This window comes from Scomber scombrus, chromosome 15 (assembly GCF_963691925.1).
Source record: "Scomber scombrus chromosome 15, fScoSco1.1, whole genome shotgun sequence".
NCBI lineage: Eukaryota > Metazoa > Chordata > Actinopteri > Scombriformes > Scombridae > Scomber > Scomber scombrus.
In genome coordinates, this window is record NC_084984.1 from 23,380,091 (window position 1) to 23,524,269 (window position 144,179).

At 38.8% G+C, this 144,179-nt stretch overlaps 5 protein-coding genes across 6 annotated transcripts in view; 2 read left to right on the top strand and 3 right to left on the bottom strand.

The window, feature by feature from the left end:
• Positions 1-19,202: 19,202 nt before the first annotated feature.
• mzt2b (mitotic spindle organizing protein 2B) lies at positions 19,203-24,573 on the bottom strand. The gene is made up of 4 exons (XM_062434902.1): positions 24,482-24,573; positions 24,117-24,294; positions 23,414-23,574; positions 19,203-19,816 (listed from the first exon to the last, which is right to left on the bottom strand). Exons 2-4 carry the CDS (start codon positions 24,290-24,292, stop codon positions 19,671-19,673), a joined length of 483 nt encoding a protein of 160 aa, XP_062290886.1. The 5' UTR covers positions 24,293-24,294; positions 24,482-24,573; the 3' UTR covers positions 19,203-19,670.
• A 2,624-nt stretch (positions 24,574-27,197) lies between these two features.
• On the top strand, positions 27,198-36,009 carry trim23 (tripartite motif containing 23). Of its 2 annotated transcripts, XM_062434097.1 has the most exons (11): positions 27,198-27,324; positions 29,812-29,974; positions 31,745-31,866; positions 31,957-32,235; positions 32,325-32,507; positions 32,617-32,832; positions 34,413-34,547; positions 34,640-34,769; positions 34,876-34,986; positions 35,552-35,676; positions 35,815-36,009. In XM_062434097.1, the coding sequence occupies exons 1-11, from the start codon at positions 27,232-27,234 to the stop codon at positions 35,992-35,994; spliced, it is 1,737 nt and encodes a 578-aa protein (XP_062290081.1). In that variant the 5' UTR covers positions 27,198-27,231; the 3' UTR covers positions 35,995-36,009. The 2 variants fall into 2 exon arrangements, with proteins under 2 accessions (XP_062290081.1, XP_062290082.1); XM_062434098.1 differs by lacking the exons at positions 27,198-27,324; positions 29,812-29,974; positions 31,745-31,866 and having other exon boundaries at positions 31,973-32,080; positions 32,152-32,235.
• Positions 36,010-37,840: 1,831 nt separating this feature from the next.
• Positions 37,841-43,135, bottom strand: ppwd1 (peptidylprolyl isomerase domain and WD repeat containing 1). The gene is made up of 11 exons (XM_062434096.1): positions 43,000-43,135; positions 42,785-42,887; positions 41,846-41,949; positions 41,621-41,741; positions 41,058-41,505; positions 40,785-40,975; positions 40,114-40,303; positions 39,847-40,028; positions 39,667-39,748; positions 39,358-39,540; positions 37,841-38,007 (listed from the first exon to the last, which is right to left on the bottom strand). The coding sequence occupies exons 1-11, from the start codon at positions 43,133-43,135 to the stop codon at positions 37,864-37,866; spliced, it is 1,884 nt and encodes a 627-aa protein (XP_062290080.1). The 3' UTR covers positions 37,841-37,863.
• A 655-nt stretch (positions 43,136-43,790) lies between these two features.
• Positions 43,791-80,417, top strand: cwc27 (CWC27 spliceosome associated cyclophilin). Its single transcript, XM_062434099.1, has 14 exons — positions 43,791-43,983; positions 44,796-44,892; positions 45,284-45,396; positions 45,517-45,660; positions 45,783-45,878; positions 45,970-46,070; positions 46,553-46,622; positions 47,931-48,010; positions 48,137-48,170; positions 48,509-48,684; positions 62,726-62,829; positions 73,190-73,299; positions 73,439-73,548; positions 79,873-80,417. Exons 1-14 carry the CDS (start codon positions 43,942-43,944, stop codon positions 80,033-80,035), a joined length of 1,440 nt encoding a protein of 479 aa, XP_062290083.1. The 5' UTR covers positions 43,791-43,941; the 3' UTR covers positions 80,036-80,417.
• Positions 80,418-97,373: 16,956 nt separating this feature from the next.
• Positions 97,374-144,179, bottom strand: part of adamts6 (ADAM metallopeptidase with thrombospondin type 1 motif, 6) — a 69,380-nt gene continuing 22,574 nt past the window's right edge. The window contains exons 10-24 of the mRNA XM_062434481.1: positions 141,415-141,556; positions 134,821-134,928; positions 130,323-130,468; positions 128,432-128,495; positions 122,977-123,079; positions 120,787-120,920; positions 115,347-115,470; positions 114,584-114,664; positions 111,797-111,960; positions 109,285-109,423; positions 107,218-107,347; positions 103,633-103,837; positions 103,368-103,544; positions 99,630-99,786; positions 97,374-97,483 (exon numbers count right to left, since the gene is read on the bottom strand). Of these exons, the coding sequence (XP_062290465.1) occupies positions 97,374-97,483; positions 99,630-99,786; positions 103,368-103,544; positions 103,633-103,837; positions 107,218-107,347; positions 109,285-109,423; positions 111,797-111,960; positions 114,584-114,664; positions 115,347-115,470; positions 120,787-120,920; positions 122,977-123,079; positions 128,432-128,495; positions 130,323-130,468; positions 134,821-134,928; positions 141,415-141,556 (1,984 nt within the window). The remainder of the gene's footprint in view (positions 97,484-99,629; positions 99,787-103,367; positions 103,545-103,632; positions 103,838-107,217; positions 107,348-109,284; positions 109,424-111,796; positions 111,961-114,583; positions 114,665-115,346; positions 115,471-120,786; positions 120,921-122,976; positions 123,080-128,431; positions 128,496-130,322; positions 130,469-134,820; positions 134,929-141,414; positions 141,557-144,179) is intronic.

Below are 144,179 nucleotides of genomic sequence, written 5' to 3' on the forward strand. Positions count from 1 at the left end.
TTTATATGTTATGCATTACCTTTAACTCTACCATGATAATATTAAAATGTTCTTTACATATCAATTAATCAATTAATATTCCATTTAAATAAACACTTTTTTTTTTTTTTACCTTTGTTTACTTTAAATACATTTTGCAGCTACTACATATGTACTTTTGCAACTTTTACTAGTTGCTTTTTGCAACTTTTATCTACTCCAATACATTTCAAAGGGAAAACTTTTTTACTGCATTATGTTTATTTCACAGAGTTGCTAGTTTGTTTTCAATTCAATATTTTATACATAAACTATATAATCTGTTTATAAGTTTTGCATTGCTGCAGGTTAGCTGTAAGTTTTTTTTAAATGAACTCTATTACATATAACATTAAAATGATGTTTACATATCAATGAATCAATATTAATATTCCACTTAAATAAACATTTCAAACATTTTGCAGCGACTACATATATACTTAATCAATCAAACCATATTTTAGAGTTAATATCTTACACTGCACTACAACTTTTTACTCTCCTGTTTTATCTGTTTTACTGTAGTTTGGCTTAATTTCCAGTTAAACCCCTTTTAATTGTATTTAAATGTCTTTTTGTATGGCAATGTGTTGCTTTTATATCCTCTCTTGATGCTTTTTATGCCTTATGTAAAGCACTTTGAATTGCCTTACTGTTGAAATGTGCTGTACCGATAAACTTGTCTTGCCTTATTGTACTTAGACACAACAAGCTATTTGTACTTTTCTGTCATTTATATACTATTATAATGTGTGACTATGTCAGATGTGTATGTTAAACATTGTCAAAGTTGTAAAACAAGATGTGGGTGTTCAGGCACGGGATGGGTCTTAACATAAAGACGGTTTAGTTGCATTTTGGGAAGTGTAGGATCCAGTGTTTTTAGAGCTTGACCCTTATGGAAGTCTAAATGTCAGGATATCCCCCAGCTTTATTAAGGGTGCATAACTAAATTGCTGGAGCACCCCCCCCCCCCACACACACACACACACACTTTTTAAGTAATTTATCAAACAATAATGACAAATATTTTCTAATTCCAGTTTCTCAGATGAAAGGATTATCTTTGAGTTTTAGACTGTTGATCAGATAAAAAGAAAGGACCTCAATTTGAAGATGTCACGTCGAGTCCTTGGTGGTTATTTTTTACTCATTTCTGACTTCTTCTTTTTTCTTCTTCTTCATCATTCAACAAACGGCTTGACATTTGTTTTCTCTTTTACAAAAGGCAGACCTGGACCTAGGTGTCACAAAGTTACATAAAAGCAACAATCACATCCAACAGAAAGAAAAGAGGGTTTGAGAAAATGTGAGCAAAAGAAAAACTTGACTGTTTAAACTTTAGGCAATTATAATTCCTCATGAAACCTTTTTAATATGACGCTTGAATGCTGTGAAAATGCAGTTTTACCAAGTTCAGAGATATATCTTTCTGTATTTTTTTGTTTTATGATTTCTTATTCCATTGATATAAAACACAGAGATGAATGTTAAGACACCAGCGGCTGCAACTATAACGATTATTTTCAATATCGATTCATGTTGATTATATTACTTCTGACTTATTTATTTAACAGGGACGGAAAACCAATTAAGCACCAATGAAAATACCTGTCAGTTGCAGCCTTAATAGTAGACTTTATATACAAAACACATGAAAAACTGTGTATAAAATATGATCCAATGTTGCTGACTCAATCACACAACTATATTAAAATGCTACTTCTGTATTAATAATCCAATAATATACATAATAATTTACTTTTAATGCTGTGAGTATAATTTGCTAATAATATATCTCTATGTATGATTTTAAATGGAGGATTTCTACTCGTAATAAGAGGATTTTTAGCACTTTCTAAGGATCTGAACACCTTTTCCACTAATTTGCACCTATATGTACACACACTGTGATGAATATTTAATGTTATAGTAAATAAATAGAAATCTGAAAATGGTGTTTTCATTCTAGTGGCTTCCTCTACTTCCTCTACGAGCTCCTCTCTATTGCCCCGTCCAGACCAGCCCTCGGTGCTGGGCTGAGTCGTCCGAGGCCTCCCAGGACCTGCAAGGTTAATATTTGAAGGAAGGATGGCCCATAAATATGAGCAAAGGGACTTTTAATTAAATAAGCACTTCTTAAATATTCTCCTGGGCCTGCTGCTTTTGTTTAAAGATGATTGATTGACTACTATCTCTCCAGGCAGGACCATTAGTTTCGCCACTCCCCTCCTGCACACTCCATCCCTCCCCACCCTTCTCTCTATTTTTCCAGCTCTGCCAACATCTCTCCTCCCTTTCTCTCTCAATTACCCTCCTTCTCTTACCTCTCTTTTTTTCCTCCTCCCTCCCTCCCTCCCTCCCTCCCTCTCTTCTTTTCGAGTTCTCCGCATGCGTCTGCTGTCAGCTCTCCTTCCTTTTCTCTTTTCATCAGTCCACGTCCCTGAGACTCTCTCAGGAGGCCCATATTTCTCCAAACTCATGACAAGGTAATGAGGCCATGCTAAATCCTACCACGCCCTGGAGCTACATCAGAAGGTGGAGGGGGCAGGTCGGCCCCTGCCTGGCCTGGCTGCCTCCACGTCTGTTTTCAGCCACACTGCGAGGAGGCATCTGTCATCCTAGTCCAGTATCACGCCAAAGTGTGTAAAGCACGCTGATTCACTAGAGGATACCGTGTCAGTGTCACGTTTCACCTCAGGTATGAAAAGTATGGTGGAATTACAACTTCCGGGTCTGAAAGGAGCCCAAAAATATATTTTCTTACTCAGTTCAGCTCAGTAAAGTTCAGCTTATTGTCATTCAAACATGTTAAAAACATGAAGGAACGAAATGTGTTACTGAGGTCCAGCAGCGTACAAAATAAATAGCACAAAATCATGGGGAAAGGGCCAGCTGTGAAATGGTTTTTAAATTTTTGTGAGTGTCAAAACCTCCACAAAATGATCAGAATTTGATCCATTCGGTCCGATAACATTTTGGAAAGTCTAAAAGCCACACGATTGATTTATTTTAACCCCAATCATGTTAGTGGAGGATCAAACAGGAAGTTAGCCGACTTAGCCATTAGATAGGGTGATCATGTTTTTAAACCTCCAAACCTCCAAAGGCATTTTCATCAGAATGATCATATCATGGATTATACAATATCGTGATATGTGTCTAAATATAATCTTAGATATTGGGTATCGTAATATCATGATATGGTACATGTTGTCTTTTCCTGGTTTTAAAGGCAGTAAAGTGAATTTTCAGAACTTTCTACTATTTGCTCTCACTAACTTGTTCATTATATCCAAATTTACTGATGAGTATTTATGAGAAACCTCATGTGAGGGCACCAATAGTCATTCCTACAATATCACACAATATCGATATATAAGTGTTTGGTCAAAAATATCGTGATACTTGATTTAGTCCCTATTGCCCAGCTCTAATTGGTTCACTTAGTAGTCAGATGGCCGTCACCAGTGTTTGCCTCGCTAAAGCAGGTCGCATTGCTGCTACTTCCCACTTGTAGCCACCTTTTATGTTTGGCTGTCTTAATATGAATTTTATTGGCATTTACACTGCTCACAACCGAAAATGTGCTCTTACAATGAATGCAGAATGCGGCATTTTCATCAGCAGGTATTTCAGGAAAGGGAGAAGTAAGCTTCCAGAAAAAGACTGACGGCATGATAGTTAACCGTTAGCATACTGGTTGAGAAAGACCGGCAACAGCTTTGACAGTGTAAAAGTAAAATTTGTGTTGAATTATGTTTTAATGATAAAGGTCTATGTAAGAAATGAAAATTAAAACGTATAACATTATAATTATTATATTAAATGCGGTGAAAACAGCAAAACCCACTCAAAAAAAACTGGGACATTTGGTCACTGCAGCCATAGAGCATGCAAACTATACATTCATTAATATATATTTTTTAATGCTTCTGTAATTTCTTTACAATGTTAAGTGGCTTTTTTTTTTTTGCTTCATGCACCTCTGAGTATTTCATAGGAATGGGACCTTTTCCCCTGACGCTGTATACATTCATAACATGTACAACTTTGAGCCTTTTAAGTGATGCAGTTCTGGTGACATTATATCAGGTGACACATTTCTATATTTGGAAGTGGCAGGTTGGGTGAATAAATAGATCCTAACCTGCAAAAAAGTAGACTTAGCCGTCCTCGATGCAGGAGATCGCTGCTGGTTTTTGTACCTAGTAGAATAGAATAGAAAGCTTTATTATCTTTTTTTTTTTTTTAACAGATCAATTTGAGCTTTAAAGACAAATAAAAAACATGACAACCAGATAAAAACAAGACACACACGCAGATAAAAAAGATGACAGTATAAAAAGATGAGATGCAGCTATAATAACATAATGTGGAGGGTATTGCAGAACAGAACAGAAACATAACCGACCTGAACTACACCGCTGACTGAAAATATTTGGTTTTGGAAAGCACAGATAACTTATATTATTCAGCAAATAGAGGCGCCATATTAGAAAAATTGGTGTCTTCGTACACAAATTTATAGATTAAATTTCATTACTATTTCACAAAGTGCAGTCGCCCCCTGCTGGCACTGCACCTTCATACACACGTGTGTACATTTTCCTGCCTAGCTGAAGCAAAATGTGACACTGACATACGTTATCCTCTAGTGGCTCGGTGGGTGTATTACAAGCTTTAGTGTAATTTAAATAAAACTTTTGGATCTGCAGAACAAAGCAAACAAAGACATTGAAAAAAAAACACTCTCTTCCTCTTTAACCATCTCACTCCTTCCTTTCTATTTATCTCATTTTCTGCTCTCCCTCTCTCTCTCTCTCTCTCTCTCTCTCTGTCTCTCTCTCTCTCTCTCTCTCTCTCTCTCTGTCTCTCTCTCCATCTCTCTCTCTCTCTCTCTCTCTGCCTTCCCTCCTTCCTCTGGAGCTGTGCTGTAGCAGCAGTCTGCCATGCTCTGCTGATTTCTAGCTGGAAGATGGGGATCGGCGGGGGAGCTCAGTCTGGCTGTGGGCAGCTGAGCCATGGACAACACACACACACACACACACACACACACACACACACACACACACACACGTGTGTACAAAGGAACAGGTAGAAACTCCTATGTGAGGCACAGGTATGAGAGGAATTGTGGGTGTTTGTGTGGCATCTTGTCATGCTGCAATCATTACAACTTTTAGCGTGCAGGTTCACCTTGTGTTTGCTGTGTGTGCGTGAAAAAAATCTTTATCTGTATCTATAGGTGACACTACACGCCTGTGGGAGGAAACACAGCACATCAAAGCAGTTCAATGCTGTATAATTCTTTCTTCCACATGGCAGTCAATCAAGATGTCATAATGTCCTTATATTCATCACCTCCAGCTTATGTGCATCTTTCATTAAACAGCATTTCTTATTTATATTTTTTATGAAAAGCGAATGCAACCATTAGCACTGCAAACAAACATTAATCATGCCAAATTAGAAACTGTACATTGTGCAGAAATTAATTAGGATTAAATAGCCTGCGGTACATTTTCATAGATTTCTGACAATAGTTGCATTTACAAAGAAAGTGTGACGAACAGTAAAACTGAAGAAAATAACATTAATTAACTATATAATACCTCCAAGCTCCTCAATGCAAAGAAAAAGAAAGAAAATATGAATAATTATGAATTGAAAACATGTCAAGTAGGAGGAGGGAAAAATGCTGCAGCGGCTCAGAAACCATACAACCGTGCTTTCATTAGCGCGTATTGATCATGTGAACTGAACAACATGTTTACTAAACACTTTAATGATACTGCTGAAAACTGAAATGCAAACAGAGAGATTGACACGGAGTGGTCCGTGTGTGGGATGGAGTGACACTCCACAGAGAGGAGAGGAAGAGAAGCTGGGAGAGAGAGAGAGAGAGAGAGAGAGAGGAGGAGGAGGCAGAGAGAGAGAGAGAGAGAGAGAGAGAGAGAGAGAGAGAGAGAGAGAGAGAGAGAGAGGTGATGGTGTGATAATGGAGGCGGTGGAGAGAAAACACTCGGAGGGTTGCACGGCAGGATATAGAGACGATGGTTGCACTCCAAGTATTGGACAGAGAAGCAGGTAAAAAGTAGGCTGCAGGTGAATGGAAGAGGGGGGATTGTGTGTGTGTGTGTGTGTGTGTGTGTGAGAGAGAGAGAGAGAGAGAGAGAGGGGTGGAGGTGGTGGGGGCTGGGGGGGTGCAGGCATATTAAAAATGCAGCAGTGGGGAGCAGGCCGGGGATTCACAGTAATTAGATGACAAAACGGCATCGGGCTGGAGATGAGAGAGAGGGGTCACACACAATGCCACTGCCGCCGGGTAATTTGTAAGTGTCAATCACTAGCCTGCCAGGGGAAAAGCGAGAGGGAGAGAGGGAAAGAGGGAGTGGGAGGGTGAGGAGGGGAGGTGGGGATAGTGTATAGAGAGAAGGTGGAGGGAGGGAGGGGGGTGTGCAGAGATAGAGGGAGTGAGACAGAATACGAGGGTGCTAGCGGGCTGCTGCAGGAGACATGAGGGGAAGGAGGGCTTTAACAAAATGGAAAGTCAGAGGAGACAGGAAGAGAAAGTGAAAATTTAAAGATAGAGAAAACAGCGTGAGAGCGGTGGAGACGAAGAGAATAAAGTGACATTTTTTTGATGATTTGGTTAAAAAAAAATGTTTTAAAGGAAGGAGGGAGCAGGTCATAAGATGTGGTAGATTAAAGACCGTTTTCAGTAGCAAATGCACATTTTTTTTGCAACAATGTCAACATGAGCTTCACATTATACTACCCTTGTGCACACATAAGCACAATTAAATCAAGTATATACACTTTAAAGGGCCAGATCACCCAAATTACATAAAAATAATCATAATAAAGAACTCTCATTTAATGTTACTGTGGTACTGTGGTGGTTCTGGCCATTCATGGTGTCTTCTTCTTCTAAAAAAAACATTTTAAAAGAAGCAGCATCTCTTCTCCATAAACAGTGTCCTAGTTACTTTGAATAATCCACAGAAGTCGCTGTCAGCACTTTTTATTGAACGCTCTTTCTTTGACATAAAGTGGCTCCTATTGAAAACTGTTCACAGTGAAGTCTGCACATTCTGCTGAATATGTTAATGACACATTTTTTAATGCTTTAAACTAGCAAACATAAAGAGTCAGTTCACCTCTGTTGTAGTGGGGTAAAGGCAGAAAATCTTTGAAAAGCATAATAACCCAAAACCTGGATACATAAAACAAAAACTATCATTAGTTACATGCCACTAAAAGTAAGTGAGTTTTTTTTGTGGATGAACATTAAAGGGGACATATCCAGTGTTGGGATAAAACTGTAATGTATTACACATTACTCGTTTCTATTTTTAATTAAGTAATGCGTTACGTTACTTAATTACTCTCCATGGAAAGTAGTTACACTACTAGTTACATTACTTTTGCATTACTCCTTAACAATGCCGCCGACGTTGTTTTAAAAATATTATATCAACTAATAAAATATTATGAGTCCTGACCATCATAACACTGTGTTGTAGATATATAATAACTGCCTCAAAATAATATATAAAACACCTGTTTCCAGCTCCTCAGTTCAGCCTCTGTCTGAAACAATCCGTTTTTAGCTCCTGTCTCTTTAAGAAGGCCCTCCTCCTGATGAGCCCACCCTGTTTTGATTGGTCAGCTTCTGGAAACAATGTCAACAAACTATGAAATAAACTATAGTAGTAGGATTTTAATACTTTTCTCATACTTTACGTCCAAAATGTGTGAGTGGACATCGCAAACAACATCGCAAACTTTCGCAACAAAGACGGCTGTTTATGTGTGACAAGCATGTGAGACAAGCTGTGGGAAGACTGAAGCCCTGGATTATGACTTGCAGGGAGAATTTCTACATACATTAACTTAAAGTTTTAGGACTTTGACCATGTTTGGCATATTCAATATCGTCTTCTGTCTTTAAAGTTGTAGGCACAGCACTTAGTTTTAGTCTTAACTATATACTGGAAATTTTAACCAAAGGCAGCACAGTCGCCTCCTGATTGCAACACATTTTACATCATCAACCCAGAGTTCATTGCCCAGGTAGTGTAATGGCAGCCTCTGTATGTCAACATATGTCTTAAACATTGAGGATTTTTAAATAATGAAAATATTTTATATGTTTCTAATGAACTATTTTTAGAAGGAGAGGGAAATTATAGTGTATTAAGGCCTACAAGTCTTAACAGTCAGTGTTCTTTTTAATGTTTTAATTTAAAGAAGTAGTAGGTAGAGAACTAAGAGAGATTAGATGATGACTTGCCTCCCAGTCCCCCCGGTTTTAAAACTACAACCCTGCACAGTTACATAGTTCATCCTGCAGACCGCTGAGACACCGCAACGGCCCAACCTTCATTAATAAACTGTCAAGACTCAAATTAATGGCAAACTTTTAAAATTCAGGCGCAACGACTGCGACACGTTTGGAAGTCTAAAGGCACAAAAGGAGCTGAATGAAAATGGCATTAACCTTAACAGGATCAGCAATGTATGTAAATATTCATCATGTTATAGGGTAATTGTGTGGCTTTTGCCATGTGGTTTGATAGACAGGTGAATCTATGTGTGTGTATGTGTGTGTCTGAGAGAGAGCCCTTTTCTTCTTTTCAAAGTGGGTACAATGGGGGGGGGTAGTTGTTGGCATATTTCCAGCGCGCCAATGTGTGTGTGTGTGTGTGTGTGTGTGTGTTGTGTGTGTGTGTGTGTGTGTGTGTGTGTGTGTGTGTGTGTGTGTGTGTGTGTGTGTCTGTGAGGAGCCAACACAATGGGCAAGCAGCACAGCAGACTGATGGGGTGAAACAGACAACACATGCACACTATACAGTATAACCCTGATCTTGTGCACACATACACACACACATACAGACACATGCATGCACAAACCACAGCAAAAAATGTACATAATCTGTCTTTACACATGCAAAATACTCACGCTGGTATTGTGTCAACGAGTCAGGGCAGTGACATGACATGACATAACACCACTGACATATAATGGATTCCTCGGGGGGGGGGGGTTGGAGGGTACTGTCTTGCAACGACCACCGCTTTCTTTCTTTCTTTATCTGCACACACCTGGAGGAGGCTGCGTACGTGCCTGCAGACGTGCATCCACACACCACACTGCGAGCTCACAAGGTTAAAATGCAGAAAATTGTGAAAAACAAAGTATAAATATTACAGAGATAACTAAATCAACAAACAATTTTTTAACAAAAAACTTTTAAAAAAGGAATATTATATACATAGCTTCTAATTGTTGTTTGTTCTTCTGCTCCTATTGATCTGCATCCTACGAGTAAACAAAAGCAAATGCAGGAAAACAGAAAAAATTAGACAATGATTCAAACTCAACAGGTTTAAAAACTGTACACTGGAGGTGTGTTAATTAAATATGCATAATTAAAGGCAATTAAAATCTTCACAGTTGAAATACACAGAATATAAAATTAATGAAATACAACTGAGACAAAGATAGACTAGTAACCTCTGTATCTGCCTTAATTAAAAAGGAATTTGGAACGATGTAATACGCACATGCACACAAAACACCTCTGGAAGTGTCTTAATTGGGAAATGATTAAACTCCACTTTTCTTCCCTGTTTATTCTTTAGTCGACAATTAGCAGCTCATAATCTACAGCGCAGTGATTGTTACCTCTCTCTTTCTTTAACAGCGCTCACACTTATTCTTCTAGGAGTAACAATATACTTCAAATGGACTTTATCTAGTCTGACACGAACCCCCCCCCCCCCCCCCCCCCCCCCAAAAAAAAAAAAACATCCACACAGGCAGGATTTTAGAAATATTGAGAATACAGTGACAGACAAGAAAACCAAAAATGTCTCTTTTTCTCAGCACATTTTCCATATTTCCTGTATTCTGATCACCTTTCTTATCCCAATTATCTTTTCTGTTCAGTTATACTTGTTATAAAACACTTTATTTTAAATCAACCACAAGCAACTTTTCCATTGTAAAGTGTGAACTAACTCTAACTCACAGGTTCTTATAAACCCCCCAAAATCATAAAATTATAATGATAATGTAAGAAAAAATACCAAGACAAGTACGAGCCTGATCAGGTCATATACTGATCAGATTATTTTCATTATCGGTTACAATTAGAGCTGCAGGTTTTAGTCGATTAATTGATAAGCTGATTGACAGAAAGTTCATTGCCAACTTCATCTTGATAATTGATAGTTTTGGGTCACTTTTAAAAGAAGAAATACCCAAATTCTCAAGAACAAGTACGAGCCTGATCAGGTCTGCACTTAAAGATTATTTTCACTATCATCAAGGTAACAACTAAAGCTGCAACGATTAGTGGATTAATCAATAAGCTGATTGACAGAAAGTTAATTGCCAACTACCTTTAAAACTGATTGTTTTGGGTCATTTTTAAAAGAAGAAATGCCAAAATTCTTTGTTTCCTTCTTCTCAAAAGTGAATATTTTCTGATTTGTTTCTGGTTTATTTAGTTTATTTAGTTAGTATGACTGTAAACTGACTTTGGGTTATGGACTGTTGGTTGGGATAGAACCAGATATTTTAGGTTGCATCACGGCCTTCGGGAGACAGTGATTGTCAATTTTCACCAAGAACAAGTACAACCCTGATCAGGTCTGCACTTAAAGATTATTTTCATTATCATCAATTAAGGTAACAATTAAAGATGCAGTGATTATACAATTAATCAATTAGCCAATCGCCAGAAAGTTCATTGCTGACTACCTTGATAATTGATAGTTTTGGATCATTTTTTAAAGAAGAAATGTCAAAATGATTTGGTTCCAGTTGCTTAAATGATCGAAAGTGAATATTTTCTGGTTTATTTCGTCCTCTATGACAGTACAATTAGTATCTTTGGGGTATGGGCTGCAGGTTGGGATGGATCAGGTTATTAAGGTTGCATCACAGCCTTTAGGAAACTTCATTTTGAAAGAGGAAAAACACAGCAGATTAACAATCATTAGTTGCAGCTAAAAAGTCTCAAAAATAAAAAGTTCCCAGAGTTTTGGAAACATATTCACATGTCTGATTTGGTTGAGCAAACAATCCAAAAACCTAAAAATATTGAATTTACATGAACATAAAACAGAGAGAAAGAGAAATTAAAAAGAAAAGACATCGACAATGAAGAAAAAAAGAGTCATATTAGAGAAGTTCTTGATAAAGGTTGTTAAAGATTGTTTTTAATGCTGTCAATAAACTATTTGATTAATCAACTAATCACTTCATGTCACCAAAAGTTCACGATAGGAAAACAAATGCAATTATGAGCTGCAGAAATTCTCATTACTGAACCATTTAATGCTGGAGAGGCAAACAAAAAAAGTATCCGCATCACTTCTAATCAGGTACGAATGAATGAAAATCTAGTATAGCTGATATAAGTCACCCTGTTAAAACTACAACGTCACACCTCAACACACAAGAGCGAGAGTGTTGGCAAAGCTCGGAGTCACCTTTCTGCACTAGTACTGAACTACAGTGAAGAGCTGTGATTCCAGTAAACAATTAATATAAGACACAACTCTCAGGCAGCTGTGCGGAGTGTGTCTCCTTTTGTGTATGAGTGTTTATGTGCTTGTGTGTGCGTGGGTGTGTGTGCGCGTGTGTGTGTGTAACCTGACAGCCTGCTACACAATAGGGGTCCAAGTGAGTGTGAACTCTATTCGTTCCCACAGCTGCCATTAACAGACGGAATGAACAGCCTCTTGCTAATAAAGTGAATAAATAAATAACGCTTAAGAGGCCATGTTTACCTCCTCGGTCTCTGTCGATTAGTGCTGCTTCACACAAAAAAAAAAGAAGAAGAAGAAGAAGAAAAAAGCAGGAAGACCTTTTGGGTTCTGAACCTCGACCGAAGTTTATATAAGGGTCAATGACGTTTTGTTGTGTCCATGAGGTTTGGTCAAATTTAAAGGGGTTAAAATGTGAAAATAAACGTATGAATAACTTGCAAACGTTATTTTTTTTGTGGACCCAGCATCAAATTTCTGCTTTTAATCCATTTTGAGAGAATATATTATAGGATTATGGCAAAAATGTCTAAGTGGTGTAACCATAAAAACTTTGTACCAAATAATTCAACTTGCTTAAAAACAATACATTCTCAATAAAACACCATATCAACTAGTTTGGCATGATCTTACATTATAACTTTTTATATTAATAAAGGTAATGGAATACAATTGTTCTAAATATTACATTTCATCTGGGGAGATCATGGAGATCAGGAACCATTTACTTTTTTTTTTTAAATGAAGTCATTATTAGTATAAGTCCACTTAAATACACTGTAGGTGATAAAATATGTAATATTTATCATTCTTTTGTGGTTACACCATTTGACATTTTCAGGAGCATTCAGTCTTACTTTTAGTTAAAAAAACATGGCGCAAATGTCATTTCAAATGACATAAAGCCAACAAAAAATACAAAATGTACATTTTAACAAACCTGATGCTGCTTTTAAAACTATTTTTAAAGATATTTTTTAATTTCTCATCTTGCCAATCCTTATTTCTCACTGACCCATCTGCTGGATTAAAAGTCTTGTCGGTGCAGTCAGTGTTATACATTATCTTGGTTAGTGAAGTCACTCTGACACTCATGCTGTTTGGTGGATCACTAGTCAGATTATCTGATATGAAATACAATTACTGCACAGGAGTAACTAAGTGTAGGGTCAAAGCAGCAGCAGGGAAAGCATGGGAAGGCTTAATTAAAGGGTCAGTCCACCCAAATTGTGAAAAAAAAGTAATTAAGTACTTAGTTGCACCACTGCTGCAATTAAGTACTTAATTACTAAACAGCAATAGTGTGCCGTTCAAGTTGAATTCTGCAGTGTTGTTAAGCTAATATCTTGTTAAGTGTCTGTCATTCAAAGCAGTTGATGGTCTCATTTTCTAATTAAAGGCTGTTTAGATCACGTGCTGTCGTTTTACCGTCTTCAGTACGTGCTGACGTGCTTCTCGAGCCGTTTGCAGATAATAAGTTAATCGACAGGAAATCGTGCTGCGACTATTCTTATGATCAATTCATCACCGAGGTCACTTTCTAAGCAAAAACATCAGACATTCCCAACAGATCCAGAGTCTTAGTTACGAGCATTTGCCTTGAAATTTGCTGCACGCTTCACCACGTTTAAGGGACTCAACAAATCCAGGCTAATTCAGCAACAAACCTGCACTTATGTCTAGTTTTATGTTTTTAATCTCATTGTACCATGTACCATGTTTTACTTTGCTCATCTTCTTTTTATCCTGTGCTGTATTGTATTCATTATACAGCTGTACTTGGTTTTTTCTTCTTTTTACTATTTTTTTTAATAGTTTAATCTCTTACTTTCACAAAAGCCCTTCTAAGGACAGTTGGTTTAGCTTGTCTATGTATATTGTATCTGTCCCTATTAAATAAACCCAAATAATAATAATAAGAGTTCCTTTGTCCTATATGATAGTATTATTAACAGTAGTACTTAACGATGTAGTATTAATGGTGTTAAAAGTGTGTTTTATTGCTTTGTGTTGCATGTTTTATGTGTTTAATGTGTTATATCATCCTTTTACCAACTTTCAAACTATCTCTAACAACATTTTAGGATTTTTATTGTGTATTTACATCCAATTTGATCTATATCTTATTGCTTAATGATGCTCTGTGAGCTGTATTGGTCATTTGGCTTCATGTACTGAAAGATTATTTTCATTATATTACTGCATCAGTGTTTTAATGTTTCTTGCTGCACGAGGAAGCTGATTTTGTTGCTTTTGTTGATCATTTCGGTGAATTATTGCAGTTGAAAATTAGCCAGCTGGATGTGCTTCAAAGACGATGAAACAGTAACCTTAATGTTTTGGGGTTCGGACTGTTGGTCAGACAAAAACTGGCCTCTTTACACTTTTCTATGGTGTTTTATAGGTCGAGCAATTAATCGATTAATTGAGAAATTAATAGACAGAATAAGCAATCATGAAATATATGTGCATTCAAGTGTTTTTGATGTCTCATATTATGTGGAGCTTCTGGACTCTTCTCTGACCACTTGAGCTGAAACTAATAATTACTTTCATTATCAATTAGTCGTTTAAAGTCAATGAAATGATAAGAAATTATGAAAAAAAAGTGTCTTTAGCACTTTCTCAGAGCCTATGGTGACGTCTTCAGGTGACGTTTTTGTTCTAAATGACAAAGAAAAACTGCAACTCATGACATTTGTTTGGTATTTTTTGCTTGAAAAAGATGCCAAAAATTACGATTATCAAAATAGTTGTTGATTCATTTTCTTTTGATCAACTTGAGGATCATTCACCACATTACAAAAATTACTTCACTTTTCTTTAGTGGTTTTTAGCCTTGTTAAAGAGTTTTTTATTCAGTTATCCAAGTTTTAAGATATCCTTCACTGAGATTCCTCTGCCTTCACACCAAAAAATGGAGGTTCATTTGTTTTTTAACATGCAGGTCCGCAGCCATGAAGACACTGAAGTCATGTCATCTGTGTTTCTTCAGCAGCCCCTAAAAGTTTCTCCATCTTAAAACATGCATATTTTTTGGACAGACTCCAGCAGTTTTTAGACTCTAAGTATTTAAATCTGACAACTTTTTGCCTAGAAAAACAAAAAAAGACTAAATAAAGGGTGTAGAATTTCAATATATTGAGAGTTTCCCCCTTTGAAACAGCTTAAGACCTGCATGTTGCATCATAAAGTCTCATCTTTTTGTATTATATTCGACTTAATTTGCAGTTATGCCATTTCCTAATAACTTCCTAGGATGTTTCCTGGCAAGAAGTAAAAAGAATCTGGTATTTACTGCAGGGAAAATAGAGACAAAGCTATTTGCTGTTCAAGTTAGAGATGGTTTAAGCGCTTCTTTGAAGGAACACATTACTGAATAAATAACACATGAAAAATTCAAGTAATTACAACATTTCAGAGACTTTCTTTTGGGTTGATTTTGACTCATGGCCTCAGTATTTCTAAAAAATCCTGAATGTGGCCTCGCTATCCACATTAAAACTTGTATTTTAATAATGAAACAGCGATGTCTCTTTCCTGAAAAGACATTGGGAATATTTAGTAGTCCTGATTTTTAACTGTTTACAGCAGGATTTGTGGATTATTGTAAAAGAAAAACAAGACAAGTTGCGGCTGAAGTTTTCAAAGAGAAGAAGAGTAACTCAATTCACCTCCGTTATTATATATATTGAATCGGCAGCAGAAATCAGCAGAGGCAGATATTTCAAAACCTGAGAAGATAAAACCAAAAATATATATATATCTTGCATGGCTAGATACTGCTATCAGTGTTTGTGAAGATCTGTCTTTTTTTGTCACCCTCCCCCTCTTTTCTTTTAACAATGTTAGCTCTATTTCTGCTTTTTTGGACGAAACAACAACAACAACAAAACAAGAAATAAAGTGATGTTTTATGGCGTTGGAGATGCTGATCCAGCTCCGAGGGAAAAGAAAAAATGATGGAAAAGGAGGGAAAATATTGAGCTGCTGGTGTCAAAGTGTGAAAGCAGCAGCAGAGAAGAGTATAGTATAGTATATAAAGAGTGAATGGAGATAGAGACAGAGGATGGAGGATGGAGGGAGGTGGTGGCGGCGGTGGGGAAGGGGTTGCAACAAGATGGAGAGAGACTGCCTGCACATACTGTCAAGGCAGTTAATATAAGGTGTGGAGATAAGGCCCCACAGACAAACATTGACCAAATCAGGCATTTCAGCAGCGCAGCCCGAACTGTCAGTCAGCCTGAGAGACAGACCAACAATCAGCACTCTACCTCTGATAAGGGCTCTACTGGGCGCGTGCAGGAAATAGCCAATCTGCAGCCAGCCTGGCAAGGAGGGTGATGGGAGTGGGGAGAAGGGAAAGGGAGAATGAGGGGAGGGCGGTGTGATGATGGAGAGTGAAGGGGTTATAGAGGAGAGGAGGGGAGTGAATGTAGAGAGACAACAAGTGAGAGGAAGGGAGGAGGGGAGGAGGGGAGGAGGGGAGAGGGGGGGGGGAAGTGGCCTATAAATTCAGGGAGAAATGTGGACCAAGAGTTCACAGGGAAAGGATAATACCCGAGAGAAAGAGAAAGAGAAAGAGAGAGAGAAAGAGAAAGAGAAAGAAAACAGGATAATATTCCTCCACACCCCACCCGAGAGCTCTCACAGAGAGAGAGATTCAGGAGGGAATATAAGTGATGGGAGTTAAAAAAAAAAAAAATGGTAAGAGAGAGGTGTGATATCGGCTCTTAAAATAGTGTCTCTCCCCAGTTTTTTGTCACCTGGGAACAGCTTGCACAGAGCGAGTGTGAGAACTTGGTTTAGACCAACACCCTTACATTAATGATTTGCCAAAAGCTTTGACTAGCTCATTCTTCAATGTGCAGTTTGCCTTTGCCTCGTGCACAATAGCATCATTTCATCGTCTCTATTGATTAATGGCGCACATAGTGTGTACATGCGCATGCACACACACACACACACAAAAAAAGTGTGTGTGTGTGTGTGTGTGTGGTACGCCTGAGTGAAGGATAACGCTCCCTATTTAATGGAAGAGTCTGCACCGGCTTTGAAATTCCCTCATAACAATATAAACACATCCAAAAAATGCTGGAGCTGGATGCCTATGGAAGTCCAAGGTAGGAAAGGAAAGAAAAAAAAAAAAAGAAAAAAAAAGGCCACGCCGGGGCTGGTAAGCTTGGATCCACACTGACCCCTGTAGGTCACGTGAGGAGCTGCAGTCTGGCAGTAAAAAAAAAAAGTTAGGTAGGAAATAAATTCCCAGCCGTTTACCTTTGTCAAACACATTTAGGTTCCTCCAAGCAAAACAGCGGAGAGGCACAGACAGCTGGCGAGTATTTATTTTTGGAAGTGGGAGAGTCAGAGGGGTGTCTGGGCTTCCTTGATCATGAACCAAACTGCCATTACCATGACCACTGATAACAGTAGGAATCGTAAACAAGCTAATCACCGAGGGCCTATTTGTATTCTCATTTGTGTTTGCATGTGCTGGTGTGCAAGGGGAGGGAAGAGGAGGAGGAGAAAGAGGTGGAGGGAGAGGGTGCAAAGAGCAGAAAGAGAGGCGAGGGTGGCGATGTGTGTGTGTGTGTGTGTGTGTGTTGGGGGGGGGGGGGGGGGGTAGCGTGTGCGAAAGGGTTAAGTTCCCTCCCCGGTTGCATGCTGCTTTCCCTTGCTCTGTCAAGCCCCATTAAACCTGCTACACCACAGCAATATGGTGCCATCAATTACAGGCACGCTGCCATCAATGCAGAGCACAGAGGAGAGGAGAGGAGAGGCAGGAACACATAAACAGGACAAACGGCCACATAAAAAGACCTGCAGCTACATAAAGCCCTGCAGCCCAGCCTCATGGACACACACACACACACACACACACATACACACACTCCTGTCTGCATCACCTCTGCAAGTGTGCCATCATTCTGTCTTGTGAATGAGAGGATGCTTTGTTTTTAAAAGCAAATACACACACAAGAAAACAAAAAGCATGCATTTCAAATTCACTTTCATTCATGATATTAAGCTGAATTGCTGAATTTGTTGGGTTTTTTTTGGGGGGGGGGGCACTCATGTGTTGACAACCTTTAATTGCAGTGTGCTTCTACTGCCCCCTTGTGATAGAAGTATGATCATTCAGAAGTAAAAAGGTATGAGTATATCCGATTCCAAAAACTTTTTCCCACACTGTATGCTTGACCACATTCCTTCTCAAAGCCACATGACGGACTTTTAATATATATATATATATATATTATATATATATATATATATATATATATATATATATATATATATATATATATATATATATATATATATATTTTAAAGAATCAATAAGACCATGACAAGTTAGAATAAGATCGTTACCTGCGAGCATTCTTGATATTGACACTCGCAAATTTGTAATTCATCCCCATCACACACACACACACTCACACTCAGAGAGAGAGTAAAACGTGCGTTCTTCAAGGTTTTGGCTCTGTATTATCAGCCATTCAAACAGAGGCAGACAGAGGCAGCTGCACTCATTCAGCGCCACACAAAAAAGAAAAGGCAAAGATCTGCACAGGTAGAAGACAATCTCTGCCTTTTGCTGTTGTATGTCTTGAAAGATTACAATGTGTGTGTGTGTATATGCTTGTGTGTGTGTGTGTGTGTGTGTAGCATTGAGTCAAATAGCATGACTGGAATTCTTTGTGCATGTCAGGAAATAACAGAATCAAACGTGGTTATATTTAAAAGGAATAATATATATATTCGTTGATATTAATATCACGCAGACTGATCCTCACTCAAAACTGGCTATTCGTTAAAGTCATTACACACTTCAGTGTTTCAGCTATTAGTTAAAGCGTAAATGATTAGTCGATTAATCAATTAGTCAATCGAAACACATAATTATTGGCAACAATTTTAATCATGTATTAATCGTTTCTGATTCCAGCCTTTTAAACATGAGTATTTTCTGTGTCTTAAATCTTTAGAAACTGAATATTTTGGTGTTTATGACTGTTGGTCGGATAAAGCAAGACATTTAAAGACGTTATCTATGGCTCAGGAAAAAGTCATGGGCAGTTTTTCATAGATTTGTAACATTTTATAGACCTAATTAATTGGTTAAAGGTGCAATAAATGACACTGAGCCTCACTGGATGTCACAGTTCACTAAAATATGTTTCTGAAAGCATTTAAGGTGAGAAATAGGCGATGTAGTAACAGTGTCTTCATCCATATTTGATCAGCAGTGCCTAGTTTGATAGTTTGATCTAATTTTCGGCTTTCTTTTTCATTTTTTATCCAACTTCATTGACTAAATAATATGTTTGTTTTGGTATATTGGTGCTATAGTGCAACATCTAGTGGCCAAAAGTCGTGTTTTGCAACTTTAATTGAAAAATTCTTATCGGTAAAAAAAATAGTAATGAAGATAATCTTAAATTGAGGTCTTACTCTCAATTTTTTAACACATTTTTACATAAAACAGTATTATTATGAGTTCAGTGCAGTGAGGGGAACAACGTTTAAACACTCAGTTCAGAGCTGAGTTACTGGAATCAGTATCTGCAGAGAAAAAGTTGGATTCATACAATATGCAATAAAAAAAGAGACAAATATTGGTAAATATATTGATTTATTAAATATTAATCATTATATAAAAAGTTGAAGGTTTGACACAGGCATTTTATTTTTCGGTAGAAAAAAACAGCACTAAGAACAGTCAGAATGAGACACTTTCTTACATCATGTTGCAGCTTTTAAAGGAAGTTTACCCACATTACAAACAATATTTTCTCACCTTACACTTGCAGGTTTTTCTCTTTTCTTTCTATTTGAGTTTAAGATATGTTTTCTCTCACAGGCCTCAATGTGAAGAGTTTTCATTAGACTGACTTCAAATTGATGAATCAAAGTCTATGAAAACTGTTGAAAACTGGAAAGTCATGTTGAATTCTTCTTTCTTTTTTTCTGCTGTAATATATGAACTGACCCTTTAAAAAACAGGTAAGGCAATGAAGCAAACACATTTAATTACATGTAAAGAAACCTAAATATTTACAAATGGTGCCACGCTGAGCTGCGTCTTATGTGGAGTTAATCTGTGAGGAGGAACTGCTGCTGCCCGAGCTCTTAGTCTTCTGCCCCCTGGTGGCGCTTGATTGCCGCTGCACTCTCTGGCTGGAGGCCTCTCTGCTCTTCTCAGCGTGGCTCGCTCCAGCTTTACTTCGCACTGCCGACACAAACAAGAAAAAAGGAGAAAAAAAACACGTTAAAAAGATGAAGACGAATGTTAACCTATTATAATCGTTGCTTCACATGTTCCAAGCAACATGGTAAAAATGGAAAAAGGGTGATGCACGAGACGAGGAGAAGACAAAAATGAAGAGAAAAAATGCATTTCACACATAATAAAAAGGAGACAGCTCCTATTTCTTACCTTCCTTTAATGACAGATAATGGCGCTGCACATTAACACTGCACACATGACTATCACAAGAACCAGAAAGGGGCTCAGAAAAGTGATTTTTAGCAGCTATGAATGAACGGTGATGATTCTTTGACTCTGAAGCGATTTAAAGTGTGACTGTTACACAAAAGAAAAGAAAAAGTTTGATTTCAAAACTAATAAAACTCGCCTTTAATCGGTTCAGTACTCTCATTTATTTGCAGTAGTTTACGGTGACTAAAGTGAGATAATAAGTAATATGTAAGTGATGTCATTCTTCCTGTAGCAATGATTAGTTGATTGATTAGTCGACTGAGAGATAATCAAATAATCGTTTGAGTCATTTTTTAAGTGAAGCTTCAAATATTCTCTGGTTTCAGCTTCTTAATTGTTAAGATTTGCAGGTTTTTTTGACATATTTAACATTTTAATTTAATATCTTGAGATTTTCAGTTGGACAAAACAAGCAAATTAAAATTACAAACATGAACTGCTGCAGTAAACTCTGAAACAACCAATCTTTAATGGAGTATGAGCAGGAATATTTGGGAACTTTACTGTTCTACACAATTTCATTTTTGACACAAAAATCAATGTTCAATTCAATTAGTTGCCAGATTTACCTGTACTCATGTTTTCAGTTTTATATGACAAAGTGTTTTGAGCCGACATTATTGCAGAGCGACAGTGAGTCACATGTATCGAATCATTTCTGTTGTTACTTTAACTTTTTGAAATTTAAAGACTGCTCCTTCACACTTTTCTCTGCTTTATCTGCCAAATATTTCACTTGGTTTACCTACCAGTTATGTTTTATACTGCAGCAGACTGAAAACATGTCTATTCATCCTTTATACTCTATGTTAGTGTGCAGCGTACTGCAATAAGATCCTGAAAACAACACCTAAACAGTACATATTATATTATCAATGTCAAGGTCCTACTTTCCTAGCAGGTTATTAAATCTAACGTGTTTAAAAGTCCTGCTTTTATTGAAAACTGAGCTGTATAAGTTACATTTTGTGCATTCATACCTAAGAATTGTATGTTTTCTATTTTGTTTGCAAAGAATATTTTGCACAATAAACTGTTTCTGGAATTTTTGGAATCGATTCAGAATCATAGAAAATAATAAATGAATTTAAAAAAAAAAATCAATTGTGCAGTGAATACTAATAATCAAGGGCAAGCCTCCATCTTTCTATGCTTCTACACACATGCATGCACACACACAAACACACATGCATGCACACTCACAAACACACACACATGCATGCACACACACACACACACACACACACACACAAACACACACACACAGCTACCATTCTGCATAATCATGGCATAAGGAAAGCGTCGGTATAGTTTTGGCACAATCAGTACAAACACACACACACACACACACACACACACGCAAAACGTTTCTTATAAGAAAAAGGAAGCAAGCGGACAGATGGAGGTGTAGGACAAAGTGCACCGCGGGGGGGAAACCTTGAGAGTGAGGAGAGCTAGCGTCTTGGGGGCCGTAGACAACAATCTTAGTGTTGACCCTTGTAGCTCTGGGGCCAGACGCTGCGGGGGGAGCTGCAGGAAGCTTAGGGCTCTTTCCAGAGACCAAAGAGTCCTCTTCTTCAGGAAACAACAGGCACAGAAAAAAAAGCAGATTTCAAGGAAGCGGGGAGGGAGGTAGAAAAGAAATTAGAAAAAAGCACCACGGCATGCACAGACTGTATATGTGTGTTATATATATATATATATATATATATATATATATATATATATATATATATATATATCCTTGGTCTTCAGTTCACCTCCATTTAAGTAGAAAAACCTCTCTATGTGTAGGAGTGAAGAGGGAATTTAGATAGTGAGGAGGGATTAGGAGGTGCAGAGTGCAGTGCAGGAACCTCTACTACAGTATGTACAGTGCTTAAGTGGAGGAATGTGAATATTTCACGTTTGGAGAAAAAAGAAGAAGAGGGAGGTGAGAAGAGCACAGAAAGAATAATGAGAGCAAACTCAGTCAAAGAAACGTTTCAGACAGTCGTGGCCTTTTTCCACTCTTTGGTAACAAAAAAAAAAGCTGAAAGTTTGTGATGTGTAGACCTTGAGCTCTTTACAATTTTCCTTCAGTAGAAAAGAGACACACACACACACACAAGCACACATCTACTGGTGGTGTGGTATTTCAGCAACACTTCACCATAACTGCCTTTAATTAGCATTTATATTAACAGTTAATGGTTTATAACACACACTGTAATGTGGTTAAAAGCAAGTCTATTATGATAAACTAGTGATGGTCTAAGTATCTAACTGTGGTAAATAACCTGATGCTGGTATATAAACAGATAGAGAATATAGAGCTGAAACAATTTGTCGATAAATCACCAAAGAAATAACATATTATTAATTGCATTGTCTTTTTCTTTAAATCATAAGATGTCAAATTCCTCTGTTACAGTGAATTTTAGAAAACTGTGACAGACATTTTCACACTTTTCATATGTTCTATACAGAAAACAATTCACTGATTAATTAAGAATATGATCGGCAGATTAACAGGTCTAAATGAACTCTAAATGAATGATGATGTAGTAAATAAAGCTTGTAATAGTAAATTATGTCTTTATAGGGTCCTTATATCTTCTTATAACTACAGTACAGTGTGCTATTAAGTCTTTATTAAACTTAATAGAGTGTGTCTGCTTATAAAAGCTAAACAAGGACGACTTCTCAGATGGTTCTGTGTAACAAACCATCTGTTGCCACCATCATGGAGACATTGGGAGGTCACATTTTTCTGTTTTAAGTCATATATAAGGTGTGATTATCGGCTCAGATTCATTGACACCAGGTTGTGAATCACATTCTTGTTGTAAAATTGATTTAGAGTTAGTTTATCTTCTTTTAGAATCCATTGCATCTTTCATTAAACTTAATCATTTCATCTCATGTGCTATAAAGTTAAAATTAAATATGATGTAATTAAAGACTATTATTTGCTGACTTGGAGAACTTTGTGTACAGTTTGTAGTAACTTTTGCAGTTATGATAATTAGGTTTCTTCCGTAGAAAAAAAAGCTCTGTGTGTGTGTGTGTGTGAGGAAGTTATATCGTCATGTGTTGTACTGTAGACATTGATCATAACATAAATAATGTCATCTAGAGGGAAGAATAAAGAGAGTGCCGGTTTATAGTGATAATTATTAGATTTTTCTGCCACACATGCCACATATTTGGTACCAAATTGAAGAGGAAGTTGTTTTCTTTAAAATGAACACAACTTGTGATTGTCAATTTCTTTCTCTTTTCAAGATATAGCTGTTTGTTTGACTTGTCATTAATCATGTTGCCACTCTGTTTCCAGACACTAACCTCTGGGCTCTGTCGGTGCTGTGGTGCTACTGGTTGGGTGGGAGGCAGTTGAAGACTCCCCGATGCTGCTTTCAACGACCCTCTGACCAGCACACATCGCCTTCAGAGTCTGGAAGACGGCCTGAGGAGCCACGTTCATCTTCAACAGGTCCACTATGATCCTGGGAGGCAAATAAGACGAGAATGTTTGAAATCAGGGTTTCTGCTGGTTATCATTACATTTACTTGGATTTTTAAGTTTTTTTATATTTAATGGTGCAATAAAACATAATAAAAGACATGAAAACATAGGAAAAGACAGCCAGACAGTGTAGAACATTAAACAATGTAGTTACAGTTAAGGCGTGTGCTACCAATAGCAGTAATAGTAATAACAGTATAATAACAATCTTGACTTGAATCCTGTTTGTGCCTGTCTGGTGGATTTTACCAGTCTAGGTAGGTGCTATTATACTTTCTGGCACAATATAACATAATGACCAACTTCATTATTTCCTGGATTTTGTATTACCATAGTCCCTAAATGTATGATAAAATACAGGAAATGGGATTCAAACCCCCAGACCCCTTGTTTTGTGTGTCCCCCACTTCTCAAAGCAAAGTTACACCCTTGCATGTATGTTTGCACATTAAAGAAGGGGGGGGAAATAAAAGTTATAATCATCATCATCATCATCATCATCATCATCATGATAACACTCACTTGAAGACTTCCTGGTCCACAGTGATGCCTGCAGCCTGAGTCAGCTCAAACAGCTCACTCTCTTCAGCACTGAGCACCTTTTTCTTCTTGATGGCATATTTCTGCACATTACCAGAGACCACCAGGGCGGGGGAGTCCGGGGCGGTGGGCAGCGTCTGTTGGGGCTGCTGAGACATCACTGATGGGGAAGGATGGATGGAAAAAAGACGAATAAAGAGGAAGAAATGAATCAAACAAGCTCCAACAGTGAGCTACCCATCTTGAATGAAAACACAGGGTGGTTTATTTCGCTTCGTCTCCAAATATTAACCACAAACTGTAATACACACCAAACTACTGCTGAAAGAAAGTGTTCAAATACTTACCGACTGTTAAATTAGAGGTAGAAAGCGTGCAGAGCAGCTACAGATGATCACAACAGTCTCTATAGCTTTGTGCAGGTGAGGCGCGCTAAAGAATTACGTCATCGCCGTCAGACAAACCGCGCTGCCTTATGGGATATGTAGTCACCATAAAGCTAGCTTTTTGCCAAGTAGGTCTGCATGAAGTGGAAGTGGAAGAAAAACTGAGATCCTAAATTTTTAATGAAATGTAAATTATAAAAATATATCTGCGTGATTAAATGTATTTAAGTATTTATTGACACTTTATATTTAAAGGTTTTTAAAGGATGAACATTTAAAATGCATTTTTAAGGTTATCTTTTTGTTGCATTTTGTTTACTATCATGACATTCCTTCCTTCTTTCTGTAAAGACAGATAGATAGATAGATAGATAGATAGATAGATAGATAGATAGATAGATAGATAGATAGATAGATAGATAGATAGATAGATAGATAGATAGATAGATAGATAGAGCATACATGAAAATAAACATATGTTTATAAAAAATATAAATATGTATATTACAGATAAACAAATATATGGATGTGTAAATAGTAAAGTGCAGCAGTAGTAGCATATATTTCGTAAGTTGTGTGTGTGTGTGTGTGTGTGTGTGTGTGTGTGTGTGTGTGTGTGTGTGTGTGTGTGTGTGTGTGTGTGTGTGAGTGAGTGAGTGTGTGTGTGTTGGGAGGAGTTGTGTGTTACTTGTGTGTTTCAACAGACATTTAATCGCACTAGTTTGAATCATATAGCCCTGGGTTTAGGCTAACCCTGGATTAATATGTAGTGTGAAAAGCTCTTCACTCATGTCAAACTAATTTAATCTTTAAATCTAATAATCGCCAGTGAGGTCAAGACTTCAAGTCCAGAATCCAAACATAAGGATAAAGTGTGTCTGAAAGCAGCTGGCAGCATGATAAGGACGTTCATTGCAAAACGCTTCATCCATGAATTCATGCATCACATCGTGGCTCAAGTGAAAACAGAATTCCACCACAAGTCCGAAGCTGAAAGCAGCCAGACGATGCAGTCTCTCATTGCTGGCATCGACTCTTTGCTTCTGGCAGAGGATGGAGACAAAAAGAAAGAAAAAGGCAGGAATGAGCTTTGTGAATTTCCCAGAATTCTTTCTGGCACTAACCTTGTTGTGGTCACCAAAGAACTCCGCCACATAATCTACTGCTACATATATATATATATATGGGGCCGTAATGCCAGGGATCATCCTAAAAGCCATCAGGAGGAAAGCAGTCTGCTGCTTCTTGGCTCTGATCGACTGGTGGCAGAATACCCAGGCCGCCAGCCAATCTGACTGAACCAACACTGGCTTGACAAGAGACTGTGGCACAGAGTCCATTAGCAAAGGACAACACAGGGAAGAACATATGGCTACATAATTTGTTTTTAGCAGCTTCATCAAAAGAGCCATCGCAGGTGGACGGTTTCCCCACAGGGATGAACTGCACTTCGATACCGCCGGAGGTCATCATCCAGTATCTCTTCCAGAGGATATGAGCCAACGCCAAGAGAGAAGTTTTCACAATAACTGCAGAAAAGTCCGTGCTCAAAGGGTGCAGAGATTTTTGCTGGCCTTGATAAATTTAGAGAAACCAGCCAATGAAGAATATATTGCCTCCAGTTTCTGGGGAAAAGTGTCTTTTTTCCTTCAGGATGATCACAGTAAAAAGTTTCAGTCCTGCCTCAATTTGAGCTCTCAGGGTCGCCTCAGTGGTCAAGTGTTTCCTCGCAGCTAGAAGGTGAAGGTTACACCATGGAGTCCTGCTCCTGGGCCTCTCTGAGTTTGTGTGTTGTCACTGGTGGCGGGTTTACCCTAGTTCTCTGGTTTCCTTCCACTTTTCCTCAAACACATTCAACAACTGGACATTGTTGAATGATTTATTTATGAGAAAAAAACTCACAAATTTATGAGAGAAAAAAAGATACGGCTACTTTGTGTAAATAAAAGTATTTTTAAGCCTAAAAAACAGTGTCCCAGATTACAAAATCTACCAATTCTTTGACACAAGGAATATTAATATATGTTCCATCATCCTTTTCAGTACAATATCCCAAAACTGTCTTCTGATTTAACAAGGAAACATCTCAGGGATTTCATAATGATATTAAGAGTTGATATAATGTATTCGAATCATATGTAAATATGGTAAACAAGTCAGAATTGCAAAAAGTGTCCCACATTATCCTAATCCACCCTATACACACACGTTAATATATTAATATATCAATTATGTATATACACATACACATATATAAATATACATATAAACATATATTACATATCTATATACATGCATATACAGAAATATGAGATACAACTGAAATTATTACTTATAAGATAAGATGTTTTGTTTTGTTTGATTGTTTATGTACAAAGTTGGATAGGTAGAATTTTCTTTTATCTTTTCTTTTTTGTGACACTGCGCATGCGCTGTAGAGAAGGAAGTAATTGAAATCGCGATGTTCTTGCTAATGTGAGAAGCGACGCCTTTAAATTATGTAATAAAACGAGTATCGCATTTAGAAACTTATAATTATACCACGATAATTAAATTCAGCTTATTAAGTTAACAAAAAAGACGAAAAAGCGGTGTTGTTATTGTTTTGCTACTACGACGTTTAAAAAAAGCGAAATAGGAAGTGTGTGAGGGGGGATTTCTCTCTCTCTCTTGCGCCTGCGCAGTGACCTCGGCTCCGCTGTCGTCTGAGAATGGCCGCAGCAGGAATAAACAAGCAGGGAGCCGTAGCGACGATGGAGCCCTGCATCCGACACGGGAGAGGGGCCAGCGGAAACACGGTTAAGGTTGTTATAATATCTCTGAAAAAAACAAACAAACATCTAGCTTCTCCTCCTGGCGATGTGGCTTGTTTTTTAGTTTTTCACACACGCAAAAATGGACAGCTTTGGCTTCGCCTTCGTGGCTCTTGGTTTTCTGGGGGTGAAAGCTGCTGCGTTGGCGTCAGCTGGCAAACACAGGCATAAAAATCCGATGATAGTTATGTTGTAAAAAAAATAAGTAGATTATTATGCATGCTTATTTGTTTATCCTCTGTGCGAAATGTATGCATTAAAAACACGCACTGCTGGTGTTTTGCCTGCAGCAGCGCCTGATGGTTCACTGTCGCTAGTTCAGGCTGCAAGATGCCATTTAGCTTCACTGTCTGCAGCCTCATCGCTTTATATACATGATCATTTACTAAAGTCGCTGCGCACTTTGCATGCACTCCTCCAAAATACTGATAAACAGATATATTATTAGCCTAAAGGATCACAATGAGCAGCAGAAACTAAGCAGTGTTTACCATCTGAAATACTGACAGTCAAGGTCAGAATCACAATCTGTTTTTATCAGCATGCAGCATACAAAACAATGTGTCAAATAAAAGTAAAGTGGCAATTAATAATGACATTGCCAATGTAGTATTTAAATTAAATTAAACATTTAAAATCTATACACAGAATTGAATTATAATATTGACTGTGCAAAGCAAATATGGACAAAGAAATTAAATGTATGCAATGTGTGAAAGTGACAATAAACATGTGCAAGAAATAATTAAAATTATGCAACAGTGGAGGTTGAATGCAAGTCCAGTTTAATTATATATATAAAAAGTGACCAGTGCAGGGATTAAATTGGGGATGTGAGATGTAAAAGTCCAGTGTGATAACAGAACAGGTAAGAAGCTGGATCTCCATCTCTTTCCTGAGGGGAGAAGTTGTTGACAGAGTCTTGAGTCCAGGTTGGGAGGGGGTCGGAGATGATCTTGCTTGCACACTTCTGCCCCTGAAGGAGTGCAGCTGATTGATTTGGAGGAGGGGGTTTTACAGCTGATGATCTTCTCAGCTGAGCGGATGATGTGAAGCCTGTAAATGTCCCTTTTTTTTATGCTGCATTGTACCAAACAACGATGGATGATGTGAGGATGGACTCTGGATCAACACTGCCTGCCTCAGGGAGAATCTCTTCTGTTGGGCCTTCTTGATTGTACACTAAGGCTGGGTATCGGTACTAGAAACGTCTCCCGTCCAACGATACCTGCATTCAATCCTTTTTGCACCCAGAGCTCGAAAATATGACTATTTTTGTGGACTTACTCACAGCCAATCAACACAAGCGTTCTTCAATTGAATGCCATGTGTATCGAATGAAGTAGTCAGTTGGTGTCGGTATCACTTTAAGTGTATTTTAATTTATTTAAATGATACCCAGCCCTGTTACACAGCTTCGATGTCCCATTGAAGTTGCTTGGAGATAATGATACCAAGAAAGTTAAATGACTTCATAGTTGTGACTCAGGGAGAGGGAGAGGGGGGTGCGTGTGCTCTCCTGAAGTCTATTATGAACTCTGTTGTCTTGTTGGTGTTTAGCTCCAGGCTGTTACAGCGCCAGCAGGATGTTAGCCGTGCTACTTCCTGTCCCCCCTCTGCCCTAGATCAGACCACTGACCGTTGTGTCATCTGTGAGCTTGAGGAGCTTTTGCAGAGGAGCCTGTGGAGGTGCAGTCACTCGTGTACAGACAGTAGAGGAGGAGGAGGAGGAGGAGGAGGAGGGGGGAAGGCATGCAGCCCTGTGGTGTTTTAGGAGGGGGCTTTCCCAGTATCACCCTGCTCCCTGTCCGTCAGGAAGTTAGCGATCCACAGACAAAGAGGCTCAGGCACAGTCAGCTGGGAGAGCTTGATGTGGAGGAGCTCTGACACAATCGTGTTAAATGTAGAGCTGAAGTCAACCAACAGGATCCTGACGCAAGCTCGCCGGCTGCCCAGATGCTTGATGCCTGTGTCATCCACAGACCTGTTAGCCCAGTATGCACACTGCATGGGGTCCAGCTGGAGGTCAGCGATTTTATTTCAGGTGGGACAGGATGAGCCTCTCAAAAAAACCTTTCACTGCCACAGGGGTCAGAGTGACGAGCCTGCAGTCGCCGCACTCTGTAATCCTCTGCTTTTTGAGGACAGGGACTGTGGTGGAGGATTTTGAAACAGGCAGAGCTGCAGTGACTGGTTGAAAAAATGTGAAAGCTAAGGTGTTTGACCCGTTATAATAGCCGAGATATTAGTGAATTCCCTCACAGCAAACTGTACAAGTAAAGCTGATTATCTCACGCTGAGAGATATATACGATGACTCTCTGAGACTCTGCAGACCAGAAATTGTGAAATTGATGCAAGCTATTAAATAATCCTTCACTCTGACTCCACATTTCTCTCTCTACACACACACACACACACAGACAGAGAGAGAGAGGTTGTCCAGCAGCTCATCATGTTGTTGTACTTTCATTCACAGGTACTGGAGTGCGGCGTGTGCGAGGACGTCTTCTCTCTCCAAGGAGATAAAGTCCCGCGTCTTCTGCTCTGCGGTCACACGGTGTGCCATGACTGTCTTACCCGGTTGCCCCTACATGGACGAGCGGTCCGCTGCCCGTTCGACAGACAGGTCACTGAGCTGGGTGAGCGAGGAGGTTTCTGTCACTACAGTATAAGGCTGGGTTATATATCAATATTAATAATGATAAGTTACGTTTATATAGCGCCTTTCACAAACCCAAGGATGCTTTACAGAAAAAAAACACAATATAAGAACAAAATCAACAAAACAGGTCAAAAGAGAAGAGAAATGTTCATTGAAAAGAAACATTTTAAAGTCAGACTTAAATGTGGAAAAGAAAAAAGGCAGTCGAGGAGGGATTGAGGAAGAGAATTGCAGAGTTTGGGGGCCATGGCGGTGAAAGACCGGCCCCTCCTAAGGTGGATAGTTTGGCGTGTTGCAGGAGGTTGCGGTCGGAGGAACTGAGAGACAGAGAGGGAGAGATTAGGGAGTCAGGAGTTCACTGAGCTATACGGGAGCCAGGTTATGGAGAGATTTGAAGGTGAGGAGTAGAATCTTGAATTTTATCAGAGGCAAAACTGGTTGCCAGTCCAAATTATATATTATATCAATATTGTGATATGAGACTAGATATTGTAATATCGTGACATGGCATACAGTAAGTGTCTTTTCCTGGTTTTAAAGGTTTTAAAGGCGGCATTACAGTAAAATGGTGTAATTTTCTGAACTTACCAGATTGTTCTAGCTGTTCTATTATTAGTTTCCCCTCCACTTTGTAATCATATCTAAATGACTGATTGTAGTGGCCATTTGTCCAGAAAAAAACAAATTAAACTTTACACCAAAAACATAATGAAAAGGCCACTGATGCACCATGGAGGATGTGGTCAAACGCAGGCAAAAGAAGTTGAATGTCTATTCTAGTGTTGTGTTTTTGTTGGGATTTATTGCAAAAATAATAAAACAAACAAAAGAACAAAGAAAAACCATGGCTGCCATAGACCCGCCCAGGTGCATGCTGGTCCTCAAAGTGCCTAACTACTCAAATAACCTCAAGTGTCCGCAGTGTTAACCAATTAACAAAAAATAAAGCAAAATACTAACTTATGCAAACCTAAATATGCTAAACAAATAACTAACAAAAAATATGATCCAAAATCTAATCTGAATAAAGCAAAGACTAAAGTTAATATTTGTATGTTTTTGAATTTTTGGCATTTTCAGACGTCTTTTTTTATGAATTGGGTTATTTTTAACCCAATTCAGTCTAGTCCGATTTTGACAAGTTTTATAAAGTATAAATCAAACAAGCTATGTGGGTGACAGTGATGCAGCAGATATACAGGCATATGTCACCATGACGACGTTTATTTTTAGGCTCAAGGACTCCAGAGAACTACAGTCTGACATGTGTCTATCTATGATGAAGAGTTTACGTAGTGCATCTTTCACTCACTTGTCATCACCTCAGATCTCTCAGGTCAACTTAGCGAGGCACAAAAACTCTTAGAAAGAACATCCAGGGAACATTGTGTCTCTCTTTCTTTGGATTTATGGCAAAAGCAGGAAAGCAGAAATTGCAGCTCCTCATGAAAACATGAACAACCAAACCAAAGTTGATTTAAAGACACCTGCAGTAGATGATCCTGGCTTATTTAAATGTTAAAGCCACTTGAAGCAAAAGTGCTTTTCTGCTTCAGGAGCTGAAAGATTTATCATCATTAACTGAAGCATGAAACTGGATCAATTCTGCTCTGAATGAGAGAATTTCACTGTCGATCCTTACGAGGCAGAAGCTTAATGTGTTATTAATTTAACACTGGTTTAATGAGACCATGTTGGAAAGATATTGATTGTTCTTAAAGTCTTTTTTATTTCAACTCTTGTTTAGGAGACTCTGGAGTTTGGGGCCTAAAGAAGAACTTTGCTTTGCTTGAACTTTTGGAGCGACTCCAGAATGGAGCGTCCAACCAGTCAGGAATGTCGGAGGATGCCCTGAAAGGAATGGGAGAAGTAAGGCGACTGTCCTTATAAAAAAAAAAAGGATTTTATTATTCTCCCTCTCCCTGCACTCTTTACTCATACTTCCTTCTTTTCAACTAGTGTATAATTCGCTGCGATGAGGACGAGAGCCACACGGCCTCCGTGTACTGCACTGTGTGTGCCACCCACCTGTGTGCCGAGTGCTCCCAGCTCACCCACTCCACCCGCACGCTGGCCAAACACCGTCGGGTGCCGTTGGCCGACAAGCCTCACGAGAAGACGCTGTGCCCGCAGCACCAGGTCCACGCCATCGAGTTCGTCTGCCTGGAGGAGCCCTGTCAGTCCGGCCCTCTCATGTGTTGTGTGTGTAAGGAGTACGGCAAGCACCAGGGACATAAGGTAGCTCAAAAAAATAAGTTAGAAGTCACTCATATCTACGTAGAGAATAAAACAGATATGCTCATGTTTTCCCCAACTTCCTCTCTCAGCACGCAGTTCTTGAGACCGAAGCTAATCAGATCCGTGCATCCATTCTGGACATGGCTCACTGCATCCGCACCTTCACAGACGAAGTGTCAGAGTACTCGAGGAAGCTGGTGGGAATTGTGCAGCAAATCGAAGGAGGAGAGCAGATCGTGGAGGACGGAGTAGGCATGGCACACACTGAACATGTACGATTTAACATATTATAACACTTCTTCTCATCTAAAACACGAGCGATTGTGCTTTTTCCTTTTGGTTTTAACATCTTCTCTCTTCGTGCCCTCTCTCTTGGTCAAGGTTCCCGGCACGGCGGAGAGCGCTCGCTCCTGTGTCCGAGCTTACTTCGCTGACCTCCACGAGACGCTATGTCGGCAGGAGGAGATGGCGCTGAGCGTGGTGGACGCTCACGTCAGGGAGAGGCTGATCTGGCTGAGGCAGCAGCAGGAGGACATGACCATCCTGCTGTCTCAGGTCTCCACCGCATGTCTGCACTGTGAGAAGACGCTTCAACAGGTAAGCAGATGTGACAAACACTAGCTGTGTCCAAGATAGATACCACAGACTCATTTAAAGTATTATATATAAGTAAGGATTTGAGTATTTAATGTGTTCACCCTAGAAATATGACCCAAAAATGTGTTTTCTCCTCAGATTTTCTATTTTTAGAGCTGTGCACCCTGCTCTCTCTCTTTCTCTCTTTGTGATATACTCCCAAACAGAAGCATACACACCTGCACCAACTTGTTCTCTGCACACAAACCGGCCCCTCTGAGCTTTTACCCTGCAGTCACAATATGCCATCCACACTTGAGAGGCACGGTCGCACTATTTCTTCTTAAAAACATGAACACATAAAGATTGATTGTGCATCTACGTCGTTATTTTAAAGCGTTGACAGGCTGTAAAAATGAGGGACGTCATGGTGCATTCAGGTGCACCTTGTAAACTCAGAAATCTACATCGCTTTGTGCTGCAAAGCATATTAAACTTTGTGATGCTTTCAAGTGTACCTCTTAAACTTGTAAACTAAAAGGTTGTTTAACCCTTTCACACATAGCAGGCACTACAGTGGATAGCTATTCAAAAGCTGTTTTCTTATGTATGCATGGATGGAGTTTGATGGCGTATTTGCACTTCAGCCACCACAGTGGACATTAGTACATCATCTCATATACTACCACTCCATCTGCAGTAACTTCTGTGGTTTTAAATCAATTTATGTTATTATAATGTAATGTAATTTGATGAAAATTAGATTTTTTTCATGCCTAAAGAGAAATAACAACAGTTGGGAATAAAATCCTGACTGAGGTTATCATAATTCATGCATGAAAGGGTTAAAAAAAATGTATTGTTCCCGTTAAAAGGGAGTTTTTTCTTGCCACTGTTGTGTTTGGTCTCTCTAATTTAAATTTAAAGGGTACGGTCTAAACCTGCTCTATGTGAAAAGTGCCTTAAGATTACTTTTTTGTGATTTGGTGCCATATAAATAAAGATTGGAGCCAATCCTGGTCCAATAGTCAACTTAAACAAGTGTGTTCAAATACTGAGAATAGACTTTACAGTGAAGTAGAAGACATCTTTTACCCAGCAGTTAAACTTTAGAGATAAAATATTTGCATTTAAATAGATTCTGTATTTTTAACGAGGTAAATGTTGTTGGTGTAGTTAAGAATTTCTGACTAGGTCTTTTTTTAATGGAAAAACCATTCATAGCAGAGTAAAGTCTTAAACATGTCTAGTGGGGATATTTATTGGTTTATTTGCACATTCTTGAAATAAAAGTCAGAGAAAAATAGTAAAATAAAAATAAAACACGTGCTGGTGAGGTAGAAACCCACTGCGACTCACCTATAAGAGATAATACACAGTAACAATGCAAAGTGAAATAAATGAGAACATCAAAAAATTAAAAGTTAAATACAAAACAAAAGAAAAAATTCATAAATAAATTCACATAACATTCCAAAATCTGGATTATGAGTTTTTTGTCATCATACTATAACTGGGCTCCACTGTATCTTATTGAAAACTGTCCTGTAGATGTTATGGTATGTTATAACTGTGGTTTAACTGTGTTTTTTCTGTTGCAGGATGACTGCAGAGTCGTGTTGGCAAAGCAGGAGATCAACTGTTTGCTGGAGACGCTTCAGAAGCAGCAGCACCAGTTCACAGAGCTGGCGGATCACATTCAGCTGGATGCCGGCATCCCCGTCACCTTCACTAAGGTACACGCCGACCCTCTTATAATCACACCCCAGAGATTTACATTCATTTGTTCCATGACGTAAAACAATCCTGTTGAAAATGTGTCTCTCAGGATAATCGCGTGCACATCGGTCCAAAGATGGAGATCCGAGTCGTGACTCTCGGGCTCGACGGAGCTGGAAAAACAACCATCCTCTTTAAGCTGAAGCAAGATGAGTTCATGCAGCCGATCCCAACTATCGGTACGTTAACTTATCGCTGACGGAATGAGATTTTCACCCACAAGAAAACAAATATATTCAGTATGAATCTGACTTTCAAACTATTATTTTTCTTCTATTTTTCAAGGTTTCAACGTGGAGACGGTTGAATATAAGAACTTGAAATTCACTATCTGGGACGTGGGCGGAAAACATAAGCTCAGACCTCTCTGGAAACACTATTATCTGAACACTCAAGGTGAAAGTCTGAGATTTGCATGTATTGTTTTATATTGTCTAGACTTTATATTTGAAACACTGTGCAGCATTTTAGCATAGAAAAAGATTCCTGCTGACTTGTGATGTTTTGTTGGGCTTGAAAAGTCTGTTTTATAAAAGAGCAGAAGACAAAACACATTGTTATCTTGATCTTGCTGGTGAGATAAGTTGCATGTAGTCTAGTATGAGTGTGTCTTCCCCCTGCATGAGAAAGAATTACTGAGCTTACAAAGCACAAAAATCTAACAGCATCTGTATTCAGCTGGAAAAATGTGCTTTTAATAACTGCAGCAATATGAAAGTGCATTGTCAGATATTAACCTCCAAAACTTTACTGACTTTGACACATTAACACATTTCAGTGAGTGATACCTTCATTATAGACCCGCTGTAACTTAGTGAGAACAGCTTGTGTTGCTTTGAGCTTTCAAATTTCAGTCTGGACCAAAGTGGTGGTTTTTAATACCTGACATTATCATCCATTATAAGCCACACTGCTATTATGACTAAATCTGACCCTCTGCTCTCTGCCTGTGCTCGTGCAGCGGTGGTGTTTGTGATTGACAGCTGCCACAGGGACCGACTGATGGAGGCGCACAGCGAGCTGGCAAAACTACTGACGGAGAAGGAGCTGAGAGACGCCTTGTTGCTCATCTTTGCAAACAAACAGGTACTGAAGTAATATCGTATAACTGCCATGATTCATACTCGAATAATATTTTTTGTCATTTTTTTTAAGCAGATAGGTTTCTTGTAAAACATAAACAGACGAGCATTAATCTGTAAGTGTTTTCCCTTCCCTGTGCAGGACGTTCCCGGTGTCGTGTCCGTGGAGGAGATGACGGAGCTGCTGAGTCTACACAAGCTGTGCTGCGGGAGGAGTTGGCACATTCAGGGCTGCGATGCCCGCAGCGGCATGGGCCTCCACGAGGGGCTGGACTGGCTCTCCAGACAGCTGGTGGCAGCCGGCGTCCTGGACGTAGCCTAAAACGTCTCCACCACCTTCCTCCTTCTCTTCCTCCTCCTGTTGCTGCTACACCGTCGCTATTCTGGTTCACACTGACTCTCTCTCCTCCCTTCTCTCTCTAGTGGCTGACCCCTCTCCTCTGTTCATCTGCTCTTGACACGACTTCCAAACGTCAACGTTCAGCCGACCTTCCTCTTCCTCCTCCTCCTCATCTTTCCTTCTTTTTGTGCACCATAGTTGGCGAAGCGAAGAAACAAAGGTGTAAATACTTTCTCTCTCTCTCTCTAGCTGCACTCGAGTGGGAAACTAAAATATAAAACACCCTTCCTGCTTTTTTTGTGTCTTTTAAGGCAGCAAAACAGTCTAACACACGGCTTACTTTAGCGTCTCTTTGTTTTTAACTCTCACAGGAGACTAGCGCTTTATCTGACACCTTTTGTAGCTAGTTGATTTAGCTCCAATTAAGTTAAAAAACAAATCTCTTTGTGCTCTTTCTTTCTATCTCTCACGTTACTCATCATAACCACCGCCTCCTCCACCATGTGTGTCCGTAATCTTAACTGAATGCGAGGTAGTCTGTATTGTAATAATAATAATAGCATCATTTAACGCACCCTCTGTTGATTCAGTAGGCTCACATATAACTTATAATTTCCTCTTTTTTGTTGTTTTTTTAATTTAAAGCTCAGTATATTTACAGGTGAAGTGAGATGATAAGGTTATAAAAAGGAAGGCTAGAGGCTCAGTTTCAGATCAATTTGCCTTGACATCTAATATAATATAAAAGCAATAGACCAAGCCAACTCCTCCCGCAGCACAGCTTGTGTAGACTCAGTCTTTAAAAAAAACAAAAAAAATGATGTGTGTGTTTTTATTTTTTATGTTTAACAACTTATTTAATGCCACAGCTGGTCTTGAAATGGCGCACTGGTGTAAAAGTTTTTTTTTAATGTAGTATGTTTTTTTTCTGTTACAGAACAAACAAACAAAAAAAAGAAGTGTTTACTGAATTTATTTATGAGCGGGAACGTGGACGTTACCTTTGATACGAGGCTGTCGTGACTAACTTTTTTTTTTTTTTAAATGGAAATGCACCGATTCTGCCTCCGTTTTTTTGTTTAGTGTTTTTTTTTTGGGTGGAGTGTTTCGCACGCAGAAATTTCGTCAAACGCCCTCGTCTGCTGCTGCTGCCTCACTACCAGGTTTCATTTGGAAAGCAAATGAACTGATCTGCTGTTTCTTAGTAGTATTATTATTATTAACCTCACTGCAACAAAAAAAGGAAGAAGGAAAAAAAACCTTGTAAAAAAAAATCACAAAGTCCTGTTTATCTTGTCTGGAGTGCTCATGAGTTGGTGCAAACCTTTCTGTTATATCCACAAGCCTTCAGTTAAAAAATAACCGTAATGTGAAAACCTTAGTGAAACATTAAAAACCTAAACACCGACACTCGTCTTGTTATATCAAGGAACCATCGTTTTTGAGTTTGATTTAATCTTTATTCATTGCTATGTAATGTTTACAACTTGTATCTATGTATAAAAACTATAAAATACAAATTAAAAAAACTAAAAGAAAAGAAAATGCACGTGTGAAAAAAAAAAAAAGCCTTTCTGTGTAGTTTGAGAACATTTCCATCTGTTTTTTGAAAACGTAGAAGCACAAAACGCTCCTCGAAACCTTTGTTACCAGTGGACTTGATAATGGCTTTTTGTAAATTATTCATAATGTGATGCTGTAAAATAAACTAATTGACCTTATTTGTCTCATTTTTCCTTCAACAAATCATTCTTAAAAAATCAATTACACTGACATCTTTCTTTAATAGTTTCTGGTAAAAAAAAAAATCAATCAAGGCTGTACAAGGACATGATAAAAGACATAAAAAGATCACTTTATGGTGATGTTGATGATGCTGATGTCTTCGTACGGTTTGTCGGTCTTGGGGTTGACTTTGACGTTGGAGATCCTCTGGACCACCTCCATGCCTTTAGCACACCTTCCAAATACAGTGTGCTTGTTGTCGAGCCAAGGCTGGAGGGAAGAAACAGCACAGGAATGATTAAACCCACAAGTAAAGAGAAGTTTAAAGCATAAGTAATGTATTTTTTTGTTGGCATTGAGACATAACAGGCCCATTAAATACAGACCTGCTGAGATGTGTGATGTGAAACAAGCTGTTTTTCCTGTTTCACCAGATTTGCAACATTCAAGCTACGACTTGCATCATACACAGCTTCCCTTTGTTATTTTGTTACATTTAAAAACAGAAACTATACGCATGAACCATGAGTGAGCATTTAAGAGGACTGGGGGAATTGCAAATGAGTTTACAAATTATGACAATCATCTGTGAAACAAGTTGGTGGTGACACTACTGGAGAAGTGAGTGTCAGCCGCTGGTGCTTGAGAGGGAGGATTGAGTTAAAAATTAAGAAGGAAGTGCTCTCAGATCTCTAACAGGCTACACTAGTGATAGGTTTTAAAACTTATTTTGCATTTTAAAGGATGTAATTGGTTTCCATGTGTATATTTCATAATCAATTTAGTCCAAAAATCTGCAACCCAATTAGTATACTGCTGTTAAAAATGACAAAATGTTAGTTTGTTAGTTTTTAAAAAAACCTTAATGTTTAAGACTTCAGTTGTAATCAACTTCAATTTGGACTTTTCACTGTGTTTCATGGTTTATTTAAAAGCTTTTGGGGGCATAATTATGTGACTAATATATTATATAAAGTGTTAATAAATCAGAACAGGTGGGTGGTCTATTCAATTTCTGTGCATTTAAAACTGCATGAACTATTTTTCTGGCCACATGGGGGCAGAAACGAGCTGTAAACTCAACACTGACGTCATCTTTTCAGTTCATATATTGCAGTGTCAGCAAACAACAGCTTATGTATCACATTATGATTCATTTAGAGTCTTGTTTCTGTCCACCTGATGAATTTAAGTCTAATATTCACTCTTTTTAGCTCTATTTCTTGTTCTCTACCAACTCCTGAGGGAAATATCTAACTCTAGCTGCTAAATGCTCTACTATGTTCACCAGATAGATACTTTATTTGTCTGCGTACTGTTTGGCTTTGGAGAGGTAGCATACAGTCAGTTAATCACGTTAACGTTTTAGGTGAAAACAGCAGCCTGTTGTGGCTGTAAATGACACTATGAGATCAGTGAGTGCACCAAACTCCTAAATAAAAATACTGATTACTGCAGCTTTAACTTTGTGCTGCTGTTGTAGCCTTTACATGATTAGCTTCAGACTGCAGCAATGTTACAGATGTCAGCAGGTTTTCTTATTTAAACATGAGAGCAGCTTGTAAAATTACCAGCAAATTAATAAAGTGTCTGAAATGAAAACCTGATTAAACAACTTACAGTGGGAACAACAGTCATAAAGAACTGCGAGCCGTTGGTGCCGGGGCCGCCGTTCGCCATACTGAGCGTGTACGGACGATCGTGTCTCAGCGTGGCGTGAAACTCGTCCTCAAACTCTCCTCCCCAGATGCTCTCGCCTCCCATGCCCGTACCGGTAGGGTCTCCGGTCTGAATCATAAAACCCTGAACACAAAGGACACAAAGGTTAAAACAGATATCCAATTACTTACTGTCTGAATGTACTAAAAAAAAATCATATCATCAGTATATTATACTCATTTTAAATTCATAAAAAATAAAAAATAATACCTTAATGACTCTGTGGAATATGTGGCTGTTGTAGTATCCGTTCCTGCTGTGAACGCAGAAGTTCTCCACCGTTTTTGGGCATCTAAAAACAAAAAGAGAGAAAAAGAGTTAGGTCAATAAGTTGGAAAGTTTAAACTGTGCTTCTGATCAAAGCCGAGGTGTACGTGTTTGGAAACTTACTCTACAGGGAAGAGCTTGATGTGGATGTCTCCCATAGTGGTGTGGATGATGGCGCTGTCAGACACTCTCTTGGGGCCCTCAGCCTGCGTGGCGGCCATCACCTCCTCCTTCGAAGGCTTCTCGTTAAAGATATCTCTGTCCGAGTCTGCGTTCTTCGTATCCTCCGGTTCCCGCTTGGAGAACTACGGTGAGAAAAAAAAAGGATTAATACAGAAAATAGAAGAAAAGTAGAAACGTCATCTCGGACCGAACGTCAGCTCGTCTCACCATGTAGAAGCGGTTCTTCTTGAAGGCGGTGCAGAATATGGTGGGGTCCGCCTCCTGGTTCTGTAAGGCGGGGTTGTCAGACGCTTTCATCTCTACGGTGGGGGCCACCTGCATGGCCTTCGCGATCCCCTGGAAGAGACCCAGCTGCACCACACGGATGTTCTCCAGCTTCCCGAGGATCCGCACACATCTGGGAAAGAAGAGACAGAAAAAATGTAACTCTGGGACTTTCAGTGCTACGCTGAAGAATACAACAGCTCAAATGTAATGTGTCCAACAATTTCAACATTTACACCCACTTCACACAGCGACTACCAACTATGCAGAGCAGGGTTTGGCCTTCTCTTTTTTGTTTGTTATACAAATATTTCTGTCATCTTTTGTGTGAAATACTGAGTGCAAGACTCTGAATTCCAGGAGAGACTGTCTGAAAATATGTTATGAGTTTTTATCCACATATTTTAAACAGCTATTGCATCTTGCTCTTTTCTACAACAGCCAGCTTTTCATCCTACCTTCAACTGTGTCCGTTTGAAATGACTATAAACTATTTTTCTTTCATTTTTTAATATAACCTGCCCCTGAATTGCTGACTCATCCCCTAATAGCAGTATCAGCCCTGTATCTGGTAAAAACCCTGAAGCACACAGCCTTTCTACACATTCACATACCTGTTGGTCTCCACATTGATGACTTTGATTCCCAGCATGGTCCCATACAGGACAAAATGTCCGGTCTCGTCAAAGATGATGTTAGTCAAACGGATGCCGTCCACCTTCTCCAGTTCTCTCTCCACGGCCATCCGCCTCCCAAACTCCATGTCGGGCAGCTGCTGCCTCATCTGCTGCAGCTCTGTGAACATCTGGAACATGAAGCCGGTGTGATGAGCAGGTGAATTAACTACATCAGTAAAGATCCAGACCGCAGTATGTGTGAGAACTTACTGTTAATGATTCATCAAACACCCTCATCAGTTTTCCTGTTAAGAAGCGGAAGATCCTGACTTTCCTGTCGGTGGCGATGGTCGCCATTTTCTTCCCGTCAGATGAAAACGTCAGACTGGTGGGATAAGTTTTGTGTTTCGCAAATTCATACAAGTCTGTGTCTGTTTTATATTCCCATTGCACCTGTCTGGGGAACTTGAATTCACTCGGGAGGCCGGTCCAGTATTCAAGCATTCCCGCTTTGTCGGCCGAGACGATGACTCTGAATTTGGGATTAAGGCGGATTTGGGACAGCGGCGAGGAGTGCATCTTGTCGAAGACGTGGAAGGGCTCGTTGCTCCCTCGCCCGTCATAAACGAAGATCTTGCCTGTAGATTTTTCTGAGCAGGCCACAGTGGAGATGGCATCGCCGGGGTTGTAGATCCACTCGCTCTGACCTGGATGAAAGCTACGCAGAGAAGAAAGAAAACACAAAATCATGTTAGAGTATGAAAGATTTGTCGCTGCAAATCTGTTCCAACGTTTCTATTAATTTTAACTACAACTCTATAATTTAGACTCACCCCAACTTCAGCATGTTGATCATGTCAAAGTTGACAACATCAAATACTTTCATGGCCTGATCGTCCCCAACAGAACAGAGAAGGGCTCCTTCAGCGCTCACTGCAATGCTTTCTATCACACCTGCAGAAAATACAAAAACAATGTCAATACTAAGTCAGTGTACCATGTAATATAAATAATTCTATATATTAATAAGTGATCTAAGAGATCAATTTGATACATACTCAGGTGACATCGAAAGTGTTTGACAAACTCTATTCCCTGATCCTCCTTCTTCTTCCAAAACTTGACATGTCCATCCTGACTGGCCGTGATAATGAAGTCCGTCCTGAAAAGAGAAATAATTACTTTCATTAGAAACAAAGCCCGAAGGTAAAAGAAGAATGAACATTAAAGCTGTTTTTCCTGCTGTAATCATTCCTCCTGTTCATACTGACCATTAGAAGATTAGAAGATGTATTTCAAAGTTTATCTGAAGCTAACAGACATCATCAAATGTCTTGTTTTGCTCAACCAACAGTTCACAACCTAAAGATATTTAGTTTATTGTCATAGAAGACTAAAGAAACCAGAAAATATTAACATTTTGAGTAGATGTGGACATTTTCTCCAAAAAAACAAACGTTATATTCACACTAGAAAAGTACCTTTAATAGGACAGGTTCACAGTTTTTTCCATTGGGTCTTAAATCAACAAACAGGTGTCCATATGAACAGTGTAGGAGGTTTTCCACAGTGTGTCCACACAGTCATTTAAAAGTAGATGTGAAGCTTATAATAGGCTTCAGCAGTCTGAGTTAGTCATATCAAGTGGATATCTGACACATTTACAGTCTTTTAGCATCAAATTCCCTGTTAGTGTTTCCCTGTTGAGCTGTGGTGGAAGTATAGTAACAAAAAGAGGGACTTTGGCACTAAAAACACTAACATTAAAATATATCAACTGGATTTGACTCATTTGGACGGCTGAAGTTCCGTATAAACATTTTAATACATTGTAAGTGCATAATGGAATGATCTTCTAATGGTCAGTATGAACAGGATATTAATTTGGGCACCAAATTGTTGTTTTAAGACAGATTTTTAAACATTATGGTCCCATCATGACCCCTTCAGCTGTCCAGCAGAGAGTTAACATCATACTTTGTTATCACTTCACTTACTTGGAACAAACTAGCTGTGTAATAACATCTCTGTGCATGTAGCTCCGTTCATACATAGCAGCTGATGGGAGGTTGTCCAGGTAAACACGTTCAAACTCCAAAACTAAAGAAGCATAACAAAAGGGGAAAGTTTCTGGTTAGCATTAGTTAGCATTGTTTTAGCCGGAAGAGTCATACATTAATGAATATATGGCTAATGGACATCAAACAACAACCTTTCCTTTTCTTGGTCGTTGTAGCCTCGCTTGGCATAGGTCCGACCCATTCTTCCTCTTCTTCTTGGCTTCCATCTGCAGGCTGCTCATCTTCAGCTTTTCGCTTCAGCTCCACATTGTTTTCAGCCGCCGCCATTTTTTTCTTGTCCGTCTTGGTCTTCGGTATTTCCGGTCAGCGCCTGGAAATGAGCTTTTCTTTCCCCCCTTTTTTTGGTTATCAGAAACAATATAAACCCAACTCCTTTATTGTTCGTATTTTTTTGAGACTTTAATATCGATATCTAATGTATTTACGGCAAAAACTGGGCCGTTGACTCGCTAATAAACAATTTTCACCACTTAAATGTGTCCTTTTTTCCATCTGTAGTGCAAATATACGTCTCTACATTATGACATTAGATACTTTTATTTAAATTGTGTTTTTTACTAACGTTTGTATGTGATTTAAAACATAAAATCGGATTATTTACTCTGTGTTATCCGTAGTGGAAGAAACAGAAACATAACAGTTGGTTTCTGACGGTTGGTTATATTGGAACACTTGGGTCAAACCAAAAATCAACTTTAGGAGAGTCCACTATTTTGATTTAGATATAACTATTTCATTATCACACTTTTAAGTTGAAACTCATATGAAAGAAAATATTTACTAAAACTAATTTTACAACAAATTAGTTATTGTGGGTAATAATGTCCGAATACATACGAAAACTAATCATTGTTTTATTGGGAACCCCCCAGCGTAGTCGGAAGTAAACAATGTGCTCATGCAGCATCAACATGGCTGCAGACAGAAAAGTATGAAATTTGTCATAAGATAACAAACATTATCTACTGTTATATATATATATATTTATCATTTTTAAGGGCTGTAAGTGTCAGAATAGTGTGAAAACCACTACTGCCTTTCTCTGAAGAAATACACACAACCTCGGCGGCAGAATGAGTAATATTTACATTCAAGAGCCACCATCAAATGGAAAGGTGAGTGCGACTTTTTGCAATGTTTAACTGACACATTTTCGTTTTTATGCACATTTCCAACAAAAGCTTTCAATTAAACAACGTTACGTTTATAGGTTATAACATTAAATCTTGTCTAACTACCTCGACACGTCTGACTGGACACTTGCAGCAAATGTGATATTGTTACAGTTGTACAGGATTGTAGTTAAAGTTTCAAATGCACCAAATTTACTGAAACTTTTAAGGGATATGATCACAGTTTTCCAATCCGTCCTAGTCAGGAGCTCAAATGAACACTAAAACAGTTTCTTCTTTCTATAATCATCTTTAATTTTCACATTAATGAACCGTAAATTGACAAAAATTAGACCACAGACCATCATTTGTGAAGATTTTGTCCCAGGGTCCCACATCTGATTAGACTTTACTTTGAGATAATTCATTACAGAACGTGTATTAAACCCATCACTAAAATAGTCATACTTTCTTGCTGTAATCATTCCTCCTGTTCATACTGACCATTAGAAGATCCCTTCATAATATATATGTAAGTGAGGGAGGACAAAATCCAAAGTCCTCCTTTTGTGCAAATAAAATGTATTTAAAAGTTGATCTGAAGCGAATATGAAGCTTCAGCCGTCCAAATGAGTCAAATCTTCATCTTCTATGTTTCAACGATACAGTATTTTTAGTGCCAAAGTCCCTCTTTTTGTTACTATACTTCCACCAAAGCTCAACAGGGAAACACTAAGAGGGGATTTGATGCTAAAAAAGACAGTAAATGTGTCAGATATCCACTTGATAGTAAAATTTCCATGATTCTTTCTTAGGTCCTGTTGAAGACCACAGCTGGAGACATTGACATTGAGCTGTGGTCCAAGGAGGCTCCAAAAGCATGTAGGAACTTTGTGCAGCTGTGCATGGAAGGTAAATATAAAATCACTTCTTGTTGAAATTTTTTCCTAAAACACATCTTAAAAAACAAACCTACTTAAAAACAACATTTCTGCTTATATATTGAGAATTATAGTTTTATATTTCAAGAAAAGCTCAAATTAAACCTCAATAAATTATATTGGAAAACTTATTCTCCATATATGTTGACTTCATTGCTTCCATACAGACAAACTGCACATTTAACATACATCAATAAAGTATGACAATTGAATTCTGTTTCTATTCTCTCTATAATTACTCCCAATTTACACATTTTTATTGGATAATGTCTTATAAAATGATTAGAGCATTATACAGAAATCACAGGCCTGTAGATTAAAGCATTTCCTGTCTTATTGTCTTGTATTTTTCTGTCCTTTAGGTTACTACGATGGCACAATTTTCCACAGAGTGGTGCCTGAATTCATTGTTCAGGGTGGAGATCCCACAGGAACAGGAGAAGGTGGAGACTCCATCTACGGCCGACCATTCAAGGTCCGACCGCTTCTCTTCTTCTTTAGTTTTATCATTTTAAATAATAAACGTTCAAACTAACATAAGAGAAAGTATCTGACATTAAAATCATCTTGTTTCTTTCTTCACTTCCTCCTGTAGGATGAATTTCACTCCAGATTGCGCTTCAATCGGAGAGGTTTGGTTGCCATGGCAAACGCCGGACCGCACGATAATGGCAGTCAATTTTTCTTCACTTTGGGACGCGCGGATGAGCTCAACAATAAGCACACCATATTTGGAAAGGTGAACCTGAACAACTGTAGAGTCTTATCTTAATATTTTCTGTGTCTGATCTGATATCCGACTGTGTGAATACCTCCCAGAGTACTAAATTTGATCATTTGTGCTTCTTTTTACCCAAATAGGTCACAGGAGACACAGTTTATAATATACTCAGATTAGCAGAAGTCGATTGTGAAGATGAAAGACCTCTGAACCCCCACAAGATAAAAACTGCTGAGGTATTTTCTTTATTATTATTATTTCTTCCTTTTTTCACTCACTTGTCAACTTTTAAGCGTTCAGTATTTGAAATATATATGTCTCTTTTAGGTGCTGCATTCTCCCTTTGACGACATCATACCTCGTGAAACAAAAAAGGCGAAAAAGGATAATAAAGAGGAGGGAAAGAAATCACAGTCGAAAGCCACAAAGTAAGTGTGTGACTGATTATCTCTTGTGTTAATTCTTCTTCTTCTTCACCTTTTACTGCTTAATTTAGTTTTTCTAACTTTTTTTGGAGTCTGTGTTATTATGTATAAGTGGCCGAGTGTCTTATTTCTAGCGTGTATCCATATGTTGTATTTTTTGACCACTGATTAGATACAGTATTTATTGATGAAGGGACATTATGTCCTTAATAGTACTTTTTATCTATTGTTGTATTTCACCATTTGGATATTTTTCTAATCTTTCTAATTCTCATATATTATTGTCAGACAGGTGACGCACACTATCCGTATTAACCCAGTCCTTTCTTTCATTTTTGGAGAAACACTGTTCAATTTCCTTAATTAAGTGTATGTGGATCTCAGAAACGTTATAACCATCAACAACCTCTCTTAGCAGCCTTTGGCACAAGCCTGAATTTATTTTTAGCATTGTTGTTTTAGTGCCAATGTTTTTTTCTTTGTAGGAACTTCAGTCTGTTATCATTTGGAGAGGAAGCTGAAGAAGAAGAAGAGATGGTGACTCAAGTCAGCCAGGTACTGAAGTTCAAAACCAGTCTGTCAACTGACCTCCCTTGCTGTTCAGCCTCACAACCATGGATTCAAAATAGATCAAAAAGATATCTTTACAGTCTAAACCGGTAAAAACCAAGAGAAGCTTCATGTTTAAATTCATTTTTACAGCAGAAAAAAGTCTGCACACTATAGCTCCCAATGCAGGTCAGTATTTCCCACAGAACATTGAGAGACTGTGGTGGTTGGACCTCAGTCCAACCCGCTAGGGAGGTCTGGGGTCACATTTTTAAGTCAAATGCATCATTCTGGTGCACTCTGAGAACAAAATTAAGAGGTTATATCTATTAAACATAAATAAAATTGTACTCTTAACAATTTTGTGCTTTATTACAGATATGTTTAGCTCACTATGAAACTGGTGGCACAAATTAGACTATGGTAATTATGATTTAATGGGATATCAAGAGTGACGTTTCGAGCCTCCTGCTCTACAGAATTAAACGAAATTGTATAGTCGGCATTTATAATACAGAGTGGGACTTGGGTCTTTATCTATTTAAGATGGCAACTGTACATTTTTGTTTTAGTCTGAAGAATAGAAGAAGGCTCAAAATGTCACGCTTTATATCTCTTTAAATTATACCTGCATTGTGAGCTATAATATGCGCACGTTTTCCTGCTGTTAAAGATTTAGTTATTTGGTCCAGCATCTGCTTTTTTTAATCCTGGATTTGAGCATCTACTACATAACGTCTTCATAAATGTATTTTTACGACATGAAACATCTAAATAAAAACTAGATCTTTCTTGTTTAAATTATTTAATCAGATGTGGAGTGTTTTTTTTTGGATTTGGCATTAAAAGTCAATCAAAGCGAGACAGGCTTTATTTAGTTGTTATAAAGGTTAGATGATATTCTGGCATGGCCTCATCATTTTTCCACTAAGTCATAAGATGTCATATATATATATATAGAGACGGGTTACAACTGCGAGTCTGAACATTTGTCTGCAGGATGAAAAGTTATAAACATGCAACAGCTGCATTTTACACTGTATATGCTTGTACCATAAATACAGCGTATACAGTGTCAGTGTGTGTGGGTTAATAAAACATATGTGCTAAATGGATTTTATATGATTTTCTATTAAAAATTCAATTCAGTTCAGTTAAGTTTTTTAAAAATATAGCAACAAATCACAGCAAAAGTGATCTTAAGGCACGTTTCACAGAGAGCATGTCTAGACTTTACCCTTTAATCTAATTTAAAGAAGAGAAAATGGATGTCAGAAATGTTAAGAAGCTGTAAAATCTGTATGTTTCTTTCAGACGCTGAAGGGAAAAAGCAAAAGCAGTCACGATCTTCTTAAAGACGACCCCAGACTGAGCTCTGTTCCAGCAGTCGATAAGTACGTTACACACACACAACTAAGTTCATTCGTAATTATATAATAAGTGCAGATTTCACACTATATTCATTATGCTTGATTTGTCCTTTTTTCCAACATTAACTCGTATTCCTTCCATCTTAAAAGGAAAAAGAAAGGGAAACCTGGAGATGGAGATGAGGTAAGTCAGACTGAGACATGCACCATCTTTCCAAATGCACTTTAATGCACCATGCTGCTAACTGTTCCTTCTTTTTTTGTATTTCCTTTTTTGGGATTTACAGGTTTTTATCATTTTTTTAAGGGAATTTTAAGAAATGTATCTTTATCCTTTCTGTTGTTGTTGAGGAGGACCAGCATTTAGCTTTTTTATTTATTCAAATACAGAAGAAAATGACACTGAAGATTTGAAGATGTAGTTTAATAACTGCACTTTCATCTCTTCTTCTCTCACATAAATCTCCACAGAGTCGCTGATTGTCTCTGATTGTACATTTTCCGATGTTTTTCTTCTTCCAGTCAGACGACGAGGCCGACGGCGACGTCGATAGTGACGCCGACGCAGATGAAGAGTACGACTCCGATCAGAGGGAGAAGATGAGGGAGCTGGTCAGTAAAAAGCTGAAGAAGGAAAAAGGCACAGACAGAGCGACAGAGGGTGACGAGGAGGAGCGAGGGAAGAAGAAAAGCCGCAGGTACGACAGCATAAGATGAGAGATTCCTTTATTAGTCACACAATGGGGAAAATGACAGTGTTAAAGCAGCAAAGTGGATAGTAAAAAATAGAAAAAGCATCAATAAAAACAATAAAGAACAATAAATAGTAAGTACATAAGTAATAAAAACAATTGGAAATACATTTTAAAAAGTAACATTATGTACAAGAGGAATATTTGTGTTGTCACAATGATAATATAACCGAGTCTGACGGCCAATCAGAGTCCTTCTAAGACTCTTTCTTGCTTGACATTGAAATATGAACTCTATCCAACAGATGGCAGGTTTGTTTAATACATAACAGTCCACCTGCTCGTTGATTTTTGTCACTAACAGCTTCAGCAGTGTCATATAAAGTCGATGCTACACTTGTAATGTGGCGTTACATCCTGGTGGGGGCGCTGTTGATCTGCACACTACAGAGACGAAGCACTTTAAATAAACCCTCTCCTGTTTTATTAATACAATGAGATGAACAGACCCTCCAAACTTTATTTTTCTGACAGGCACAAAGTACATTTACTGAGCCCAAAGAAAGAAGACTTTTAGTATTTCCAGCACTGAGTCAAAGCTGCAGCTAATGATTATTTACATTGTCAATTAATCTGCTGCTTATTTTCTCGCTTAATTGATGAATCATTTAGTCTAAAAGTCTTTTATGTGACCAACTAACTGTCCAAAAGCCCAACATATTTAATTTTCTATCATATATGACAAAGAAAAGCAGCAGATCATCACATTTGAGTGCTTAGAACTAGTAAATATTCATCATTTATGCCTAAAAAATGACTTTTTTTATTAAGAATTATCAAAATAGTTGCCACCAGTTCATTTTCTGTTTATTGCTTGATTATTTCAACTCTATTGTGAGTTTCAAAAGCACAATGACAAACCCAGAAGAGATTACAAGTATTAATATGATGTACAGTCCCCCCCACCCGAGAGCCCAGACACACTAAAAACAATCATTAACATTTCTTAATTACTGTTTTCCTGCAGCACAAAAATCCCACCCAAACAGTTTTTGTTTGCTGTTTTTCTCTGATGAGGTTGTGGTTGAATTGTCAAAGCAGCCTCACGTACAAATTTATGTATATTTTCTACCCTCAAAATTACCGGAAAGTGTTATTCAAAACATGTGTGTCACACAGATGTAGCACATTTAGCTAGTTTTTAAAAAATGGTGACAGAGCAAATAATCTTGGTGACACAAGTTTAGTGGCTTGATAGGAACATGTTGAAAAACTGAGCCCATTCAGATCACAACAGCCATGATTTGTGGTTAAAATATTGTCTATATCAGTCATATGTTTACTTAGAATATCAAGAGACATTTCTGCGTATCAGATAAACACAAAAATATAAATGTTGAGGCATGTATGAAGACGTTTTTAGTCCTCCTGTCAAACATAAGTCCCCAAAAGTTATCAGCAGCATATGTGTGTGCTGTCACGTTAATGCAAGACTCACAAGAGACAGACATTTAGAAAAGAAAGATAAAGATCAAATCAGATATCCTGACTTTTACCTCCCACAATTCCAATAATGTGACTCAGTTTGCATCTTTGAGGGTTAGTTTCTCTTCACAAAGCTCCTCCTGAGTTACAGAAGACATTACACAACTGTTCTTCACATGCTGAGCAGTCCTTCACCTGACGAGTAAACTGAACTTCATGTGTAAAATTGGTGGAGTGCCCCTTTAACCTGCACATACTGTTCAGGTCAACCCACTTTTACATTTTGAGAGCAGTCTAAACACGATTATTTATGACCTAAATTCCTAAAGTGACACAAGAATGTACAAAAAAATGGTAATATTTAAATTCTAGTGCAGCTGATACACATTTTTGTACATACAGGAGAGTCTGCTCAGGACTGAATTTGGCCTGTATTTATTAAAAAAAGTTTAAAAATCACTATTAAGAAATGTCACTACATTCAATGACATTCATTGAAATCATGATGGCTGTTATACTCTTTTGTTTTAAATCACATCTGAGGTGTCATTATGTTTTTTTCCATAAACTAAAAGTGTAAACCATCAAATAATACACTCTCTCTGCTCTCTGAAAGCTTAATTAAGGATTACAAATAAATGTATAGTTTATAAGTTTGGCGCAGAGACTAATTATGAGAGGATATTATGAGTTAACAGTATGTAAAAAAGTCCTCGTATCGAATTTTCCTGCTACTACACAAAAGGTTATCAGCATTTAATAACAGTTTAGGTGTCAAACTATTTCATAAGTGTAATGTGAATGTTTTAAAGTTATTGATAGTAAAAGATAAGTATAAATATGATGTCACTGCATCTCCTCGGTTCTTGTAAGTAGAAGCTTTGTGTCATTGTCATCCACAAATCCTCCAGCTCTGTTTCTACACTCATCCACTCACTTTCACATGTACACACACACACACACACACACACACATATACACACATACTGTATCTCAGTCGTAGCTCACACTGGACCCACATCAGTGGACCTTCTCTGTGAAACAGGAATGTTGGCACGCAACGCAAATTACTTGCTGCGCTGCTGAAGTAGAAGCAAACAGCACATGTGTCTGAGCCAACGGTGTGAGTGAAATGAAGGTGAGAGTCGAAGCGTTCTGCACTGGGCCTAAAACTGAGACCCGAACCTGGCTCAGAACCTGCGCCTTTCAGACCAGAAACCAGAAGCTATAGTTTGTTTTATTACTAATATTATTTCTCCTTCAAAGACAAAGTTATATGGTTAGTTTGGCATCGCTTTCTCTAACTAATCTGACAACAGACCGATACAGAACAAAACATACAGTGTTGTGCTCCCATTTACCTCCGAAGTTGGAAGTTGGAGCTGGGGAATGACGTCACACCTGAGTTTGAAGAGTTCCAGTTCACAAAGTCAGAAAAACCAGTTGTAGCCATTGTTAGCGGTGATAGCAATTGATAAAAAGGCATTTTGCTGTATTTTGCGCATACAGTTACCATAGCAACATGTCCACAGATAGAAGTTGGACAGTGTTGTGTGTACGACTGATTTAATGAGACACAAATGAGACAAAACTGCTAATTAACAGGATATTATTACAACTTTCTATTGTAGATTAGCTGTAGGTTTAGTAGCAGTATACACACTGCAGCATCTCATAATAATACATTATCTCCTGCTTCAAACATCAACTTTGAAGCTTTTCTGAATATCTGCCAGATGAACACGGCTGATAAACATCTTTCTGAACATTTATAATACTGAGCAGAACTTTGCACAATTGATTTTTTATCTATTATCACAATAAGGTAAATGTTTCCACTGTGCAGCAGCAGCCTTCCCTGAAATCATTCGGGATTTTCAGAAGCTCCCCCTTTCCTGCAGGTTTTTGCCTAATTTTATCCATTATTGACAGCTAGCTCGCTAGGCTAATGCTAATGCATTGGCTACGATCTGTTTATCTTCCCGCGTCCCGTCACACACACGTCGACGCAGACGATTGCCAGAGAGTCTGAGAGAGAAAGAAAGAAAATAACATTTTAAAATATTCCAGCCCGAACTTTTACGTTAAAAAAAGAAGCCCTGAACGCAACACATGACGCGTTGTCTGGACGTAGCGGGTCGAGTCAGGATACTGAACGCTACACTGAAAATGACCTGATGACAAAAGAGAGAGCGATTTATCTCTCGTCATCTCTCTTTTTGAAGGTGCTGTTTGCATAACCGGTCAGTTATCTCTCCTCCATATCCTCCTAACAGGTAGCCCTTCAACACACATAATCAACATACCCTTCTCTCATTAGCACTAATGGGATAAGGAGCTGGGGATAAGGAGCGGGGCCCCCAGTCAGTTGTGTGTGTGTGTGTGTGTGTGTGTGTGTGTGTGCGCTCTGACTGACAGCCAGCCCAATGCAGGCAGACTGTAGTATATTAAACACAAGCGCAGATTGTTTTGCTACAAGAACTGTAACCCAACACAGTGGTTTGTCTTGGCAGGGAATCAAAGAGCAGGCTGGTAGGTACAGTGTTAGTCTGGGACAAAGGGGGCATTGTTGCAGGGTGAGCGCTGCTCTCCCACCGTTGCTTTGCTTTGGGCTTTCAGCTACTCTGTGAGCAAGGAGGAACACCAACTGCTATCTAGTCACCTGGGGGGAAAAAGAGAGAGAGAGGATGTTAAAGTTAAAGCCGCCTTCTTTTCTCCTTTTCTTTTTACTCACTTCTCTCTGATTGACTTTACCGATGCAGGATTTTTTCGTTTCATTCCTTTTTACACTCGTGTACTGTATGTGATGTGTGTGTGAAGGACGGTGCTCTGCTGTCTGCAGTGCACTCAGGCCTCAGTCAGGGGGGGGAAATGTATAATGTTGACTGTGTCTTTTCTTCTCAAAGTCAAGGCTGCTGAGACAACCTTGAAATTAGGAGTCTCCCTGAGACCAAAATAGTTTTTACATCAGGTCAAAACTATCTTACGCCGCTATCCAGCAGCCAGATGATATTCCACTGCAGTATTCCATGATTGCAAAACGCTTGGACTTGTTCATATTCGACGAGCACTTGCCAAATAATGTTGTACTGTACCTGCACCGAGAAAATGTTTGACTTTAAAAACCTTTAAGTCACAATCGATCAGGAGAATCTGTCAAAATATATCCTCCTTTTTTTTTTTTTTGGTGATGTTTAATGTTGTTGGTAATTCTTGTTAAGCTTGTACGCTCACAGTTTGACACTTATTTAATGCTGCTATTGATCAAGTCTGGTTCGCTTGTGTTTGAAATAGGCCTCTTTAAGAAAGGAGGAGAAGGAGGAGGGAGGGAGTGAGGAGGAGGAGGAGGAGGGTGGGGGTGTTGCTTTATAAAAGACACTACTGAATGAAGTCCCAAAAGCAGTGTATGTGGTAGTCGCCACTTTTGTTAAACCCGACGGGGCATGACTGGGGAAGCAAAACGCTTCCATATGGCTGTGGGACACAGTGTGAGCTGCTTCTGCCAGCAGGGCCTGGCTCCCTCTGCTGTCTCTGGTAATCGCTTTTCAGTTATACTGCAGGCCGAGGATAATGACAGAACTGCACTTCCTGTTGTTTATATCACTTGTTAAAACGTTGTGTACGAGGCGCATGGCAGCAGACATTAATTATACAGGTGGAATTACTTTTATGGAGTGCTTTTAAAAAAAACAGAGGTGTTTGATAGCACCTTGATTATCACATCATCCACATGAACTCACTTTACTGTAGAGTCATGAAATGAATAAGAAAATAAGTGTGGCTAAAGTGTCTTGTGTGTGTGTGTGTGTGTGTGTGTGTGTGTGTGTGTGTGTGTGTGTGTGGTCAAGGTTTGAGTGTTTGAAACCGTTTAAAAATCACAATATTAATAAGGATAATTACAGATACCAATAAAATCACTATACTGCAACTGTATGCAAACAAACAGATGTTTAAACCAATGATAGCTAACAGCTGTACATCACAGGAGTCCAATCTTATGTGTAAAACAAATAATAACTGATGATTATTTTCATTATGGATTAATCTTATTTTCTCAAATAATCTTTTTGGTGAGTAAAATGTCAAGAATTATTGTCATATATCAAATTGCTTATTGTGTCCAAACAAACAGTTACAAACTGAAAGATTGAATATCATATTAAGCTAAGAAAACCTAGAATATGTCTTGTTTGGTCTGACCAGCAGTCCAAAAACCAAAGAGGTTTAGTTTACATTGATATGAAACAGATAAAAGCTTTAAATCACCACAAAATACTTTATTAGCATACTTCTTTTAAACTGACAATCAATTAATAGACACATCATCTTATTTTTCTGCAGCCTTGGTCACATATGTCTTTTCAGTCTTCACAGCACTCTAAGTAAGCCTTCTCTTAGCCTTGTGGATAGTGTAACCTGTACTTAAACGGGACATCAGACATTAATTATCCCGACCAAGTGGCCATACCCTGTACTCCCGTGTCACTGTGTATTAATTGGCTGCACCTGTCTCTTGTCATCGGTCATAACCCAACGCGTTCTCAGGGAAAGGTTGCAGAGATCAAGAAAGCATTCGGCACTGTTTTTGTGCAGAAAACTGCTTGAGATAATCCAGTTCTTGGCAGCGGGATTGTGTATGTTTTGGAACTGCCAGGTTTACACATCTCTGGCCCACTGTAGCATGTCTGCCCCATATGGGGCACTTGCTCGCTGGAAACTGTTCCAGACAGCAATGCATGTCTGGGACGGGGGGGGGGGGGGGGTTAGACTCTTTGAAAATGAATTTTAAAAAAGCAGAACGCCGCTTGGACTATGATCAACGTCAACATTTCAGTGTCCCGGTTTACTGTGTCTTTTTACTCTCGAACAAGAAAAATATTTACAAAGAGCAGAAAATTCACAACTAAATATATCTAATATAAACACGAGAGAGAGAGATGCCCCTTCATATTCCTTAAAGATTAATTACTGGCTTGTGTCATGACTAAGAGAAGCCCAAATGATTTAGTAAATAATTGCAAGGTAGACGAGCTGCTCTAAAAGAGGAACCTTGGTCCAGTGCGTGGGTAATGTATTGGTCTAGATCACTCTGCAAAGTCATGCAAATTCCTGTGTTGAGGTTGGATTCCTCCACTCCAGCTCACAGTTCTCCTTGGCTTTTGACCAAGCCATGGAGTGCCCCCTGAGGGGAGTTCACCCAGCCATCTTGTTATTCTAGCACATTCATCCACATCACTTGCTCAGTCATTAGAGTGGTTTGAGTCCACCGTGGCAGAGAGAAGCTGCTGTTGCCATCCTTGTGGTGAACTAACTCTGAGTAAGACTTTCAGTGTTAAATTATTTACTTTTTTTTTTTTGTAAATATACATTTGACTCATTGCAATCACACTGGCGGCTTTTGTTTGAACTTGCAACAGTTTGATTTTTATCAATAATTACATTTCTTACAGTGACTCGAAGGCTTGGAAAATAAGAATACAGAGAAATCCAAAAAAGGCAAGTATGCCTGCTTGTACATTTTGGAAAACGATTGAATTTTTGATGAACCATACAGTCATCGCTGTACTATTTTAAGGTTGTCGAATTCCTGTGTCAGCCTCAGACTCCTGCCAGACACCGGAGTATTAAATGCAAGGTTCTGAATCATGAGAGTACTTGGTCTACTGCCAATCACTTCATATGCTTTCTTTATGAAAAGTTAATCATCCACAGCTCTTTGGGTTTTTTTTTTTAATTTTCTGAAAGAGTGACAGTAGCTGGCAGGCCTCGAGTTAGACGCCGGCCACAGGGACTAGTGGGGAGTCACTAAAAAGGGTTCATAATGTATCTAGCTTTGCCCATTTTTAGTTTATTTATCTGACTTCTAATGACAACTTCTGAGTGGTTTTTCTATCGCTTTTTTAATGACCATCACAGCTTCCTCTCCTGTTGGCAGGTGAGTCCTATTGAAGGGAGAGATGGATGGATGGATGGATGGTCTCTTCTTAGGTTGTTGCAGAAAAGAAGCTCAGACACACACTCTAAATCCACATCTTCCGCCCTTCAGCTGTTTCACATATAATGAATAAAATGCTGGTCTTAATTAATAATAATAGTAGTACTGTTAGAGCACCTTTTGTACAAGGGATGCAGCTCAAAGTGCTTTAGTCATTTAGTAAAAAAATAGGTTAAAATAATACTAAATAAAAGCCAGGTTAAATAAATACATTTTCCAGCTGTAGTTTAAAAATGATTCGCAGAGCTCTTATTATCTCTTATTGAATCTTAGTTATGAATGCTTACTGCACATGGTTGCACTATCTATTAGCAGCTCCATTACCATCATAAGGTCTGTGTGTAAAGCCCTCCTCAGGTTCTCAGTAACCGCACGCCAGTTTGAAACCAGTGATTTTCTAAATCAGGTCGCACCATTAAAACTGGTGGAATGTCTTTGCTGGTAAAGTATGTAAACAGGAAGTCACTGTTGTGTCACATGCTGTAACTTTCAAAAATAACAGTTTCTGGGGCCACAGTCTCTCATTTTCTTTCTCTCCCTCTTCCTCTCTCTATATATATATATATATATTTCCCCCTCTATATTACTTATATATGCACATGTGGAGAATAATGCTTTTCAGACTTGCCAGTATTCAGTGGAAAATGTGCAGTTATGCTAATTTAACTATTGTTATTTACCTGATTATTAAGTCTGTCTTTACTAGCTTTACAATTATTTATTTGAAGTATATTCTTTTAGTTTTGTGAAATGTAATTTGAAATCATCGGGTCCGATGTGTTGACCGTATTTAATTTTGCTTTTAGTCTTCAGTCTAAACAGGTCATATATTACAAAGTTCAGTCAGTTAAGCAACATTTATACTAACCTGGCAGTTAGTAGGTGTTAATAATATAGTGTAGCACTTAGTTATGTTATATCTTAGCCAAGTTTGAACTTATGAAGAGCTAGTCTAACCAGTTCCTATTCCAGCATGGGGAACTCTTCAGTGTATATATCACAGGTTTTACAGGATAAGAAAAAGTAACGACTAACTTTTGTTTTTGTTTCATTATTCAGTTAATCAAACGACCATTTTCTCAATTCATTTACTAATCATCTGGTCCATAAATGTCAGGAAATGTTCCAGCCTTTTCGACCAACACTCAGATACTCAGTGATCACAATGATAAAAACAAAGCAAAGCAGCAAAACCTAACATGTGAGGAGCAAAATGACCAAAATGGTTAATTGCTTATCTGAGTATATGCCAGATCATTTTCTGTTCATTTCAACTGTAACAAAATAAGGCCGAAGAAGACATATGAGCATTATCTAAATAGTCAGAAATAGTCTTTTACAGTTTTTCCACCAGAAGGTACTGACAAGTGTTACATAACTTCATCACAATTCTCTAATAACCACGTTAAAGGGATCCTTATCAAAAATGTTTATTTTTAGAAAATGATTATTGGCCAGTATATTGTAAAATATCAAATATTGATATCAATATCAGTCTCAAAAATCCAGTGTTGCTCAGGCTGTACTTTGAATGATTGTTACTGTTGGAAAAATGTAAATATATTCTTTGGATTTAGCTCAACAAAATGTGATCCATCCAGTCAAGTGAAAAATTTGGTTCTTACATTATTCCAAAATGTGTAGAAACAAAATCATTTGTAGTGTTGTGATGTGAGGGGTCTTCAGAGGAATTTTCTGAGCCCCAAGGTGTGTCACAACAGGTGTTGTTGGGGCTTTTCCTGTCCTTTCTGGCCTCTTTCTCTTTATTGGCACCGGGACTGGGGAGCCGATTGTTTGGCTGTTGCCTCGGATACGTCTCTTGTTTTCCGAATGGCAGCATGTCAAGGCAGGCAGAAAATGATCACTCAGTCCAAAGTGTTCCTCACTGTAGAATATATATGTATAAAACCTCAGCGCTCAGTCCTGGAGAAAAGGCTGGACTGTGTTTATGTAACAGCCGAGCCACGACTCGTACTTTACTTTACTAAAATAAACTTGAGTCATGTCAAGAAGGCCTCTCTGAGGTGGACAAGTAGAGGACAAAATGATCAAACAGTGATCAGTGTTTTTGTTCAGGCTGTCAAAGCGTCATTTCAGGTTGCTTTTGAGGTCAAAGTTTGTGGTATTCTTAAGCAACTGTCCAATTTGATGTCTACTTGTGACCGCTGTTCATCTTTGGCACGTTGTCCTCTTGTCACTACATAATTTTGCAGCATTTACTAGAGATACATCAATCATACTGTCAGCAGGTAGGCCTATCTGGTCTCATTGTACATCTGTAAGTTTCTTTGTGTTTCCTTAAACTTCCACTTGAATGGGAACACCATGGTCTGTTTTACTAGTCATCGGGAGCACTAAAGATCCTGTGGAAAACAGTTGTATAATGTATTCTGTGGTTTTGGAGGAGCTTTGTCAGGTTGAGAAAATGACCCTGATGATGCCATGGTGATATCACCAGGGTGTCCCTGGTTGGGCTTGGAGATTTTAACCAATCAGTTTTCTTTATAAACTGGAGACATGGCCTTTACCAGGTAGGGAGGGTCTAGTGAAAAGATATTATCAGTTTTAATCCATGGTGTCTGAGGGACTAACCTGTGGGTTAGGGTTACAGTTTCTTTACCTTTGGGTTAGGGTTACAGTTTATTTACCTTTGGGTTAGGATTACAGTTTCTTTACCTTTGGGTTAGGGTTACAGTTTCTTTACCTTTGGGTTAGGGTTACAGTTTCTTTACCTGTGGGTTAGGGTTACAGTTTCTTTACCTGTGGGTTAGGGTTACAGTTTCTTTACCTTTGGGTTAGGGTTACAGTTTCTTTACCTGTGGGTTAGGGTTACTGGCTGTCAGTCCACCCTGGCCGAAATATCTCAACAACAACTGAATGGATTGCCATGAGATATTAATCTGAGGACAAATCCTACTCCCTTTGGTGACGCCTTTACTTTTACTTTTCCTCTAACCCCACCAACAAGTGGACATTTTACATTTTTAGTGACATGTCTTGAAAACTATTGGATTCATCGATATGAAACGTGTCTAATTTTTCACTTATCCAGAGGAATAAGTGAACATCTACATTGGATGGATTGGCACAAAAACATTAGCAGACATTCATGGTTCCCAGATGATGAATCCTAATGCCTTTGCTGATGGTCATTTGGCATGAGTTGTTTTGAGTCACATGTCTTGACAACTTTTGGATTTATTGCTAAGCATTTTGGTACAGACATTCATGCCTCTCACAGAATGAATTGTAATAACTTTGGCAATGCCTTAACCTTCCCTCTAGCACCATCGACACGACATCATTTCACAGCAATGTTATCAAGCAAAACTAACAACACAGTAAACTCCAACAGTAACATCAACATGTTAACATGCAGACATTATCAATTAGCTCAAAACACATCCTCAAAGAGCTGCTAGCATGGCAGTAGGCTCTTAATGTCAGATAGTCTTATTTAAATGTGTATCTTGTAAGTCTCCTAAACTTTATCAATACTAAATCGCTTGAGGATCCCTAACCCTAACCCTTAAAATTAGCAATTTGTTAGAGCTACAAACAACAACAGATATTACAACTACAGTTAATTGGTTTTCACTTTAATGACAATTATGTGTAGCTAGCTGTTACTGTGTAACATATGTACAAATCTGTGTAGATGTGTAGCATCCAGTAGACAAATAAAGCAGGTGCTAGACCAAACAACAAATGAAAAACAAGAGAAAAGTCTGTACACCATTTTGTAGCCAGATACCACTGAGGTAGACAAAATAACATGCTACATTATCTTTTTAAAGAACATAATCGCCAAGGTAGTTACAGGCAAAGTTAAATTTGCAAAAAAAAGACTTAAAAAGTTAACTTAAGAGTACTGTAGCCACATAAGTGATTAAATGCAGAGCACCGCTGACTGACAAACTTCGTGTTCACATTGTTTAAAACAGGATAAGCTATCTAAATTTAGTTTTGCTGGATGTCCGTTTTCAGTCTTTAATCAAGTTAAAATAGCAAAGAAACTATCAGTTTTACAAAATGTACCTGTTTAATCACTGTGCAAGATATGAAACTGTAATTGGCAGCTGTAGTCTTTGAACAATGTTATTTTGCCCACCTTGCCACACAACCCTGCTGTATGTTAAATGAGTGTCTCAGAAAAAAGGTTTGTTGATAGAGCTGAGCAGACGACGTTCTCACACAAGCCAAGTCTGACCCTGCCAACCAGTACTGCTCTTGGCAACTTAGTCTGGATTCAACTTTTCTTTTTTCTTAAGGAAAAGAGAGAGGCCTAACAACTGTATGTCTGACTGATTCCTCATGTGTATCATCAGCAGCACCAGCAGGGAAGCTAACAAGGAAGAGACATGACATCAAGTCAGCCACAGCTGTTAATATTTGCCAGGGCACTTACGGTTAAAATACCACTCAGTTTGATGCCTCGGTGCTTTGCCACAGACAATGTTAGTGGATTAAACAAAGGTAACATGAGTGTTGGAAAGCTACAAACAGAAGAATGAAAGTTCCAGATAAAAGGAAAGATAATGATATAAATGAATGTCAGTCCAGAGAAGCAGATGTAAGAAACAAAGGCAGCCATTGTTTGGTCTGGAGATGCCTCACATGTTTCTAGGCCAGGGGCCCAGACTGTGCAGCTTACCTGTGCTTTGTGGCTCCGCAAGAGAATGGGACAAAAACAGAGCTGTCAGGCAGTACAAAAATATTATCATTTCCTAACATAACATATCTGCTCTGCAACTGGCAGTAGTCTCAATCGTGTGAAAGGGAACAATAATCAGCATTGCTGGACTCAGTTCAGACTTATAGCATTTAGCCTTGCATGAGCTGGGCTTTGGGCCACCTGCCAAAAGGGACGGCACCATGAGTCAAGAAAGCAAGGATGTGCCTTGGCCTGCCTCTGTCATGCAGTTAAAGGTTTTATAAGGGTAGGTGGACATGAGCACTGCCTGTAATACTTAATGTAATGCCACTTGAAGGAAGGAAGTATAAAGTTTTTAATTACCTCTGCCACTAGCAGCATTTGTCAGTTACTTATTTCATGTATCACAGGACATTTTTGTATTTTATTGCTCATAATAAATAATATCACATGGCTTTCATCCAAAGTGTGCATGTGCTTTTCCTTATCCGAACAAGGGTAACCTAAGGATAGGGGGTGTTGTATACTGTAGAGGTTGTAAAGCACATTCACGCAAGTTTGTGGTTTGTGATATTGGGCTATATAAATAAAATTAACTTTACGTCTGCAATGGTTTGGACTCAAGTCATGTGACATGGACAAGTTAGATTTTAGACATGAATCTTGCCTTTACTGACTTGGGATTTGACTTTGGACATGTTGGTCTAAAATTTGGGACTTTTTGTTCTTTACTTGAAACTTCTCTTGAGACTTGACTGTATTAACCTGGGACTTACTTGGGACTAAAGTTTGGGATTTGTTGGTGTTGACTTGAGACTGTACCTGGAACTTGTTGGCCTTGACTTGAGACTGTACCTGGAACTTGTTGGTCTTGACTTTGGCCTTGATTTGGGACTTTTTGGTCTTGACTTTGGACTTGAATTGAGACTTCTTGGTATTGAATTTGGACTTGAATTGAGTCTTCTTGGTCTAGAATTTGGACTTGATTTTGGACTTGTTGGTCTTGACTTTGGACTTGATTTGGGACTTGCCTCACCAGACATGTGAATTTTTGATCTTTTCTTGGGACTCGTCTGTATTGATTTTGGTGTTGACTTCAGAGTTGTTGGTCTTAATTTGGAAGAGGACTTGAAACTGGTCTCTGGACCTGATAGCCAAAACTTTAGACTAACTTGTGACTTTGTTCCACCTCAGCGTTAATGTACAACCGATCAAAATTCATATGCAGGAAATGTTAAACCAATTAAAAAGCTTCACAGAAACACACACAGTGGATTGTGCAACATAGATTATTTAGATTCTTCTTATTATTACAGCATGTCTGTAAGAGATAATAACTTTTGGAGTGATTGTATTCATTACCACTGCTGAGTGACTGAGTATTTTAATAGGCTAGAAATCACAGCTTCTTTCAGTCATTTCCCTTTCTCTAATGTTTTAATGAGTGCTTTTACAATGACAGTTACTCATCTCAAAACAAGAAACACATTGACATTTTTCCCATGTGTCTGCTCTACTTTAATACCCCATGTTGTGCTTTCCAGGAGCCTGGAGGGGGGGAACAATTATTGTATTAAGGCTCCATCAAATTTATTGGAGTAACAGATGCTTTTAATGTACATTCTTCATTCTGACACTTGCATAGAGTGTTTTATGTTAATTTTATGTGCCAACATTATTGGACATGAACAAAACATTTGGAGAAGCTTAAAGTTTCAGAACAATTGTTTCTTCATGAAGACCAGCAACAATCAGACTGCTGACGTTACAAAAAACTGTTAAAGGATTTGAACTTTTGTCTTTGAACCTGTTTCTATGTTATTGTTCTTGTCTGCTGTCTGCAGGTGCAATCATTTACAGCAGTTATATATGTGGAGTTTAAATTCTCAAAAACTCATTTCTCCCGTCAACAGTGATGAATTACGGAAAGAGGCGCGGCAGCTGAAGAAGGACCTACAAGCCATAAAGCAGAGGAAAGAAGAAAGTTTGAAACCTGCAGTAGAAGAAGTCATAGAGGGTATGTGGGCAGCTTTTATTCCCCTACAGCTTCAGTTATTTATGATATACTATGTTTATAGTGTGCTCTACATGTATCTTACCACATCTAGGTACATTTTCTTGATGTATTCTTTCACCACACAGCTCTAAGTGTGAACAAAGTCTCTAAGAGGGTGGTCCATGCTACATTCTCTACTAATGGACACTAAGACAGGCAACCCTCTGATTTTGTCAATTAGTTGCAGACGTCTACACCCCCCCCCCCTCCCTCCCCAAAGTGTCTGCATTTTTGTGTTAAAGCTTGCAGAAAATTGCGTGGGTGAAAATTGTTGAGTGGCCGCCATAGTTGCACATGAAACCTTTTTTTTGTGTTTGTTAGTTTGTAGCTTTGTGATTCTGTTAAAAAGTAAGAAAAAAGAAGAAGAAGACAGACAGAAAGAAAATAAATCTGCCCCCCCCCCCCCCAAAAAAAATCTCCTCGGGTCTTCACCACACAGCAGTCTGTCATAATGCGCCGTCAATCTTTGGGATTGTTGCCTTTGCTGAAACACATTTTCGAAAATTACAAAAAAACCGCCTCGACACAGAGGTTAGCTTGAGGTTGTGCACATATCGTTGTGCAACAAAACAAAATAGTTCACGGGGGGTTCTGTGGGGAACAGCCTAATTGTGGGATTACCCCCAGCCAAAATTGACTGAAGACCATGACGGGCTTTTGTTGCTCAAACACTGATGGTTTTATGTTTTTAAACAGCAGACACAGTCAAGGAGTACACTCTTGACTTTTTGCTGATTTATTCAAGATTTTAGGTGAAAGAGCACAAAATACAACCATTGCATTGTACTATAAAGAAAATGTTCACAGTTTTACCAGGTGTACATATGAACGTAAGGTCATGTTTATCTTGCCATTTTTCCTGTTCATACTGACCACAGAGGGATGCTTAGGGATTTTTCAACTTGGACCTTATTTTCCCAGTTTGTGTCTAAGTGACTAACGGGGGCAACAATTTTTAGCCATGAAACAGACCGCAATGTAATCTTTTTTTAGGCGGTAGGGCCCCGTCCACGGATGTCTATTAAAAGTGCTTGTTTTTGCCACCGACAGGCTGAGATTGTTATTATAAGTGTCAGACAACATGATGGAAAGGACCGTACTTCTTTTGATCTGGTCTGTTTGTTGGTCTGTTTGTTGTGTCTAACCAAGTCTCGCTCGAGGAAAAGTCTCGCTCTGAAACGTCGTGAGAGTTGAGTTACTGTGCAGATCAGCTAAACATTCAGCCATGACATTTTAAACCTTTTAGATAAAACTAAGCTACACTTTCTCTATTCCAACACAACAAACTCACTCCTCTCTCCATATCTCACACCGTTGTCTTCTGCATCAACTCAACTCTCACAAAAGTCCAGAGAATAGGGTTCAAGTAAAAAAAATCTGAAAGTTTCCTTTAATTAAAGAGATCCCGTCATAATGTACTTTCAATCTAAGTGATGGGACCAAAATCCACAAGCCTTTGTTTTGTGTGAAAATTTATTTAAAAATCAATATGAAGATAATAAGGAGCTTCAACCATCACAATTAGTCCAATCAATTCAGTCTCTTACAAAGTCCTTTTAGTGCCAAATTCCCACTTTCCACTTTTCGTTACTGCAGCTGAACAGCAAAAACGCTGTCCATCAAGACAGGGGATCTTTTAATGGTCAGTATGAACAAGAGAAGAGGAATGATTACAACAAGAAAAACGTGTTTCTAGGTTCATGTAGGAACCTGACTGCGGATTTTTGTTGCCTTTGAAAAATTATGAACGCATCCTTTAATGCTTTAAAATCGACTAAGCTTGTGTCGGTGTCTCTGACTTAATGTGTTGCTCTTAGTGATATCTGCATAGAGTTAAGCTGTTTCCACAAACATCCTATTCAGAAAGAGATCTTCTACATACACCCAAATGTTGGGGCAACAACAGCCCTGCATTGTTATATACTGAGTGGCAACTTGCTTAAGCTCCTCCATTATCTTACAAGGTATTTAAACTCTGCCAGGGACCTTTGTTTTGTGCTCTCTGGCAGCTTAGCCGGAGGCAGGAGTTTCTTTTAAGAGTTCCTCATTACATTTCTGTGTTGGAAGCAAAAGTTAATTCCATTAGATGGAATTCTTAGATGTCATGGGCCAATGGCCACTGCAGGGGAGACGGATGTCTGCTCAAATGCTGTAAATCTTGAAACTCAGCTCAGCCACAGCAGAACACTGTGGTGAGGGCTTGTTTTATCTCATCCCACTGGAGAAGCTGTGCAGAAGTCAGAGCTACACACGCACACACACACACACACACACACACACACACACACACACACACACACACACACACACACATTAAGGCTCACATTGACACTGCCATCGTTTAAAGCTTAAATCATTCTCCTGGTTCTCCTCTGACCCCTCTATGAAGGTGAAACTCTGGTCTCATTTCACTCACATGCCTCTCAAACTGGTCAGTCCAGGTTCAGCGGGGATATATTGATGTAGGTCTGAACTGAAAGGTTTTAGGGCCGCAACTAATAATTATTTTTCATCGTTAGTTCATCGGCTGATTATTTACTTTGTTAAGTGATTGATCCTTTGGTCTATTAAACATTTAAAAACAGTAACATTTTAACACAGTCATAATATCACAGACCCTGAAGGTGACGTCTCCAAATTGCCTCAAATAGTCCTTTAATATATTCAGTTTATTATCACTTAATCTGTATCACAAATTTTAAAGACTGAGATGAAATTCGGTTTGAAAACTCACTGTCATGATTAATCAATTAAATTCTAGATAGATCCTTAAACCTTCACTAATTGCTATACTTTTAATTAAGATAATAATCTTATGAATGAAATACACTTGGAGGACAACACACCATTAGCACCTGTGTAGTCCATCATCTGTACTTTGACCCAACTTGTACCAAACTAAACTAAATTTCAAATACAATATTTGGTTGTTAAATTGAGCTTTAGACTGAAAGATGATGTTTCGATTGAAGTAAAGGGTTAAGTTTGTATTATTGTGTAAAGTGCAAACAACATGATATCTAAGGAGCCTTAAAAAGTCTTAATAAGCCATAAAACGTCTTAATCAATGTTTAATCATAAAAGTATTATTCCAGTATTTTAAGGTTTTTTCGAGCCGTTTCACAAAATAATTGACTCTCTTAAATCATCATAAGGAAGTGAGACTTGCTTTCTTCTTCTCCAAAATCACACAGCTCACATATTCTGCTTTGATTCTTCCGACCTCAATAGCAGCTTTGAACTGCACGAGCAATGATCTTTAATGTTTAGATAAGCCAAGTGTAACATGATTCAGAGCCATGCTTTTGTTTAATATGCATATAAACAGGTACTGAATGTCCTTAAGTAGATATTTGACTTATACTTAAGTTGAACAATATAATATGTCCTGATTGAAAGTAAATGGTTTCTACTGTAGCCCCATAAGGACAAAATATATACAAAAGCAAAGGCACTCCAAATACAACGATTCTAGGTATTAGATTGTAAAACACATAAAAATGTAAAAGCTCGGATACTTACAGACATTACATCCAAATCCAAAAATGCAACAAACACCGAAACACAAACAAATATAAAGCGTAGTAACATAATTTCTCATAATGTTTGTGATTTTATTTATGAATACATTTCAGTATTTTTTGTTCCATTTTATAATTTGGGCATCATTTCTGTTAATATTTGTGTTTTACAGCATTTTTCGTAGCATTTGTGGATTCAGAGCTTTCCCTTGATGTATGTGCTTTTACTTTTGCTTGTGTTTTGTCCTTAGGGGGCCACCGTAGTTAACGTTTTCTTGACCATCCCATCCAAATTTCGGTATGAAATCACAAAAAATGCCCGTTTCTCATCTTCCTCCACCAGCAGCTGCACTTATACCTGACATTACACTTGATTGAAGTTAAAAAAAAAAAAAAGCAAATTGCCTCTTCAGACGAAGTCACCATCAGCTAGAAGTGTACCCCCTTCTTTCTTTTTTTAAGCTTTTTTTTTAAATTATTTTTTCAACCGTCATCACTTCAGTTTTCATCACATAAATTATAGCATGTTCTGGTAAGTCTGGTTTTCTCTTTCTTGGCATGACCACCTGGTACCGGAGCCAAAAATAAGAGAGCCATTCTGAAAACCACTGTCCATTCAATACCCACCCTAAACGATGTGGCAACAGTCTTCATCCCACTTAGATATTATACAGGTTATGTGTGTGTGTGTGTGTGTGTGTGTGTGTGTGTGTGTGCCTACGCTATGGGTGTTTTATTACAACGGTGCCTTGTCAGTCACGATGTTGACTTAGAAGAAATGCTGTAACAGAGTGATATATGAAGCACCAATTACCTGTGATTAAACGAGCGTGTTATTTTGTCTTCTCAATACATCACTTTTTTTAGTTATTTTCACAGGACACTCATAATTTTCACAGTATTTCTTTCTCTCGTTGCATAATCGTTGACAGAAAGGTGGTGTCGATCATTTTTGATGTGTTTTTGATTGATGATCATACAGGTAAGGTTACCTCAGAGTTCGGCGCCGTGCCAACCGTGTTGACTTTTCTTTGAAAGCTGCTGATTACTTCTCGAAGAAAAAGAAGAAGGGGGGCTTTTTATCCTATAGAGGAGGCGTCCGTCCGTCGTCCACAACAGCCTTTCGGTTGCTACAACATCAGCAATTTGATTTGTTGCTCTCTTGAGCCTTGGTGACAGGAGAGGGGAGGAATGTAGTTAGAAAAGGCCATCAAACTCAAAGATAGTAGTTAGTGACAACAGCTGGAGAAGGTGATGTGTGTTCCTCGTGTAGGACCTCGGGGCATCATCAGTCAGCATCCAGCATGTCACAGGGTGCAGCGGGGAGGCAGAGCAGGAGAGGTGACTGGTGAGGTGAGGAGGAGGAGGAGGGGGGGGGGGGGTGGAGGGAGATCACTTGTTGGTCTCATAAATCAAGAGGAAAGGGTCCCCCCCCCCCCTTGAGCAGCGGAGCAGACTTCCATGTTGACACCGTGGGGAGAAGGGTGGAGGGGAGAGGAGGTGGGGGATAGTGGCCCTTTAGATTTCCAGGGTTATGTTTGGAAATCCCAGTGATTTCTCAGTATTTGGAGGATTCACAGCGTAAAATCATCAGGAAACAAGAGTAACTGTGTGGTTTCCTGGACTTAAATGATAGCGACTCTGTTGGGCTGAAGCCTTTCATTGTTCAGTTTTGTTCCTCTTCCCATAAAATACAACTTTTTGTCCTCAACAAGACATGCAACTACTGTAAAATAACTTATTGCATAAGTCTAATATCCTCCACTACAGTAGGGGCTGTACACCTCATTAAAATACTTTGTTACATTTTATGAACTTGCCTTTTTAATATTTCAATTTCTTTATTTTTTGTTAATGAGAAATACTTTTTAAACTATTTACACCGCAGTTTTGATCTTAAGCTCACTTATTAGGAAAGAAAAGGAAGCCAAAGTTTCCTAATTTGAAGGAACAGTTTGACATTTTTATCTGTCCCCTAAATATATGACTACAGGCAGCAACAGGTTCGCTCCAATTGGCTCATTTCCCACACATAAACCTCCTCCTTTAAAACCGCAACTTTATGCAATTTGGTTTTTATTCACATTAAAAAAGACATAATCGTAAACTGTATATGAAGATGGGTGGATGAGATACTCCATGGCACGCTGAGTATTTTAGTATTATTTATTAAATGTATATTCTGGTTATATTAGTACATTTTTGTGTTATTTTAGTATTTTTCCTGTGGATAGTTGGAGATGAGTTTTATGTTATGTGTGTAACCAAGTCATTTCCTGAGAAGGGTCAATAAAGTATCTATGTACTGTATCTATCTGATCTGATCTGATGTTGGGAGGCATGACGTCACCTGTTGGTTTGCATTGGAGCCCAAAGTCGCATGTCGGTATGTTTTTGTGAAAAAGTCATATTGTGATTATTGTGGAAAATATTGCGATATGATAAGCAAAATGGTATCATGTGTGTATCATTACTTACCATTAGCAAGGTGAATTCCAAAACACTGCAACAGAGTCCACTGATTAAGCTCCACAATGTTCGTGCCGTTATCTGTTGTGATAATGACAACAGCCTTCACTTGTCATTCCTTTATTAGTTAGCGCTTTCGCTGCGATGCATTCATCTCATTTTTCTTTGTCCTGTTTTAATTCGCTGATTGCTGTGTGATGTAGGAACTTTAATATGAGAACCTCTTTCTGCCCCATGTCGCAAAGATTAAATCCAAAATATCGCCATATAACAGAGGTTGTGGGGTTTTTTTGGCCACCAGGTCGGTGTCGTCCTGCTCGTTAGCTTCCATTTGCACCTGGTCTGTGGTCTGCACACCGGCAAGTCATGTGACCATGCACTGCACACACATCAGTGACTATACTGAGAGTGAGTGCAGTCTGTGAAGTATCTCCACTCATGGTGAGTGGATGACCAAACGTTCTCACGCGGACATTTTTCTTTCTCTTTTGCGGTTATATAATTGCACAGGCTGACAACGCGAGTGCGATCGCGCAGCACTAGAGTGCAGGATGTTGCCTTTCACGCTGTGAAAACACAGCCGGCTACCTCAGACCGAAGCTAACACTAACTTACTGGGAATACCAAGCAGAGCACACTGGCACTGTGTCTCAAATCACATACTTCTGCCAAATCATTACAGACTGCTAAATTATCCCAATAAACCTACTGATGGCTTATATCTGACATCAGTAAAGTGGTGGTTGGTGCTAAAAACACATGTATAATCTACATTTGAATAATGTGGTGATGTTCACCGTAGTTACAACGTCCTCGGCCACCATTTCCTGTTTAAAAAGTGGTCCCTCCCCTTCTGCTATGGAGCGAAGATGGCGACCGTTTAGGGTGAGAAGTGTCCATAGTTACGGGGCACCATCTGGGTACTCATAGTGCTGCATTCTTCCATATTTCTCAGTGTCAACACACTTATGCACTGAAAATATGAATTTTATGTACCGAAGCGCGAGATTTGAGACACTCTGCATTAGCTACTTTGGCTAAACTGTGCTAAAAGGGCAGGTATCATAATCAAGTAACATTAAACATACTTAAATACTGCGTGAAGTTCTTTTAAGTGTCACAAACCCAGTAGAGCTGTGTGTGCGTGTCTGGAGAAATATTCTTCTATATATTCAGAAACTCTGAAAAGTCTGACTCAGTCAGTCCCGGAGGTGGGCTGAGCAAACTGTCAATAACAGCGATTAATCAACGCCCACATAAAAAACATGAAACATGACCTGTCCAAGATTCCTTCTTTTTTATTTATTACTCACTGAAAATTACATATTTTTCTCCTAATAACATTTTCAGAGGCAGAGTGTATAGCTGGTGGTGCAGGTCGGGTAACGTTTTGGGTTAGTTTAGGTTTATTATGTCTCACCAACTTTATGTTTCTCTCCTTGTGTTTCCTGTTGTGAGTCACGATAAAAGTTTTTAGTTTTTTTTAAATAAATAAATAATAAATGCACATTAAGAGAAACTCATAACCTCGCCGCTCTTACTAAATGACATGCAGTCGACTTTCAGTGTTTTCTCTGTTACATCATTTATTTTGTGCAGCTGAATGTGTCAGAGCATCCAGTCAGAAGTGGCTCGGCTCGGCCGGTGAGGTGATGCCATCTCGGGGCGGGCGGTGTTGTGCATGTGTGTGTGTGTTTTTCTGTGTGTGTGTGTGTGTGTGTGTGTGTGACATCACATTTTGTTGTGGAAAGAGGCCTCCATCAGCCAGCAGACTGTGCTCACTGTCTGCCACTCTGTGACTTCACAGCCTGTGCGTCTGAGCGGGGAGGTTTACAGAAGCACATTGACTGCATGAGACACCGATGTCAGCATGCTGATTGTCCCTCCTTTGATTCACGATGAGAGACTATTTCACGCATCCTGCAGAGGAGGAGGACGCTTAGGTGGAAAATAATTCTTCACTCGGCCTGTCTGTATTTAATACACAGGTCATACCTCTTTATGTGTAGCACCAGTCTGCAGCTGTAGTTTACTTCAGCTCTTTTTCCATTTTAGGCCTTCATGTTCCTTTAAAGCTGCAAGTAGAGATTCATTGTTAATTGTTTAGTCTATAAAACGCTACGGAATAATGAGAATTACCCACCACAGTTTCCCACACCTCAAAGTAAAGCTGTAATGATCAGTCGATTAATGAATTAGTGGCTCAACATAAAAATGATTCAGCAACTATTTTAATAATTGAATAATCATGCTACAAAAATACAAAATATCTGGTCATTATAGCCTCTGAAATATGAGAATTCTAAGCTTTTCTGTGTCTTACTTGATAGTAAACTTTTAACGATTGATTGGACAAAACAAAACATTTGAAGACGTTGCTTTGAGATTTAAAAAGTTACAACATGCATTTTTCAACTTTTATAGACAAGAAGATTGATCAATAATGAAAATACTCATTAGTTTCAGCCCTGGCCACACAGCCATGATCTTTGTTGTCCATCTAATTGTCCAAAAGTCCAACAGATTCAGTTTGTAACAGTATATAACAGAGAAAAGCAGAAACCAGTGGATTTCTGATTAAAATGACTCAAACTGTTTATTTATTATCAAAATCTTTTTTATTCTTAAGGCAATTTCATTTTTTAATATCATCTTATTTTATTTCCAGCTGCTCCTGTTTTTAGCTGACTCACTTTGTTGTAATGTTTAATTGCTTGATACTTATTGTCATTTCACATAAAAATACAACAAAAGCATTCCCATCCCAGCAGCAGACATAAAAAATAAATAAAAATAGAAAATATGTTTGTATATATTACAGTTAAATAAACTACGGATGCATAAATAGTAAGGTGCAGCAGTGGCACGTTAGGTTCCACAATATTGCACCTGTGTTTGTGTGTGTTTGTGTGTGTATGTGCACGTGTGCGTGGTCACTGGGGTATTTCTATCTCAATATATCAGTGAGTCTGCATAAAGTTTGGAATGAAATGAAATGAAAAAGATAATTTCCATTCAATTCTCAGTCGATTGACAAATTGATTAACTAATTTATGCAGATTTAGTTCCTTTAGCAGACATCATCGTCTAAAAGAAAACTTTTTTCTGAAATGTATTAAAGCAATTCATGGAAAATGTTAATTTTTAAAAAAATATTTTGTTTTAATAATACAGTGAGCAAAGACACAATACAGATAACCTTTCAACATTTTTGTCATTCCTTCTAGAAATTAAATTACTGCCTAAATTGTTTGACCACAAACTTCCATACACCCTCAAATATCATTTTGTATTTGAGCATAAAAACTATTAATCACCTAAAATGTGATTTTAACTGCAGCTTTCTCTAACCGAGTGAATGAAGTGCACACATGCTCCTGTATCCTGACTCTGTTGAGGATTAAAGGGGCCTTTCTTTGCCTGGTAGTGATCAGTTACATAAGGTTTGGGTATATGAGGTTGCAGCTGTAATGTAGGTCATCACTGAGGAAGATAAAGTGAGAGGTTACTAGGTTATGGCCTCACTCCTTTACATATCTGTGAAGGTTAGCAGCAGTGTGGATTCACGCAGAGCACGTCAATCTGAGATGAGAGGACTCTGCCCTGCGTCGCCTCATCTCTTCACCTCTCTTATTATCATGTTCTCAGATCATGTACGGCAGCAACTGTCGAAGCTTGACAAGTTTTACTTCCTTTTATCTTTTCTCTCTGATCATGTTCTGCTCATCAGTCAAAATGCAGGAGAACATGTGAAGCTGTGGTATTTCTTCACTCCAAGTGTTGTCAACTTGTTGCATCAGAGAACTTAATAACTGAATAACTGCAGAGGCTGTTTTTAATTTAGTGGGTGACAAAATAAATCACGGGGGAAAACTCACTTTTACAACCTGTACAGACACTAAAATTTGACGTCTGCTCTTCTCGAACCTCGAAAATAAAGCTAAATTAAAACACAATTTATTTTTGTATTACAGGAAAATAATGTTTTAATCTTTCTTTCTTTAACTTTTAATGGTAAAATAGAAAATATCACTCAGTCTGGACATTATGTGTCATGAACGATCAGCTCCTGGGATAAATGAAGATGAAATAGTGACTGTGAAAGACTTCTTTTGATTAGCGCTCGACCAATATATCAGTCAGTGGATATTACAGATTTATCCGTATCGGTGTATATGTTGTCCGATATGTGCCAAGTTGTTTAGTTTTTTTAAGTAATAAAGGCAGGATGGTTACAGGAGGGACAGACAGGAGGGTTAAAGTATTTAATGATTTCTTGATATTGAGATTGATGATTTTAGTAAGTAGTAATGTCTCCTTTCTTTCTCCAGAGAGTAAAAAACCAACCAATGAGGCCGTGGCGGAGTATCTGGAGGGCCGAAAGAAGTACGAAGACATGAGGAAACAGAAAAAGAAGAAAGGCACAACCAGGGAAGAACAGGTAAAAAAAAAAAAAAAAAGTTAATATTTGCTGAACACGAACAGTAAATCGTTTCAGCAGACGTGATGGGAGATTCTGTTCAAGGTAACAATGCGGCATGTACTTGACTTTAACGATGTCTGGTCTTTTTATCTGCAAGACGATGGCACTCCTCAACAACTTCAAGTCCAAGCTGTCGTCTGCCATCACCGAAGGTCCAGGAGAGGAGGAGGATGTGGAGGAGCTGGCAGAGGATGACGACAAAGGATGGTCAGTGAGCCTGAAACCATTTATTACTAATCATTTATTATGTTAAGTTATCCTCTGATAAACACTACCTATTCAGTAGGCCCGTCACAATAATTAAGTTATTGACTTATCGTACAATAACGCAATTATCAACATCATCATATGCATCTATATATGGACTTATCATATGATACATGGACCTTGATAGTTTTTTTAACCTCAGTATTGCCACACTTCACATTAGCAGCTAAGAGGCTATTCATGTCACATTGGCTAAGCGAGTAGTGTCCTCCATTCCTCACTGTGCACGTCCTGAGTGGAGACTACAGAAGAATTAAGGGTAAATAACTCTGTCCCCAACCATAATGGCAGTGTGTGTTTTTACAGAAGTGTAGCGTCCACTCTTCAATCCCATCCCCATAACCCCTTTGCATTATTATACTATTATATTATCATTATATCAGTGGTAGTAAATGATCTTCAAATGACAATAATATGGTTTATCGCGATTATTTCTGAGACAATATATCGTCCAACAAAAGTAGTTATCATGACTGGTCGACTGTTTAGCTGTAGTTTGACAAAGTTTGTGACTGAGCCACAATCTCTGAGATGTATATGGAGGACATGGAAGGACTAGCATGTGCAGAGAAGCTTGCAAACAGAGGTAGTGTGACTTCATCCGCTGCTCCGGTCGACATTATTTCACTTTATCTTTACATGACAAATGATAATAGTTGTTTGCTGTGACATCCAGTGAGGCTCACTGTCATTTATTGCACCTTTTAATGGCTTTGCAATGTTACACTATTATATTATCATTATATCAGTGGTATAAAATGATCTTCAAATGACAATAATATCGTTTATCATGATTATTTCTGAGACAATATATCGTCCAACAAAAACAAAAGTAGTTATTGTGACAGGCCTACTACTCAGCACCAAACAGCTTTTATACAGTTAGAGCTTATCTGATGAACACAGTGGAGTATTTATCTGGTCCAATACTGAGCTAAAAGGCCAGTGAATATCATCAGGTGCCCAGAGGCAAAACTTGCTAAGGCTGCTTCATGTCTGCTGGACGTGTAAATAGGCTGTGTTTTGACACGTTTGCCATAATAACTTAGTGAATGTAGCTTTAAATCTCATCCTTTTTTTGGCAAGAACATTTTTGCTCCACGTTGTGAAGAAATATTGAGCTAGAAAAATTAAGTGCTATGGTCCACTCCTGGCTGAGCAACAGGAAGTGATCATAACTCCAAATTAAAATTATTTATTGTAGAGGAACAGGTGTTTTTCGGTGCTTACCAACAGTCCTGGATTCACTGTGAGACTGCAGCTGTTCGTAGGAAATCGTGACAGAAGCCTCATAATCTGCACTGTAATGAGTTTGACACCAAGTTGAGCTTCATATAATAGATAAAGAAACGACTGAGTTAGTGCATATTGGTGATAGATAGATAGATAAATAAACTGAATGCAGATTGTTAAAACTGCTCTTTTAATGTTTAATTTTCATTCTTGTGCCTATTAATACTTTTTTAAAGTTTAGTATTTGTTACTGTTTCTGCAATTACTGTAATTCTATCCCAATCTAAACCGGTGGAACGTTTTTTTTGGCAGTATTTTATGATAAACTTACAGCACATAAATGACTGCGTCCCCCTGGAAAAGAAAAAAAAAAGGACTACAGTAGATTACTAAAGACAGGATGAAATAGCTGCCGTGTAAGCAGCCTCGCTAAGCTTTAAATCACCGCCGCTATTCACGGTAGCGAATGTTAGCAGCAGCACTTAGAAACACACCAGAGTCCTCAGAGCTCCTGGAGAGTTTTAAGAAGTAGTTTGGCAAACACACTGTTATGTGGACAGTGAAGTTCAAGCGTGACAAGTTGGCACGAGAGAGCCTTTTTCATTAGCCTCTGCCGGATTTACATTGTGTTATTCCTATTGATACACGTCATGGTGAAAGTTGGATTGTAAAACAGTGTAAATAAGAAGGTAAAATGGTTTTAAAAACTGCAGAAATAGTCTCCTTGTACCGGGACTGATAAGCCTGACCTTTGCCAGATCAGGATAAAACGCTCGCCTCAAATCCTGATAAATGTGTGTGAAAGTTCAAGTTTTGCGCATGTGTGTGTTGTCACGTTGGGATTTCAACCCGCAGCCACCAGATTGGCCATCAGGAAATCAGCCCTGACGCTGTGTTTTCCTCTCATATTCTGTTTTTCACCAAAGATCTCAAAGTCTAACTACACAGAGTAGGGGTTTGAAATGAATACCATGTGTTTGAATTTGAGCAAAGTGTCTGTGTGTGAGAGATTTTAGAATAACAAAATCTGTAGTTGCTATTAGTCTCGAGAAGCCCCCTTGAAGTGCAGTCTGTCTCTGTGTATGTGTGTGTGTGTGTCTTTCTCTCTCTCTCTCTCTCTCTCTGTGTGTGTGTGTGGGGGCCCTAATGAATTTGAGAGAAGCCTTGGCTGGCGTTTGGAGCCTCTCCCCCGGCTGTAGACACCTCACTGTGACGCCCCCGCCAGGTATGGCGAGGAGGGAGGGACAGGGGCAGTAGCATAGCAGTCCTAGAAAAACACCAGTGGGAAGTCTGTGCCACTCTAGGAGCACTGCGAACAGAATGTGGGTTACAACAGGTCAGACATTGGAAGTCAAGTCTGGGCCAGAGGAGGTAAACTATTCCATCTGTGTCTGTGTCTACAAATTCTGACTCTCCCACTTCTCCCTCCTCCTCCTCCTCCTCCTCCTCCTTTCTTCTAACACACACAAGCTCCACACATTCTCAATGCAAAGAGTCCGCCGTCGCTCTCACCGTCCCCTCCTGTACTCCTTTACTTAATTCCCACCCCCTACTTGAGTTTTAAAAAAAAAAAAGCAAGAAAAATAAATCAGGGAAAGTCTTCTGCAGCCACCCTCCCACCCTCTTCCTCCTCCTCCTCGTCCTCCTCCTCCTCCTCGCATCACGGCAGCAGCGCAGAGTGGTTTTGATAAGCCTCCGAAACGCTGGGTTTCCACATCACGTCTCGGAGCTGTGTGACTCCGAGGCTGTACGGCCGGCGGGCTGTCATCACTGAGACTGCTAGACAAATTATCAGAGGCGGCCCGCTCACACAGCAGGAGTCCTCGGGGTCTGCCAGAGTCTAGCCATGACATTCTAGATGAGCTGTCACAACTCCTGCCGATTTCAAATGAACACAGGAGAGACTGCAGAGCGCACACACACACACACACACACTGATGCAGTAACACACCCCAAACTGTGCACTCAACTTCAAGATGGGGGGGGGGGGGCAGGCAAGACACATACCACATGCTAAACACAGTAAGACAAGGCATCAACATATCACAAAATATTTTAAATATAAATAAGGGGGATAAGAGAAGAAATGTAACTCTTGTGTAATCAGCGCTCACAACTTTTAAATACCAAACTTAAACACCAAGTATGCAACAAAACTCACAATGTGGCGAAAACACTTTGAGTCAAGCAACAAAGTAAAAAGGGCTGCGAGGAGAGTAAAAAACAAAGAAACTAATTGACTAAATTCATATACACAGTATTACAGTAATCTTCTCTGATTATACTGACGAATGTTGATTCCTTTATCCCTCAACGTTTTCTAGGTTGTAACATAAATGAGGGCTCAACTTGGATCTGTTTATTCCTGTGATCTAAAAGTCATAAGCCTAATTTTTTAATGGCCGATTGTTCTAAATCTCTCAGTTTAATTTAGATTAGTTGGTTGACAATCCCACTCTTGAATAAAACCAATAATTATAATAATTGTATATGTTTAGCGCTTTTCCAGCTACAAGACAAAGAATAAAAGACAATCGCAGATGTAAAACAGCAGTTTTTATATCTATATTGTTTAGAAATAAACACAGACATGTAGAAATGAAATCATCCATAAGGTAAAAACAAGTAAAACAATTAAAATAAGCTTTTAAATCTGTCCGTAACACCACAGAGCAAAGGAGCAGACACGTACTACATGTTAAACACAGTAAGACAAAAGTAGACAAACTAAAATATACATTATATACATCCAGTGTGTTCTTTAAATACAACCTGTTTGAAGCACACTGGGGCACGGTCTACTCACTCAGAGAAATCCAGCAGATAAGACCGACCTGTTGATCATCAACTTTAAAGTTCAAAGACTCTGACACAAGGCTGTTCTGTATGAATGAGCTCATTGTTACTGATGCAGATGTATGAATGTTAGCTTAGTTTAAGCTGGACAGAGATATAGATACGCAGGTTCGTAACTTCACAGGCAGAAATGAAGTGCGGTAAATGGAAGCGGTATCTCATAAAACACCAGAGCGCTCAAAATGTTTTCACTGTCCGCAGGGCGTCCTGGTGGCCGAGGGGTCTGAGATGTTGGCTGTATAATCACAATGTACTCAGTTAGAGTCTGGGTGGGAACATTTGATGGATGTCACCCCCCCCCCCCCCCCCTAAAGTTATGGTTCAGTCTCACTGTTCTCCTCACCCTTGTTTCTAGCCTATGTAGCTGATGGAAGACAAAGTTAGAAACTAACTAGTGAACATAGTGGAGCATTTAACAGCTAAAGAGGCAGATATGTTTATCAGGAGGTGGTGGAGACCAAAACAGAGCTCATAGGAGAGTGTATATCGGAGCATTTATTGTGTGGCCAGTAACACAAATGAATAATTTTGCTCTGTATTTTCCAGATGTGTAAATAAACTGTTTGCCAACTCATTTGCAGAGACAACTTTATAAGGTTCTAGCATTAGTGTGTGAAGTGGAAACTACAAAACATTAATGCAGCTTCAATGCCAAGAGAAGCATTAAAGTACATCATTTTTCTGAATTTGTACCACTCAAAATCACCTTGACAAATAATTTAATACTAATAAGTACCAGTTTTAGAAGTGGTCGTCCACTTAATAATCCACTGCAAACATGTTTTAAGATGTATATAAAATATTCTGCTTTGACTTACAATTTGTATCTGATACAGTTTTTCCCACTAAAAAAGTTAAATTATCTTTTAAAAATGACACATTAACATTACATCTACTCCTATTTCAATATACTCCTCATCAATAATACCAGAATGAATACATATGTAAATATATTTATTGAGGAAGTTTAATTACTGGATACAAGATGTCTCCTGCTTCACTGTTCATTATTAGTGTTTGTGCACTGGATCCTTTAAGTTTCCACATCACATTTGTGTAAGTTGAATGTTGGACCAGGATTGACTTCCAAACATTTGTGATGTCACAAATCAGACTCAAAGGAACTTCTATCGCTGCATCTCAAATCACATACTTCTGTTAGTACTCTCTGTACACTCTGTACTTACTTGTTTAGTGCGCATATTCAACAGGTAAGTGTCTCAAATCAAACACGGCCATTGCGCACTTACCAGAAATGACTATTTGCTAGTTAACAAGCTAGCATTAGATTTCGTGTTATTGTAAAATAAACACGTGTAATTTACATTTGTATAACGCAGCGATCTTCAACGTAGTTACAACGTCCTCGGCCGCCATTTCCTGCTTGAAAAGCAGTCCCTCCCCTTCTGCTACGGAGCCACGATGGCGACCGTTGAGGGTGAGAAGTGTCCATAGTTACAGTGCACCATCCGGATACTCATAGTGCTGCATTTGTCCATATTTCTCAGTGTGAACACACTTATGCACTCAAAGTATTAAGTGTAAGTACAAAAGAAGAGATTTGAGACACTTAATCAGTCACATAAATCAGTATGAACAGTGAAGCTTAAACATGCAACTACAGGAACAAGAAGAAAAACATTTTTGACTTTGATTTTTGACTTTAAGTCACACAAGAAAACTTGAAATAAAGATAATGCCTCTCTGAAAAGATGTGATTTGTTTTCTAAAGATCTAGTTTGGAGTTTAAGAGGTTTACACAGAAACTTTCGTAATGAATTTTAATTACAGGTATGGTAACAGAGCTTAGAAAAATGGATCAACTTGCTTTATTTTAGCTTTTAAGTATTACCGTAGCAACCTCTCTGCAAACTAATGCTTGTAATGGTTTGTTTTCATCTCCTTGTGATTAATTGGTGTATCATTTTAGTGCAGAAGTGTTTTAATGTGTCTGTTTCATGAAGCACTTCTTACCCATGTTAGAAAGTTTAAAAACATTCACAGTAATAGGAATTTTCACCTTTTTCTTGAAAATAATGTCGTAATCTAACCCGCTCAAAGCACGAAGAGACTTTCATCCAGTTTAAAGTTCTCTAGAGCAGTGATTTAGTGGATCGTCTGCCCCGCTCCTCTTTGAACTCTCTCCACCTCTCTCTCTCTCTCTGTCTGATTTAGGATGGGCCATGTTCTGCAGTTTGATGAGCAAAGCAGAAAAGTCAAGGATGCCAACATGCAGGACGAGGACACTTTCGAGATCTACGACCCGCGCAACCCCGTCAACAAGCGGAGGAGAGAGGAGAGCAAGAAGATCATGAAGGAGAAGAAGGCCAAATGGTGAGGTCACCAGGTCGAAAAGGTCGGGTCCCTGCCGAAAAAGCCGTGTGACCGAGGAGCATGGTCATACTGCATCCCGCCTGTCCCACTTTTCCACCTACTCCTCCTGGCTCGAACATCTGGATTGAGGATGCTGACCTGAGTGCATATCATCCCTGTAATCTGTGACGGAAAAGCTTCTTCAGTTGGAACAGCTGTAGCCGGACAACGCTCGGCTACTCATCAAGATTAAGACTGCGGTTATAACCATTAAGGTCGTGATATGATTTAGTTGTAATGTTGCTAGGCAGTTTTGTTTATGTTTCGTTATTTCATGCCAGTGATTCATGTTGTTGTCTGGAGGCATAAATGTGAGCCGAGAAAAATAAATTACATTTGTTAACAAGAGTGTTGGATTCTGTTCTATTTTAATCTTAAATAAATGTTAGGCGACACCTAATGATTATTTTCCTTGTTGGTTAATCTGTTGATTTTTTTTTCTCAAATAATCGATTAGTCAAGGGTCAGAAAATGGGGAAAAATGTCAATCAATGTTTTCAAAAGCCTCGGATGCAACCTTAAAATGTCTTGTTTTGTTCTGACCAACAGTCCACAACCCAAAAATATTCACTTTTAAGAAGCTGGAACCGGAGAATTATTGCTTTTTCAAGTGTTGTGCTGTTTCTTATGTAATGCATATATAGTACAAGTGTCCAGCCCACAGTTGCTTATAATACATTCTCAGTGGGGAAATATTTGACAGGTAAATTCTTAAATCAAAAAACAAAGAACTCTCCTTTCTCAGGCTCTTCAGATAAAATCTACTGCAAAAAAATGTTCCCTTTGTATCTCAAGTGTTTGATAATCATCTAATCAGCAGAAGTCATCTGAATTCAAAGTGTTGACCTCAATCATGATATAATGGGCAAGAAAACATGAAATTCAATCAAATCAGATTAGATCAGACAACAAAAAAAAACGTTATATCAGGTAGACCTTTAAAAAAAAAAAACAGGTTCACAATGTTTTAAGGCTGTTTTAAACCTTTTAATTCCTCATATGAACACTTAACAGAGGTTTTACTTGCTCTTATCGCTTCTGATGTCCATACCGATCCATTAAAAGATCCTTTTAGATTCCTTAAGTGCTTCGAATGGAAGTAATAAAGAACAAAATTGCATCTCTCAAAGTGTATCAGAAGCCAGTTAGTCAAATTATATTAGTACAAAATTCACTCCACTGCAGCTCGACAGAGAAACACAAACAGAATTTTATATGAAGACTAAAGTGAGGAAGACTAAGTTAGACTGCTGAAGCCTCATATTAACTTCAGGTAAACTTAAGAATGCTTTTGTGGATTTTGTCCTCCATCACTTACATTGAAAACACATTAGGAAGGATCTTTTAGAGGCCAGAATTAACAGGAGGAATGATTAAAATGGACAAAAACCTCTCATCCGTGTTTGTATGAGACATTCATAAACCTGAATATTGTTGTTAGACACATGTGGAAAATTGTGAGCCCATCCTTCAAACCTATTGCCACACCTAATGGAAATGTACTTGGATTTAACTAAACTCTGCACACACAAATCTTTGGCTTTTGGTTAAAAAATGTCATCATTCACATTGTAGTTGTTTTTCATGAGACAATATGTTGGTAATTTTGGTTTTGGCATCAACAAACCATATTTCCTTTCACATCAGGAAAACTTTGAGTGTCATGAATATTAAACTCTAACCACTTGTGAAAATAAATAAATGAAATATTTCACATCACTACTAATCCAGGGATGTAAAAAAAAAAAAAAAAAAAATATTAGGTGTCCCAGTTAGTTAGATGTTGAGCGCAATTTTCACATCTATCAAAGGTGACGCTTCACATGTGAGAAATTTTAGGGGAAAAGAGAAGAAAAAAAAACAAAAGAAGTGAAAATGCTTTAGACACTTGTGGGAATAGATTTGTGGGAATTCTTGAGGGCATTATGTAGTGCATAAATTTTACCCTCAGATGTCAGACACTGGGGTGTCTGGTGGCCTGGTGGTTGAGACACATACCTTGTAGCCGCTGATTAAATTACAGCCTTTATTGCTTGTCATACCCGTCTTTCTCTCTCTCCTTACATTTCCTGTCTGTGTCTCTTCTGTCACAGTCAAATAAAGACAAAAAATCACGCAAAAAAACACTGAAATAAAAAGTTAGGGATTAAATAAAGTGCTTAATAAGATATCTGCTTTACTTACCTTTCCTATTCTTTCCCTACTTTATATTCCCCTGGTACCCTAAATGCTGTGCTCATTCAACAGCTGGGCGAGAAGCAGCGGAGAGACAACACAGCAGCAGTGATGCTATATAACTACAAACAGCTGGAACTATTAAAACAGAGCAAAGCAGTAAGACACTAATTATAGATAATAGGAGGTAAATGAATAGCCTGGTGCATCCTCTCATCTCTGATCCAGCTAAGCCAATATCAGGAAGCCTCACTTCACAATACTTGGTTTTTCCAGAAAGAAAGATTAGTTTGTTTAAAATGTGCTTATTTGCTTCTTTAGCCGAGAGTGTCTGCATGCTAAATATGAAGATACAGCTTTGTTATTTTTTTCCCACGCTTCCAATCTTTGTGCTAAGCTGAGTGAACTGGCTATAAGCAAATAAGTGAATTAACCCTTACATATTGTTAATATTCTGACTCATAATTAGTCTCTACACCTATTCACATTCATAAATTCCCCTTCAGTCATTAATATGTTTGATTAATTATGGAAAAAAGACATTCACAATCACTATTTTATGGTCCAGGAGAACATTTTATTGAATATGATTAATACAACATGTTTTAATGCTGATCTTTGATTTTTTTTAAATAAACACATGTCAAATCTGGTTAACAATAATGTGTGTATGATGTTTTTACAGCTCTCAAATGTAAAAATGGGTTAGATTTGACACTGAACAGTATGAAAGTGTTAAAGGTGTTATATCATTCACATTTCCAGGTCTGTATTTTTTATTTTTGGCCTCAACAGGAATATTTTTGCATGAATTATAGTTCACAAAACTCCTTATTTATCTTATACCGGCTCTTTGTGCAGCCCCTCAGTTCAGCCTCTTTCTTAAAACAGGCCGTTTTAGATCCTGTCTCTTTAAGGCCCCACTCTGTTCTGATTGGTCAGTTTTCCAAAGCTTCTACTGTCATTTCATTTCTTTTTCTCATTCTTTTCATGAAATACAAACTTCTCAAATTTATCCTTACATATTTGAGCCTGAATTATGCGATTGGACAACGTAAACAATCTTAGCAACTGTCTGTGGCCATGTCGTCACAATCTGATGTCATCATGAGGAGGAAGTAGAGGTAACTTTGCATTCAGAGCGTTGAGAGCAGGTTGAAGCCCTGACTTTTGACTCGTAGAGAGTGTTTTTACCTACGTTCACATCAAGTTTTGTAACTTTGACCACAATTAACATCCAACATTGTAAGAGCATATAAGTTATAGAAAATCACAAAAAGCACGATACGTCTCCTTTAAAGAATCCAGCTTGAAATTGTATTTTGAATCCAATGAATAAAATGCTTAATGGAATATATGCCTTCAAAATCAATCCCTCAATAGAGAACTAAAAAGCTCCTTAATGGGATTTTTAGTGAAGGCCAGTTTGGTAATGATATCTTCATATTTTGGAGTACTTAGCAACAAAGCGAATAAGCATATACCTCAAAATGTTGAACTCTTCCTTTTTAATGCTAAGGTGAAAACCAGAGACGGTCTAACTACCCCTTCCTACATTTTTTCAGCAGTATGTGCCACACTGTCCCGCTCAGGTCACCACTGGAGCAGTCAGAGCTTGTAAAAAGGAACTGTTTAAACCAAAAGACTTTACCTCACTTTGGTGGTTTTGGAGTAACTGATCTGCCACTGCCATGTGTGTGACCAGGAGCTGCGTTTGGCCAGCGCACTATTTTTTACTGCACTTCTGGGATTATGCTTACATTTTCATATGGAACAGGAAGGAGAGTTAATGTTACATTATGAGCCCCGGCTCGGCCCGAGCTGCCGCAAATCTAAAACAGGTGATCCGGTGATCTAACTGCACTATGTGTGCTCCTGCACGGGTCCGGGGTCAGGTTGAAATGTGCCACTGAGAGACATTCGGAAATTCATCTAGTCAAATATTTATTTTCCTGAAGATGCACAGAGAGGATTTAACTTGTTATGAGGACATTTAATTCACATTTAAAGGGAAGAGCGGAGAGAAGGACAGGACTGTACTTCCTCTCCAGCACCAGCAGGAGAATACTTAACGCTCCCCTGTGTCACTGTGCCCAGCTTGAAGCAGGAAATACCACTCTTTGCTGCTGGTCATGTGACTGCCAGGGATGAGATGGAATGGTAATAGTATTATCAAGCTATTCTACAACCACTATCTCCCTCTGCCCTTGTGGCTAAGAGCTAAATATAGACAGCTAATCCTTCCCATCTCTTAGAAATTCAACTAACACTTCATTTGTGACATGGATTGTTTGTCTTTTTTACTCTATTCTTTCTTATCATATGTCCTCTTCTTAATAGATGGCTAAATAGGAGCTTACACAAAAGCACATATATCTGCATTTACCTTTTAATTTTCATTTGCCAGTGATGGAATGTACTAAGTACATTTACTCAATTATTTTACAGTTTTGAGGTGCTTGTACTTTACTGTAGTATTTCCATGTGATGCTACTTTCTACATCTCAGAGGGAAATATTGTACTTTCTACTCCACTACATTTATTTGACAGCTTTAGTTACATTTCAGATGAAGATTTGACACAATGGATAATATAACAAGCTTTTAAAATACAACACATTGTTTAAGATGAAACCAAAAAGCAGTGTGTAGTCTGCTCACATTTCAGATGTCTATGAGTTGTTAACAGCTCCACCAAATAGTGATTTTTCCCTCTAAACTTCTCACATGCTTTCATTTCAATAAATGTTCAAATGATCCAATATTTCAGCAAAAATCAAAGATTAGAGAAAAAGTCCAAAAATTGAAAACACATTTATGTATCAGAACTTAGTTTTTTCTTCTTTCCTCTCCCATTAATCATCTCACCACCCCTCACATTTATCTGCTGACCCTTTGGAGGGGCCCCACCCCTAGGTTGGGAACCACTGGACTAAACTAGCTAACTGTAGTGTAAACTAGCTCCACCTCCAGCAGCTACAACAGTAACATGCTGTTCTAACACTGATGCTTCACTATTAATAATCTAATGATGTCATATATAATAATATATCAGTCAGAGGAACCAAACCACTACTTTTACTGTAATACTGCATACTACATCACTCATAATACTGCAGTACTTTTACTGTAATACTGCATCACTCATAATACTGCAGTACTTTTACTGTAATACTGCATACTACATCACTCATAATACTGCAGTACTTTTACTGTAATACTGCATCACTCATAATACTGCAGTACTTTTACTGTAATACTGCATACTACATCGCTCATAATACTGCAGTACTTTTACTGTAATACTACATCACTCATAATACTGCAGTACATTTACTGTAATACTGCATCACTCATAATACTGCAGTACTTTTACTGTAATACTGCATACTACATCAAGCTCATAATACTTATTTACTTTCACTTAAGTAGGATTTTTCATGCAGGACTTTTACTTTTACTTGTCAAATAGTGTGTTTACTTTGCTGTATTGATATTTTTACCTACGTAAAGGATCTGAATTCTTCTTCCAGCACTGTTATTTGCTCACTTAAAGGTCTAAATGGTCTTTTGTTCATATGTTGGATAGGTGCGTGTTTGAGCAGCAGGGATGACCATGCACGTGCCTGACCTCTGAACTGTGGCCATGAGTCCTGCCTCTGCAGCTAATTCCCCAGGGTGTGATGGACAGGGTGCTCGGTGAGTTAGCGTGCGCACATAGGAATGATATTGATTAGTTGGCGAGATCAAAGAGAAGAAGATGGTTTGGACAGGCATGGCATATTTTCATGGTTAATGGTCGGTCATTCACAGACGTCCAAGGACAGAGCAGAGAGTTCATTTGTCTCTCTGTTGCAGGTGTCCTCCCTCGATACCTACCAGCTTTTTCTTTCTTTTCTTTTTTCTCAAATAGTGGTGTGACTGTTAACATAAACTAAATCAGGGCCTCCTTTTCTCCTTTAATATGCTTTACTTGGATAAATGTCCTCATGTCACTGATCATATTTCACAGCTACTTTATAAGATTTATTCCTCATATAGGCCAAGTCTTTCTCTTCCAAATTACACCCCTAACCCTCTCTTTTTTTTCTCCCCCCTTTCTATGAGCAATAATCTGCTTCTTCTATCCCTCGGGAGGAAAATTAGCATGTCCTGGTGTTGTTAAGAGGATACAATATAAGACAAAGCAGTCCATTGTTGCTCCTCCATTCGTGGATCATAGTTAAAGACTGTTTGGACACACCTTGAAAATTACATGTGAGTGCAGAGGTGCATGTCAAAGAGACAAAGAGATGCCAGCCCAGCAAGCCAACGAGCGAGCGAGCGCTTTGTGATTCAGAGACTGCCCGGGTGTTGGGACATTAACAATAACATTCATTCTTCCACATCTTGCCAAACATGAGGTCCAAGCAAGGCCTGCCCATGAAATTTCCAATACCACAGCAATTGGACGAGTCTGATCAAGAATGAATACTATTTCTCAGAGATGGAGCACACTGGAGGAAACTAGTGTAAACAATAAATTAAGCCCAGGACTACAACTAAGACCAAGGTTAAACTCAAAAAAGCAAACCTCAGAAATATTTCACCTCAAACTGAAAGAATATTTAGCATTGAGTTACATGGAAGGCGGTTGTTATCTAACCTCCTAGTTGGACTTTATAAAATATTTCCATTTATATTTTAAGGTCTGGGTGAATTTATTCCATATTGTGAAAGGGTTTACTAAAGAAAGAGGGGGTATTATAGGTATTGTATTGAATTTTTGGTGAAAGCCCACAAATGTATGGCTAGTTTGGGGGCCATACTGTGGTTTGGCGTTTTGCTTTTAATGTAGAAGCTAATGCAAACCAGTCGAAAGTCAGCTCTAGCATTTTTTTAAAGAATTTACAGAAAATCTGCACAAGAAAATCCAATTTGATGCATGTTTTCTTGCACTATTGTTATCTAAAGGTGTTGGATTATCAAGATAAAAAGTCGGTGGTGCTAATTCAACAGCCTGAAGAGGGTACAAGGAGATGATGTCATTAAAAAAGCTCAAACAAATGTGGGGAAAACATGATAAAAAATATGACATTTCTGTTGCAAATATGGCTTCAACAAACTGCAGACTTTCCTGAAAGCAAGGATGTATCTAGAGTCATTATTTCTGCCCCCTCTCTACTTTCCGCTGCTGGCCTGCCTGCGTCTGAGGTATGTAACCTCGGAGCCCCAGGTAAAGAAGATAAAAGGGATTCATAACCGGGACACAAGTGGCTAGCTATCCACCATTGGGTACCTGAAAACAAACAAACTAAAGGCACACATTTGTTTTGTTTGTAGGCAGGTTTTGCTCCACGGTCATGTTCACTGAAGTTTGTCTTGTTGATAGAGCTGTCCATCTTCTTACCTTCTTTAAATACTTTTTTGACATTTGGCTGTTGGAGCATCACTTGTAAGCACAAGTAGAATTCCCCTAAACGCCTTCAGAAATGTACAACAATCAACATTTTTGACGGTTACGTTTAATCAAATGAAAATGTGAAAAGGTCGCTCTTGACGCTTAAATTGTGAAGGATAATCACCCAATTCTGCAGTTCAATGGACATTTTTTAGCCCCTTTTAGCTCACTATCTTGGGGTTAGGGTTTTACCCCACATTTACTACATCATTAGACTCATAGACTGTATATAAAGATGGATTTATTTATATATATATGATTTATATTGGAGCTGATATGAAGCCAAGAGTTGCTGCTTATAGTTGGCTCCTTTTTGTCTGTTTGGAAGACCTACAGGACCTTCCAAATAAGGAGTAAGGGGTGTTGCATAGCCTGCTACCTCAAATCTAAGCAAATATTAACTTGGGCTAATGTTAGGTACGTAAGTTAAGTTGTGCTAATAGGGCAGGTATCGTAGTCAAGTAATATTAAACTAAACCAAGATATTGTGACAATAGTCCAACTCAGTGTAAGTCCTGGAGCCAACTATCAATCACAGCTGTCAATCAACACCTACACAACATATATTACAGCTACTATAAGTCTTAAAATCCTAATAAAGCACCAATAACTTCCAAAATGACCATCAGCACACTAATTAGAGGGCCTGAATTCAGAGATTGAGACCTAACTAGAGAAGCCTCACCAAACCTTAACCATTGAGGACCCAGATCAGAAAACTGCTCTATGTGTTGTTCTGGAAAGAAAATACAAACTAACTACCAACTATTTTTGTTTTTTTAATTTGTAGGACTTCAATAGCTAGTTGTAAAAGCAACAAAAAAAAACCTCTGATAAACCCACTGTCACTACCTTCCCCACACCAAACGGCAGACAGATGTTAGCGACTAGCTGGTGCAGAAAGTAAACATTTATGTGAATTTTATATATGAATTATAATGTTTCTACATGCCTGTTTTATATGTAACCAGGGTTATTTGCTAATAGGTCAGACTGAGTTTTAAAAAAAAAAAAAATCTATGTCATTGTTTTAGATTGAGATTGTTTTTTCTGCCTCCTAGTGGCCAAAAGTCCAATATAGTTAAAAGGAAACTACGTATGGATGGTGAACTAGGTTGAATTGAATTCCCCTGATATTGAGAGTTGGCACACGAGGGGGAAAAGTTTTTTACTTTACTTCAATTTGACTTTAAAATAGAGTAGTTCAACTTTGTAGACTATAAAAAACTTTAACAGAGTTTCTGCTCTCTTTGGAGAACAATTGATTGATGAATCTCTAGTCAGTTGATAAAATTGATTGCAAGCAGATCATTTTGTCTCCACTGCCTCATTTTTATAGTAATGACAGAGCTGGGAGATTGCATTAAGGACAACCAACACACACCATGATATAAATGACTTATTCCTCCATAAAACACTGCTACCTCAGGACTTAATTACAATTACAAGCTACTACAAGAATAGATCTTGGCTTCACATCACAGTGGACCATCAAGGTTGCTGTCAAACCTTACACGTGACTCTGCTGGATGTCCTCGGTGTGTCCGTGTATTATGCAAAGATTCAGCTTTTCCTCGTGGAGAGTGAAGGACACGTTGACTATGAAACAGAGACAGAAAGAGCATCACAATGTAACCGAACAGAGTAATAACCGAGAGCCTTGTAGCTTTCTGTGCTGTGAGTACTCGCAGCCCCATTATCATTTGTCCTCATTAACTTGCTGTCATTTATTAGTTGTGGGCAGTTGGAGCAGAAGAGGCTAAATCACTACATAATTCATTCTTGATGGATTTAATAATGTTCCTGAGAGAAGACGTCCATAAGTATGCTGAACATACAGTGTGCTGTTCAAGAGCACCATCTACCCAAATGATGACACACGCATACACAGAATATTATTCAGCCTGATCCAACCAAGCAGAAGCTCTTGGCTTTCCTCCATTGGCCTAAGTGATTGGCTATTGATCCTTTATACACTTAATCCACTTACCTGCCGTCTTTCTTGCTGACAGAGGACAGTATGGGAACAGAGAGGCATCCCTTAAAGGTGACCCAGCTACCTGCTGAACCACGCAGACACGGAGCCTGAAGAGTTAAGGCCTCAGTATTCTGCAGGCAAAGTGCTTCTTCTTGAAACCCCGCTACCTCCACACTTTTCTGACCCAAAAATGTGGTAACTTTCTGAACCCAACAATCTGTCACGGCCACTTCATTGGCCAGGTGGAAGCATAACAACTTCCATAACTTTTTTATGTGTACTAATAAGTGTATCACCATGAATGCCTTTGAGGGGACAGTCTTTGAAAGTTTGCACAATTATCCTGATTTGAATGATTATCACATCTTACCCCCCTCTCTCTTTGACAGCAGAGCTTTCATTCGCCCTTCGACTACTACTTCCTAATATCCTTTAGATGTGGTCAGACGACTCTTTGTTCAAACTGTCTTTCAAGAGTACTCGGGCCTTTACAGATTGGAGAACAAGATGCAACAAAGGTCCTCAGACATGAACCATGGTTGTGGTATCCCCAGGCGATATAGCTTAATTACATTTAAAATACAATGTTGTGAATAGTACTAAGAAAGCTGGAGTGTAATGCAATTACGCAGCGTGATGGCATAGAGTTCACTTTTGGTTAATTTTAAACACAATTTTGCACCGTTGTCCAAACTGTTGGCAGTGCTGACCAGTGAGAAAACAAAGATAACTGAAGAATCAGCAGAAAACTCTCATATTAGCTGTCAAATGGGAGACTCTTGATGGACTACCTGCATGATTGATCAGTGCATGAACTTTTAGCTGCAATGTTATATTCAAAATCTGATAAACTAATAAAGAAAGGCAGCAGGTTGATGAACAGCTTTAATGTATTTGCTGTAGATAGATGTACTCATTTTTTAATGATTAATGTAATTTGTTTTTTTAGACTGTTAACCTTCTTTTACAGTAGGCTTCAACCAGTTAACCTAACAAGGCCACCAAAGACTACTGACAGCTCTGACTGGCTCTATCAGTCATGTGAGGCTTTGCAGGTCATAGCTATCATTTTAGAGTCTCCTGTGTCACATTATCCAATTTCATACATTCCTGCTTTGCCAAATGAGAAGAAACACCACTCTTCTGTTTACATTTTGCCTTTAATTAAACTAGATTACTACAAACACACTGCACCACCCACAAAAAAAGTCATTATAACTCTAAGCTTCCAGCACCAGCTGTTTCACAAGGAAGTGCAAATGAATTTGGCTGTGCTTCTCTCTGGTGTAATAAAGCACCTGTTCAAATGCACAGTTCAGTATTTATCTATTGGTATGTCATCTATATTGACAGAATGTGTTTGGTTCACAGCTGATTAGGGGAGTGCAGAACTCCAGAGGAGGAGTAAAACAGCTTTGAAAGCTGCAGCGGTGCACAGCTGAAGTATTTCTCTTCACATCTTTGAAGGTGTGAAGGAAAAAACACATCCTCCTGGTATATGTGATGGGATGGCTGTTGCCCTCTCCTCTGCAGCCAGCGCCCCTTCATGGCTTTGATCTCGTCCGTGGCAGTTCAATCTGGATCTCAGCTGTGGGAAAAATCAGCAGGGCTTAACAGGACAGAGCCCAAACAGACCCCAGTAGATAGCAGGTGCTGGAGCCGTGACCTTCCCATCCCAGGCCAGCATTCCGGCCTGTCAGACCCCCCGGGATCCTGCGTGCACCGTCTCCAGCCACACCATCTGGAGCCGTTTGCCCTGCTCCACTATGTTCAAGCGGCGGAGTGTCCGAAACGCTTAAAGCACTCATCGATGACACTGCGGTACCACAGCATCTTTGATTAAAAGAGACAAACCCTTACAGAGCTATGTCGTTCATCCCTACGCTAATCCTCACACCTTCCAGTTGGAGAATGAATACACAAACAGCCACTGTCTTAAAAGTTTAAACGCCACTGTTTGTCCTCAAGCACCCCAGCCAAGAATAAAAGCTTTTAAGTCATTTTAACACATGCTTTTTGTGCATCCTAACGATCATTAATAGCTTATCGTGGGCCTATCTTAAACAGGTTTGTTCTGTCGTGCAGGTTGTGACGGATATTAACTTGCTGATAAGAAACGGCGATGGCTTTTCTCAGTGTCAGTAGTTTCCTTTTGAAGGGAGTGGATGGAGAAATCTGGTCCCCATCCTCTCTACACCTCTTATCATAAGCAGGCTGGGATGTACTGGGAAATCACCTTGTCACTTATTCACTCAAATACACATGGTACATGTCAGGAAGACTCATGTAATCCCCTTGACTAATAAAGTCAACATACTGGAATAAGACAGATAAAGGGGACATAGCTTTTTTTGGGGTAATTTTCGGTTATTTTTATACTGTTTTATATTGATGTTGGATGTTAAACGTTGATCAAAGTTACAAAACTTGAGGTGTATGTAAAAATACTTCCTTCAAAAGTCAAGGCTGCTCTGAATGCACTGTTTGTAATGTTAGCGCTACTTGTACTAAACATCTGTCTATTTAGGCTTTTGTTGCTGAGGTTGTGTCATGTTGTTCACATTGTCCACGCTCAAATACATATGGGTCAATGATGTGATGCAACCCAGGGTCAATTGGTGTAACCAGTCTTTTTTCATCAAAATCTGATTTATAATACAGGAAGATAAATGTGAAATACACTGTGGAATAAATATAATCCACTTTTAGCAACGCAGCACTATGTTTTATAACAAATTTTACATCATTGGTTAAAACTTATTTAGGAAAAAATGGTTGTCCTGCTCAATATTGACAAGATCTTCTCATTTAATGTTTTAAAAATTATTTGTATAAGTGCACTTAAATACACTGTAGGTGGATAAAATATTTAAGATTTATAATTCTTTTGTGGTTACACCACTTTGACACATAAATTGTGCAAGTGTCATTTCAAATTACATAAAACCAACAAAAATACAAACCTGATACTGCTTTTAAGGCAAGGCAGCTTAATTTATCCATGTAATCAAACTATAGTTTGATTACATGGCCTCCAGAAGCTCACCAATCAGATCAGGGTGAGTTCACATTGGAAAGGGGGTCCTTAAAACAGCCTGAACTTAGTGGCTGCATAAAAGGAAAGTATAAAACCAGTCTATTGAACTATGAATCAAAAGATATTCCAAAGATATTCCAGTAAAGCCCCAGAATATAAATATAGACCTGTTAATGTGCGTGATACTTTCCCTTTAAACAGTACTTTTCTGTAATCTTCATTTAGTTGTGTGCTGACAATACCTCAGAGATAAAACCATGGAAATACTTGGCAATGCAGAGATAAATACCAAACCAGAGCTCAATCCTCGTTTTATTACCTTATCATCTGGAGACCTCTTGGCCATGTGTACATGCACAGTATTCAGTGGATGGCTTACATTTCTCAAGAATAACCTTGTTCGTATGTTTCGATTTACAACGGGGTATCGTCGACGTATACGCGCACGAAGAAAAGCATGTGCGAATGTTTCATGTGAAGCACATTTACAGCCACCTTGGAGTTGTCAGGCCATCCTGCAAATGCGGATTCCCTCGGCCTGAACTCCATCACCTTCTTTTTTTTTCTCCTTCTCCTTGTCACCCTCAGCTCTGCAGGTTAGGACTAATGTAATCACAGACCCCTGCAAGACGGGCCAGTGCGGGAGACAGAAGCTGGGCCAGACGTACAGGTATTCTAAACTGGTTACATAAGACCAAACAGGCCATCTGTCTCCCTCTGTAATTGGACACTGTGGATTAGAAGGAGACGGCTGCGTTTCCCAGCCAAGTGGGCTAGTTACTGTTTATTTGGAATTAATTACCAAGGAGAGTGGAAACCTCGCAGCTCCCTCAGAGTGAATCCAGACACTTGAGGGCCGAGATGAGAGGAAGGAGAGTTCCACACCGATGCTGCGAGGCAACGGAGCTGGTACAGTTCAGAAAAGGTGTTTGACAGCTGATGTGTATTATGTTTGTATCTCAAAGGATGATGGAGCTGGCCTGTCTGGAGTTAGGTAGGTAAGAACAAAAGCTTTTACAAAAACTCGCCCTCCTTCTCCGATTCGGTCACCCTAAACTGAGGCAGCGAATGAATGGATTTCTTGAGTGGTGGTAACGGGTATCCTGGTGTGATGCCATTAGCTGTTCTCATGCTGTGGGAGCTTTCCAAGAGTTGAGTGAAAGGACAAGAGTATATATCTCTTAAAGCCTGTGAGAACAGAGCATCTACCTTGGCTCAAACACTTCTTATTAGATACTCAGGTGTACGCTGAAGCTTTTGCTTTTTGCTCTTTGACTACAAATATTTTGATGTGTTTTGACAAGCGGGGGGGGGGGGGGGGGGGGGGGGAATAAATGCACTAACACTGCGTCTCTTTAAAAGCTGCTCTCTTTATTGTATCTACTTTAAAAAAAAATGTTGGTGTAGGGCTGTATCACTGCACTTTTTTCACTATGCTAAATTTCAGTTTGCATGCAGTGAAATAAATGTACAAGTGAGACAACGCAATAAATTAGCATATAATTTACATTTGAAAAAAAAAATTAGTAACAGTGTACCAACATTAATACTGAATATAAAATATACGCAACTAATCACATGATGCTTTTACATTTCTCTTGCACTTTAGGAACAGGTATAAGCAATGTGACATTCAAACATCCAAGTTCACAGCAATGAGTACCAGTTTGATTGATTTCACTTCTTCTCAGTTTCCTTTTCTGGAGGCTCCGAAGCCGACAGCCGGTCGAGTTAAGTCCAAGATGTTCTCAGCATCCACTGTCCTCTCCCAACGGCCTCATTCAAGGTTTTATAACCAATAAAATCTGCCCGACATCGTCATACTGAAGGTGGCTACAAAAAAGTAGCAGCAGCAAAATAGAAGTTAGTTGTTGACAGGTCCGAGGAGATCCTTGCACACTCCTTGCATTGTCTCTTAGATTTCAAGGACTCCTGATTGGACCTCCATAACAAAGTGTGTGTGATGGAGACGTTTCATAAGTGTTTCCCTTTCACAAACCCCCCTACACCAGCAGAAATGTCAACCTGGGTAAAGGGATCAGTTATAACTGGGTGAGTGTCCTTTTGTTGGTAGCACAAACAACAATACACGGTTTAAAAAAAAAAAAAAAAAAAATCCCAGTGTGAGGTATAAACAGATACAAACAAAACAATAACATGACCAGCATTTACCAACAGAGATATTGACAAGGATATTATTTCATATTGTTTGGATCCAGCCTCACTTTTAAGCACTCTGGAGAGGGTTGAATGGAAGCACCCACTTGATAGCACCAGAAGCCTGGGAAGGCCGTAACCCTCGGAGCAGAGCGGGAGGAAAAGAAGAGGTAAACACAGTACTCCATGGAAATTTTTTAAAAATTTTTAAAAAATAAAAGAGGGGAAAAGCACCATTGAGTTAGCTGTTTTTGTCTTTTCACTGTTGTTCTCCGTCAGCGAGGGGACTAGAGGAGGGACAGAGGAGATGAGAGCAAAGGGAAAGAGGACAAGGGGGAAACTTTATCTGGGGAGGTGTGTCTATATCCTCCCCTCCCCTGGGGAGGGACCACATTAGTGCGGTCTGCCAACATATCCACAATGGAGGTGATGTGTGTGTGTGTATGTGTGTGTATTTACTTAAAGGAATACTTTGACATTTTGGAAAATACGCCTATTCACTTATTTGGCGAGAGCTAGATGAGAAAGGTGACACCGCTTTCAAATCTGTGCACTACATGAGAGGCTTTAGCCATGAGATGGTTAGCTTAGCTTAGCATAAAGACTGTGGGAAACAGGTAGCTTGGCTCAGTTAAAACTTAAAATAGAGTCTGCCTACTAGCACTTCAAAAACACACAAATTAACATTTTATCTTGTTTGTTTCATCCACTCAAAAACAGAAGTGTAAAGATAACAAGATGGGTTTGGGGAGGTTATGTGTCTGACTGTTTCATGAACAGGTGTAATTTTTACACTTCTTTGCACAGATTAAATAAATGTAAGATTGCTGCTCATCATTATTTTAATTAGACACTTAGTTTGGTTGATGAAATGTCAGAAAATGATGTATCCAAAGCCCGAGGTGATGTCCTCGACTGTCTTCTTATGTCCTGACAGTCAACATCCCAAAGATTGTTTAATTCCATAAGAAATCAGAAAAGTGACTGACTTCAATTATTAACACTTAATGAATCAATATATCAACTAATCAAATTAACTATAATATGTTAATTAGTCAGCTTTAGAGGTGCTGGTAGGTGGATTTTTTTTAAAACTTTGGACCGATCCAGGCTAGTTGTTTCCAGTCTTTATGCTAAGCTAAGCTAAGCATCTCCTAAAAGCAGCTTTAGACTTAGCATACAAACATGAGAAAAGTATTGATTGAACAAGAAAGCAAATAAGCATATTTCCCAAAAACAATGTCTTCTATGACAGCTAACTCACGTTTTGATTAAATAATCCAGCTTAAAAAAAGAGTAAGAAATAGTGACTGTGTGTGTTTGTGATTCCAATGAAAAAGCTGCTTTGTAGAAAATGCTCCTTCAAAATGAAACCCTTCAAATGGTGAACGGAAAGCTCCTCAATGGGATGTTTAGTAAAAGGCCAAGTCTGGTAACAGTGTTTCATGTGGCCCAGGCACCGTCTGACAATATCTTCATACTACTAATGATCTAACGGTCAGAGCTGACTGACGCTGGGTGAACTTTTATTTGAGTGTTATGAACTAAGGCACCCGTCTGGGGGGGAAAGAAAAAAAAAACAAAATTAAAGTGATTTAAAAATTCTCCTATAACCAACGTGTTATTTTCTGGTCCTGGATTTACATCATATATAATATACAAATCCTTACAGTATATAAGGGTTTAGCGTATGTTACAGTATGTAATATTTTCAATCACATTACATTCCCTTCCAAGACAGTAGGTAACTATCTGACACAAACATGGTCAGAGGACAACGTCTTGACTGTTTGGAATTGTACAATAAATATACAGTACATTGATGGGGTTGTATATGAGCGGTAATTGGCAAAGTATTTACAAAATAAAAGTGCACCGAAGCCAAACGTCTGCTTGCTAAAATAGCACCATCACAGTCGTCCCAAAAGACGGGAACCCGACACGTCCGACTCCCGTCCACCTCTCGTAGTGAAGAGTCCTCCCCCTCTCCGTCTGTCCATCTCCGGGTTACATGCTCTGTGAGCGATGTGTCCAGCACTTTGGATTTAATAAAAACAACAAACAACGGAGGAAGACTAACAATGATATCAATAATTATTATTATAATAAAAATAACATTACCAACAAATAATCTTCCTAGTTCCACTTCACAGAAGTGAAAATTAAAAAACAACAACAAAAAAAAAAGAATAAGAGTTTGTGTCAGCGTGATGGGCTGAGCAGTGGTTTGGATTCCACCATGATCGAGGGCAGGAGGATCAGGTGTGATAAACAGGGAAATCCTTTCTTCTCTCCCGCTCTTTCGCTCTTTCGCCAGCGCAGATCCCTTCCCCTTTTCTTCCACTGGTCCAGAGTTTGATTGTTTTTTTTCAGTCTGTTTTCTTCTTCTCTCCCTTTCAGTGCCGTATGAGCCTCCCTCCATCTTCCTTGCCTTTTGTTCTGCCTCTCTCTCTTTCTCCTTCTCTCTCGCTCTCTCTCTCTGTCTTTCGCTTCGTCTCGCTCTTGTGCTCCAAGGGTCAGTGCCCCTGGCAAGTCTTGCAGCACATCTGTCTGAAGTACGCACGGCTGCAGAACTTGAACTTCAGCACCAGCGGGCAGTAAGCCACTTTGTTTACATCTTTGCATTCTGGAGAGAGAAAGAAACGAGCCGGAGTTAGAGACAGATGTTTTAAAATACAGGCTGAAGAATTTTAATACATTTTAAATAAGATTCCTGGATAACTTCTTTTTTTTTTTTTTTTTTTTTTTACTGTTTTATGGGTCTTTTTTCATGAGTATGACTCTCCTTTTGAGACACAACACTAAGCAACTGATTTTCCTTAAAAAAAACAATAATTACCTGGCAATCTTTTAAAAAACCCAGAAGGTCGTTTAACAACACTTCACGCTGTTCTGAAGGTATTTCCAGACTCCTCTAATCATCTAGGTGAATAAATATTCAGTCTAACGCACGATAATAAAGATTTTTACCCGTTTCCAAGGTTACGCCTGTATTTCCAGATCCAAACAAAGTTGGTAGCCAGAAATGATATACAGTATGTCTCAGTTTGCACAATGTGAACCAAAATGAAAAGATGTGTTAATATAAAATGTGTTATCATTAACAACATCATACTGAGGTGGTCTGCTGTCAGCTCCTGATGGTCTGGATGGTTCTGTAGGGTTGTGAATGTGGACCCACGACAGAGCAGCTTAGTCTTTAAGGTTTAGAAATGACAGTAATGTCTGTGCATAAATGCATGAAAAATAATCACATCAACCCAACTGAGATGATGCATCTTCTCTGTGGAGTCAAATTCTTCATGTGTTAATGTTAATGTTGATGCTTTGTAGGCTTTACACATTGTTTAATATTATTTTTATGTATTATTTATTGCTGTATGTGTTATAGTTTATCCTTCTTTTGTTGTTTTGCATGTAAAAATAAACCTTTCCTTTTAGTGCTGCAAGTAACAGTTATTGTCATTATAGATTCATCTCAAGTGTCCGAAACGGTTAAAAAAATTACAATTGGCCTGTTTTGTCTGACCAACCAGTCCAGAATCATTAGATATTCAATTGACTGTTACATATGCCAAAGGAAAAAAAGTGTTTTTTTTGCTTCAAAAATGACTGAAATGATTAATCTAATATCAAAATAGTTGTTGAAGTAAAAATTAATTGACTAATTGTTCCAGTTCTTCTAATATTTTGTGTTTTCATATTTTGCTGTGCTTTACAAAAAAAACTCTAAACCAAACACAGTTGTCTTCTTTGAGATGCAGCAGACAAATATTTTTTTAACTCAGCTGGTTTGAAGAATCTTTCAGGATTCAGGAAATACCTTCACAGTGTTCTGGCATTTTCAGGGACGGTCCGATGCGTGGTGTTGTGTGACTCAAATGTAACAGTAATACATGAGAGGTACAAACTGGGGCTAACCTGCCACATGAGGGCTGGTGCATCTCCCTCAGGCCTCAACTGAATAAAACTGCAACTATACTTGGACGCAGAGGCTACGACTGAGACAGATCCTGGCCTCATTCACTAACTGGGCTGTCTGCCATCCCTACGATGCACACACACACATGCACACACACACACATGCGCACTCACTCACACACACATACAGCTTGCTGGATGCCGGACAGGCAGTGCTCTAAATGCCTTATCACGATCAGAGTGTCTTCCCTTATTAGGCTTCGGCCCCTGCCTCTGCAGAGCCAAATGAAACGAGACATTGCCTCACTGCTGTCCGTAAAGGAACAATTAGCCTACAGCTAATCCCATTAGCCAGCCTGTAAACTCTGCTCACGTTTTCCATTCAGGCTAATCGAAAGGCCCTTCTCTGTGCATCTGAATAGCCATCCATCATGTGTAAGTGTATATGGAGGGTTGAGCTGCTTCGCTTTGACCAGGAGCCAACCTCACTGGAAAGATTAATGTAGCTGGCAAAGTGTAGAGGAGTGTGTCATCCAAGCGTGTTTAGGTCATAGTAGAACAGTGAAGACGATGATAGAGACAGTTTATAACCTTTTGTGTGAAGGCAATGCACGTAGAGCACAATTGGTATTCACATAAACCATCAGGGTTTATGTGAATGGCGGCGATGGCGGTTTGTAAGGTTTTGCAGTTGTGCAGTTTTAAATAGAAACCTGCATCCGCCTCGGCGACCACACGTTTCTCCTCACGATGAAAAACTGCGAGCAGACAACTCGTCACACAGACGGGTCGAGCCAACGCTATTAAACCGTGATGGCAGACTCAGATGTGCTCACGTTTGGTCATCTTACCGTCGCCGTTGGATATAGGGGTGGCGTCGCACTTGCTCTCGCACTGCTGCATGGTGGTGGGCCGGAGGGACTCTGCACAATCATTAGACGGCTGCCCGGTGTAGGACAGACACTGCACCGTCCTCATCTGCTGGCCCAGGCCGCACTGCGCCGAACACTGTAAGAGAAAACATCAAGAGCAGGACTTATTGCTTCTACAGGAGCCAAAGAGGTGGTTTTTCTACTTAATGAGGTGAATGAGGACCATCTTTCTTCTGTGACCCTGAATACTGGGCATGCAGACACACACTCAGCCTTTCTGAGTAATCCCCGCACACTCACACACACACGGCACGACTTGATCCAATCAACCAATCATCAGGGCACGGAGGCAGCGAGCAGACAGAGCCAGCCAGAGTCACCTTCCCTTTTGCCTGATTCAACTGGCTGCCTGTCAGTAACTGTGTTTCCCAACACACAAAGTATCCAGGTCAACTGTAGCTCACGAGGTTTTCGGTGCACATTTTTGTGCATGTGTATTGGAGAGAAAGAGAAACAGACAGACAGAAAATTGCCTCCTCTTGTTTGTGCGGAGGAATTCCACTTTAATTCTTCTCAGACTGAGAGTTGAGCTGCGACCAGTACGCACGCGGGAAGGAGACTGGGCTGAATCCGGTCTTACTTCTGCCAAAATGTGTCTTTTGGATGGATGCTCTTACAGCCTGGCTCATACTGTTATATACAAACATTAAATAAACTGATACAGCTGCAACTCCAGAAGCAAAGCAGCAAAAGCATCCAGCAGAATATGCTGACCACAGGTGCAATGAGGACTTGTCTGGTGACTAAATACTTTTGATCATTATTTAATTAGCGGATATCTAATTAATTCTTGCATTACAACTCGTGAATTACTCAGTTAGAAGTTGGAAGTCAGGACTTGAGTTAGACGTCCTGTGCTATACTTATCAAACTTCAAGTGATGAATGGTAAGTGGTTAATTATACTGACGCAATATTATGGTAAATTACATCTACTGTTTATTTTTAAACCTATTTTCACACATTCAACAAGTGTTTTCACACCAACAGGCCATACTTAGACTTAATGACATCCAACTCAAGTCAAGCCCACATGCTTTAAATGGGGAATTAACTGTAGAAAAGGCTCAAGATCCAATTTGAAAGTTAATTTCTTTGACTGACATTCACCACACTGCAGTTGTTGGGACTCATTTTGACATTTGAAGGAGCTGATATGTGATATGTTTGGAGGGTCGTGTTCGGCTAAAAAGTGACCCCAGCTTAGGCCTTTAAAAAGCATCTTAACACATATTTGTTTTCTTTGACTTTCTGTTGGTTTCATAGCTTTTATCTTGTGTATTTTACACTTAAATTTGTGTTTTTATGTCCTCCTTTTGTCGTGTCTCGTCTTTTCCTTTGCCGTTTACATTATTTCCTGTTTTATTTAGTTATACTCACCTTTTCAGGTCACTTCATTCCTTCCCCTCCAGTGTTTCCCACTTGTGTGATTACCTGGCCCCGCCCTAATGTGTTGCACCTGTGTCTCATTGGCTCCCCTGCCTGTGTGTATAAAACCGCATGTCTTCACATTCCCCTGTTTACCAGATTGTCTTTTCTACTTGTAGTGAGCGTTCCAGCATTTTTTTTTTTTGTTATTCTTGGTTTTCCTAGTGTTTTGACCCTGCCTGATTCCTTGGATTTTTGCCTCAGCCTCGCCCCTGTGATACCTCTGCTCCGCTGACTGACTTCCCGTGTTTTTTGACCACTGCTATAAAAGCATTTTTGGATCTCGCTTCATGTCACTGAGTTGTGTATTTGAGTCCTCTGGCTTTTATTTCCATCTTTCTTCTTCACTTTGTAACTTATGTAGAGTGTTTTTAGATGCATTAAGGTAATATTGAGGTACCTAATTAGTCATTTTGATCATTATCACAAAACCAACATTGAGGTGTGGCTTTCCTTTTCATTTTCTGTGTCTGCATCTTAGCTGCAAGAATAATTGGCTTGAAAGTTTGAAATATCAAATGTGATGTATCGGTCAGCATATGATCCAAATTGGCTTAATTTTAAAGAAAATAGGCCAAAAAAAAAATCCAAATCGATGAAAAATGAGCATATTCGATGGACTTTCCCAGACTGCAGAACTAAGGGAGAAAACATTTGTTGACATGTGAAAAGTTTGTTGCACTGAGCCCAAAATGTGCACCTGCATGTCTTTGACTGACTTCTATCAATGTGCCAGTTGTAATAAAAACTGAGATTATTTCTTCTATGGGTGGCCATTAAACTCCTTTGTAGAAGAATGGGGGGAAAAAAGACTCTGAAAACAATTGCAGTAGATGCCAACAGATATATCTATAATTACTCAAACCGACTCTGGAAGCACTAAGAAACAACACACCTGCCAGCTATCATTGTGTGTGAGCACTTTGTGATATGAACCCAGACATCAGCAAATAGCCTCCCCCGCTGACGAGAGAACTACCAGGCTTTTCTGTCACCTTCAGCGATCTTCTCTTGGCTGCCTCAGATCAGTGAGCCCGCATGTCATCCCTTCTCAATTAGAGTCTTTATTAGGGCCTGCTGCCAGCCATGACAGATGGTGTACGTCAATGGTGGGACTTAAGTGGGATTTGAACCGCTGACCTTTTGCCCTGTGAGACCAGGCGTTCGGTAGCTGGCAACAATCTCTCCTTTCTGGCGCTTTCGAGAGCCGGCCAGCGAGGGAACGTGGAGCAGCAAGGGTGAAGCTTGTAATTACAGCCAAAGAAAGAAGAGGTGGAGAGAGAGAAAGAGGGAGAGAAGGTTGTACACACACCTCTGCAGCACATGAGAAAGTGCTGTGTAAGAGCAGACTCCAGCTGTTGCTCTGCGAGGTATTAACCTCGACTCTGCTCTTTGATGGACCACGCCGAGGTTATCAGTCAGCTCTGCTTTGTTTATGACTGTTATTGCCACTTATTGAATTGTAAAGTTGTGTTATTGATGTTTGTGGCTGTGAGTGCACATGTGGCCGTTATGAGGAGAGGCCTGAGACCTAGACTGCCTGACTCTTGACCTTTGACCTTTAACCCTGAACAACACAGAGCTGAAACCGATGACATCACCTCCACTGGAGTACCAGTGACCCGTCACGGCCGTCCTCTAAACATCAGCGCTGCACTGTTTAAAAATTCCAGTTTTACACTAAATTATTAACAAACCCTGCAAAATAACATGCCATACTTTTTTGTAGATACAACTCTCTCTGACGCACGTTTTTTGGCGTGTGCTCACCAACATGAGTCAGCTGTGTTGTAAAGTGTTCAACAGCTTCTCTGAGCGCACTAAGTCATGTCAGGGTGAGCCCAAGAATGCTACTCCTCAGTCTTCCTCTAAATCGTGTTCCTGGAAGTGATAGAGAGTCCTGGTCTGAGGCAGGAGATAAACTTCAAACAGGCAGTGGGGATCTTTCTGCCACTGATCACACACTCCAGGCCTGTTGGAGCACTTGGACTCGCGCACAAACACACGTCACAAGCTTGCTTAGGACCCAGTGTGTGTCACCCAGGTGTAAATTACATTAACCATTCACCAGCTTAGAGCATATGTGCACATCTTTTGTCTTCACACTATCCTTTTAAAGGATTAACCAGGACACTGAATTTGTGCCCAAGCTAAAAAGAAAAAGAAGAAGAACAAGAAGAGTCTTTTAGTTCTCAGATCTGGTTGTGATGTGACGGAGAAGCTGTCCTACCTGTCCCCATTCGCCAGGGATCCAGCGTGGAGGAGGGCAGCGTCCTAAACTGCAGCGGATTCGGACCGGAGGCTTGTTGTGGCTCGGGCAGTGGGCGGGCGGGAAGGTCTTGGTCAGATCGCTGCTTTTACACAAGGCAATGCGGTGCTTGAAGCCGGGGCCACATTTCGGTGTGCACTAAAGAGGGAGGAGGAGGTGTAAGAAGAGGATCTTGACAGCACAATGAGTCAAAGAGAACAGCTCGGTCTCAAGTGTATCGTCTTACCTCCGACCAGTCCAGGGTGACCCACTTCGGCGGACAGGACTGGTTGTTGCAAGACTCTCGTTCGATAGGTCGGTGAGTCAGACAGTGAGTGTCCTCCAGCGTCTCCTCCTCAGCAGGGCCGATCTTCCTGATACACAGGACTGTCCTCGTCCTGGTGCCGCCATCACACGTCTTCCCACACTCCGACCAGTCGCCAATAAACCACCTGATGGAGAGAAATAAAACCGTTTTGTACATAAGAACCAAAGCTAAGAATAAGCTCTGTGATTTTTGGCAGCGATGTTACTCCCTGCAGTTACTTAATTACTACCAGACTATCAGTAATCTCAGTTAGTGCGTAAAATCACATTATAGTTCTGTACATTTAAGGCAGGATTAATGAAATGCCAAAGCAGCAACTTTCCACCCAGTACAGGCTCTGAAAGCCCCAAGTTCACTTTGTTTCAATTGGTTTGTGCAAATTTTATTTGGGAACATGAACAACTAAAGGACAGTATAAACTGAAATGAAAGGGGCCTAGAGAAGGTGAAAGAGTTGGTCCTGTATTAATCTTGAGGACTTATTTCACAGCAGGACACAGTGGTCAGATTTAGTAGGAAAACCTTTAGCTATCACTCCTGTTAATTTGTCCACAACTTTCTTTTTTATTCTCTTTTTTCTGTTCTTTAAATATATCATCCACAGCCGCCCAAAAGAACATCAAATATACACACAAAAACTAAACAAAAAAATGCCCCAAAAAACAAAATATCACTTTTCTCTCTCCAGTAACTCAAATCAAATGGGTTTCTTAAAGGTAGCCAATAAAACACAGATAAATCGGGATTAGAAAAACACACTCTCAAAACTTGTATTTGCTTCCTTTGCAAAAGTAATATGAGAAGAAAAATACAGCTGTCAAATACAGAACTGGAGTCAAGAAATACCTAGCCTGCTTCAAAGTTTAGAAATACACCAACCATCTCTAAATCTGACTAATTAACACACTGTATCTCTGTTAGTTTAATATGAACTAAATTATAATGTAAAAATGACAGTTTGTGATTTTATAATGAGTTATGTAGTGTAACTTGTTTTTGTTGGCTAGATTAGGCTATTTAGCTTAAACTAGGCTAATCACCTCCTGGCTTTATACTATTACTCTCTGTATCAATAACTCATATAAAACAGGTTTCCTTAGGTATCCAAAAAACACAAAGACAAATATATATTAGAAGATGTATTTGGTTTCTTTGCAAAAGTTACATGAAAAGAATAATAACACGGTTAGCTTAACTAAGCGAGAAGCAGGGATACAGGTAGCCTGGTTCAAAGTTTATAAAACCACCAACCAGCTCCTCTAAATCTTACTAATTAACACACGGTATCTCTATTAGTTTAATATGAACACAAACTGTAATGTAAAAATGACAATTTGTGGTTTTACAGTGAGTTATGTAGCCTAGTGTAACTTGTTTTTGTTGGCTAGATTAGGCTATTTAGCTTAAACTAGGCTAATCGCTTCCTGGCTTTATACTTCATACTTGGCGGACAAATATGAGACATTTCTTTAAACGGCATTAAAACATTGTCTACAAACTATTTTACTGTTGCCAAAGTAACGTCCAAACTTATCAACATAAACGAAAATGTGGAAATAATATTAGACAAATGACCAACACCTGAACCATTTTAAAATTCATTAAAATATAAATGATGCAGATAAACTCTTCTGACACAAGCAGACATTAAGTGCCGTGTTTTTTTAAATGTGTGTGTTAGTGTCTAGCGCTGTGCCGTGCCGTGCCATGCCAGGCCGTTTGAGTTTTTTGACCTGCAGAAAATTAAGACTTAGACTTGTTCAACCCCGACAGTCTGCGGACTTCAGAATTAATATCATAAAACTGCCCAGACAACAGCCCTCCAAACACATCCAGCCTGTGAGATATTACATCATCTGAAGGAATGTATACAGAATTAACGACGTGTTCAAACATCTGTGTTAGCTTTCATTACTCGGGCCCATAAAACCCTGGCTATTCTAAAACAATTGTGTTTACACGGTCTCCTTAAGTCGGCCTCTCCTGAGGCTGCAGAAGATGTGTTTGCCCTCCTAACAGACACAAACGTCATGTGAAGCGCCGTAACTCTAAACACACACACACGCACTGCAAACAGCCTTCAAGCACTAATAATGAGGCGACTAATAAATGAGATACAACGAGTCGGCGCCCACCGAATACAGATGTGAAAATAAATAACCTAAGGCTGCAGTGTGAATGTATGAAAACAAATGGCCACTTACACAGTAGATTTATGATATTATCAGTTTTTTTGGCTGGAAGACACCAACACACTCCCTCACATGCAAATAATTGTCAAATAGTCTGAAACTAATTAACCTGATTCATTTAATCCCTATTTTTCCAGACATGATTGGAGAGTCTGGGGATGCTTCCAGCTACAGCAAAGAGTTTACGGACATTTGGCCACCAAACACAAGTTCGTATTCCACCTGTATACGTGTATATTACCCCTCGAGGATCGGCGAAGAAGCCAAAACAATCAAACACAGGTGGTCATTTTCAAGGCTCTTATTTTTGGCAAGAAGCAACCCCTGAAAATAGTTAACATATGAAGTTATAAATCACTGCCATTTTATGTTATTATTTTCTTCCAAACACATTTTACAACTAGGGCTCACTGAAACCGAATTAATATGAGTCGGTTTCACTTTTATGGAAGGTTTTTATTTTAAAAGCATTAACTATTCGAGATTTTTATATTAACAGTGGATCGGATGACTATGTGTTATGTGCAAGGTGTCGCTCGTAGTGACGAACCCTCAGAGAATTATCAACCGACTCTGCTGTTCACCTCTGCTCTACGGAGCGTTTTAGTGGCTTTAAGCTTATTGTTTTGGTTTTATGACCCCAACTTTACTGTTTTGGTGAAAAAATACACTTTGTACTCTACCTGCTTAGCACTGAACATCAGACCGAGTTAGCAACTAGCAGGTGAGCACAGTTGAGCATTTAGCAACTAAAGAGCCAGATGTTCCCCTCAGGAGTTGGAGACCAAAACAGAGCTAAGAGAAGATTGAATATTGGATTTAAAATGAAAAGGTGGCCACAAATGAATGATAATGTTGCTCTGCTGTCTAACAAGTCCATCATATCAATTTAAAAGGTAATAATATGTCACTTTTGTGTTTACAGCTTCTTTCTGCTGCCACCAATTGTCCAGAAACCCTTAATGCAGGTTTAAAATGAATGTAAACACTCTAAAATAGGGATGTTCCTATGCAAAAGTACTGAACAAATAAAGCTAAAGAGGAGGACAACTTAATAAACAATCAATCATCTATGGCATTTATCAAGCAAAAGCCAAACTTCCTCTACATTAAGGTTTTAAGCACAATTGTTTTGTGTACTTCTTGGTTTTATATCATTGTAAAATATATGAAGTTTTGGGGCTGTTGGTCGCACAAAACAACCAATCTGAAAGCATCACTTTGTCATCTGGGAACATGTGATTGCCATTTTACATACTGAACGTTTACTCTACCAATTGCCCAAATGAATGATCGAGCTCAGTGTTACGTACTCTGGAGGACATGGCTCAGTGTTGCAGTCTCTCTGGTTCTCTGGAGGTTTGCCGTCTGGGTCGCAGTAGCTGTTCTGGACCACCGAGTTGTCATCCAGCCTCTTACAAACCACCTCCTGCTTCTGGGAACCTGTAAGGGAAAAGACCCATCAATAATGCATCGCAGTGCGCAGCTGATCTCGCACATGAATCCCCCCCTTCAGAAACATGGAGCCCAGGCCGCCGTGTCGAGCGCTGTGTTTAAGCGGAGATGGTATCACTTTCAGTCTGTAGTAAATCCAGACATGTAAATTCCTGATTCTTTGCAGGATATCTTGGCAAATCACTTTTACAGAGCAGAGCGCTCTTTACTTTGGCTTCTAATGGAGAGAGTGAGGGCTACCGTATCGGTGTCACACCTCCTACTGTGTGTGTGTGTGTGTGTGTGTGTGTGCGCGTGTATACCATACCAACTCAGAAAGGGTCTGTTTGGACCCTCGTGGGACATATCCCGCAGCAGACTTGTCTGGCAGATGTAATGAGATATGGATGTGTGTGTGTATATGCGTGAAGTATAGAAAATCTACCCATCTGTGCTGAGAGTGAAATACAGTTTGGAGGAATACTGCGAACCATGGGGTTAAAGAGTTTCAGTTGTAAGGTTGTCAAAAGGTGTTTTTCATGGATTTTATTACTGTAGTGATATATTAAACAACACTTCATGATTAGCTGAGCTAGCTATATTGAATGGGTGAATGATTAAGTAACATTTTTCGGATTTAAAGCTCCGTGTGGTCAGAGACACACAGTAGACACAAATTAGATCATTTAGATCAACAATGCGACGGCATGTTTACGACACTGGAAGGCCATGTGTGCTTCACCATCTAAAGGCAGAGCTGCAAACTCCTGCTCCGGACTTGGAACTCCTTCCTCAGAAAAACCCACATGCTTATTCAGTCATGCTTTTACAAAATATTACAAACCCGTCCAGGCCGCGCTTGACAACTGGGAAGAAACACTATTTATTGTTACATGAAACCCATTGCTTTTGGGCTAAAAGGTTTGGTTTAGTCATTCTTGAGGCCATGGTCAACATTTCACTGCGGTTTCAGATTTTGAATGTTTGACTTTGTCGGACAAGCGCTCTGGAAGAGTGGTCGTCTCTGTGTGCAGCACTGGTAAACCAGAAGCTATGCAGAGCAGCTCATTCACAGAAATTACACCATATTCATTACTCCGGCTAAAATATGGAAAATATACATATTGAATTTATTAGAGGCCGAATCTCCAGCTATAAAGTAATGATTTTGGAAACCCATCGCAAATTATGATACTGGGTTTCCGCACACTGCTCTTCAGCATTTGTGGAATTATTGGTTGGGGAAGATTTACTGAATGACACAGACACACACACACACACACAAGATATAAGACATTAAATATTTGAGAAGGTTAGAAATATTCAAGAAGAATTTAAAACACCCACAGCGTGTTATAGTATTCAATACCAAAACGCTTGGAGTGCTCTTTTTCGAAAGGCAACTGGCCACCGTAACACAGCAGAAGGTCGCCAGAAGAGAAGGTGGTATTCTTCTCTCATAGAAAAATAAACTATAATAATAAGAAATAATAAACTAAAATAATAAGAATTTGAAATGCAGATTTACATACTGTATGTCATGTGACAGGCGGCTAACTCATGCAATGCTTAAAATAACTGATAAAATGTTTCGAATTGATTTAAAACTATGTAACCAGAGCAAAACTGCTGATACAGGAGTGTTTTTATATTTGGCCCTCGGCACCTGACAGGAGTAAAGAGAGTGAAAGATCTTCTGTAAAGTGAGCTGGCGATTATAGAGGTTTAGTTTTCAGCATATTTCCCAAGTGGGGGGGAAACACACCTGCATAAACATTTTAACTTTTGTGTCAGAAGTTAAACTGAAGTCAAAGAACACCCTGAAGCTCTTCCACACCGGTTTCATGTTGGAAAAGCTGCAGCCGCATTTTTGTGACCGTAAAAAAGCTCAGATTGATAGCGGTGCTAAAATCAGCGTAGATTAAAGGTTTCACCAGGAGACGTACCTCCAGCGCAGGTAGCTGAGCATTCAGACCAGGGCAGGTGGTGCCAGGAAAAGCCCACCTCGTTGTCCCCGCTTCCTGTGCGCTGGATCGGCACGTTGAACTTGTAGCGTATTCCCATATTCTGTTCCTGAAGGAGAACCTGCAGAGAGGCAGCAGCCAATAACAGGAGAGGACAGAAAAAGGGGAAATATTACAGTTAGCCAGAGGTTGAAGGTAACTTAAGAATATGAAAAAAATTGTTTATTCTTGCTCTTAAACTGGCATATGCTTAAAATATGCTTACAAAGTTGTTACAACTAAAAATAGCAGCTTATTTACACATAAATCACACATGGAGAAAAATTGGCCTTCATGTGGAGTCATGTTAATGTTCATTTAACGAGTGTAAGTGCGTCATTCACTCTGCTTTTAGCTCCGGTTTTGGTCTCCACCAGCTCTTGAGGCTTTTTAACTACAAAATATTGCAAAAATGTTCACCAGCTAGAAGCTAACTTTGTTTGCAGGAGAGGACAGAAAAGGGGAAATATTACAGCGGTTCAAGGTAATTTTTGTAACATTGCTGTGTTGAGTATAAAAACACACTTACGAATATGAAAAAAAAAACAACTTTATATAATTATTCATTCATGCTTTTAAATGGCATTATGTTATGTTATAAAGTTGTTATAACAAAGCTTTTTTTACACATAAATCACACATGGAGCAAAACTAGCATTCATGTGGAGTCATGTTAATGTTCATTCAACAAGTGATCAGATATTCTCTCAGCTTTTAGCTCTATTTTTGGTCTCCACCATCTCTTGAGGAAAATATCTTTCTCTTTTAAGCTGCAAAATACTGCAGTTTGGTGCAGAGCAGGTAGAGTATGGTACGTTTTCAAAGAGACAGTCAGTGATCTAAAACAGTAAAGTTGAGGACCATAAAACCAAACAAAAATGCTTAAAGATGCTAAAATGCTCCATAGCGCTGTGGAGTCAGGTGATAATTTTTGCATATTACCCACACTGTATTCATTTGATCCTTTGTTTATAGAAAAATATTGATGATTGCAGTTTGAAAAGTGCAGATCAGTGAGGCCCTGGTGGTTTTATATTAGTCTGCTGGATGCAGAGACCAAGGGAGTCGGCCACAGCTTTGAAAGCCACAAAGAAATGGCTAGTGGTCGAGTGGCCAGTTGCTTGTCTATTCCAGTGGTGCTGTGTGGTCTGGTATTTTAAGCATTCATGTCGAGGCAGAAACCGCAGAGTATTACTACAAGAAAATGCTCAGTTGCCTCACATCAGCACACAACCAAAGCACAGCCACACACAAACATGCACAAAGAAACTTGTCATGAAACCCATTTAAAAAATCTAAGTGCATTCACACTAATGCACAAAACATGCAAGAGCAGACTCCCAGTGACATTGTGTTTGCACTCTGCCAAGAAAGTTTTTTTTTATTGTCCGCATATAAATAGCTCAAACCACTGGCTGAGGGTCACCTAAGGTTTGCTGCCAGATGTTGAGTTTAAGAGGACAGGAACAGCAAGTTATTTCAAGTGTCCGGAAGTGTCCTGTTCATTTTTTGCATCTATAACATTGGGCTGATGCACACGAAACTCCCCTGGTTGACTCATCAGCACAAAAGACTGCAAAACTGCTTTAGAAAATATCTGTTTCTTTGATTAAAAAAAAAAAAAAAAAAAAAGTCAAAAGTACAAGACAAAAGTACAAGAAGTACAATTCCCAAGAAGCATTTCTGTAAGATGCATCTCTGTTACTATATGTGTCTTGCAAATGGTGAATTGAGGACACAGATTACACTTTGTAGAAACATTTAACTGTTTAAATTAGTCACTTTTAAAATTCAGGGTAAAATTTTGATCATTTCTACAACTATTATCAACTGGTGTATTCCCAATTACAATCATTGAAGTCTTCCAGATCTGCAGTAGCACTCTCTAATAAGTCGTCCTTTGTAGAGTGTGTATAGGTTATAAATCATTGGTTTGTTAATGGAAAAAAAACCTTAAGTGTTTGTAGATTAGTTATAAGTCAATCATAACTACAGTTTTTGTGTTGCCAGGTTGTGAAAAATTTGTTTTTGGTCCTTTATTGAGACGTTTGCTTTGTTTTTTTAGCTTTTAATTCATCAGGATGATCCTCCAATGGTCTCATTGACCTTTGCAAAATTAAATTTATTAACAATTTATTAACATTTACAACTGTGGACATGATGGATTATTGTAAAAACACTTCAGTAAAAATTTACTAGCATTCATAACTACAAACTTTGGCTGGTTCCAGCTTCATAATGTTCATATTTTCTGATTTTCTTTGTGTGTTGTGATAGTGAACCAAACATCTTTGGGTTTTGGACTCTTGGTCTGATTAAACAAGACATTTAAAGATGGCACAAAGGGGCTCTAGGAAGTTACTATCTCAATAAATCGAGAAAATAACTGGTAGTTTAATCAGTACTGAAAATAATCTCTTTTGGATAAATGACACCAAAAGAAGTCTTGTGTTACCATGACAACCAGGTTTTCGGTAGTAGCTCCTAGGGCCTCTAAGGACTCCGGTTCATCCGAGGGTCTCTTGTAGTGGAAGGCCGTGCCTACGATGTCAAACTTCCTGGGCCAGTCGATGGTCCACGCTCCGTTGATGTAATAATCGTCCCCTTCGGATTTCAAAGCTGAACGCCCACAGAAGGAAACAAGAAACACTTTGAGAAAGCTGAAATCTAAAGCAGACAAGGAACGGTAGCCGAGGCAACAGGTGGAGACAATCATTTGCCGTGATGTCACTGCCGTTGTTCATCTTCATCATCGCTGACAACTCTCTATCCCTTGACAGACGCACACACGTGCCTGTGCACACACTCTGCGGGCTGAGGACATTCACGTGCAGCGACACGTACATACGTCTAATTTAGGAAGAGAAAGAAAACACACTTCAGGTGAAAGCCTGGACGAATCTCATGAATACCATTCTGTCTGGTTGTCAAAACAAACGTTGGTCTCCAAGCACAACAGATCTGAAAATATCCACTTTCTCTGCGCTGAAATGAGGCCAAATTGAGGAGAAACGATCCAACCATTCTGTCTCTCTGGCCCACGCCTGCAGATTCCCCTCTGCAGCATTTACGCAGATTAAACGAACAATAGTTTACTCCTCTTTAACATAAGACAATCCCCCCTCTCCATAAATTCATGCTTGGGACATCTGGCACTGATTGTGAGCATTGTGATCTTGTTATTTTGCACAGTGTGTTTATACATCTTCACAAGTATTCTCACTTAGTTTTTGCTTTAATAAAACATTAAAAAATGCAAACTTTGCTGACCTAAATAGCAAGGCCGCAGACAATGCAACAAAATAAAAATATTGTCTTTATCAACGGGGTCACACATGAAATTCATAACAAAGTTACAAATTGCTTGGAAGGGAGATCAGGTCCACACAATAGCCGAAATTGCACTCTTTAAACTTTGATATATAGACATCATATCCCCCATAATCCTGGTGGACCAGGCAGCTGTCACCACGGCCCTATAAATCTGACGCAGCTCTGTGGTTCAAAGTGTAACTTAAGCCCTCCATCAACACCATCCGCTATAAATTCAACACGCTGTCACATGTCTTTCTCTTGTTAATGAAAAGATACAGAACGGGCTTAATTGAATCCCGTTGTTTGATTGTTTTGGTTCTGATGCTGCCAGTGCAACTTGCAAATAGTTTTTGTTTAGTCTGGAACGGAGCGGATGAGTCTGGTGCCAAGACGGCCAACACACGTGCAAAAATTCAAGTTTTTTTTTTTTTAACAGACGCTGTTTTATAGCTTCACATTAAGCAACAGGAGATAAAACAAAAGGCATATTCTAATTTTCTCTCGACAAAGACACAAAGAAATCCCTGGAAATGTGGTTGACATAGAACAGAACAGATAATGTGAAACAGTTTCATGTAAATGTAAATTGCCAATTCATCACACTGTGGTGAATTTTGATGGACTGATACGAAAACAAGACTCTACAAGAAACTAGAGCTGTGCCAGCAGCCCTGTGAGGCACAGAAGTTCCTTTGAGCTAAATGCAGATGTCAGCAAACTCACATGCTCACAATGACAATGTTAAACATGCTGATGTTTAGCAGGTTTAGTTTTTACAATGTTCACCTTCTCAGTTAAGCATTTTAGCATGCTGACATTACCGCTAAAAACAAACTGCAGCTGAGGCTGATGGGAATGTCATTAGTTTTGCATCTATCTGGTCATAAACCAAAGTAAAATTCTTACTTGATGATAGCAATAGATGAAAATTTAAGGGATTATCACAGTTATATTACACTTCATCCTGACGGGGAATCCTGACATTTAAAAACCACAAATGTCAACCTCATGGTGTTTCTAGATGAAAGGTCAGGGAATCACCAAACTTATTAAGATTCATCCTCTGAGAACCATGAGAGTCAAATTAGAATAGAAAATGATGTGCCAACACATTTGGTAGATGTTGAGATATTTCTCTTGATAAGTCCCACATTTTCCTGCTTTTGGTGCTAAATGAAAAGTCAGGTGATCAACAAAGTCATTAAAATGTATCCTCTGGAGACAATGAACGCCTGTAAAGAGTCATCATGGCAATCTAATCCAATAGTTGTTGAGCTATTATAGTAAAAAAGTTACAACTTTATTTTACAGGTCCCTTAATGTTACTCTAATTTCCTGGAAAGTGAGTAATTTTCAGGCATTTAATGGTTAATTTGAAGTTGATTTAGCTGGTAAGTCATATTTGGGTCATATGTAGTTTATGATATCCAAAAATCCTTAATTATTTTTCTCATCAACTCTTTAACAGACAGAAAATACAGTTTTTGGGAACTTACCTCATCAATTAGTTTTTAAGAAGCAACCTAATATGCTAATATATTGTTTTATACATAACTATGTGATGAAAACTAAGTATTTTATCTCAGTTATATCAGATTTTTGATAAGACTACTATGTACTTACCAACTAAACAAGCTGTTTTTCTTCTAATTTGTACCAAATTGCACCAACCTTTCTATAAAATGTACCAAAATTAACTGTTAAATGCTTGTAAATTACACAGAAAATTTCCAGGAAATGACTTAAAAATTACAGGACCTGTTAAAATAAACTAAACCAAAAAATGACTCATGCTGCCACCAGATGAAAAGACAAATAATCACTAAAATTAGTAGGTTTCATCCTCTAGGGGAGCTTCTTATTAGTGCAACTAATAAAAATAGTCTAATTATAAGTGTGACTTGATCTTCTCGAGGCCACGGCTTACCAATGTAATTCTTCGACATGGCAATTTCTTTGATCTCGATGTGAACCGAGCCTTTTGGGATCTGAACCACCTCCATGTAGCCTGGAAAGAGAAGGACATGCATCATTATGGCGGTGTTTCTCCCACTCAATGAGACATCACAGAAAAGACAGAAAGCTACAGACGGTATCGTGTTACGTAGGTAGGAACACATATAGAATAAATTCCAAATCACCCAAAAAGGACAAAGCAAATCCTACAGGAGGACAAAGCAATCCCCTCCTTTTTCTTAACAGTCACACACACACACACACACACACACACACATGCACACACAGTATTTTTAGATGGTTTACTAGCCATACCATAGAAGGAGAAATATGTTTTCTGTCTCTCTCCAGCTCTCTATAGACGACATCGGGCTACAGCCAACACCAAGCCCCTATCTCTACCGCTGATTTCCTCACTCGATGATGTAATTAACGGCATAAATATTAGGTTTTTGTTCTATATTCTTACGTGATACTAAATAGCTAAAAACATATGCTAAAAAAAGGCACAAGATTATCTTCCTAGCTTCGGAGATGAGTTGGACAAACGATGAGTTACACAAACTTTCTCCACAGTGACTATAAAAATGTGTCACATGTGGTCATCAAACCAAAACACACTATCTCCACTCATCCGTTTCATACTGAATGAATAAAAAGAAAAGCCTTGAAAGCTGCTTAATATGAATGAAGATCTAATGGAAATGTTGCAGCGCCTGGAGTCCTGTTTTTACCTCCTCTGGGTAGAGACTCGTTGAAGAGTCCCTCCGTGGCCTCGCAGGTGCTGCCGTCCCCTCCGCACACACGGCAGCGATCTTCTTTAGCGTCAGACCCCAGGATGTTGTCACAGCCCACGTGCTTTAAAAGGTTTAACAAACAAAGCCGGAGAGTTAATGAGTAAGAGTGAGGATTTAACATGTGAGTTATTTAGCACCAAAATAAGAGATTATCACAAATCTCCTGAGGTCAGAGGTCAGAACACAGGCTTTAAAAGGTCTTTAAAGGGCATATTTATAGCTATATATTCATTATATTCATGTTCCTGGGGCTCTACTTGAATAGCTTTGCATGATTTAAAGTTAAAAACAACTAATTTATCTTATTCTGGCCCTTTATCCCTTTGTAGGTCACACCAAGAAAGTGCTATTTAAAAAATCTTTTCTTTGCTTTTCCTACCTCTTTGAGGCCATGACAACATAAAACATGGATTTTCTTTCTAATTGACCCTAAATTTTATGTTTTACAGACCTCTAGGGACCTCAAACTTTTTTAAAAACATGTTAAATTTGTGTTTTTCTTCGTTTATACACTAGCACGACCTGTATCTATAGCAACCATAGTGCAATCGGATGGTCTATTTTTGCATTACATACCTCATACAAGTGGTAAAGATTGCCCAAAAAGTTAAATGGGATAAATAGATTTTGGTTGAGCAGCTCAGCCTCTGTCTGAAACAAGCCGTTTTTGCTCCTGTCTCTTTAAGCCCCCCCCCCCCCCCTCCTCCTAATGAGCCCACTCTCCAGAGGCTACAAAAACCAACTAAAGTAGTCGAATTTCTCTTTTTTCCCCTCGTATTTTACTCAAAATATAAACTTCTCGTGCTTGAATCCGATCCAAAACATGCCAGTGAACAACGTTAGAGACAAATACTACGATATGGGCGATTGTTGGTGTGTTTATATGTTATTGTATGTGTGAACAAATACAATGTGACGTCATCATGAGGAGGAAGTAGAGGTAACTTTACAAATGAAACATTCAGAGCAGACTGAAGCCCTTGATTTTGACTTGAAGGCAGCATTTTTACAAACTTTTACCTCATAAAAACAAAGACATCCGACATCATAACAGTATAAAAATAACAGGAAACACACAAAAAGCATGATATGTCCCCTTTAAAAAAGAAAAAAAAAAAGGACTGACTGGCACTGGTGGGGGAGATTTTTTGTTTTTTGGGAGGGGGGGAAGGGATTTGTCTTGTTTGTTTATAGAGGAAGTCACCAGAATACAATGCCCTCCTTTTTTATTTATACAGCAGTCATACAATCCCATACAATCACAGGCCTCTACTGTATGTGGGGATTCAAACCAGCAGGACTGGAAAGTAACTTTAAAGTAAATTTACTCAAGTGCTTAACTTACTAATTAACATTTAAAGCACTGTGAGGGAGGCATTATACTCTTGTTGTTTTTAAAAGGTAATCTCCAACAGCAGATGGAGTTTGATGAAGATTTGTTCATCAGACTACTTTATAATTTCCATTTTGTGAGACTTTAAACTTTCAGTCCACTTTATAGGGAAATATTTTATATATTTAAAGCACATTTTATTTATATAGTATATATCGATTAATGACAAGGCTATGTTTTGTTTTACACAGGTATAAAAACAATATAAATATAAATATACTACATTTTTCCATACTTCTCAGTGTGAATGAACTCAAAATATTAAGTGTAAGTCTAGAAGTACACTATTTGAGACACAGCATATGTTTTGTTTTACACAAGCGTAACAGCAATAAACTTAAATTGAATTTTAGTATTGGCAAATGTTAGCAAACTTGAATCTGTCCTTTCTTTACTCGCTCATTGCTCCCTACATTATAGACACTCAAAAGTTACTCTGCAGCAAACAAATGGCCTTGCATTGTAAGATTGTTATCAGAAAGTTAAATGCACTGGACTGTCACCTTTTTATTTGATTGTGTAAATGATCATTATTATTTATTATGTAAGGTTTATTTGGCAGGGACAGCACACAACAATCAACACTTTAAGTTCACACTGCAATGAAAATGTGTCAGAGTTAGATGAGAGGCTAGTGTTTTATGTGTAGTCAACAACAAAAAAGAAAAGAGTAAAGAGTAATATTAAACTAAACATTACATTATGAACTATAAAACAACATATAATTAATAGAAATAGTGAGTAAAAGCATATGTCTGATGCTGTAGGTTAAGTTATGGCCACAATGTTAAGCATTCATTTTATTATTATAATAAATAAGGTGGTGGACAGTAAATGTGAAGCACTATGTAGTAAATATGGATTGGAAAGTAACTTTAAAGTAAATTTACTCAAGTTCTTAACTGACTAATTAGCATTTTTTACAGTACTGTGAGGGTGGAATTATTCTCTTGATCTTAAATAGTTGTTTTAAAGGTAATCTCCAACAGCATTTGTTCATCAGACTCATTTATAATTCCCATTGTGTGAGACTTTGTACTTTGAGTATTTCATAAGGAGATATTTGATGCATTTAAAGTGTATATTATGTATATAGTATATATAGATTACTGATAAGACTATGTTTGTTTTACACAAGTATAAAAACAATAAATGGTTCAAATTGAATAATATTAACTTGAATTCCTCCCTTGTTCACTTGTTCATTACTCCCTACATTATAGACACTCAAGAGTTAATCTGTACTTTACTCTTTTTGCATTTATAAAACGTAACACTTGTCATTATGGGGTAGTTATCATAAAATAATGCACATGCAATAGACTGTCACCTGTTTTTTCTTCTATTGTGGGAATTATTAGGCCCGTATGTCTGAGTTTGGACACTTAAAGTGTTGGCCAGAAAAAGTGATGCACTACATAGTAAATACAAAGTGACTTCTAACACATTTCCAAACTGTCTCATAACAGCTTTATCAACTGTGCGTTAATACAGTGTGACAATAAAACCTGGAGGATTATTGTCGTCACCAACACTTCCACTCCTCCTCTGCATCTCCCTGGTTTCTTTCTCCTCTTTATCACTATCCCTCCGCTCTCTCTGTTTTTTGTTATCTCTCCCTCTCTCCCTCTCTCTCTCTCTCTCTCTCTCTCTCTCTCTCTCTCTCTCTCTGCAGCACATGTGCACAGCATAGCAGTTTTGAGTGTTTCTGAGAGCTTTCCAAGCAGACAGTGTTCCAGAGATTTATCACAGTGTGGCAGTGAACCCAGAGAGCCAGCCTCCCAAATAAAAAGACATGCTGGATTCAGACTGGAAATAAACCTGTAATGCTCCTTTGGTAGAGAATATTCCACCTCTTAGAAATCTCTTCCCATTAAAACACACATCATGTTGCTTTTTAAAAAAATGTATATATTTTAGAATCAGAGTAATGTTGTGGGCATGTACGCTGCTGTTTCATGCCAAACAGGAATCAAATCTTATGGTCAGGTGGAAGTCAAAGCAAATACTTAGAGCGAGGAACCAAGAAGTTATTTCAGCTGCATTTCAGATACACACACACACACACACACACACACACACACACACACACACACACACACACACACATACACACACACACACACACACACACACTGTACAAAAATGATTTACGCTCATGAAAACAAAGACAGCACCAAATGCCAACCCCCTTTTCAATAAAATGTTATTTTGCCTTGTTATTAAATCAGCATTTTCAAATATATACAGTATAAAATCATTATTGAGTCAAAACAATGATTTTTTTTTCTTTCTTTTTTTGTGTGTGTGTGTGTGTGTGTTTTATTTATCTCAAAACAATCGTGGTCGAGTCTGCAGAGGCCCGATAAGAGTAAAAAAAAGAAAAGAGCAATGCCAGTCATTCGATCACAATCAGCAACTCAAAAGGGGCCTGATTGTTCTTCGCTGGAGAATGGTGCGGTTTTTTTGTGCTTTTGGCAGTCGTGTTTACGCAATCAGTATCTCGCAAACTGTGCTGTCAGAGATAAAAATAAAAAAGTAAAAACTGGCACAGAAGCTGAGGAAACTCTCTCTGCACGGTCAGCAAATGTGAAGCCGAAGTGTAACTTTGCTGCAATTGGACTCTGAGGACTGAGACAAAAATATCACACAACTGTCACACACAGAGTTACACAAGAGCCAAGTGAGGTTATAATGTCATGTTGTGATGTGTCAGTGTTTTATTTAAAGGGAGATGCTTGACTTTTATCGATCGCATTTAACATGTAAATTAGTCATAATACTGTATTCAATTTGGCACAGTGCCAACTATAACGTCAATGTCATTTCAAATGCTGTGAATTTGCCTTAATGGAACAGGATTAATCACATATTTATGTCTTTTATTCATTATTTATGTGTTATGCATCTCTTTAGCCTCTATATTTTTATATATAATCATTTCCTATAAACTGGGGCATCCAATATGTGCTTTATGGCTGATCAGTATCTGTATGAAAAGCTATAAGATAAGATATCCCTTTATTAGTCCCACAGTGGGGAAATTTGCATTATTGCAGCAGCAAAGTGGACAGTAAAGATAGAAAGAGCATCAATAGAAAGAGAAAAGAACAATAAATAATAAGTAAGTACGCTAATAATAAAAAAAGATATAAAAAAGAATAAGAAAGTCAAACCAAAGGGGAAAAAAACAGGCTGCCACTCTTGCACCATCTTCAATATTTAACATTTTTCTTAAAAGTTCATTATTGACCTTCCTAGCAGCAGTTTGACAGATGACAAAACATCTAATTCACTGTTGTTTCCAGAGCTTTCATCCACATCTCACTGTCTTCCTCTGCACGTGGGATTTACTAAGTCGTCACATGACCTGGCTATGAACTTTGGTCACATGACTGCAGGTGTTAACTCCATTATAACTCTATCGGCTGAGGATGACGGAGAGATGCAGCTGAAAGTTCTGTGCAAAAAGCTAAAGTTAGTGGACCTTGAGTTAATGATTTAAATTTAAGATAAGTACTCGTCACTGATTTTCATTCATTTTTTAAGTCACACTTTATGAAATTAAACATTGTTTGTGCCTTTTTAGTTTTTTAGCTTTCACTTATTTTAGCAGGCTGGTGATTAAAGAGGAAACTACAGCTGATAATAACTTTCACAGTTCAGGCCATCGCTTGTAAAGTTTATGGTTAAATTACTTGTCACACTTATTGAGATCAGTTAATGGGACTTAAAAAACTGTCAGACAGACACTGACCGCTCATGCTTGTTGCCCCATTGGATCTATTTATAGTGATTTCACCATTGCGATATCAAAAATTAAACCAAAGTTGTAATAAACTGAAGTATTTTTGTAGTAGCTCAATGCTGTAAATCATTCATAACGTGGATAAAGTGGATTTGTGCTTTTAAATCACCTAAACATCATGTATGACTAAGCTGAATAACCTAAAGATCACGTATAACCAGGCGGTACTCCCTTACCTTACACTCTCCATTGATGCAGATGTCCAGAGAGTCGGCCTGACATCGAGTACCATCTATGACTGCAGGAGAGCGCTCCGTGTAGAAGTTGTATCCCTCCGCCAAGCAGTTCAGCGCACAGGGTTTAACACCACCTGCGTTAAACAGAAGACACACAGACACAAGTTCAGCCTTAACAGAACAACTCAAAAGATAAAGTATAACCAACACATAGAGACCTGCAGCCAGCTCTGGGATCTTCTTTAGAGTCGTGGTAATAATAATAATAATAATAATAATCATGCGGAGGAAAACGCCGACACCAGCGGAGACGTCGCCGCCTGCCAACAACAATTACACTGACATCCACACACACCACGCAGGTTATCTGGCTGTTTTTACATGACGGCTCCCAGCCTGCACAGCCCTGTAAATCGGGGAGGTGATGGATTTGACAAAACAGACCCTCGTGAAAAAAAAAAATAGATCAAACTTTAAACTCTTCCATCTTATAAAAAAAAGAAAATAAAAGCTGTGTTTACATGCTTCGAACTTTTATCTTTGAAGCTATTTGTGTTTTCAGTTAAGTGGATATTTTCCATGATCTGCGGACATCAAGGAAAGAGCTCGGGGGGGTTTGGGGGGGGGGGGGATGACACAAGGCCTGCACTCCTAAACTCCTGCCAATAGCTGTGATAGTACAATAGCACTCCCAGCTCGGTCAGATAGTGGTGATCCAGAATAGACCAAAAGAATGAGCCCCCGGTTCTCGTTCTGGGAGACTCTCTTGACATGAGATGTGTCAGGATGTCTGTCAAAAAATCTAAAAAAATCAAAACACAGCGCAGAGTAAAGGAATCCGAAAAAATTCTCCGCCGATCGAGGAGTCCTTCCCGCTGTTGGTGTTAACTGAGTACACAAAACAGAACGGGCCGGGCCTGCAGTCATCTGTGACGCAGAAAGGATCACAGGAAGGTTTTTTACAGCTCGGTGCACGAATAAAGAAGAGATGGATGTTTGAAATATTCTGGAGCTGGCCGTAACTGCTTCTCGTAATATCCAATTTAACCCTATTTATACATTTAAACGTGTTTATTAAAACTGGGCAGACACTGTAAAAGATGAAGCCAGATTTGAGCCCAGAACTAGTCGTCTCATTCTGTTAATTCAAGCTGAATTTCAACCAGATCAGCTGATGTTTAAAGTGTCTCATGATGCCTGATTAGTTACTTGAATATTGAACAATCTGGCTCTCGGAGAATTGGTTGAATTTGTGTCAGAATATTAATATCAGATGCATAAAACGCTAAAAACACTGTTTGGCTATCTTAAAGGGATATTTACGCATCACTACTAAAATACCTGAATCTAAATGAGTTGCAACACACAAACTACTTCTTACATAAAGTTTACTAATGACTTAATATTTATACTCACTAGCTGCCAGGTGAAACTAACTGAACCATGGATGTATTAGTTCATTAAGTTCATGGTGCCCAATCATTCCTATGAAAGCTATGAGAGCTTGAACAGAACCAACAGAAAAAACTAAGACACAATATAAAAAATATAATGCATAGAATATACAGTCATACACATCACACCTGACAATCACAATCTTATTCAATAATGATGTAAACTGGACAGGTTTTAAATGACATTTTACAACAATATAACCTCAAATTACAAAATGTGACTAAAAACAGACTAATAATTTCAGCTAGCTGTGGTTAAATTAGCATTTATGGATATTTCTTACTCATTCACAGACTTCTCCATGTATTCACACATAGATAAAACTAATTACTACCTTTACATTGAATTAGTAGCTCATTTTAATGTATTTTAATGTATAGATTTGCTCCTTTTTTATTTTAGATTACTGTTTTCTTTTTCTTACACTATTTTTGTTGTTGTTGTCTTCTAAGGGAAACAATATTTAAATGTTTTCTTGTGTATGAAAGTGCATAATGAAAAATGACAGCTTTCAGCTCATGATGTTAAAATGACATCATATTTACACTGTTTACTACTTTTTTGTTGGCTAGTTTACACATTACTAAAGTCTTTATTAGTTAAGACATTCCTCAGGTGTTAATAGTACAGCCTGATTTAGAGAAAATCACTAATTGCATAACCAGCTAGTAGTTACTATAAAACTCGCACACACAGACTTTACTAATAGCAGCAACAACAAAGTCCTGAACTCACCACCTGTGTAAGGCTTCCAGTTGTAGTACTTCCCACGGAAAGGCATGCTGTCAAAATCGGCGCACTGCTTCTCTCGGAAGTCACGAGATCCTGCGGGACAGGCCTGTAACAAGAGGAGACAAAAATGTTTACAATTTGACACATTTAAAAATGACCATACCAGTGTTATTGCATTACGTAACCACTTATAGAAAAGCATGAATCGATGATTAAACTAGGCTGCTGCTCCAAGCGTCCACTGGCTTTCATTTATATCCATCCAATATCAAATATAAAATATCAATTAACAGACTATTGAAACTTGCTTGTCTTAAAATGGTTAAAGACATCTATGAGTTACAAAGACTTTTCTACTAAGGCATTGCTAGTAGACATAATTTATAGATTGCAAGAAGGATTAAATGGAAAAAATATATTTATTGAAATATGAAACACAGCTGTTGTTTTGTCTGTCTTTTCTCTTTTATATTTCAGTCACTGTTTTCCTCTCGTTGTATGCTTTACTAATCATGGATAATCACACACACATTATGAAGAGCCCAAGAGTCCATTGCTGTTATCTTTTCTTGTTAATGACAAAAAGGATTGTCTAGTTAAAATGTAAGTAAGTAACTGCATTGATGTTGCAGAGTAAAGAGTCTTCGAATCAACAGTCACTTGATTCTTGAATCTTGAAAACTTGAAAAAAAATTTCGAACCCATCCTTTACACCTTCAAACATATTGGTGCTGAGCAGACTTTTAATAACTTGAGATCACCGATGCAGGGTAGCATATTGTTACTATATAAGTCAGTGAATTATCTGCTAAGACTATTTCTTTTCTCTGTGAAGTTTTTATTCGCACAGACAACATCATTATTAAAAACTGGACAAACCCCGTATGAGATGTCACATTTTATTTTCAGACACTAAAACAGACTTATTTCTTGGAATTCCTAATTGAGAACAGTGTGTTTTGCATTTGGAGCGATCGCTGTTTTCATGTGTGGATTTATGATGGATAATGAAGCACTTCTTTGGCTGGGTAATTAGAAACATAAACACAGCCAGAGGAGGTAAAAAAAAACAGCGTGGCGCAGGCTGGTGCGAGACCTGGTTCTGATTCTGGATAGACTTATCTGTGATGGCACTTCTAACTCTGCGTTTAGACGTTGCTCCAGTAAGAGGAGAAAAAAGGTGGAAAGAAATACTTTATTGGTGTGAAAAGGTCCTTAGAAACTCCCAAAACACTCTCCCCATGGACAAATAAAAGCTCTTGAGTCAAAGCTGTATTTCACATGCTGAAAGTGTTCCATGTCGGAGCTGGCCATGGGGAGGCCGAGCCACTTTCATGACCACTCAAGTGTTTTTTCCAATATGGCAGCTTAAAACCTGCACATCAAACATGCAGATTGAGTCCGAAGAGACAGAATAATATTATTACAAGTGTGTGTTGAAATGACAGCGCAGGGCCAAATGAGATTTACATGTGCTAACACGTGTTTTTGAAAGTGAAAAACGGGGCTGAAAAGCAAGGATTATTTTCCTTATTGATCGATCAGATGATTTTTTTAAACTAATGGATTAATCATTCAGTCAATAAAATGTCTAAAAAAAGAGAGAAACTTATAAACAAGTCAGTTTTCCAGAGGTAAAAGTGATCTTAAAATGCTTTTTCTCCTCCCCAGACAACAATCCAAGCTGTAACAAGTGAATATTTGGTGTTTTGTTCGTCAATGAATAAACCCATTTATCACAACTACACACGATATTAAAGTTTCAACACCAGCATGACTCCAAACTGTGCTAAAGGGAAATGTTCATGACATCACTTGAGTAATCTCAGTTTGAGAGAGTGGAGAAAAACCAAAAACTAAGGGACTAAAGTTTGACAGACATGGGTATTTACTGTACTATACCATGCAAAAGGGGGTCTAATGAAAGATTCCATTGAGTATGCAGCATTTTTTGAAGCTTAAAAACCAAACTAAGGCTCTTAAACTCTGGATACCTCAGCCTCTACTGCTTCTTTTGACCTTTAATTTTTCATCCACACCAGCAGTCATGTGGCTTTAGGGTTGCCATTATCGGTTAGCCAATCCACCGCTTTTGGTCCAGACTCTAAAATCTTAAACATCTACTGACTTGATCGGAAAAGAAATCATGTGTGGACATTCATAATGGAAGATGACGATGATGATGATGCCTTCAGACTTTGGTGACTAACTTACTTTTCCTCCAGAGCCACCATGAAAGGATGACATTTGTGGTTTTGAGTGAAATGTCAAGACGAATGAGTAATGACTAGCCATAAACTTTTATACAAACATGCTTGTTCCCATCAGGATGATTTGGGTGATCTCTTAAACGTTTCATCTAGTATGATCATCAAGCCTCAATCAGGCCTAATCCTATGGTTTTTGATCCGGTTTATGGTCATGCACGCTGAATGTATTGATTTATCACTCAGGGAAAAGGATATAACAGAGCTGCTTGATTAACTGATTAACTAAAGCAGGTATCAGAAGCTTGCTAACCTGTGTTTAAGCCATTGCAACATCTTCTAGCAGCTAATAAGAGAGGACTAGTATACCAGAAGTGTGTTTACATATTGATTGGCAGCTGTTAGATCCCACCTCTGACTTAGGCCTTCTCTGATTGGTTTGAAATGTGTGACTTCAATTAGCCTGAGTCGTGTTCAATGAAGCCTTTGACAACACCTCTTCACATTAAGATTATATTTTAGAGCATATTTCAGCTACTGTATAACACTAAAACTAATATTTACCATGTGCTAATGCGAAACTAAGATTGCAACCATGGTAAACGTTACACCTGCTAAACAACAGCATGTTAGCATTGTCACTGTGAGCATGTTGATGTTAATAGACTGTACTTATGTAGAGCTTTTCTAGTCTTTTTGCCCATTCAAAGCACTTTTACGCTACAAATCACACTCACCCATTCACACATTCATACACTGATGGCAGGGGTGACCACACAAGGTGCCAACCTGCCTATCAGATGGAGAACAACATTCACACACATTCATAGTATCTATCTTGTCCAAGGATACATCGACATGTGGACTGGAGGAGCTGGGAATCAAACCATCTTCCAATTGGTGGACGACTGCTCTACCTTCTGAGCTGCCTGATGTTAGCTCGGTAAGTGCTAGTTCAGCCTCACGGAGCTCCTAGTGTGGCTATAAACTTTTAAATCTGTCTCTCACAAGTCTCCAAGCATAATATTAAATTGCTGAAGTGCCCCTTTAATTTCAGCTACAACCTGCATACCTGTCTCTTTCTGAGCCTGACGCTCTTGCCTCCAATCAGAAGATGATTCCTTCTTCCACAGCTCTGACATGAAGGATTATAGTAATGGAAACAGTCTTATAATATAAAGTAACCTCCCAAAGGACAAATGTAGTAGCAACAGGAAGGGAGGGAAGGCACTGTTAATAACTATCTGACCACTAATCAATGTAAAAATAGTTGGGATATAAACATCAATTTATGCATGTAAGTGTGTCAGGATTTGACATCTGGTGCACACACACACACACACATTTTCCCTGGACAAGGTGTGGTCACAGTGTGATGAAATAGCGGTTAGGGATGTTGTTTGTTTTCCAAAGAAAACACTCAGTGCTTGCTCTCAGCTGTTATTTTTAAGACTTGCGGTTGAATGTCCACCAGGGCCCTAACTATTTCAATTTTCACCTTGTGAAAAAAAGGCCACCTACACATAGTTGAACTGAGATCTCGACGTGCAGCCATGTTAAATATTTATTTAAAGCATTGCTCCAGACCCCAAAAAAAAATTTCTGTGAATTGCTTTTCATGCAATACACTGTGAAACTGTCATCAACACTGACTCAAGTGAAATGTCACAAACAATAAATGAACTATAAAGTGACAAAGAGTCGAATAAACCCAAAGTTACCAAAGGGAATATTGAATCACTGCCTGTGTGTTTTTTATCATCGTCTGTCCTGTGTTCCAGGAAGAAAACGTGTCAGAAAGCTTAAAGGCGATGTGATGCTGCTGCTAGCTGACGGGCTCCTTGTAAAGCCGTTCCTAAGATAACAGGAGAAATGCGGAGCGGCGAAGAGGCGGATTAGCATTCCCACCTCACAATGCCTCGACTATCTCAGTCCCTTTACAAACCAGAGCAGAGCATCCATAAAGAGGATAGTTTAGTTTCAAGTCCAACTGGGAAATCACATCTAATCATCCATCTTTGCACTCAAAAGATGATGTCAACATGTTTTTAAATGTATTATTAGTAGTTTCCTATTATTAAAGCGAAGAATATTATCCTTTTTGTCTCAGGCGGATTGGGGGAGCGTGTCGGTGTCTGTGTTTGATTGACAGCAGCTGGCCGACTGCCAGTGTTACAAAGTACAGAACAAGGTAAACTAACGGCTGTTTCCGCTGTCCGATGTCCATGTTTCCTATGTTCCTTAACCTCCTGCGACCCTGCGTCCTCATATCGGGACATTACATTTTGGGTTTGCTGGACCTTATACTTCATTTTGCATAACTTGGACCTGTTGTCCTCGTTCGTTAACACTTTTTTGTGCCACCTAGTGGTTGCAAAATCACAATACAATGTAAAAATCTGTGCAAAAAACAGATGGCAGGCATCTTGGCCAAGTCAATCAACAGCCGATCCCCAGATAAAAGTGGACCAGGTACAAAAGTTATCAAATGTTATGGTTGAAACTTTATTTATGCTTAATAATATTTGGAGTTTTATACGCTGATATAGAAATTTGACTAATTTTAGCAATAGCAACAAGCTACTACACAGCTAATCAGGAAGTACTCGTTTGAGGACGTCAGGATTTTATTATCGTTCATGTAAAGGGAAAGATGTAAATGTAAGGAAATAAATAGTTTTATACACTGTTCTATACCCAGGAAATTAGGAAAGAGAAACCACTGCTGTTGCTGCTGGATGGGAAATAAATTGCTTAAAGACCGTCCCAGGAAGTGTGGTCATTATCTGACGCCATGTCACTACATTTACATGCTGTTTAATGTGCTAATTAGCTATCTAGCCTGCTTACTGATGTTCACGGTGCACTTTTGTGCTAGTATTCATGTTTGTAAATTAGATAAGGAGACTTTAGTAGGAAAGTTAATGTAGGTTTATGTTGAGTTGTGTATCAGGATGCAATCAGGCTCAGTGTGACTGTCTCAGCCTATGATAAAACTACATGTTATTTCTTTATGAAGATTTGATTTACTGTATTGAAATAAGAACTCCAGCCACGTAAGCAGATAATGAAACTGTATTTTATCCAAATAATGCAACAGTAGATCTTCTCCAATTGCCTCTCTGTTTTTTTTACTCAAAAGAGAACAAAGCAAAAGTGATTTATGGCTCAAATATGTACGCTGAAGTAGACAAAAACAGCGGTGTAATTTAAGCTGGACAAAGCAAAAGCGATTAAATGAAGAAACTCACGTCGGTGTTACAGGATCTGTAGCGTTTCCTCTCTCCAAGACAGTATTTTCCTCCTCCAGAAGGGCTGAGAGACACAGGAGAGAAGAGTAAGAAATGAGTGGAGACTTCCAACACATCACATCAAGCACCATCAATTACAATAACAAATCCTTCAAACTAATAATCTTTGGGATGTAGTGAGTACATTGAGAAGGGTTTGGTGAAACAGGTCTCAAAAATTCTCTGCCAGAAGCCAAAGTGTGTTTGTGTGGCTGCGTGCGTGTGCCAATGATTCATTCATGCTCTTAGAGCTTTTTAAGTGTGTCATGACATTTAGATTTGGGACAGAGACAAAAGTCTGTAACCTCAGAACGATCTTTTTCTTTTTTTTCTTGTCTACTCTTCACTGCACATCTACTACATCTCTAAAGGATTTATTTTTCTTCTCTTATCACCTTTTCCCTTCTTCTCACCTTCATTAGCTTTCCTTTCCAACACACGACTCTTTCCACTTCATTGCAAAAAAACTGCGAGACAGGCTGTGTAATAAATGTGAAGAGGCTGTGCTGCCTGTGTTTTCTCTGCCTCCCTCCTCTCTGCACTGATGCCTGAGACTGAGAGGCAGCATCACCTTACACAGGTGTTCCACATTATGCCGTTGCCTTCTCCTCTTCCCCCCTCTTCCCTCCTTCCCCCCCTTTTTTCCTTCCCTCTGGTTCACCCTGGCTCTTTCTCGTGTCTTCCCATGATGTGTTTGACGTAATATCTAGCCTCCAAAACAAAGGAATGCAAAGATGGCAGACAGATAAAGCCAGCCAAAGATGCACCGGACAGTCATTTGTCTAATGAGGACACATAAAAAGGCTTTTAAAAAAGGCTAAGCAGCACTATTTTCTATAATAGAGAGTAAGAAGAAACAGCTGGGAGACGGTGTTTTTAACTGACTGCACATGCAACGTCAGTGCATTTAAAGGTGCATGAGTACATTTTGCTGTGCTCAGTTTCATTAGAAGAAAGAGTACAAGCACTGACCAAACAGCACACACCATTGAAGACAATACACAGATGCTTTAAACATTTGGGGAAATATGCTTATTCACTTTATTGCCATTCGTTAAATACCTGGTTATCTTAGCTTAGCATAAAGTAAGTTTGTACCAGGCCACTTTAGAAAGGTTGGATTTAGCAGCCAAAAGGAAAGAAAAAGTTGGTTTGGTGCATTATTTTTATTGCTTAGAGATGCAACTTTGGTTTTATTTAATGAGAAACAGTGTTTGTTTTGGTCATTTAAAAGTTACATAGCTTTATTTTAAGATTGCCCACTTCCTGAACTGTTCAACCAGCAATGCATCACATTAAAAATCATTGATACCAATTACTGGGACCATTAGAGCTTTATGTGGTAACTTGTGTGTGCTGGCTGGCAGATTAGGATTAGGAAAAACATACAGAATGGTAACAAATTTGTTTTTTTTTACATCATTTATTTCATTTAAATAATAAATGCACCACTTCCTGTTTGGCTGTACAATTTTGCACTACTCGTACCATTTATTACACAATTTTGAGGGACCATAAATTAAGCTTAATGATTTGTTACATCCTGTAGGAGTCCAAACCAAAAACTGGCCAAAATTAGAAGTTAATGTTTTACTCTAAAAAAAAAAGTCATCACATTGAGCTTTAAAGAAAGACCCTCTAAACTTGTTATTTTCATAAGGAAGAGGGTAGTTATCCTTGGAAATATCTTACTCCAGACAGTCTAATTAGCTCTACTCCCACCTGGATATATAACACACACAAACACGCACACTTACACACACACACACACACACACACACACAAACACACACCTGTAGGCAGGACCTGGATGTGTGTGTTCAGCTTGCTGTGGCTTACTTTGCCTACTTACGCTGGGCTGTCACAGTGCCTCATGGAGGAGGATACACCGCCCCCACAGGTCCTGCTGCACTCCCCCCATAACGACCAGGGCCCCCAGCCTCCGTCCACACTCTGAGGCCAGGTACCGAACGCTACACACTCCCCCTGGTAGCACCACTGGCCGGGGAGGAGCAGAAACACAGAGAGAAGAGGGGGGGGGGGACATTGGTTATTCTGCTCTAATAGAGGTGAATAATTCCTTCTAACTAAAACACAGAGTCATTTCAAGGATTATTTTAAAGTCAAGACACACGATTACCTGCAAATTATTAAAAACAGTGTCACTTTTACTGATTTCCAACAGTCACGAACACACTGTAAATTCACCTGCATTTGTACGTAATGAAATGTAGACTATACAGCACGCAGACTGATGAGGTTTTTCCTTCAGTAACACGTTCTCTCCCTCTTTTTTCCCCTCCTCTAAACACACTTGTGATTACGCAATTACTCACCCTATAATTTCATTTCCGCATTAGTCCTGTTATTTCTTTCTCTCATACCTGTCATTTTATATTTTGTAACTGCTTCTCTGGTTCCCTCCCTGTTGAGGTTTAGTATTGTGTAGTTTATGTGACTGAATTCAGTTGTGCCCCCCCCTTTTATTTTATCATTAAAGGTTCAGTTCAACATTTTTGGGAAATATACTTTATCGCTTTCTTTAAGAGAAGAGGGTGAAATAAGATCAATTTCAGAGTCAAGTCAGGGGAGATGTTACAGCCAATAACTACCTCGATTTTAAATGACGACTCCCACCTTTTGCACAGTTTCTTCCTTCTTGACGGAGGTTTATAGTCTCAAAATATAAAAGAAAGCGGTATAAAAATTCTGTCCTGATGCATTTCATGTTTTATGTAAAGCAGTTTGAATTTCCTTGCTGTTGAAATGTGCTATACTAATAAATGTGCCTTGCCTTGTAGTCTAAAATGTGTGTTTTTATTCCTACTGCAAGCCAAATCACCAATAGGTACAAATATAGTAACCTAAACTTGAACCTGAGCATTTAAAAGAAGAAAAAAGACATGCTTTCTCCTAAAAATACAATGAATCCAAAACATACAGCTACTCAGTTCCGTATTATCAGCGCTTTAATATTAATTGGCGTATGTGTGTATACCTATAGTAACTATTTCTTGTGTGTATGTGTATTGTAAGGATTAATGCATAACCTACTTATGTTTTATCTTGCCTATGTAAAGCACTTTGTGACTTATGTCTGTGAAAAGTTCTACATATGTATATAAATACATTTTACTTAATGACATACTTAGGTTGTCCTGCTACAGAGTCATTCAGTCTGGTTTGACCGTAAGCTTATCGTGGCTAATGTAAGCAAACTTAAATAAGTATTAAGGTAAATATAGTTGTAAAATTGGCATTACTTAGTCAGTCCATGTTTTTTTAGGTAGGTTAGCATTATCACTTGCTAGCTATTTGAAGTCATTGTTCAGTAAATGTTACATTTTACAAGTCTAGAAGCACACAGCTAGCATTAGCTTTAGCTACGTTAAAAAATATGCAAAACGAGCAACGTTGCAGCTGATTTATTTACATGTTGAATATTAGTTGTTAAACATACATATGAACATAAATGTAAAAGTGAACATTTGTGGGTTTAAAGGGATTTCTGTGTTACTATTTCAACAGCCTGATGCGAAAACCAGCCTTAAAACCTAAAGCAAGCTAAAACCACAGAGTGTTTTTTAATATTTCTGTTCATGTATAGACTAATTAAACACAATATATTATGTAAATAAGATAGCTTTAAAGTTAGAAGACACATTTTCTTCACTGTGGACGAAGCCAGGCTAACTGTTTCCCTCTGCCAGCAGTCTTAAAGCTAAACTAGGCTAACTATATACTGACTCCAACTCTGACACACTTAACACCAGAAAGTAGAGGAAAATCAAATGAAGTGTATTTCCTTTCATTTGTGCAATTTCTGAGTATGTCGGTTTTACAAAAAAAAAACCCAAAAACAAAACAAAAAGTTTGTTTTTAACTTTCCTGCACACATTTTTCCTTAAAACCATCATATTATCAAAGTATAATTACTGATTTGGAAAGTTTCTGTATTTTTTTTGTTTTTTTTGTTCATTGTTTCCACTGTACTGTGATTCAGAGGGCTGGAAAGGGCTGCGTGGTGCTTTGAGCAGGAGTGTTTTAAGCCTCATGCTAAGCTGTTCAGAGATCCAGAGGGAAGAGGGGATCAGAGACGGCCCTTTGTCTCTCCAACTGTGTCAGTAGGTTAAGAACCCAGAGAGACTGGGACAGTCAAGGTGAGAGGGCTACGTTGGGCCACTGTCCTCTTTCTCCAAATTAGTCACTCACGTTCTGAGACGCTGTGTAAACAAGATTAGCGTTTGGGAGAGAGAGGAGAGAGGAGCGACGAGCGAGCGAGGAGTCACTTTGGACACAGAGGGGAGGAAGATGAAGTCTGGTTTCAACAGCAGACTGGGAGTAGGTATCTGTGAATCCATTTGAACACAGTAAAAACACAAAAACTCCTCTGTGTCTGTCAGTTTCTCTCTCTCTCTCTCTCTCTCTCTCTCTCTCTCTCTCTCTCTCTCTCTCTCTCTGCCCCTTCCCCCAGTCTATCTCACTCTCTCCCCTCTCCTGTTGGGAGGGCCTCTCTCCATTACACGCAGAGTGAGAAATGGCTGACATTCATATTCCTTTGAAGCTGTCCCCGGCAGGGGCAGACAGGGTATGCCACTGGCTCTCCTAAAGCTGCTCCAAAAGCTGTTCCAAAGCCCCCCAGGCTCAACCTGGGGCCCCCTGTGTTGTCCAGGACCCTGTCCGTGGGCCCCGGTCCTCAAAGGCTCCACTGAGCTAATGGTAATGACGGGTGACAGCTCGTGACACTCTCCCATTCTTCCCTTTTAGACCTCGGACCATCCGGTGACAATGGCTGCCGTAATCCGTGTTAAAACTGTCTCCCCTAACCTGGCTGGCATCAACAGTGGGCTGATGACCTAAAGCCTGGTGTGTGTGTGTGTGTGTGTGTGTGTGTGTGTGTGTGTGTGTGTGTGTGTGTGTGTGTGTGTGTGTGTGTGTGTGTGTGTGTGTGTGTGTGTGTGTGTGTGTGTGTGTGTGTGTGTGTGATTGCACCCATTGCATGAGTGAGTGCACACACACCGGGAATGCTGCCCCTTCCCAGAGCGGGATAGATGCAAGTGGAAGCAGCGAGGTACCACTAGCCGAGGCTAACTGCTGCACCCAGAGGAGAGTAGTGAAGTGCTCATTTCACATCACCAGCTGCTGCATCATGGGTATTAAAGGGTAAATTCTCCCAAATTACAAAAAAACTTTTTTTGACTTCCCTCTTGTGGATTCTGGCCAGGCAGTTAGTTTTGGTTCTATTTGTCCAGCTTTTGAGATAACAGACTTTAAGATTTATACAAAGGAGCTGAACCAAAATTTGTGATGCTCGCAGCTTTGAACTTTACATCAAAACAGCAATATCTCTTTACCAAAAAAGAAATCAAGCCATTACGCTTAATAATGCAAAGGAACTCTAACCCTAATCGTGATGCAGAAGAAGAGCTTTCAAGACTTTTCACATGGACTCTTTCTTCAGTCTCTCCACAGTGAGATCTGTGGTTTATTACAGAGTGAAGGCCTGATAACACCAGCATTAATCAGGGCAAAAGTTTGGAACAAATTAAGTTAATTTCAGGGGAATCACATCCACAATAAACCTTTCTTCTTTTTTTTCGCATAGAGTTCAAGTTTGATAAGTAATGACATGCAAATTCCCACCATAATCAATTCCAACTGTCTTAACAGAGCTGACAATAAAGGAAACGCAGAGCCGGCGAGTCCAAAATGAAGAAAATGATCAAATTAGCTGTCATGCACCTTACACTCGTGCCAGAGAATAAACGTCTCCTGGAGTCGATGGTTTAAATACAGTTGAAATAAACTTATTTGAACAAGATAACCAGCTAGCTTGGCTGGCTACTGTAACCAAGGGCTGCAACAAACAACTATTTCCATTTTCGATTAACCAGATTATTATCTTGACGAATTGTTTAGTCTGTGAAAAACCCTAATAATGACTTCCCAGAACCCAAAGTGATCTTTAAATCACTTTTTATCAAGCAACAAACAAAAAAATATATCATTTACTATTTTATATGATTAAAAAATATGCAGTAAATCTTCATATCTGAGAAAAAATGTCAGAAAAGATGAATCAATTATGAAAATATTGACGACAAATGAACTTATTAGCTAATCATTGCAGCTCTAAATGTAACCAAGCACTTGAAAGACAAATCATAGTTTAGTTATTAACGCTAAAACTTGCATAAAATGATATTCACATCTATTATATTTGTGTGGAAATCTTAGAGAGAGAGAGAGATCTTAAAGAGAAACCATTCAGCTTAAGCAAGAAAAAATGTTTTTTTTCTCTATAATTTGGCAGAAACCTTTAAACGTAAGAGGAAGATTAAATGACTTACCCCTTTCTCGATGCTGCCCGTCTGGCACAGAGTCCCCTCTGCAGCAGGGATACTGTTAGTAACACAGCGGTTGCTTTTGCTAAGGCACCAGAGCTCTCTACACACTTCCTAGGAAAGAAGGCAAAAGCAAGTTGGTCAGAATAAATCAATTCAGCAAGACAAGGGGGGGTGGATTTCTGAATAAGGGGTGAGGATGATTTATCAGCAGCTTTTGGTGGTTTTCCTCTTTGTGTTTTTCTTCTTTTCGTTTGACAGCAGTGAGACAAATAAAAAAAAACACTATGAAAATGTATCTATAAATCTACACGATCCCAGATCAAATCAGAGGATGAGAGGAGTTGATGAGACCGCATCAAGAACTGCTCACTTCAAGCGCCCATATGCTTTGGATCACTGTGCATCTTGAGCAATACGCCAAGGGTCACTGGGTGCTCTTAATGTTCTCTTATGAGAAATGAAGAGTCAGCTGGATCAACACCATGACTAATGTTTGCTCACGTTCACCTCAGGACCACACGGGACCGTGACATCAGTTCAAGAAATCCCATTTCTGCTTCTTAGGGGAAATCAAGAGTGAGCAATAGGCCCCCCAAGTCTTAGATAAAGACGACTTGTAGGCCTAACAAATATCTTGAGTATTACTGAGTGGTCTGGATAAACATCATATCTCCATCTTCTCCTCCTCACTCCTCAGTCTAGAACATAAGGAGAATCCATTTAGATTACTAAAAAAAGAAGGAAGGGAGTGTGTGTGTGTGTGTGTGTGTGTGTGTGTGTGTGTGTGTGTGTGTGTGTGTGTGTGTGTGTGTGTGTGTGTGTGTGTGTGTGTGTGTGTGTGTGTGTGTGTGTGTGTGTGTGTGTGAGACGGAGAGAGAGAAGACAGCACAAGTTGCCCCCAAATAAATTAAACCATAAAGTGAACACATGTTACAAGGACAGCTCTGCACAACCTTGCATTAGATTTCCCATTAAACTGAACTGGGTCGCCCTGAGTTTCAACTTCAAAGGCTTTTACAGGACAATTGTGTACGGCAGAAGAGCAGGCCCATGAAAAAGAGTTATGGTCCCACGCATAGATTCTGACCCCCGAGGTCAGTAAATATGCCACGGCCCTGCAGCTCCCTGAGCCTATCCAGATTAAATAAAGCAGCAAACTGCCACTCTCTGGTTGCAGCGACTCCCCTCTGCCAGCTGGTTTCAATAAGCCGTCCCGCTGCTCCATTCACTATCTCGGCCCCGCTAAAAGGTCAGCGGGCCGGGCCCTAACGAACATGGACGTGGCCTGATGGATTTACGCTAAGAGAGAACAAGCTGGTGATAAAAAAACAAAAAAAAGGGGCAGGGGGCACTCTGTAAGGGTCTCACTAATATAGCTATCAAAGGTTTGTTTGTTTTTCATACCTCTAGCTTCCAGTACTGCTCAGGTTTGCCTGTCGTTATATTGGTAGCTGCGAGCTGTCGAACTGTGGAGTCGGGAGTATCATTAAAGCCGAATTAGTGGCGTAAATTACCCTCAAACTTCCTCTCTCGACGTCTTTGTTACTTTTCCCACCTTTGACACGGTCTCACGCTGTGATTTAAGGATCTTTTAAATGTTTGAATTTAGTTGAACCCCCTGAAGGTGTCATGGGCCATATTCGGTGAAATATTGCTGTTGTATTGTTCTACATCAGTGGTTCTCAACCTTTTTTGGTAATGACCCCTAAATACAAAGCAAGATGTACTTTGGTTTGATTTGTGAACAGCTCATGTAAAAGAGGGACACTGCCTTCTTACTGATTTAGTCCAGTGTTTGGAGCCCAATCAGAGCATAAAACCCTTTGTATTTTTAATTAATAAAGAGTATCTTTGTCCATATAAATCATGCATGAGAGGAAAAAATAAAGCTTGTTTGGTCCCATAATGCTTCTTTTGTCTTCTGTTTTGTCATAACAAGTTTAGTCAAACCCAAAACCATGTCTTTATAATAAAAAATGATCTCTATAAAGCATTTTGATTAACCAGGATCTTAAAAAAGTATTCTCTTACATAAACAGCTTGTGACTGCTTTTACAAGGTTTTATAAAAATAGTAACTTAACTGAGACGTAATTTGGTTTTATTACCAGTCATTCAATGAGTGTTGAGCTCACTAGGGCCCCGTCAGTTTTAATCCTACTGAATTAGGAGAGGAGGCGCAGATAAATGAGCACTTTTTAAAATTCAAATGGAGCAAAAAGTGATCGCCCAATACCGTTTTTACCTGCACAACTCAGCAAAAAGTAGCTAAATTTTTGGAGAAAACAACCCAATCTTGCAGCAGTTTGAATCATTTTTAGAGGTATCTGTAAGGGCCAAATATTTTCATAACCAATTACCAATCTACCAACTATTATCTTGATTAATTAACTAATCACTTGGTCTATAAAACATCAGAAAATGTGTTATCAAAGGTCTTGATTTGTCCAAAAGTCTAAGACCAAAAGATAATTGAGTTAAGAGGGAAAAAAACAGCAAATAATCCTAATTTTAACGCTTGGAACTGTCTGATTTTTGGTGTTTTTGCTTTAAAAAATGACTTAAAACAATAAATCAATTATGAAAATTGTTGCAGATGAATTTCTCTAATCAGTTAATCATCTAATAAACTAATCTCTGCAGCTCTGCTCTCCAGTATTTCACAAGATAGAAGCAAAAATGTAGGGATGTTTTTCTTACTTCCTCTCTCCGATAATCATCTCACGAGCTGCAGAGGACACATCGGGTCGTGTGTGCTGGTTAATTTCAGTCTCATCCTGAATTAATATGCTGTAGATTTGTTGTTGAAAGGACTGCAAATCATGTGTACTATCTCACAGTCTGAAGCTGAAGGAGTTGCCATTCTTGTGCAACTTTTATTTTTTATCAGTAAAATATATCTTTTAAAAACAACTGCAATATGACTTGTGTGTGATATTATTTATAGTTTTATTCCAGATTTTTTTTTTTTAATTTCCCCCCTTGCTTTCTCATCACTGTGATAAGAAAATGCAAAAAAAATACATCCACTTAAATGCAAGAGAGAGAGAGACAGAGAAGTTCAGCAGGTTATGAGTGAACCGCAGCGTCAGTAAACCAGATTCTTCCATTCATTAAGACCTTTTTTTATTCATTTCTGTGGTCACGTCTTGTCCTGTGTGCAGTCGCAGAGGGCATCTCTTTCACAGATGGCCGTATGAAACAGATCTGATTTGTCAGAAACTCGCAATCTTGCTCTGTTGAATCAGAGCTGGAATCCAATCCGCTCATAAATGGGTGTCTTTCATGCTGATCTAAAACCACAATTATGAGTTTATGAGCCAAAATAACAGGGCTTGATTTGGGAGGCCTGTTATAATCTGCTGTCAGATATTTCTTTCAATGAAATGAAATAACTCTATGATCTCAGCTAATCTTCGTCCCCCTTTTTCTTTCCTATCGTGTGCCCAAATATTTATGTAACGCAAACCAATATCACGTTATTGTTCATTAAAATCTGCGAAGGATCTTTTTCAGCCGCTCTTTTTTTTTTTTTTTTTTACCGTGCGGTTGTTTCTTGTCTTTCATTGCTCACTGTGTTACTTTTTATGTACCGAGGATTTCTCATTACCGGAGCAGAGAGAGAGAGAGAGAGAGAGAGAGAGAGAGAGAGAGAGAGAGAGAGAGAGAGAGACAGAGAGAAAGGGAGGTGGGGGGATCATTATCATCACAGAATGAGGCAAGTGTTGACTTCTATCCTTCATCTCTTTGTCGGCGAAGTTTAGAGATTAAAAAGAAGAATAAGGCGACGTGTGGAGAGACACCTCTGCACCAGCTCTTAGTTGTCAGGCAATTATAAAACAATTATCTCCTTTTGCATGTTTATCTCCCCCATCTCAACCAGGAAATATAAACCTTGACGAAAACTGTTGTTATTACCTTTATTACACCTTATCATGCACATAAATTCCACCTTAAATCCAGCGTTTACCTGTACTCTCCTTCCTTCCTTTTTGGGATAACTCACAATATGGACCTCATTAAGGATCATTTTTTACGGAGCTCAAACACTTAGTAAATTAAGTGGTTAGTCAATCAACTGAACAGTTATTTGAAAGCCTTTTTAAAAAAAACATTTTTCAAGTAAAAATGTCAAACATTACCTCATCCCGGTTTTTTAAATGTGAGGATTTTCTGCTTTTCTTTATATTTTATGATTCAATATCTTTTTTTCTCCTTTCTTTTTTTAAAATGTAATAGTGTTTTGGACTTGAGATCAGAAAAAAGGAGTTGTTTATAGACGTCACCTTGGCCTCTGAGAATCGTAGACTAAACCATTAATTGTAGAAAATAATCTGCAGATTATTCAACAATGAAAATAAATGTTAATTACAGCTTTAATAAAGTAACATGAGGCCAGAGAGGGACTGATGTGGAGCTAAAAACTGAGTTGGCTTGGAGTTAATCAATGTGACTGAGAGCAAAAACACTTTTATGACATTATACAATCGCTGTCTCCTTAGAAATTACTTTCAAATACGACTAAAATTGTTTTCCCCAATTATGTTGCGTAAACGTAATCGCTGCCTGGATTATGTTCACAGGCAACAGTACTTCAGATGATTTAAGTGCTTCATTTATATATCGTGCTGAAGTGGGAGGAAGGAGATCGGGGGTGGGTGACCTGCTTAGGGTTCAGTTTAGGCAACAAAAGCATGTTGCTTAAGTTTAGTGAAGGATCGTTGTCTCGCTTAAATCTTGATAAACATGTTAAGCTTCGAGTAATATGTGGATTTTTTCTGTATTAAAGGTGGTTTGTAGAATTTAATGGCATTTAGAGGAACGGATTAGGCAGAAATGGTATATAATGGTCACAAGTATGGTTTAATTCATGTATAACCCTCTAAAAATGAGAATCTTTATGTTTTTGTTACCTGAGAATGAGCCCTTTATATATACATAGGGAAGCAGGTCATTTTCAACAGAGGCCGCCATGTTGCACCGCCATGTTTCTACAGTAGCCCAGAATGGACAATCCAAACACTGACTCTATAGAGAGACTTTTACATATTTTTTTGCAAGTTTTGCAGCTAACGTAGATTCTCCTACACGCTCGGGAGGGTGAGGATATTTATTTGGATGCAATCTTCAACCTCACCACTAGATGCCACTAAATCGTACACACTGCTCCTTTAAACAAAGATAATCTTTCTCTAAACTTAACCGAGCCGAGTTACATATTGCTGTAGTTTCTACTGATTTTGTTGTACTGCAGGATGAGATATTATCGTGGAAAGAAAATGACTAGGTACGTTGTCACTAAATATTTCACTCATCTGCTCAGTTTCAACATTTTTGCATTCGGCCAGCATTACGTTTACTGCAAAATGTCACTGCTGTTGCAATGTAGTTGCATATAAATGTCATTTCTAGGAGACATTGACGAAAAAACTGGAATAAATTTTGCATCGGTGCAATGTGGCTGATTCCTGATCCACTTAATAAGGTTGGTATCAGCAGAGATCAGGTGGACCAGACTGGTGCATCCCTTCTTCTCTACCTCCAAATATCTAACTGTATAGTCGCAGCACTCAACATTAACGACAGCCAACAACTCCACCACGTGTCATTTCCATAAAGCTCTTTCCATCTTTTCATTTGGTTGTATGTGTGAGATTCATTTAATCCCTTTCAAGACTTTTTCCAAATTTTTATTTCACCTATTTAATAAAGCCATAAAATACCCTAAAATAATTATTTTCAAAGTGTGTCACAGCACTTTAGGTCACATGTGATGTGCTTAGAGAGAAACTACAGTACCTTCTACTTCTACAGATTTGTGTGCAGCAACATTTATAGGTCTTATGGGGCTTTTCCATTATACAGCTCTAGCACTAGTCGACTCGACTCTACTCGGTTTGGTACCAGTCACGTCGTTTTCCATTACTTCATAGAACCTCCTCAACGTGAGCGGGGTCGTCATAGCACGGCTGCGCGAAACTGCCATGACATCATTTTAAATGCGACACAAACACATAAACAATGGAGGACATGGAAGCGATTGTGTACTTGCTGCTGTATGTGGCTTTTTGTCACACACACAAAGCAAGAAAATTGAACCGTTATTTAAAAATAGCAGGTTTTGATTCTTGTGTCGGACGCCGCGCTCATGACTCTTCCAGTGAAAACTCTCTGACCAATCAATGACCGGCAGTCTGTTGACGTCACATTTTAGTATCGGCTCGGCTCGCTTGGAACCTCACCAGAGCAGGTACCAAAAAAAGCACCAGATACCAGGTATTATCCATAATGGAAACGCATAAACAACCAAGTAGTTCTAGAACTGTACAATGGAAAAGCCCCATTAGAGACTCATTGCTGATGGAAATAAATGATCTGATACCTGAAAATCGCTCCACTCTTCACTTATCAGTCATACTAGGGCTGCAACTAACAATTATTTTGATTATTATTAATTGTATCAATTGTATTTTATTTTAAATTGAATGCGGTGAAGCACGGAGCCTGAAAAGTGTACTAGTTACTGTCTGGACTGTGTATTATTGGTGACTTTGGGTCAATGAGCAGCAGAGTGGTGTGAAAGATGCTGGTTTCTTACCCCATACTTGCACTGGCGCGAGGAGGCTCCATACTGGAAGCGACACTGCTCGTCTGCATCGTACACCTGCCCCGGGGCCACTGTTGGGTACAGGAAGTCTCGTTTCAGAGGTTCATTGTCCAGACACGTCCCCCGACCTGAGCTGTCAAAAAAACAAACCTACAATAGAATTGTTTCTTACACAAAGGAACCTTTCTACACTTTCTGCGAGAAGTGCCAAGATTGGACGATTAACCCCCCCTCCTCCTCCCCTTCTCCTAAACACCACCACCACCTTCTCTTTAAGACTTCAGCTGGTGTTGTGTGACTCTTTTAATTTTGCCATCAAACTACCATTGTAGGAAGCTTGTCAGGGATCTCAAATGACATGTAATTAATGTTGATATTACACATCAACACCTCCTCATCAAAGGCAGCCGTTGAAGCACAAGGCAGGAGACTTTTTTTTTTTTTTTTACCAGAGGCAAAGAGGGCAGGCTGTGTGTTAAAAAGACCAGCCCTCTCTGATTATATGCTCCACTATTCTGTATGTCACTGCTTGTACTGAATCCACACAGGAGCCAATAAAATGACAGAGCGGGGAAAAGGAAGAGAAAAATCTGGAGTGAGCTATGGGTCATATGTCCAGGCCTAGGATTATGTTTAGTCTGTTTTGTCAGATAGAAATATGTGCACTCACAAAGAACTCAAAGGAGGAGGGGGAGAGGGGGGGAGGAAAAGAAACACACAGCAGTTTTGTATTTTACTAGCTTAAAATATAAAAAAAAAAATACTTCAGATTGGCTTTTTTGCTGATTCTGGGTTTACACACTGAGCCGCGGATGCTGTTTTCTTTGCGAGTTACTAAAATCACACACAAGACAAGTTTCAGTTCGGGGAAGAAACCGTATTTCATTTTGATCTCTGCCTCCTCTTCTTCTCCCTGAGTCAGAGGACTCTCTCAAGGCAAAATATTACTACGACTATTTACTATAACACTGTGTTCTTTCCAGCTGTGGCAGCTGCAACATGCAGTGGAATGCTTCCCATCCCTCGAAAGGAAAAGTGGGCCCGGTGACAACAATAACGTAGAGAGCTGTGCTTTATGATTGAGCAAACTGCAACTTTGACCCAGAATAAAGACTGAAAGTAAAAGAGCATTAAAGAGAGAGTTCAACCAAAATTACAAAACACATTTTTTTCTCACTTAACCTCTGGAGATCTCCAGTCATGCAGATAGTTTTGAGATATGCGTGTGTCAGAGATTTCTTTCTACAGTGGCTGTGAAACCTCAAGACTCTGAGATTTAAAGTCCAATTCCACTCAAAAATGTGTTTTCGGTTTGTTTTCACATTCATCTGCTGCTATCTTAAGTCTATCTTAAACAAACAAACACCAAATTTACTGAAACTTTTAAAGGATCCGATCGCAAATGTTCAAGTCTGTCTTACTCAGAAGCCCAAATGAACACTGAAACAGGTATTGTTTTATATAATCGCCTTAATTGTCACATCAAGGAACCCTATATTGACACAAATTAGACCACAGACCGCCAGTTGTTAGGATTTTGTCCCAGAGTCCCACATCTGATTAGACTTTACTTTGAGATATTTCATTACAGAACGTGTATTAAACCCATCACCAAAATAGTCCTACTTTCTGTCATTGTGTTACTTATGGATTCAATTACTGTTTTTCTTGCTGTAATCATTCCTCCTGTTCATACTGACCATTAGAAGATCCTTTCATAATGCACTTACAATGGAAGTGATGGAAGACAAAATCCACAGTCCTCCTTCTGAAGCTAATATGAAGCTTCAGTCGTCCAAATGAGTCAAATCTTCATCTTCTATGCTTCAACTTTACAGTGTTTTTAGTGCCAACGTCCCTCTTTTTGTTACTATACTTCCACCACAGCTCAACAGGGAAACACTAAGAGGGAATTTGATGCTAAAAATGTGTCAGAAATCACTTGATATGATTAACTCAGACAGCTGAAGCTGAATAGAAGCTGATCATCTATTTTTAAATGACATCTACCTACTTGTTTCCAGCAGTTCAACTTGTGAAATGAGAAATATTTGCAATATATTCATGGATTCAGACTTTTGCATTGAGTCTTAGATGTCATTTTAGTGAAGTAAATGATCTTTTATTTTGCAGAAAAAAACAAATTAGCCACAGATTACATAGAAAACAGATTATGTTATACTTCATAATCATCCAGAGTCATTTTAACAAATTAAAGGGGCATTTTGATCTAATGTTGGATGCGTCGACCATCCTGTTACTTATTTTATTCATTCATTTAGCTGAACAGGTCATGGATTAGGAAGATAACATTAGTTGGTTCAATTAACTGTGCAACGTAAGAGCAAATCTCTATGTTGAGTTGGTTTTAAATTTAGTTTATAATTCAGTGATGCATAAATCACCTGTTAAACGCTTCTGTTATAACTAGAACTTATGCTCCGTCTCCTGTTGTTTAAACAGCATCGATGCACAATTTAAAGTTAATTTTAAATGTTAAACGTCTTGTTTTCCTCAACAGTTTAACGACAGCATAAATTTCTATTGTTTAATATGGAACTGCACGCTCTAAAAATGACTTTTTTGGCCACTACTGAACAATAAAACAAGACATATAATACATGCTGTTTGTTTTCATCCCAGAGTCTTAAATTTAAAAAAAGAAGAAAAAAAGCATTTTAAGCCGAACTTAAATGTTCCAAACTCTTTCTTGATTCCCCTTCTCTTCCCTTCTTTCTCTTGTCTTTCCTCCATCT

Bases quoted from the DNA above. Each gene is read 5' to 3' on its own strand.
- mzt2b (XM_062434902.1), bottom strand. From the start codon at position 24,292: ATGTCTCAGCAGCCCCAACAGACGCTGCCCACCGCCCCGGACTCCCCC. The intron at 23,575-24,116 runs GTGAGTGTTATC...TTTGCCTCCCAG, and splicing joins GTGGACCAGGAAGTCTTCAA to GATCATAGTGGACCTGTTGA. The intron at 19,817-23,413 runs GTTAGTGTCTGG...TTGTGTCGGCAG, and splicing joins AGCACCGACAGAGCCCAGAG to TGCGAAGTAAAGCTGGAGCG.
- trim23 (XM_062434097.1), top strand. From the start codon at position 27,232: ATGGCCGCAGCAGGAATAAACAAGCAGGGAGCCGTAGCGACGATGGAG. The intron at 32,508-32,616 runs GTACGATTTAAC...CTCTTGGTCAAG, and splicing joins GCATGGCACACACTGAACAT to GTTCCCGGCACGGCGGAGAG. The intron at 34,548-34,639 runs GTACACGCCGAC...TGTGTCTCTCAG, and splicing joins TCCCCGTCACCTTCACTAAG to GATAATCGCGTGCACATCGG.
- ppwd1 (XM_062434096.1), bottom strand. From the start codon at position 43,135: ATGGCGGCGGCTGAAAACAATGTGGAGCTGAAGCGAAAAGCTGAAGAT. The intron at 41,950-42,784 runs GTAAGTGAAGTG...TTCTCTTTTCAG, and splicing joins ACACAGCTAGTTTGTTCCAA to GACGGACTTCATTATCACGG. The intron at 41,742-41,845 runs GTATGTATCAAA...TATTTTCTGCAG, and splicing joins ACACTTTCGATGTCACCTGA to GTGTGATAGAAAGCATTGCA.
- cwc27 (XM_062434099.1), top strand. From the start codon at position 43,942: ATGAGTAATATTTACATTCAAGAGCCACCATCAAATGGAAAG. The intron at 45,661-45,782 runs GTGAACCTGAAC...TTACCCAAATAG, and splicing joins AGCACACCATATTTGGAAAG to GTCACAGGAGACACAGTTTA. The intron at 73,549-79,872 runs GTCAGTGAGCCT...TGTCTGATTTAG, and splicing joins GAGGATGACGACAAAGGATG to GATGGGCCATGTTCTGCAGT.